Source organism: Schistocerca gregaria, chromosome 4 (genome assembly GCF_023897955.1).
Source record: "Schistocerca gregaria isolate iqSchGreg1 chromosome 4, iqSchGreg1.2, whole genome shotgun sequence".
In the NCBI taxonomy this organism is placed as follows: domain Eukaryota; kingdom Metazoa; phylum Arthropoda; class Insecta; order Orthoptera; family Acrididae; genus Schistocerca; species Schistocerca gregaria.
The window spans coordinates 541875308-541997203 of NC_064923.1; the positions used below are offsets into that span (position 1 = coordinate 541875308).

The 121896-nt window shown below is 41.9% G+C and overlaps 1 protein-coding gene across 1 annotated transcript; it reads right to left on the minus strand.

The window, feature by feature from the left end:
• Window positions 1–24437: 24437 nt before the first annotated feature.
• LOC126267796 (sodium channel protein Nach-like) lies at window positions 24438–121150 on the minus strand. The gene is made up of 6 exons (XM_049973100.1): window positions 121053–121150; window positions 93578–93781; window positions 70427–70601; window positions 42990–43135; window positions 29890–30058; window positions 24438–24845 (listed from the first exon to the last, which is right to left on the minus strand). Exons 1-6 carry the CDS (start codon window positions 121148–121150, stop codon window positions 24438–24440), a joined length of 1200 nt encoding a protein of 399 aa, XP_049829057.1.
• Between the last annotated feature and the right edge of the window lie 746 nt (window positions 121151–121896).

The following is a 121896-nucleotide window of genomic DNA, read 5'->3' on the forward strand; positions in this document are numbered from 1 at the left end:
ACCGATCCCGAAATCCGATGCATCCACCACCAACAAAAGGGGCTTCTGGGGATCGAATGGCGTAAGGCAAGTATTGGAAAGCAACGCCAATTTCAACTGGTGAAAGGCGCGTTCGCATTCCGTCGTCCAGACGAACGGAACACCTTTACGGCGTAAACGATGAAGCGAAGCTGAAATAGAAGAGGCGTGTGGAACATATTTATGATAATAGTTGATTTTTCCCAGCACACTCTGTAGCTGCTTCAAATTCTGCGGCGACGGCAAGTCTTGTATGGCACTGGGGTGCGTTGGACTTGGATGTATGCCTTGGGTATTGAGTGCATGTCCCAAGTACGACAAGTCCCGAGCAAAAAATACACATTTATCCTTTCGCAAGCGAAGACCATTTTGTCGCAAGACTTGAAATAATGTTCTGAGATTGGCCAAATGTTCTTCTTCCGTCTTTCCAGAGATCACAATATCGTCCAGATAATTTGCTGCAGTAGAGATCGACGCACAAACAGTTTGTAGATATTGCTGAAACAATGCAGGGGCGGATGCACACCCGAATGGCAATCGTTTGAATTGATACAACCCAAGATGCGTGTTAACCGCCAAAACGCGCTGGGATTCTTCGTCCACCGGTATTTGCAAGTACGCATCTGCTAGGTCCAACTTCGAAAAATATTTCCCCGTGCACAGTTTGTTAAAAAGATCTTCCGGGCGGGGTAAAGGATAAGTTGCCATCACTAGTTGTGGATTCACTGTTGCCTTGAAGTCCACACAAAGTCTCAACTTTCCGGAAGGTTTCGCCAAAATTACTAAGGGTGATGCCCAGAGAGAAGGTTGCACACGTTCAATTACACCTTGTGATTCCAAATCGTGTAATGTTTTTGCGACCTCATCACGCAATGCGTGGGGAACATTGCGCGCTCTGAAAACTTTCGGTTGCGCGTTTACTTTCAGTTCCAAATGTGCTTTATAGTTCTTAGCGCAACCGAGGCCCGGTACAAAAATCTCTGCAAATTCTTCACAGAGACGAGAAACACTGTCTGAAGGCACCGTCTGGTTCACTGATAGAACCTGATTTACTATAGACAAGTTAAACAACTGAAATAAATCGAAACCAAACAAGTTCGCTGCAGAAGAAGAACGAAGGCCGTAAAATGACACAAGTTTTGTTTATCCTTTGTATGTTGCAAGAAGGCTACACTGTCCTAACACAGGGATATCTTGACCGGAATAGCTAGATAATTTAACATTTGCGGCACGCAACGGAGGTGTGCCCAGCGGTTTGTAAGTGTCTTGATTGAGCAGAGCAACTGCAGCTCCGGTATCGAGCTGGAATGGTATCACTTTGCCGTAAATGTCCAAGTCTACAAAAAGCTTATTGTCCTGCTGACGACAAGTGCGACTGTCTAGTGCAACGTGAACTGACATTGGTACATAATCACTTGCGACTTGACGGGAGTTCCGGCGATGTCGACGCACACTATTTTTGGGACGAACACAGTCACTGTTAGAGAGAGTGGCACTGGGCGGCGTGGAATGAACTACATGAATTTCCATGGGCGAAGTTTCGCGAGCCTGAGTATCCTTGGTTCGATTCCGATTCCGGCGCGAAGCAAAGGGCCTGGAACGGTTTTGAGCTTCCGATCTGAGCTTTTTCTAGCCAACACTCTGAACATGTCCTTTTTTATTACAATAAAAGCAAATAGCTTGGCGTGACGGGCAATTCTCACGCGAATGTTTAGTAGCACACCGCGGGCATAATTTGATCACTGCATTTGGTTGTCGGCGCGGCACACGTGGCTGAGAGCCTGGCGGCAGCGGCGCGGCCGGGCGCGAGGGCTGTTTACTGCTCCGTGCAGCTCGCCCGGCGGGCCGGTTAGCCTGACACACGGCCGGCGAAGTTTCAAATGGTTCCTGAGCAAAGTCAAGTGTGTCCTGCCGATCCAATATGTCCATCACTTGTTGAAGGGAGGGATTTACTAGTTTCAAAATCTGTTCCCTTATACGAACATCAGAAACGTTCTGTGCAGTTGCATCAAGTACCATAGTATCTGAATAAGGGAGTCCACATTGACACTCAGAAGCACAATCCCTAGTAAGGCCTTGCAATGTTGCAACCCACTCCCGATTAGTCTGACCTGCCGTACGTTTGTACGAAAGAAGGTATACCGTTTGGCAACTACACTAACTTATTCTTTGAAATATGCATCTAAGGCAGACAAAATTTCTTCGTAGGACAGAGTTGCTACATCGCGTCGGGGAAATAATTTGACTATCACACGGTACGTGGTCACCCCTACGGACGATAACAAAAAAGGCTGCCGCTCGTTACCTTGAATTCTGTAGGCGGCGAGATGGAATCCAAAATGGCGTGACCACTCCGTCCAGCTTTCCAGTGCCGCATCAAAAGGTCGAAAAGTGGGTGCAATAGCGTGTTGTGGGTGCGTTAGCGGTGAAGCGGCTGCTGCCGCATCGTTCTGCATTGCACGTTGACCCCGGACGAGCTGTCCCAGGGCATCCAATAAGGCCTGCGTCTGCTGATTCTGTAAGCGATAAAATTCGGACAGTATATCTGGAGATTGTGGCGAGGCCATTACACAACTAAATCAGGGCAATTTAGAAAAGAATGCGGTATTGCCTCGTTGCCAATGTTGTGGTTGGCAGGAGAGCCAACCGTGTTAGTAAAGGAGGCCGAAATGCACGCGTTTTAGCTCACGCAGGCTGGCGTGAGGTCAGGAACATGACAAGGTAATTAGAATTGAGAAAAAAGGGACGTAGCTGGTGGAATACATAACTTTAATCCATTAGTGGAGAACGTCGCTCTTTATGGTACATGATTCACAATATCAATAGTAGGATACTGGCGCCTTGCTAGGTCGTAGCAAATAACGTAGCTGAAGGCTATGCTAACTACGTCTCGGCAAATGAGAGCGTAGAAGTCAGTGAACCATTGCTTGCAAAGTCGGCTGTACAACTGGGGCGAGTGCTAGGAAGTCTCTCTAGACCTGCCGTGTGGCGGCGCTCGGTCTGCAATCATTGATAGTGGCGACACGCGGGTCCGACGTATACTACCGGACCGCGGTCGATTTAAAGGCTACCACATAGCAAGTGTGGTGTCTGGCGGTGACACCACAAGTTTATTGTAGTGCCTCTTTCCAGGAAATCCACAGAAATCACACTTTTTCTGTCTCAAAAGACAGTCGCCATCACCTTCCGTGCCGACATTGTGTGCATGCATTTCTTGGGTTTTTGGGGGGAATTTGTGTGCCCCCACTGCATTGATTGCAGTTTTGTCTCGCAGTCCACATGCTTAACCCATGTTTCGTCACCAGTAACGATGCGATCGAGTAATGAGTCTCCATCTTTCTCGTAAGCGTCCAAAAACGTTAACGCTGCAGCCACTCGCTGATTTTTGTGAATCTCTGTCAAGATTTTTGGTATCCATTTTGCATAAAACTTGTGGTAACTAAGTTTTTCGGTAATGATATCGTGCAACAAACTTCGTGAAATTTGTGGAAAACTCATAGAGAGCTCCGTTATTGTGAAATTACGGTTTTCACGGACCGCAGCATCGACTTTTTCGACAAGTTCGGCGGTCATTATGCTGGGTCTTCCACTTCGCTCTTCGTCGTGAACGTTAGTTCGGCCATTTTTAAATTTTATGACCCACTGACGCACTCCACCTTCAGTTTTTTGCAGTCAGAAACCTTATTACAGCACGCACTTCACACTTCGCGGCATTTTCAATTAACGCTGACATTTCAAACTGTCACAGTAACTCAGCGGAGTACAGCACGAACCTCTCACTAGCACGGCAGGCTGCTGAGTGAGCGGCGGAATGCCATGACACAAAGATGGCCGCGCTAGCCCCGCCCCTAACGGACACAAAAGAAAACGTAATGTACTTCGTGGATAGCCCTCGTAGAACACTGTGCAGACTAAAGTGAGATGAATAAAAAACCTGAGAGCAAAAATTACCACATTTCAGATAGTGGTCATAATACAGATACTGAGGAAGAGGTAGATACTGACAGTTCAGATGATATGGCAACAATATCTCAAGGAAGCTCTAAAGGAAAGAATGACACTGCGGAAAAAATCTGCACCACCATGAAACACTTGCCCTCACTTACCAAATCTACTGACGGGTCCATCAGTGGAGTGGAAGAGCCAAGGCAGAAGAAAGCTATATTGTGTTCTAGTAGATGTGAGGAGTGTTTCCATAAAAAATATCAGAAAACCAGAACTGTATGCAACACTTACTCTTGGTTAATACGCATCGAACATTACTTTTCAGTTTACAATGAATGTGTCGCTTATGATCCTGATGAGACATAAAGAACAAACCGTCCAGCATACAAAATCGAAAGACAAATACTCCAGAACACAATGTATTCCTGAGATTTAATTATTGTAATCGAGAGAAGTGACTGTTTACATCTTAAAAGTCATTAAATACACATTAAAAATACTCTGTTGTTTTGATGTACGCATGTACATTCTGTTTACCTCAATAGCTTCATCAAAACGTTTCTTTTTCTGACTGGGATGAAAAGTACCCCACACGTGTGGAAACGTCGTAGAAATACGTACGTATGTTTACGGTTTAAGGAAATCACAGATATCTAGTTCGTCTAGACCTTGTGACCGTTAAAAAGACAGGGCATATTCTCGAAGTGTATAAGTTTGGGGAAGGTAGTCAGTTCCGCACATTTTAGGAGAAACATTGCGGTTTTCGTCTAAAGTGCTGTGCGAAACCATACACAAGATGGACAAATTGTCTGGGATCTCCTGAGCACTTGTACAAAGTCTTAACAATTCCGTTCCATAGATGTAAATTCTAGCTACGTGTGAAATTGTGTTTCATTATAATAAAGTGTAATATTCTTCTCTCGTCTCAATTTCTGAACTAATGAAAACATCCACTTACGTTGCAGTACACGGAGCACATTTTTAACCGTCTGGCAGTCTATAGGAAAAACACGATTTGAGAACTACTGAATGAGATTAACAGAAAATTGACTGTCAAACAATTACGTAATCTTTATCAGAGAACTACTAAGAAAACATCGGTTTCTGACGAACTGGACAATACTTGCAAAGGAAATGGAGTCAATAAATGGGACGTAGTTGCACAAGCTACAAAACATTCGGTAAAGCTTATATTTTCAGTAACAGTGAAGGTAATCTCTACAGAAAAACCATAAGCAGTTATTGCAAGAAAGAATACATATAAAAACTCCAGATAATAACTGATAATGTTTTTATAAAAGCTAGTACCTAGCAGAACGGTTAAAAAAGGAAGGATGGAATATCAGGGATTAACGTGCCTTCGACGAATATGTCAAAGAGAGAACATGTTGTGCTGCGAAAGGATGAGGGAGGAAATTGTTTATCCCTTTACACCATATCAAAATTTGAGCTAATGACAGAAAACCGTAGTCTCGTTGATCGGGCCGTCCTTCCGACTGCTTGCTCGTTGACTTACCACAGCTACAACTCTCTCGATCAGAACAATTTAAGGCGACGTTACAGCTCAATACATGGAAGTAGATGACATACTGAATTGCGTGCGGGGGAACGACCCAGCAGTCGGTATACAAGTTCACCATGGTTTACGTAAATCATACGATAATCTAATTTCTGTCGACTATGTTATACTCAGATGCTTTTGAGTCGGTACCCAAGCTTCACTGCCATAAAACAATGTGGGTAGAGGCATTACGTTATAAAATTTCTTTTTCGTCTCTTTCCTAACTTTATATCTGAAAGTTCTTTGAATTGTCCCGTATACAGCATGAAATATACTAACATTTAGGCCAGTGTCCTTGTCATTACAGCAAGCTACGCCGCAGCCAAGAGATTTAAAATTCGATACTTGTTGTAAAATGTTGTTTTCTAGCGCAATCTTAGATCTGATGACATTCTTTCCTTTAAAACTCATTATTTTCTTTATATTAACTGAAATTCCCCGCCATGAACCATGGACCTTGCCGTTGGTGGGGAGGTTTGCGTGCCTCAGCGATAAAGACGGAAGTACCGTAGGTGCAACCACAACGGAGGGGTATCTGTTGAGAGGCCAGACAAACATGTGGTTCTTGAAGAGGGGCAGCAGCCTTTTCAGTAGTTGCAGGGGCAACAGTCTGGATGATTGACTGATCTGGACTTGTAACCCCAACCAAAACGGCCTCGCTGTGCTGGTACTGCGAAGGGTTGAAAGCAAGGGGAAACAACAGCCGTAATTTTTCCAGAGGGCAGGCAGCCTTACTGTATGGTTAAATGATGATAGCGTCCTCTTGGGTAAAATATTCCAGAGGTAAAATAGTCCCCCATTCAGACCTCCAGGTGGGGACTACTCAAAAGGACGTCTTTATCAGGAGAAAGAAAAATGACGTTCTGCCGATCGGATCGTGGAATGTCAGATCCCTTAATTGGGCAGGTAGGTTAGAAAACTTAAAAAGGGAAATGGATAGGTTAAAGTTAGTTATAGTGGGAATTAGTGAAGGTCGGTGGCAGGAGGAACAAGACTTTTGGTCAGATGAATACAGGGATATAAATACAAAATCAAATAGGGGTAATGCAGGAGTAGGTTTAATAATGAATAAAAAATAGGAGTGCAGGTAAGCTACTACAAACAGTATAGTTAATGCATTATTGTGGCCAAGATAGATACGAAGCCCACAGCTACTACCATACTACAAGTTTATACGCCAACTAGCTCTGCAAATGATGAAGAAATTGATGAAATGTATGATGAGATAAAAGAAATTATTCAGGTAGTGACGGGAGACAAAATTTAATAGTCATGGGTGACTGGAATTCGACAGTAGGAAAAGGGCGAGAAGGAAACATAGTAGGTGAATATGGATTGGGGGAAAGAAGTGAAAGAGGAAGCCAAATGGTAGAATTTTGCACAGAGAATAACTTAATCATAGCTAACACTTGGTTCAACAATCATAAAAGAAGGCTGTACACATGGAAGAATCCAGGAAACACTAGAAGGTATCAGATAGATTATACACTCCTGGAAATTGAAATAAGAACACCGTGAATTCATTGTCCCAGGAAGGGGAAACTTTATTGACACATTCCTGGGGTCAGATACATCACATGATCACACTGACAGAACCACAGGCACATAGACACAAGCAACAGAGCATGCACAATGTCGGCACTAGTACAGTGTATATCCACCTTTCGCAGCAATGCAGGCTGCTATTTTCCCATGGAGACGATCGTAGAGATGCTGGATGTAGTCCTGTGGAACGGCTTGCCATGCCATTTCCACCTGGCGCCTCAGTTGGACCAGCGTTCGTGCTGGACGTGCAGACTGCGTGAGACGACGCTTCATCCAGCCCCAAACATGCTCAATGGGGGACAGAGATCTTGCTGGCCAGGGTAGTAGACTTACACCTTCTAGAGTATGTTGGGTGGCACGGGATAAATGCGGACGTGCCTTGTCCTGTTGGAACAGCAAGTTCCCTTGCCGGTCTAGGAATGGTAGAACGATGGGTTCGGTGACGGTTTGGATGTACCGTGCACTATTCAGTGTCCTCTCGACGATCACCAGAGGTGTATGGCCAGTGTAGGAGATCGCTCCCCACACCATGATGCCAGGTGTTGGCCCTGTGTGCCTCGGTCGTATGAAGTCCTGATTGTGGCGCTCACCTGCACGGCGCCAAACACGCATACGACCATCATTGGCACCAAGGCAGAAGCGACTCTCATCGCTGAAGACGACACGTCTCCATTCGTCCCTCCATTCACGCCTGTGGCGACACCACTGGAGGCGGGCTGCACGATGTTGGGGCGTGAGCGGAAGACGGCCTAACGGTGTGCGGGACCGTAGCCCAGCTTCATGGAGACTGTTGCGAATGGTCCTCGCCGATACCCCAGGAGCAACAGTGTCCCTAATTTGCTGGGAAGTGGCGGTGCGGTCCCCTGCGGCACTGCGTAGGATCCTACGGTCTTTGCGTGCATCCGTGCATCGCTGCGGTCCGGTCCCAGGTCGACGGGCACGTGCACCTTCCGCCGACCACTGGCAACAACATCGATGTACTGTGGAGACCTCACGCCCCACGTGTTGAGCAATTCGGCGGTACGTCCACCCGGCCTCCCGCATGTCCACTATACGCCCTCGCTCAAAGTCCGTCAACTGCACATACGGTTCACGTCCACGCTGTCGCGGCATGCTACCAGTGTTAAAGACTGCGATGGAGCTCCGTATGCCACAGCAAACTGGCTGACACTGACGGCGGCGGTGCACAAATGCTGTGCAGCTAGCGCCATTCGACGGCCAACACCGCGGTTCCTGGTGTGTCGGCTGTGCCGTGCGTGTGATCATTGCTTGTACAGCCCTCTCGCAGTGTCCAGAGCAAGTATGGTGGGTCTGACACACCGATGTCAATGTGTTCTTTTTTCCACTTCCAGGAGTGTATAATGGTAAGACAGAGATATGAAAACAGGTATTAAATTGTAAGACATTTCCAGGGGCAGATGTGGACTCTGACCACAATCTATTGGTTATGAACTGTAGATTAAAACTGAAGAAACTGCAAAAAGGTGGGAATTTAAGGAGATGGGATCTGGATAAACTGATTAAACCAGAGGTTGTACAGAGTTTCAGGGAGAGCATAAGGGAACAATTGACAGAAATAGGCGAAAGAAATACAGTAGAATAAGAGTGGGTAGGTCTGAGGGATGAAGAAGTGAAGGCAGCAGAGGATCAAGTAGGTAAAAAGACGAGGGCTAGAAGAAATCTTTGGGTAACACAAGAAATGTTGAATTTAATTGATGAAAGGAGAAAATATAAAAATGTAGTAAATGAAGCAGCCAAAAAGGAATACAAACGTCTCAAAAATGAGATCGACAGGAAGTGCAAAATGGCTAAGCAGGGATGGCTAGAGGACAAATGTAAGGATGTGGAGGCTTATCTCTCTAGGGGTAAGATAGATACTGCCTACAGGGAAATCAAAGAGACCTTTGGAGAAAAGAGGACCACTTATATGAATATAAAGAGCTCAGATGGAAACCCAGTTCGAAGCAAAGAAGGGAAAGCAGAAAGGTGGAAGGAGTATATAGAGGGTCTATACAAGGGCGATGTACTTGAGGACAACATTATGGAAATGGAAGAAAATGTAGATGAAGGCGAAATGGGAGATACAATACTGTGTGAAGAGTTTGTCAGATCACTCAGTGTCGAAACAAGGCCCCGGTAGTAGGCAACATTCCATTAGAACTACTGACGACCTTGAGAGAGCCAGTCCTGACAAAACTCTACAATCTGGTGAGCAAGATGTATGAAACAGGCGAAATACCCTCAGACTTCAAGAAGAATATAATAATTCCAATCCCAAAGAAAGCAGGTGTTGACAGATGTGAAAATTACCCAACAATCAGTTTCATAATCCACAGCTGCAAAATACAAATACAAATTCTTTACAGACGAATGGAAAAACTAGTAGAAGCCAACCTTGGGGAAGATCAGTTTGGATTCCGTAGAAATATTGGAACACGTGAGGCAATACTGACCTTACGTGTTATCGCAGAGGAAAGATTAAGGATAGGCAAAACTAAGTATCTAGCATTTGTGGACTTAGAGAAAGCTTTTGACGATGTTGACTGGAATAGTCTCTTTCAGATTCTGAAGGTAGCAGCGGTAAAATATAGGGAACGAAAGGCTATTTACAATTTGTGCAGAAACCAGAAACCAGATGGCAGTTATAAGAGTCGAGGTACATGAAAGGGTAGCAGTGTTTGTGAAGGGAGTGAGACAGGGTTGTAGCCTATCCCCGATGTTATTCAATCTGTATATTGAGCAAGTAGTAATGGAAACAAAAGAACAATTCGGAGTAGGTATTAAAAGAAATAAAACCTTTGAGGTTCGCCGATGACATTGTAATTCTGTCAGAGACAGCAAAGGACTTGGAAGAGCGGACAGTGTCTTGAAAGGATGATATAAGATGAACATCAACTAAAGCGAAACGAGGATAATGCAATACAGTCGAATTAAGTCGGGTGATGCTGAGGGAATTAGATTAGGAAATGAGACACTTAAAGTAGTAAAGGAGTTCTGCGATATCGGGAGAAAAATAACTGATGATGGTCGAAGTAGAGAGGATATAAAATATAGACTGGCAATGGCAAGGAAAGCGTTTCTGAAGAAGCGGAATTTGTTAACATCGAGTATAGATTTGTCAGGAAGTCGTATCTGAAAGTATTTGGATGGAGTGTAGCCATGTACGGAAGTGAAACGTGGACAATAAATAGTTGGACAAGAAGAGAATATAAGCTTTCGAAATGTGGTGCTACAGAAAAATGCTGAAGATTAGATGGGTAGATCGCATAACTAATGAGGAGGTATTGAATAGAATTGGGGAGAAGAGGAGTTTGTGGCACAACTTGACAAGAGGAAGGGACCGGTTGGAAGGACATGTTCTGAGGCATCAAGGGATCACAAATTTAGCATTGGAGGTCAGTGTGGAGGGTAAAAATTATAGAGGGAGACCAAGAGATGAATACACTAAGCAGATTCAGAAGAATGTACGTTGCAGCAAGTACTGGGAGATGAAGAAGCTTGCACAGGATAGAGTAGCATGGAGAGCTGCATCAAACCAGTCTCAGGACTGAAGACCTCAACAAAAACAATTTAAATTATAAAATTATGAGATTTAAATAGATTATTTACAACAACTACCGATTTCTGTGACTGTGTCTCATTTACTGGAATCATTACTTCATCGTCTGCAAACAGAAGAGTATTTCAATAGGCACTGTTTGTTAATTTAATTCCTGCCTCTACTAGTGATTTACATTGGTATGAAACTTCTTAACGTCTTAAACATATATGTTAAAAAGAGAGGGTGATAAGCTACATCTTTGTCTAAGTCCTCCATTTGCTAGATTCCATTCACTTTTTTGAAATCCCATGTCTTTAATAAAATTAGTATTTCCGTATATTCTACCTACTATCAAAATTTGGTGTTTGAATATCCCTCATTGTCTAGTATTTACCACGATTTTATTCGATTTACCTCACCAAACGCTTCATCAAAGTCAATGAAAGTGAAATGTTTTTTCATACTCTTGTCTCTTGTTTGTTCTATTATTTATCCAATGATGAACGGTTATCCATGCAGGATCTCCCTTTATGAGTTAACGAGCATTTCGCTCTCATTTAAGTATATGGCCAAAAGAGTCAGCCTTCAGGAATTGAGAAACGAACCCTGTCGTCCAGCACTGTGTGCCCCCAAGAGCACAGCTTCACCACGAGATGGGGAAATTCACAGGCGTCTGTTGTGCTGAATGAGGCCTAAGCGCTGTAGTGTGCAAGTTGTAACGCGGCTTCCTTTGGACGCAGAGATGAAAATATAAAAATAGTAAACAAAACCCAATACAAGCCCCAAACCCAAGATCCAAATTTGTGCTCTTGTACGTAGGAAATACGAGGTTGTTTTTACATTTTAGAGATTTGCGATTAGTCTACTTACAGATCACTGAGTAGAACAAGTGACCTCAAAGAACACTCTCTGTGAGTACTCTTTGAGGACACCGCGAAATACAGACGATAAAGTTATATATTATTAATGTGCTTCTAGTGCTTGCTTTATCGTGTCGTAACTTAACGTGTGCTCTTGTACATAGGCAATTCGAGATTGTTTTTACATTTTGGAGATTTGTGATGTGCTAGAAATTATTAAGATCGACATAGGTAGATCAGTAACTTTGAGTATATCATTAGATAAAGTCAAGATAGGAAAAGAACCGAAATTGGTCTGAAATTGATTGTTATAATGGAAGACTGAACTTTGTCCCAAAGTGATAGACTGTTAGTAATTTAAAGAAAGAGGAAGTGAATATTAGTATCGAACTGTGGAAAAATACTTAGATCTCGTTAAAGCAACTGGTGTAATCTGGATCTTATTGCAAGATCTTTGACTGAAATTTACGTAACTAATTCCACCCAGCTTAGGAAAGGTTACTTCCTTAAGAAAAGGACAGGGTGAGCTTAGATTATAATAATCCAGCATAACATGAATTTACCATGCTTGACATTTATTTCAAACCAAACAATATTACGTGCTTATGAAACATTTTATCAGTGCATAGGTGCAGCAGGTTAATAACAGAGCGCTGCATATATATATATATATATATATATATATATATATATATATATATATATATATATATATATATATATATACGAGGGTCGGTCAAAAAGTAATGCCTCCCATTTTTTTTCTACTTAAAAAAATTAAGTTAAGTGAAAAATTTGAATTTGGCGCCATTCCTCAAACCTTCTTCTGCAATCCACTGCAGTAGTAACTTTCTGTGTCAACAGGTGGCAGCACAGCAGAAGTTTGTAAGATGGCCGACATCGATGTTCGTTTGAGACAGCGTTGTGTGATTGAATTCTTGAATGCAGAAGGTGAAACGCCCATACGCATTCATGAAAGACTGAAGAAGGTGTATGGTGTTGTGACAGTGGATGTCAGCACTGTTAGACGATGGGTTCGTCGTTGTAAGGAAGCTGAAGGGCAAACACCGTTGACTGACGAAAAGCGGAGCGGCAGGCCAGTGAGTGCAGTGACTCCACACAACATTCAGCAAGTTGATGACATCATTCGTGGTGACCGTCGGGTGACTGCAGATGAAGTGTGTCGCATTATTTCTCTTAGTAAAGGCAGTGTGATCACGATTATTAAACAATTGGGGTACTCAAAAGTTTGTGCACGGTGGGTTTCAGAATAAAGAGGCAAGGAAAACAATAGCCTCCCAACACTTGCAGCGCTTCCGTTTGGAGGGAGATGAGTTTCTGAAAAAAATTGTGACCGGGGACGAAACATGGGTGCATTTTTTTGAACCCGAATCAAAGAGGCAGTCAATGGAGTGGCGTCACACAAGCTCGCCGAGGAAGAAAAAATTCAAAACTGTGCGATCGGCAGGGAAAGTTATGGCAACAGTTTTCTGGGATACAGAGGGTGTGATTCTGGTTGATTTTTTGGAGCAGGGATGCACAATAAATTCTGTTCAATACGTCACAACCCTCAAAAAACTTAAAGCACGTCTTCAGCGAGTTCGCCCAACAAAATCAATGGCAGATGTTCTTCTTTTGCATGACAATGCAAGACCACACACCAGTCGTCACACCTCTGACGAGATTGTCAAAATTGGATGGGAAGTTTTGCCTCATCCCCCATACAGCCCTGACCTGGCACCATCAGACTTCCATCTGTTCGGGCCACTAAAAGAAGCTCATCGTGGGATTCATTTTGAAGATGAGGAGGCCGTCAAAACGTCCGTGTGTCAATGGCTTAGGAAGCAGAGCTGTGATTTTTACCGTGCTGGGATACATGCCCTTGTTCAAAGATGGACCAAAACTGTAGAGATGGGCGGAGATTACATTGAAAAATGACAAAATGATCCTCAATGTTGTGGTTTTCAACCTATGTAATTGCATTTAAATTTCCTGACAATTAAACGTAGAAAAAAAATAGGAGGCATTACTTTTTGACTGACCCTCGTATATATAACAATTGTGACATTGTGGCAAAGTACTTTGAAAAACTGCTCAACACAGACCCCCTAGTGGAAGAAATGATGACAGAAACGAGCTCGTACAATCCAGATAGTGAACCTCCAACTCTAGAAGAAGTTAAACAAATAATCAAGTCACCCAAGAATCGTAGAGCACCAGGAGAAGATGGCATCATCGCGGAAATATGGAAGTTACAAGACCCAGAACTCAACAAAGACATCCACAGGATCTTGGAAGACATCTGGAAGACCATGAAAATTCCTGACGACTGGAAAACTGCCCTGATACCCCCACTACACAAAAAAGGTGACAAGACTGACCCGAACAACTACAGAGGAATATCCCTACTACCAGTCACATACAAGATCCTCTCTAAAGCTTTACTGAACAGACTAGAATGCCAGACCAACCACTTGACTGGGGAATACCAAGCAGGCTTCCGTAAAGGGCGGTCTTGTGTGGAACAAATTTGGAACCTGAAAATGATTTTACAACACAAACAGAACCTGATCATTACCTTTGTCGACTTCAAAAAGGCGTACGACTCTATCGACCGAAAAACTCTCTTCAAAATTCTAGCAGAATACAAAGTCAACAACAAAACACGGGCTATCATAGAGCAAACTTTAACCAACACGACGTCCAAAGTAAAGTTCTGTGGGGAACTATCAGAGCCCTTTGAAATTCGCACAGGTGTCCGACAAGGCGATGGCCTCTCATCTCTCCTTTTCAATCTGGTGTTAGATAAGGTCATAAAAGAATGGGAAACATCACAACAGGGGATAAACTTAGGAAACCTATATATTAAATGCCTGGCTTTTGCAGACGATTTGGCGATTGTCACAAAAGATATATAGGAAAAAAAAGACGCTATTGAAAAACGGCACGAAATCGCTTCCAAAACTGGACTACAGATCTCTTACGAAAAGACACAGTTTATGAGCACAAAGAAACTCTCATCTCTGAACACAAAGTATGGCACGATTTACAAAACGGCAAACTTCAAATACCTCGGTGAAACACTACAAATGAGTGGACATAACAGAGACTCAAACGAAGAAAGAAAGACTAAACTGGACAAGGCATACAAATTAGTGTGAAATCATTACAACAAGAAGTCTATCTCACAAAAAACCAAATTACGCCATTATGACACGGTGGTGCTCCTCGAGGCACTATATGCAGCAGAGACCACACTAATCCTAGGGCATACACGTATCAGACAATTAGAAAAAGTAGAACGGAAAATACTTAGGAAAATATTTGGCGCAACTAACAACAATGGAATATGGATCAAGAAATCTACAGAGGAACTATACAAACATACGGAGACAATCACAGAAAAGATTAGAAAACGATGACTACAATTCTATGGACACCTACACAGAATGCCATCACACAGGCTGACCAAACAGATCTTTGACTGGGTAACAACTAGAAACAACAAATGGGTGGCAGAGGTAGAAAACGACCTGAACCAACTCAACATAACAGCAGACACAATAAACGACAGAATAAAATTCAAAAACATCATTAAGAAAAGTAAACTACATGAGATACAATGTGACAAACGAACAGGCATAAAATGGACTGAAGAACGCAATCAAGATCACAGCCAGAAGATGAAAGAAATATGGGCAGCCAAAAAGGCAACAAAAAGGCAATCAAGAGGAAGCCGAAGACACAAAGCCGACAAGAAGCATGGATAGAGGACCGAAAACAGAAACACAGCGAGCGAATGAGGGAAGTTTGGGGAGCAAGGAAGGCAGCAAAAGGAACTGGCCCTGTAGTTTAATCCAAATGCGCTCTTTCAGGGCAAAACACCAATAATAATAATAATAATAATAATAATAATAATGATAATAATAATATATCGATTCTTTGGCACTTTAAAAAAGTTATCGTACTGATTCAGGCTATTTAGCTTACGTAAACTGGAAACTTTAGTGAAGAAACTAGTGCTGTATCTAGACTGTAACCATGATTAGTGCAATAATAGCAGTTTTTCTGCATTTAAGTGTAGCTGTTCTCGTACACGCCGGGGAGCATACGATTATTTGAGCTGGCCGGTACAATTAATACGCACTCAGCGTGAATATAGAACAGCAGGATAAATTTCTTTTGAAACGTTCCTTATCAGACAGTATACAGACATTCTACCGCTAGTTGGTCGGAGCACGAACTTCATCAACGAACATTTCCTATAGAAGGAGCGGTTACAAAGAAATGACGCCCAACGTGGGGCCCGATCCCACTGAAAAACTAGGATACAACGTTTAGGAAACAAGTTACCAAACTAGTGCTCTTAAAGCGGGACCAGATTCCATTAGGACTTCAAGTAGGCGCCACGTTGCGGTACAAAGTGAGACAGACAAGAACCTACATCAGAGGGGAGGGAGACGAAGCAATGTTAAATATGGTGGACCTGGGATCGGCCACAAAGGGAAACATTTATGAAAACTATTTAATTCTGTAGTAATTCAGGGGATGAAGCCACAGTAATTTTAATCTACCATCCTAGTTAAATTTTCATGGTGATCGCAATAAAACTTGATTATACCTATAATAGCTTATGGTTTACTGTTAAAGTGAAATAAAAAACTATTGTAACAAAGACCTGAATGCTTAAATCTGAACGCTTTGGTCGATATAAACGATCAACATGTTATACAGATGCACATCATTAAAATCAACTCAGTAACTTTATTTGTTTAAAAGATATAGTAAATTTAAATAATCAATATTTTCAGTTACGCATCATATCATCATTTCTTCCATACAACACAGATTGAACGATGACAGCATCACACCTGATTGAATCATTAGGTAATAGAACATTTGTTGTAAGATTTAGTGCATAATAGTTACTTTTTTTCTCTATTTACTTATCAGAAAGCATATTGGTGCAAGGCTACTGGCTGTAGCATTCAAAGCTAAGATTTCTTTGCAGTTACTTCCTTGTAATTATGTTTGCAAGTCCAATTTCTGTGATTTTTACTTTTTGCGATGCCTAAAGGCATAGAAGCTTAAGCATTTGATAACGCACAGCCCCAAAACATTTTGTGGTAAATATATCATACTTTCGAAGCTGGCGCATAACATTTTCAGTATTGACTCATGAGAGACTGTTGTGCGATGGCTTCATAACAGATTATTTTGAACTGCAGTCTCCTTTTCAGTGTTACTAAATTGCGGTGTCAGGGGACACCATACAATCCAATACTTGCTTTCAAAACCAGTGTCTCACCATGACGTAATTAAGTTGAAATCTCCTCGTTCATGTGGACCTGTTCCTAGTAGACCCTCTGTCTCCTGATTTTTAACAGTGTATTTCCCATTACTAGCTGAAATTTATTGCAGAATTCAATTAGCCTTTCTCCTCTCCCATTTCTGCTACCAGGCACATATTCACTATAACTTTGCCCTCTATTTGTTCCCCTACTACCACCATGTTCCAGTGCCCTATACTCATTAGATTATTATTTCCCTTTACATTCTGAATTATCCATCTGGTATCCTGAAATAATTTACTTATCTCTTCGCCATCTGCTTGTGACACCGGACTGTGAACTTGAACAGTTGATGCGAAGTCTGTTTCCTTTCAATTCTGATGATAATGAATGCTATTCTCATTACTCCATTTTCTGCTGCAGTTGTTATCACCAAATATTTCTCTGACTAGAAATTATTATCTTCCTTACATTTCACGTTATGACTACAATATTAAGGTTCAGCCATTATATTTCCCTTTTTATATGTTTCAGATTGTAACATACCACGCTGCAATTCGTATTACATTAAAAAAAGAAGAAGAAACACCCAACTTCTTTTACGAAAGAGTGTTTGGACGTAAAAACTACAATCACAGACTTTAAAAATACAAATAAAGCATAATTATAAGTCGATGACACAATCACTAAGGATTATTTACGAGATGGTATTGAACAAGAAAGGGGTAGTAAATGAGTAGTCTGGTTTTGGAAGAATAATTGTAATGCAAGATCTAAGATGTAACAGATTGAACCATAAAATTATGCTCTGATATTACATTCGATCTATTACAGCGAGTCTAGAGGGTTTTTAATATGCACTTGATGTGTTGTACCTTGTGTGATGAGTTCATGTGGTACTATAACTTTTGTGCTGGTACCATGTGGTTTGCTGACTATAAATTCGCTAAATTGATAGTGTTGATATTTAATTCCTTACGAATAATGCTGAAATAAGTTTCAGAACAAATGAAAAGTCTTTCAGTATGTGTATTATAAATTATAGAAAAGAGATAAATGTTCGATATTATCACAAATATGTGACTGCTACATAGATGAAGATCAGCTTGACTGATCTAAATAACTGTTACATGAAACCACATAACTTAATTAATGCTTGAGTGGATGAAGAAAACAGATAATATATAATGTACTTGATTTGTAGAAAAAAACTTACTACTTATGTTGGTCAAGCAAGGAATATCTTCTATGTTGCAAATTCGATAATCTGGAAAATAAAACACGCATTTTATGAGACATTATAAATATTGTATTTATTAAACTTACATAGACCCTATTTAGTCCTATATATCATGAAGAAGCAAATGGCCGCATGTCATTGATATGTGTTACAGTTTTTACACTCATATGACAACTGACATTGATAGACTCCCTAGCTTCTTATTTCTAAGTCAGTTAGTCGAAGAAAGACATTATAAGCGACTTCAGCCATAAATAGAGATACCCACTATGTATGGGTTATTAATGACCAAGATTTGGTTCACAGATATGAGTTAATGCTCGCTTTAAACACTACAATAGAACATATGAGTGTTATGAACAAAAGTTTTTATGTCCCAAAATCAAATATTGGACATCTGTAGTTGTATTGCCTAATTATAGAACACATAATATTCCAACAGACTCCTTGTGTTCGGTGATTTTAGAACTTCTAGCCATCAGCGTCATTGTTGTTCGAGCAAAATATACAGTGATGAGCTGCAACACTGTGAATACCTGCTCAATAGCGTGTGAGGAACATTTAGAACACAATACAGCATCGATTGCCCATAGTACGGTTTCGACAAGCCTGTTTGGAGGTGTAGGAGTATATGACACCAGATATCACATAAATCCTGTAAATTAATGGTCAGTGATTTTTGCACATGGAGCTGGCGCCCGATAGCATTCCACATTTAATTGCTTAGGTTCAGATCAGGTAAATATGGTGGCCAAGATAACAAAGTGAGTAAACTATCGTGATCCACAGTGTTACGATTCTCATCAAGTGACATAGAGGGCCATTCTCCTAGAATAAATCACAACCATTCAGGAAAGACATCATGCATGAAAAAAAGCAATTGATACACACTGATGATTAAATAGTTGACAGCTGCTGTGGTGGCCTGAATTCGTATCATAGGGCTCACGAAAGCCCAGGTGTGTCCCCATAGCATCATACAGTCCCAGTCGACCTGTGTCCATTGTGTACATGGTGCATTGCTTGTTTTGAACAACTAGTCATCTGGATGATGTTGTATCTGGACAAGCCCATCAACCTCGTGTAACAATATACCTGATTATGTGATTGATTCCCCAGGTGACACATTTCCACTGATCCATGGTCCACACTCTATGATCTCGTGCCACTGCGATCAGAACTGACGATATAGTTGGGACAGCCTGGGAATATGTGGGGGCGGTCTGCTGCAGGTACCATGACGGCACATCATTGGGATCGCCATTATCAGGATTTCAGCCCCACTCTGGAACTGGACTATCTACAGACTCAGCTGGCAGCCATCCCAGAGGCTGCACTATCTCATTCACTGGTGTATGGTATTATTCTCTTCCGACTTTTGAGGAATTCTGCATGAATATCTGTACAGCTAGTATGAAATTGAATGAAGCTGACTTCTAGGGGAGAAACCATCAGCTGGAGAATGTTCTGGAACAGAAATGTCCACAGGAGGATCGGGGTGTGAGGGCGCAGCTGATTCTGGTGTATATGAAGACGGCGTCATGAATAGTCTCAAATAATGAAGGTTGCTCTGTCCACAAATTGGACTACACTCCCAGGTTAGTACGAATGACCACTGTTGAAAATCCAAAACGCCTTATGAGTGGCCTGGAATTTCGAGGAGGATTTAGAGAACGAGGAGAATAGAGGAGATGCAGTGTATTCTCTGAAGCCTGCCACGCAGAATTTCAGCTGTTTTATCTCCCTGAGATGTAGTACAGAAAGTTGATAAGAAAGGGAGCAGAGATTTTTCCTTGTAGTGGCACTGCCTTAATTCTGACATTTGCGTCTTGAAGGTATATTCGAATTGTTCCTCTTCCCTATTGGACCATTAGCTTTACAGAAAGACGCAAAATCTGTTGAAGTTAATGGTTGGTCATTATCAAATATCATGGTAGTTACAATCTCTCTCGGTAGAATATAGTCACTAAAGATCGAATCATGCTGGCCGACTTTGTGGAATTCAGAGGAACCACAAAAGGGATCTTGGAAAATCGTTCACTGTAACAATCCACTGTGAAACAAAAAATCGATGTGAATACGTTGCTAGGGGGCGTCTAGTCGGGACCAGTCAAAAAATGGTTGGTGAGGCGCAGAGGGGTTCTCAGTGCATTCCTTGCAGTGCGAGATCATGTGTTCAATCTCCACGTGCAATGCTGTCTGATCAATTGCTTTCTATGGCTGACACCTAAATATCCTTTATGAAGTAAAGGCAACACCTGTTGTGGCAAAGATGCTGGGATCAGTACCTGGGTTCATTCACTTGATGAGTGTAGAAGCACAACTGGACTTTGGACCGAAAAGGTGTCCTGCTAGGAAAACCGAGAATCATTGGGCAGTGACATACTATCAGACTGAATAAACTGGCGAAACTGGCGAAGGAGCTGAAGGGTGTCATCTTGCACTGAGGCCATGGCGATTTTATGGTGCTCAGTCAGACATGTAGACACTGTAACTTCCTCTGTCTGGTCATTGTGAAGCAAGGGTCCCTGGTAGAATCAAATTTCGCATCTGATCGGACAGGAAGACGAAATAACATATTTGCATTTGCTTGATATGTGTTGCTAGGATAAGGGCACAACGATGGAGTGCTATCCAGACAGACACAAGTTTAACCTGTTGAGAGGCTTGTGGTCTGTAAGAAGAAAAAAAAATTTCCAGCCATAAAGATACTGGTGTAACGTAGAAACAATGCAGACGATTGTCAAGGCCTCCTTCTCTAGTTGACTGTAATTTATCTGAGCTTTGTTAAGCAGTTTTGATGTGAAATCAGTCAGACAGTCCCAGTGCCATAGGAAGAGGCATCTACCATGAGAACTACAGGTTTTGTATGATGAAAGTGGACTAGACATGTCACTAAATGAGACTTTTTTTTATTTTAGGAAAGTCTTTTCTTGCCCACACAATCAGACAAAAGGGACGTTTTTTCGCCAAGAGTATACAAAGGTGCCACGATCTGCGCTGAGTTTAGAATAACGCGTCAAAGGTGGAAACAGATTCTGGATCCTAAATTACAGACTGAAAATACAGCTGAAAATTAACAAATTTCTCACAATACCCAAAGTGAATACATATTCTATACCCAAAATTTAAAACTAATCAATTGAAAATATGTCAGTAAATCAGATTATCAAGTATAAATTCAGATCATCTATGAAAAGCTACAGACTGATAATGCTCTTTGTACGCGCTATATTAAAACAATAAATGCTAATGCTAACATCTGCTCTAATGCAGAATGTAGTCCTAAACATAATGTAATGTAATCCTATGCTTAGGATTTGTGTTAACAATAGAGTTAGCATTTATCAACTTAATATTTGTATTTGTTCTTGTAACATTTTGGTTGTAATCAATTATAATGTAAGTTTTAACATTAGCATTGGAGTGTATCATTTTAAGATTTGTTTGTGTTTTTGTAACATTATGGTTAGCTTTATATTTATTATTAGTGTTAATGTAAGCATCAGTGTTTATTTTTAAAATAGCTGTTAATGTTTTTGTAACATTACCCTATTTAGGATTACTTTTAGTAGTTGTGTTAATGTTATATTAGCATATAGATTTTTAATGTTTGTTTGTGTTTTCAACTGCTGACTGAAAGATCTGAATTATTCTATGAAATTTTGAGACATTCATTGGATTTTAGTTGCATTTTCTGTTTGTGATCAGCATGCAGGGTATGACTTTATTTTTTATTTTCTGATAATCTCATTGACTTTCAATAATATTTTTGGGTTTCTAATTTTACAGTCTGGAGATAATTTTGTACCTGAGATTCAGATAAATAGATTGATTTAGAGTGGTACTTTCAGTTTCACATCTGTCGAAAAAACCCAATAATGTTTCAGCAACAGACGTACTTGATCTAAATATCAACTTATATAGTGCTGATTCATTGAAAAACTGTAGCATTTGATTACAAGATTGAAAGTGATTGTTTTCAGAGGATAAATTTTCCCTTACACAGTGTCCAGTAAGGAACATAGAAAGCTATTAATTATGAAACAATTCTTATGAATACAGAGGGAAACGATACCCTTCAAATATGTTCTTAAATTATTTAATATGATTCACATTATTTACAGCTTAGAGGTAAAACTGCTTCACAAACTCATAATTGAAAGTGTTTAAATTCTCAACTAAAGAGGTCATAATTAGTAAATACAAACCGTTTTCATTGATAAATAAGACTGATTTACCTCTTCAAGGACTATGAGATACATTCTTTAAATTTTCATGAATTTCTTTATCTTTGTCACCATGTTCACTCTAATCGCCTTTAAGTATTATCATAATTTAAATGTTCTACTAGATCTTCAGCTTTAAACCAAACATTTAATTTTTTAATCAATAAAATATTTCAGAATTCTATAATATTTTTCTCCCTTAATGTCATATAAGGAGCATAGAATATAAGGAGTTATCAATATATTCTTTTTGTTAAGGAGATAAAACCAAATCTCTAATTTATTCTGTTGATTAAATCTATAAATGGATGAACTGTGCGTTTTTTAGATCTTTAATAATTTATGCCTTCAATTTAAACTTGCAATTTGAACTTGCAATTTTTTTTACATTGTAGACTTGTAGGAATGCAGCAGATTTCCTTTTTATATTTGAATTTATAAAAGAATATCCACTAATATAAAACTGTATACATTATTACTCAAATTGTGGCAATTACCACACACTATTCGATAAGTGTGTCTACAATGATGTGTTAAATATATATCTTTCTCCTCTTCTGTATCTTTTTCTTCTTCTTCTTCTTTTTGTTCTGTATCTTTCACTTTAGCTAAATAATATTTGTTAATTGCCTTCAGAATGTTGTGATCACACTTTAATCTATTTTGGTTATTTAACGCTATTTGTTCTGCAAATTTATCACATTCCTTACATTAAACTATTACTTTTACATCGCAATTTTTGAGAAAACTTACATTTGAGCCTTGACATATTTCCTTGTCGAGAAAATCATTTAACTTTTCCCTAGAACCTGGGTAATGCATTTTATTGCTATAAAACAAATCTTTTATTTTAGATTTCTGTTGTTCTGAATCCATTTATAAGACATAAAAATTTTTTAACTAGCATCACAGATTTCATTTTCAATCTGGATATTAAACCCAAAATTTAGAAATTCTAATTTTGTCATAAACATTTTGCAATTTGATTTTGAAATTCTGATTTGAAAATTTTATACTGAAAGTATAATTTTGAACTCTGCATTTGAAATCTTCATTTTGATATTTTTCTGACACTCAATTTCAAATGCGTATATTTAAGCATACATTTAGAATATCTGTGTCTGAAATAAGCATTTAACAAGTATAATTGTGGATTTATTATATTTTGTAATGTTCATATTGAATTCTGTATTTTAAAACTCTCATTTTAAAATTATGTATTGAAATTCTCATTCATGTTTTGTAATTTTCTTCTAGGTTTTGAAATTCTGATTTGAAAATTTTATACAGAAAGTATAATTTTGAACTCTGCATTTGAAATCTTAATTTTGATATTTTTCTGACACTCAATTTCAAATGCGTATTTTTAAGCATACATTTAGAATATCTGTGTTTTAAATAAGCATTTAACAAGTATAATTGTGGATATATTATATTTTGTAATATTCATGTTGAATTCGGTATTTTAAAATTCTCATTTTAAAAATATGTGTTGAAATTCTCATTCATGTTTTGTAATTTTCTTCTAGAAATATGAAGTTTGAATCGCTTAGTAAATTTGCAGATTGAAATCTGAATTTATAATCTAAATTTTGAAACCTGTACTATGAAATCTGCATTTGCAAATCTGAATTTTCAAATCTCATTTCAAAGACTGCATTTTCAAATTTTTTGTTTGAAATCAGCAATTTTAATTATACATTTTTAAATCCCCAATTCGATGCTGGTATTTTGATAAATACAATTTGCAACCTCCATTTTAAACCTAATTATACTAATAGTAGTTTAAAATTAGCTTTTTTACATCTTCATTTTGTAAGCTATACTTTCAAACTTAGTGAAGAAGAAAATGAAAAATAGTTAAAAGTGGATGTCTTGCAGTGTAATTGGGTGGGAATTACACTCATATAGTTTTAAGAGAATTTCATTTTAAATTTGTATATTTCAGAATGTATGAGGACTCTTTTCAAAGGTTTTGAATACAGGTGTATTTTTGAGATCTGGAGGCTCCTTTCTTTGGGAAATGTAGATATTCTGTGTACACTGATGGCTCTGCAGTTTTTTTTTATGAAACTAAGAAATTCGAGAATGAATCACAATTGAGTCATTAGCCCCTTTTTATATCTACTATTGCTTCTTACTCTGTGTTTTGGATCGATCAGTAATTTCTTACAATAGCCTACTGGATCTAGTCCTGCATATTGTTATCATGTTTGAACAAATTTGGCCTGCGTCAATGTATATGCCAGAGCAGGTCTATTGAAGATAATATATGTATTACCATTTGTACTGTTGCTTTCGGCATTTAGGTGAGAGGGCGACTGACCGGGCACGTAGTTGAAGAAGTAGGGCGTACATCGGCAGAGGCGGAGGGCGCGTTGCAGGCGGCAGGAGCCGCGGCAGGCGGCCTGCGAGTAGGCGGCGGCCAGCCAGCGGCGCGCGCGCTGCTCGCCCGCCAGGTGGCAGCGGCGGCGGGGCGCCGGCAGCGCCGCCAGCGGAGCGCCGCCGCGGCTCAGCGAGGCGCGCAGCCGCAGCAGCAGCACGCGGCCCGCCGCGCGACGCAGCCACAGGCCGCGCCGAGACTCGGGCACCTCCGTCACCGGCTGCACCGACACCTGCCGACACGGCGGCTCAGTTAGGGGACTGTGATGAATTTTCTACGAGTAACGACGCACATGTGGTAAGCACCAATGAAGTGTGTACGCGGATTTCCGCACAAAGGCAACGTACATTGAAGGGACAAAAATCATAGGATACATCCTAATATAGTGTCGGACCTTCATTTCCCCGGCGTAGTGAAGCGATTCTACGCTGCGTGGACTCCATTAGTCATTGGAAATCCCCTGGAGAAATACTGAAGCATGCCACGTCTGTAGCGAAAGTGTTGCCGCTGCAGGATTTTGTGCACTAACTGACTTGTCGATAAAGTCTCACAAACATTCGATGGAATTTATGTCAGGCGATCTGGGTGGTCAAATCAATCGCTCGAATTGTCCAGAATGTGCCTCAACCCGATCGCAAATAACTGTGGCCCAGTGATGTAACATCGTTGTTTAGCAACATGAAGTACTTATATGACTGCAAATAGTCTCCAAGTGCCGACCGTGATCATTCTCAGCCAATGGTCAATTCACTTGGACCAGACGACCCTGTCAATGTCATGTAGACCACAGCCCCACACCATTAAGAAGCCACCTAGCACAACACCTAACACAACACCTTTTTGAGGACTCCAGTCCAACGCTTCGTGGGGTCTGCTCCACACTCAAACACTATCATCAGCTCTTACCAACTGAAATCGGGACTCATTTGAGAATCAGTTTTCCAGTCATCTGGGGTCCAACCAACATGGTCACGAGCCCAGGAGAGACGCAGCAGGCGATATGCTGTTAGCAAAGGCACTCGTGTCAGTCGTCTGCTGCCTTAACCCATTAACGCCAAGATTCGCTGACTAGTGCTAACGGACACGTCCCAGATCGATTTCTTTAGTTATTTTACGCAGTGTTGCGTGTCTGTTAGCACTGACAACTATACGCAAACGCAGCTGCTCTCTGTCGTTAAGGGAAGACCGTCGGCCTCTTGAGTAGTTTGTTGTGAGAGGTAATGCCTGGAATCGAGTATTCCCGGCACGCTCTTGACACAGTGGATCTCGAAATACTGAATTCCAAAATGGCTCTGACCACTATGGGACTTAACATCTGAGGTTATGAGTCCTCTAGAACTTAGAACTACTTAAACCTAACTAACCTAAGGACATCACACACATCCATGCCCGAGGCAGCATTCGAACCTGCGACCGTAGCGGTCGCGCGGTTCCAAACTGAAGCGCCTAGAACCGCTCGGCCACTTCGGCCGGCTACTGAATTCCGTAATGATTTCCGAAGTGTAAAGTTTCATGTCTCTAGCTACAACTAATATTCGCCGTTCAAAGTCTATTGTTCGGCCATAATCACGTTCACGTTGGAAGCCTTTTTACATGAATCACTTGAGTACAAATTACAGCTCCGGCAGTGGACTGTCTTTTTATACCTTCTGTACGCGATCCTACGACCATTTGCATATCTACATATCGCTATCCAATCACTTTTGACACCTCAGTATATACTGAGCCTTTACTTTTCTCAGATTCAGTTTGTCCTACCACATCACTCTGGTCACACGAGTATAAGACACGGAATGAAGAGTGGAAGGAAACACGACACAGAGGCCACTAAGACTATAATCTACAGTCTATTGAAGCCCAGCAGTGTGTTGTTTGTAGACTGGGCAAGCTGTAGGTGCAACTAAAGGTCCACCAGAAGGATGTGCTTTCGTTAAGGCCACTTCCCCAGTCACAGTATTGATGCTGGGAACTCTCCAACTTATTCCTGTGACCTGTTATTTTCGTGAGGACAGTATCACGACCCACAAGTCTTTTTGTGAACAGAGTATGCAGACTTAAACAATTACCCACTAGTATCACTCCTATCCTTTTAAGAGATTGCATCCTGCACATACAATCACTGGGTGTCCCCACGCAACGTACCACAGACTGTCTATCACGAGACAATACTGTAGCTACATGTTTTACAATCTTTAGGTTATGCTGGTCAGAGAGTAACCAGAAAGTGAGTTTGAAACGTATGATCCTCTTGTATGCATCACCTACATATCTGTGTCTTTTGGAGATTATTTATTGTAACAGAAGCTATGGTTTTCTACCTGCGTCGTAGTTCACTTCAAATGTTTCAGTGACAAGCTGATTACGCTTTGCTTCGGCTTAATAATGGTCTACTGAGCGAAACCGGTAGCACTGAACATGAAAATAAACAACTGATGATCATCTAAACTGAAGTTTCATAACCAGAATGCTATGTAGAAAATTTTATTTCAGAATAAGTTAGTATATTTGCGATATTCCTTACGATCCTACCTCAATAATCTAAAGGAACTGTGTTTGTTGGTCCTTACAAGGAGTGCTATTATCATCTGTCATCATCTTTTATGTATTCTGTGTCTTCTTACAGAATACAACATTTTTGTTTTTAATTCCTCTCCTGTGTCAGCCTCTTTATCTCAGAGCAGCACTTACAATACGTCCTCAGTTATTTGCTGGATGTACTCCAATCTATGTTGTCCCCTACAGTTTATACCTTCTACAGCTCTCTGTAGTACCACAGAAGTTATTCCATGATGTCTTAACAGATGTCCCAGCATCCTGTCCTTTCTTCCTGTCAGTGTTTTTCATATATTCCTTTCCTCACCGATTATGTGGAGAACCGCCTCATTCCATGTATTATCAGTCCACCTAATTTCCTAGATTCTTTTGTAACACCACATTTGAAATGCTTCGATTCTCTTCTGTTCTAGTTTTCCCACAGTCTCTGTTTCACTACCATACAATACTGTACTCCAAACGTACCTTTCTTTAATGATCAGATATAATACATATACAGGGTGTACCACCTAAATCTGCCACCTTATACATTTATGAAAAGAAACTCTATGTGGAAAATGAAAATGGTCAGGGATGCACCTATGTCAGCAGCTCACGCAGTGGGCAATGCACAATCCATAAATTTTGACGAACAGCACTTTCAACACATAGGTTGTTTTAAATGGCACATTAATGTTTTTCGCACAGAAATGCAAATTAGAGGTACGACTATGACGGTAGAATTGGTTTCACTGTTCTAAACCTCACCCACTCTGAAATATTAGACTTTACAGGATGGGAACGGCTGCGCGGTTTGCGCTGTAATGCGCAGGGCGAGGGTTGCCTGCACTGTCCTGCAGACAACTGTAAACAGACCACCACATTTACGTACATTTTACTTACCCTATTCAGTCTAATAGAGTCTCTTGCGGTACTGCTATCGGTGCCAAATAGGAAAATAAACTGCGACGCATTTCATGTATCTTTCTGACAGTGCTTCCACCGTTATGGTGTGGCTTGTGACATTTGAGGTCGTCTCGTCGCTATGTCGGCCTTAATTTACGGCGAGCGCCACAGAAATGCAATCACAGCTGTATCAATGTATGCTGAACACTAAGCAGATCAACTGCACCTTCACGTCATACCATTTCCAAAATCTGCACAAGGTTCATAGAAACAGGCAGCTGGGCACCCAGACAACGTCAACTTAATAACACAAAAACTAACAATGACAGTGAAATTGCTATTCTGGCTTACAATCCTGAGATGAGTATATGAAAAATTGCACGCGGTTGTGAAAAAAGTCGTAGTAGAGTGCGGAGAATTTTGATTAGGCATATTTTAATCTGTATCCACCAAGTCATGTACGGAAACGACGTTTAATCCCACATTGAATTCTGCCGTTTTGCACTTCAGCGCTTGCAAGTTCATCAGGATTTCATACGCGATACGTTGTTTACGAATGGAGCTTCTCTCACAAACCATGGTCACGTGAACCTATGGAACATGTACTATTGGTCAGTGAAATATCCCCGCTGGCTTCGCACGGCAGCTCATCAAAGATAGTGGTGTCTCAAAGTCTGGTGCGGCGTCATTGATATCCGTATTGTAGATCTCTATTTTTATCAGGGAACATGAATTGGGAGGCGATATGCTTAATTTCTGCTAGACACGCTATCAACGTGGTTTCAGTTTGACGGATGTCCCACGCACTACGCACCTGTTTCGAGAGAAGTTGAGGATGCAATGTTTCCAAATAGGTGGAGAGGTCGGGAAAGTCCTGTGAGTTGGCCAGTCCATTCTCTCGACGTGACGCCGTTCGATTACCTTCTCTGGGGTGTAGTGAAAGAGTCTGTGTACCACGAACCGATGTCACTAGAGGATAAGCAATAACGTATTACCGCCGCGTGTGCAGCAAAACCGGTCGAAAGACTATAACCTACGCAATGCTTACTTGTTCACCGTCTCCACAGGTATATTGATGCAAACGGTGGATCACCTGCTGAAGTGACGCAGGTTGCTTGGTCGTGATGTCCCTGGTTAATTGTGAGTGCGTTTTCCATGCTGGATTTCTTGCAGAAACCTGAAGTTTCTGAGGACTATATGTCACTAATAATTATGTTTAGGACACTAGAACTACGTCGTATCACTTCTAGTTTTTATTTTGTAGTAAAACATACATGGTCCATTTAAAAAACCTAACTTTTTGTTGAAAGTTTTCTTCATTGACCTTCGTGGTTCAAAAGGCTCTGAGCACTATGGGACTTAACATCTGACGTCATCAGTATCCTAGAACTTAGAACTACTTAAACCTAACTAACCTAAGGACATCACACATATACATGCCCGAGGCAGGATTCGAACCTGCGACTGTAGCGGTCGCGCGGTTCCAGACTGAAGCGCCTAGAACCCCTCGGCCACACCGGCCGGCCGACCTTCATGGATAATGCTTTTTTGTCCATCATGTGAGCTCCTAGCACAGGTGCATCCCTGGCAACTTCATTTTTTACATTTAGTTTTCTTTTTTGGAACTATTATGAGGTGACATAGGTAGGTGGACAATCCGTATATTAAGGTGCTGTCTATATAGTGTGAACATTAAGCGCCAACTAAAAAAAAGGGGAGGGGGGGGGGGGAATAAAGTAGATATCTAAACATGTGATCAGTTAAGTAAGTGAGTATCTTCCGATTTAAGTTAGTAATACGAAATACTGTATAATTGTTATGTGTGTGTTTCAGCTTACCCTTGCTATGGATGGATCTAGCCTCCCGTCAAGAGTATCTTCCGGGGGTAATCCTTTGAGGAACAGCTCGAGGCCCGTTGTAGGACCAGATGCAATGTTGCGCCTCACTGTGCATGGGTCTTGCAGCTGCTCCACGGTTGTGGGTACTTTGTACTCGATCAGTGGAGGGCTAAACACAATTTTTTAACTTTACTGACATATTACGCTGATGAAACATCGGGTGCAACAAAAACTTTGTACAAATTAATCGAATTAATCGAATTAAGAGTATAAATTATCTCCATTTTGCTGACTTCAGAAAATAGTCGTTTTAGTGTGAAATATCTGAAGAAAATCACAAATTTACAACAATAGAAAACAGCGTGTCACAGTGTCAATCATAATTCATTACTACATAGTTGTATTCACAGCTTGTAAGATATTCATACTTCTCTGAGAGTTCGTAGATAGCATTATTTTGTGAGCTAGTGGTGCCTGAATTGTGCAAATATTGAAGCCCAAGCAAATTTTGCCCATAAAAAGTCTAAGGAAATGTTACTCAGTTTACTCAATTCATAAGTATGTACTTGATGATTCGCATCATGTATACAGGGTGTTACAAAAAGGTGCGGCCAAACTTTCAGGAAACATTCCTCACACACAAATAAAGAAAAGATATTATGTGGACATGTGTCCGGAAACGCTTAATTTCCATGTTAGAGCTCATTTTAGTTTCGTCAGTATGTACTGTACCTCCTCGATTCACCGCCATTGATTTCATACGGGATACTCTACCTGTGCTACTAGAACATGTGCCTTTACAAGTACGAGACATGCGCATTTGAGTCGAAGTGTTCGTACGCTTTTCAACAACAGATTCGGCGACCGATGGATTGGTAGAGGCGGACCAATTCCATGGCCTCCACGCTCTCCTGACCTCAAATCTCTTGACTTTCATTTATGGGGGCATTTGAAAGCTCTTGTCTACGCAACCAAATGTAGAGACTCTTCGTGCTCGTATTGTGGACGGCTGTGAAACAATACGCCATTTTCCAGGGCTGCATTCCATGCGACGGAGGGTGGATGCATGTATCCTCGCTAACGGAGGACATTTTGAACATTTCCTGTAACAAAGTGTTTGAAGTCACGCTGGTACGTTCTGTTGCTGTGTGTTCCCATTCCATGATTAATGCGATTTGAAGAGAAGTAATAAAATGAGCTCTAACATGGAAAGTAAGCGTTTCCGCACACATGCCCACATAACATCTTTTCTTTCTTTGTGTGTGAGGAATGTTTCCTGAAAGTTTGGCCGTACCTTTTTGCAACACAACAGGGTGAGTCGCGTGAGACGTAACACCCCCATAATTCCGTTGGCGATTGCACGTATCGACAAGCGGTGTTTGGCGAAACAGCCGACTAGGGGGCACATACTTTGGTACATGCACAATAATCACAACGTTTATATTGACCGAGATAATGAGGCAAGTACATGTTTTTTAAATTGAACGCTATACCCTTTTACCATAATTCGAACGCTCTGGAAAACGCGTTTAGTGATGTAACGAATGTTGCTATTCTGATTCAAACTTCGCTTAAAAGACGCTGGGAAATTGAAGGTCGAGGCGGTCGGAAGCGGCTGCAGAGTATAAACACGTCTCGCGCGACCCGCAGGCCGAGTTGCTGTGCTCTATGCAGCATGCACGGCCTACGCTACAAGGTAAATCCTCATCCGCCCTCTTTTAAGCAAAGTTTGAATCACAATAGCAACATGCGTTACATCACTATACACGTATTTTCCAGAGGGTTCGAATGACGGTAAAAAAAAGTATAGCGTCCCATTTAAAAAACATGCACTTGCCTCATTATCTCTGTCACTATAAATGTTGTGATTATTGTTCATGTACCAAAGTATGTGCCCCATAGTCCGCTATGATGCGCCGAAAACCGGATGCCGATATGTGCAACAGCCTCCGCAATAAAAGCGGTGTTACGTCTTACGCGACTCACCAGCCGCTTGGCTGTCCCAAACCTAACACAAACACTTACCTGCCAACTGTTGGCAGTTAAACAGCTGTTATTGTAATATTAATATAAATTTCAGTGTACATATAATTTTTACATGCGAGATCTCTATAAAAATAAATTTTGCACCTAATACCAATGTAGTAAGAAGTATAAACCGGACCAGCGTAGAAGTGAGAGCTAGCATTTTTGAGAGAGTGGCTTTAGACTCTCTGACATTTATGACCTGCGTGAAACATGAACACACTAGAATCAGCAAGAAGTATTATCTTGAAAGGGTTTTCAAGTGGTATGCGAAAGGAGCAGCAAATGCAGAACGGAGCAGATACTGGCGAATTTAGCAGCTTCCCCGAGACTGTGATCGTATGTTTCTGATTCGTTTGAAGACTGTACGACTCAAATACTGGTCAGTTCTAGCAGCATTTGATATCTGTACTTATGGTTGCACGAAGCCATCCCGAATATTATGAGCTGACTGACTGACGCAAATCGTAATTGAAAGTCCCATGAAATGAAAATACGTCTTCTTTTGACTCTAAAAAAGTATATTTTTATCCACTGCATCGAATACTAAGTTTAAGAAGAAGAAAATGAAGAAGAAGAAGAGGGACGAAGCATCACGAAGAAATTATCCAAATGGGTCGGAAATTAGTAGATGCGATATTTACAGTTTCACAATAAATGGAAGTTTTATTCAAGAGAAAAGTTTCACGAATTGAGAAAATGCGTATTCTGGCCACGTGGAGCGTTGTATGGTAAAAATCTCGTGCAGGCTAGGAGATCCTGCCCATAATGTTCCAAACGTTCTCAATTGGAGATAGACCCAGTGACCTTTCTGGCCAAGGTAGGGGTTGGTAAGCACGAAGACAGGCACCAGAAACTCTCGTCGTGTGCGGGCGCACATTATCTTGTTGAAATGTAAGCCTAGGATGGCTTGTCATGGAGGACAGTAGAACGGGGCTATAATATCGTCGACATACCGCTGCTTTGTAAGGGTGCCGCCACTAACGACCAAAGGTGACCTGCAATGAAGTGAAATGGTACCCCAGAGCATCACTCCTGGCCATTGGGACATATAGCTGGAATCCCACCTCTGTCCAGGGCGTCTCCACACACGTCTTAGCTGGTCACTGGAGCTCAGTTCGAAGCGGTACCAACCGCTGACGACGATTCTAATCCAGTCAACGAGATTCCAGGCCAAAGACGTGTCTGGATACTTCTCGGACAGCGGTGGCTTATCAACCTCACTGTCGCCCGCCACATGGCCTGACAACCAGGAGTGATGTCCCAGGGTGTCGTTTCTGTTCATTACAGGACCCCTATGCTTGTCTTCGGTGGCACCCTTACAGCACAGCGATTTTTTGACGATATTCTACCCCCAAGTTTTATTGCCCTTCATGTCAAGTCACATTTCAGCAAGATAATGCCTGCCCGCACACGGCGAAAGTTTCTACTGTTCGTCTTAGTGCTTCTGAAACCTTACCTTGGCCAAGAAGGTCGCTGGATCTCTCTCCAATAGAGAATGTTTGTAACATTATGGACGGGGACATCCGTCCATCAAGGAATTTTGACGATCTGACGCGCCCAATGCACATAACTTAGCACACTATCCCTCAGGGGGCACATCCAACAACTCTGTTAATAATGCCAAGCGGAATAACTGCTTGCATAAGGGTGGGAGTGGACCAACGCGTTACTGACTTGTTCAATTTCTGAATCTCTTTCTCTTGACTAAATCGTCAATTTTTTCTAAAATTTTATCATTTGCTTATCTTTACATGTACATCACATCTACCAATTTTCTAACCATTCGGATAATTCCTTTCTTTGTCTTAGAGTATATTCCTGTACAATTAAAACAGTGTGAAAATGGCATCGGGGTTGTCACGCTGTATGATCTCCCACGCATCAGTGACATGAAAACGGCCACCAATGTAAGTCCACCTGGACATGTTGAGTAGCCGAGGGTCCGATCCTTCGGATGGAGGATACATTTGAAATCGCCCGTACGACGTATCGGTGATATTGCCCCGCGAATAAAGGCGATTTTTCTTCTGCGCTGAACGTAGTTCGTTGACGTTGGTATGTCGAATCTGATGGGGCATATACGTTGATGAGCCAGGTGTCAGATAGTGCCAGCGCTACGCTCTGTCCGGGTGGAAAAGAATCCACACAAGTGACTGAGGTACCTTCCTGGACATAGAGGGCAAAGGCGCTCCCCGTGTGGCTGCCAACTGAGGAAAACAACTCGAATCAATTAAGAGTCTGAGTGGTAGCAAGACACAATCCTTGTAGGAGGGCGCAGTCAACTTCTGACGCCTGAGCATATCGCAGAGGAGTTGCAACTCTGCTGTACTGCTGACCATATTGGTACTGAGCGTTGCAAACTTGTTTGTGTGGCGTGGCAGCGCTGGGAGCAGGCCTGCCATGGCCAGAAGCGGCGGAGTGTTGGTGTCGTGCATCCATATTCTCTGAAGGAGGAGAGTCATATGACTATTGTGGGTACACTGTGGTCTCAACCCACCCGTCTGATTGGGTTAACACCCAGTCTCCGATGGCGCCAAGGCGACGCAAAGCTTTCCTTGGCCTTCGGCGTCGCCATATGCTGACATCCTGGGGTGAGTGTCTTCCAGCCAGGCAGGATCAGCATCGTTGTGGGAGGCGGAGAGGTTACCGGGCTCCGTGAGCGAACGATGGCGACGTTTGCTTCAGTGTGTTGATCGTCGTTTACTAACGTGTTCTTTCGTATCTGATGACGACAATGAGGTGCGACGTCGCATCTCGAAAGCCGCCATAGCTACAATAAATGCGACGAGCGGCCGTGGAGTGGAGTGACTCCTCCGTTGTAGGTCGGGGGCGGCCATAAGGCGGCCTCCTCGTTGTTAGTGCCCACAACGACGTCCAAGTGACCGTGGGGAAACGTATGGTGCCACACGACGGACTTGGGGTTGTCGTCGCCGCCGTGAGCTCTGCCGCGTATGTCCAGCAGGGAAAGTTGCACAAAACGTCGTTGAACGCATTCTGAACGTAGATGGCCCTCTTTCCCGTAAAAAGAGCGTGTTCATGGTTGACTGTCGGACAACTCGTGACCCTGCAACCTACGACCCAGACATAAGAGGGACCACGGCTCCAAAGTTCTATGCAAACTTGTCGAACACCGTTCAGGATAGGATATGTCCTGAATTGCACCCACTTTTCGGCAACGTGTTGGATGACCGTACCGTAGGTTCACAGAGCGTATAGCACAACGTCTGCAGGGAGCTCGAACGGTAGCAGGGTCCTACGTTGTCGTCGGAGTGGCAAAAGCATAGTCCACGTTGGGTCTCTCGTATAATTTAATCACCTGCCGTGTCGTCAACCATTCTCACACAGATAGTACCACCCACTATGACAAACTGGACCCTTATGATGTCGGTATCTGCGCTTCATCGCACAGGAATCGTTCGACATCGAGCGCCTTGGGACGTGCGAAATCGGGGCAAAAAGTGAAACGTTATGTCGCTTTGCGGTAGTTGTACTCCATGAGGTACTGTTAAAAACGATAGCACGCGTTACGGCCGCGGTCAACACAAACAACGGCTAGATGCGCATCGCAGCAGAACACAGTCACGGGACCGCACCGTAGCCGAAGGCAGGCTGTACTAACTGAACTACCCAAGGAGACTCACGACCGGCCCTCGCAGCTTCACCTCCACCAGTACCCTGACTCCCACCTTCCAGTCTTCACAGAAGTTGTCCTGCCAAACTTGCCATAGTAGCACTCCTGGAAGAAAGGATATTGCAGAGACAACTTGGGCGATGTTTCCAGAATGAAATTTTCACTCTGCAACGGAGTGAGCACTGATATGAAACTTCCTGTTAGAACCTTTCTTCTGTAGGTGTCGCTTTACTGCGAGAGGTTATGAAAGACGTGCAGTGTATTTCACCACGTTTTATGGCTGGATAAGTACGACATGTGGACATGCTAACGTCATTTTCGGTGCACCCATACTGTAAAAGTACAACATCTTCGTATGTCCAGTGTAAATACTGTAGCTATAAATCGAAGCCTAACACTCACAAAATTTATCAAACCATAAGCTGCAAGGCATGATACAACAGAGCCTCGGTTTCCTTGACAAATAATTAATGCTGTAGAGAGGTAGATAATAGTTTGCGTTTGATACAGCAATTATTTTCTCTCACTACATAGAAATGACATTGCTTGACGGTATTGTGATGAAAAAAAAAAGTTTCTTCTGCTATTTTGTTATAACACTTGTGGCATAGGCTCAGGTTTACACACGACAGTAGACAGAATGTTTGTCCTGACGAGATGGGGTGTGCAAATGTACTTAGTCAATACTTTTAGCAGTCAGCGACTCTAAAGAAATGCAAGTGTGCAGGGATAGTAAAAATGCGAGCTGCCTGATAGAGATATTACGAAGAACGAGTAGTCTGACACGCGTGATTGCTAACGAATTTTCGCAGTGCCGACATATTTAATGTAAATGTGTGAAAACTGGAAATTTGTGATGAGGACTATGGGACCAAACTGCTGAGTTCATTGCTCCCTAGACTTACGCACTACTTAATCTGACTTTAACTTACGCTAAGGACAACACATACACCCATGCCCCAGGGAGGACTCGAACATCCGACGGGGGCAGCCACGCGAACCGTGACAAGACGCCTTAGACATCATGACTACCCAGCTCGGCTATAAATGTGTGACACAGTCTCAACGTTTGTGGAGTGTTTATAGAGTAGACTGTATTTTATCTCAATAATTTGCTGTTAGAATAGGATACCATTAATTGTGATAAAATGGGCCACCATTTTTTTTTTAGGTTCAGTCACACGCAATTCACCTAGAGGACTAATTCTTTTTTTGTAGAATTCACACACCGCACAGAGTCAAAGTTATAACGTTAATATTTACCATCTTTTTTTGAGGAATATGCTATTACGTCATACACACTGCAAAGTATCTCACCTCGCCACTTTTAATTCCACTTCCCTCCACAGCGCATAGGGATACCAGCGATTCAGCAATCATTAATGCACAGTGATTCGGTCTTCTGAAATTTTTTCACAGCGGAAAATCTTAATACGGTCCCTCCTTATAATTAAATCGAAACAGCGGATACTGAGATAACTGATCGACGACCAGTAAAACAACTGCAATCGCTTAGTAATCGATAGGCATGAGTACCAGATGAGGTATCTGTAAGATTCAACAAAGATTATGGGAAAGAACGTGCTCCCCATCTAGCATCAGTTCATCGCAGTTCATTGGAGCAACGGAGGACATCTAGGGACTGGAAAAAGGCGTGGTTCATTCCCATCTTCAAGAAGGATAGTAGGAGAGATGCACATAATTATAGGACTATATATATGACCTTAATGGAATTATGAACCATGTTTTACGCTCAAGAGTTATGATTTTTTGGGAGAAATAAAATCTCCTCTATAAAAATCGAGATAGATTCTGCAAACAGAGATGTTGCGATGTTGCGAAATTCACCTCGCTCCTTCCCTCCGTGGGATCCACAGCGCCATAGGCAACGGTGCTCAAATTGATGCCGTCTTCCTTGACTTCAGATATGCATTTAACACCATCTCGCACTGCCGTCTAGTGAAAACATTACAAGCTTACTGTGATCGGATCAGATTTGCGACTGGATTGAGGACTTCCTTGAAGACAGAACTCAACACGTTGCACACGGGACGAAGTCGACAGATTTAATTTCAGGCATACCCAGAAAAAGTGTGACAGGACCATTACTGAAAACAGTGTACATAAATGATACAGTGAGTCTATTAACAAATGATGCGGTTGTCTGTAAGAAAGTAGCAACGTCAGAAGACTGCAACGGTTTGCAAAATTACCTATAGCATATTGAAGAATGGTGCAGTCTATGGCAGATGACCCTAAAAGTAAATAATTGTAACATATTTCGTGCACACAGGAAAAGAAGTCCACTACTGAACAACTGCACTATTGATGACAAATTGCTGGAAACGCTACCTGCCACAAAATATTTAGGACTAACTATCCATAGCGATCTTAAGCGGAATGACCACATAAAACAAATAGTAGGAAAAGCAGACCCCAGGCAGATTCATCGGAAGGAAAGATACTTCATCGACAAAAGAAGCTTTTCACAAGGCGCTTGTTTGGACGATTTTTGGTACTGTTACTCAGTATGGGGACTTGACAGGTGTGACTGATAGAAGAGATAGAGAAGGTCGTACAAAAACCGGATCATTTAGTCGGCCCGAGAGCGTTACAGACATGCTCAACAAACTACAGTGGCTGACGTTACAAAGGAGACGTTGTACATCTACTGTAGTAGAGGTTTATTACTGAAATCTCGAGAGAGTACTTTCCGGAAAGAGTCGGACAACGTATTACTTCCTCCCACATACATCTTAAGAAATTACCACGATGAAAAAGTTCGAAAAGTTGGAGCTAATACAGAGGCTTATCGACTATAATTCTTTCCACAGTCCATTCGCGAGTGGAACAAGGAAGGGGGTGGTAGTTACTGGTACTAGAAATACCATCCGCCACATATCTCCAGGTGTCTTGCTCAGTACTGATGTAGCAATCACGTATTTTTTAATGCAAATGTGCATCTGCAAGAATGTATATATTTATACATCTGTCTATTATTTTTTAGCTGCTACATCTGCATTTTGGTCGCTTCTAGCAATTTTAAAAATTTACGAATTCGATGTCTATGAAACTATCAATTTTAAAGCCAGTTAAACCAACTTCCATATTTGGCGTCCTGCCAGTTTACCAGTTTTACAGCCAGTTTGACAGTTTTCGGATTTGGCATCCTACATGGAAGCCGTTTTCGAATTTTACCTGTTTGCGATTGCAATACTAGCAATTTGAGTCACAGGACTCGGTTACTGTAATGTCTTGAGCAGCATATTACTGATGCCGGGGGAAACGTCAGAGGATAAAATACTAATAGCAATGTAACCGTTTTAAAGTAAAAGTAAATGGAGTCGGCGACAAATCGCAATATGACGGCTATACTTTGATTTGCACGTTACGCCACCTGTACTGTTCAATGTGTGTGACTGCACAAGTTCGGCAGTCAACAATTAAGGCAATGTATGTTACGTAAGCCCGTTCATCGCAGCAAGATCCTACCATATCGGATAGAAAAATTCTACTTTGCACTGCCATGAGACAAAAACCGGATAAAAAGCAATATGACGTGGTATTTAATTGTCCTGAGGCCAAAAACAGCATAAGAAGCAAAATGACATCGGTATTTATTGTCCTGGGGCCAAAAACAGCATAAAAACCAAAAAATCGTCAGTTTCAAATGGTCACGAGACCGTTTTCTGGCACAAGTAGAAATCGGAAAACAATATGTTCCTCAAAAGACCTGAGATCTTGGGGAGGAGGGGGTGGGAGGCGGCCACGTTCACAATGCAATGCGTGCCTTCAGTTCAGCTACGTTCATAACGGGAGCACTAAAGACATTTCAGAGAATCCTATATCCAGAAGTCACACGTATTAAGATGATGTGATCTGGACGGCCAGGCTGTAGGGAAATGATTTCTGATAATTGTAGCATTTCCGAAATGCCTCTGTAGCAGAAGCTTCACTGACTGTACAAAGTGCGGAGGAGTGCTATTTTGCATAAAAATGATCCTAACTACACATTCAAGCTACTGAAGTGTTGGAATGACGTTGATGCACAAAATTCCCACATAGTGTTTATCACTGACGGTACAGTAACAGTACCCGCAGGACTCCTCTCCTCGAAAAATTACAGCCCTATAATAAACAATGCCGTCAACCCACACCACACAGTCACCTTTGCGGAATATAGTGGTAGCGGTGGGGTGCGTGTGGATTTTCCATTGCCCATATTCTGAAATTCTGGGTATTGACACATCCTTGGAGATGGGAATGGGCTTCGTATGTTCACAGAATGTTCCATGGCCATTCGTTGTCCACTTCCAATTGAGTAACCAATTCCAGAGCGAACGTTTGTCTCGCTAGTAGGTCAGCAGGAAGCAACTCCTGAACGTGCATGATTTTGTATGGACAGCAATGCAGGATATTTCCTAGGATTTTACACTCCGTGCTCGCAGACATGTCCCGTGTTCGGGCAATTCCCTGAACACAGCATGTTTACGCACCACCGCACGACCCCTCCTGCAATGCTGTAGCCACATCTTTGACAGACGTCGGATCAACTGCTTTCCTGCCTGTGCCACACTGTTGTTTTTTTAATTTTGTAATAATTTTCTCCAGACTGTTAGCAAACATCGGAACCATGCCTTTTTTCATCCCCCTGAGTGTTCGAAACTTCTGCAGGGTTACTGGCGCGCAGTCACCGTACTTGTAAAAGAGAATTACCAGCAGCAACCGATCCTTCATAGAGACACTTATATGGAGCGTCTCAGAAGCATATTGTGGAACATCCGTGTGCATATTCTGACGCTTACAGCCGGCCGGAGTGTCCGTATGGTTCTAGGCGCTAGGCGCTACAGGCTGGAACAGAGCGACCGCTACGGCCGCAGGTTCGAATCCTGCCTCGGGCATGGATGTGTGTGATGTCCTTAGGTTAGTTAGGTTTAATTAGTTCTAAATTCTAGGCGACTGATGACCTCAGACGTTAAGTCGCATAGGGCTCAGGGCCATTTTTTGACGCTTACAGTGACATGTATCGGTCAAATTTTAGTTATTTTTTAATTTCTTTCCAATGATGTTTTCCCCGCACCAGTAATAAGTTGTTCAAATTTGATGTCATTCTGAGAAGCGGTTCTTTTTCTACAGCGCTTTGAAACTGAAAGTTTAATTATATAAAGAGAGAGTGAGATGAATGATTAAGAGCAGTAATGCATTGGTACATTTCTCGTCCTTACGCAAGCATTTATTCGGATTGGTATTGATTGATAGAATTGTTGGAGGTCCTGAGGGATATCGTACCAAATTCTTTCCCATTATCGCGTTATATCGTCAAGCTTACGATCTTGTTGGAAGACGTTTTCTACAATACGCCAAACGCTCTCCCTTGGCGAAAGATTCGGCGACCTTGCTGGACAATGTAGGGATTGGCAAGCATAAAGACAAGCAGTAGAGCCTCTATCCGTATGCAGGCGGGCATTATCTTACTGAACTGTAAGCCCAAAACGACTTGTCATGAAGGGCAGCAAACCAGGGCTTAGAGTATCTTCGACGTACCGCTGTGCTGTAAGGGAGCCGCGGATGACAAAAAACTGGTTTGTTCTTTGAAAAGAAATGCCACCCCCACCATACATTCTGGTTGTCGCGTCGTATGGCAAGCGGCAGTCAATTTGGTATCCCACCGCTGTCCAGGGCTTCTCCAGTCACGTCTTTACTGGTCATTTGGGCTCAGTTCGAAGAGTGAGTCATTGCTGAAGACAGTTCTACGCCAATCAATGAGATTCCAGGCCAATTCTTTCGAGTTTTGCACAGAATAAAACTACAGTGAAGGTTTCCTTTAGTTGTTGTTGTAGGACGCAGCAATTTCGTGACGCCTATCGGCTGAGGATGATAAGCCGGTCGCTCGTAACCGTTTGACATTTCGATGGCTGTCCGGACAGAGAACGAGGCATTACAAGAGTCTTGTGCTTCATGAGGATTTCTTTTCCACAGGAAGAGTAATTACATTAGGCAATGGTTCTATTCATGGGTAGTGAGTTATTATGTTTCACCTTCATTTTACATTTGTTGCTAACTGTTCTACATTAGTATTAGCATCAAGATATTAACACTTCCGCTCAGCTATTTCCTTTATTTTAACGTTATCCCCAATCTAATATCTGTATGCTATTACATTACTAATGTGTATTTATTCACTGTTTGTTGAATTTTTTGAGGCGCTACAGGAATCGAAGAGGATGGATTTACAACTGTGAACTAAAGTAAATGAATACGTGATCCAAAACTCACCATGGCGAACAACTACACACTAATATGTAACTGTGCGAACATTTCCCTGTTGCTAAGCTGCAAGTTTCATTTAACTACTCCAGTCGTCTCTTTCAAACATCCTGTTGACAACAGTCTTTTCATGTTTACAGTGAGTTCTGTGTGTTTCAAATCGAAACCAGTATTAAACACTTGTCGAGAAGAGATCCGTAACTTGACCCCAAACTTAAATTCTAGGCGAAATAAGACATTTCCGTTGTCTGTCTTAGATCGAAAGCTACTCTGACCACAAGCTTAGGTGCCAGAGGTAGAACTCAGAAGTACTGACTCCGAAGGGCATTGATAACCTCGTGTCATTTAGTAAAGTAAGGTACATATCTTTAGAAGGGGAACTATATTTCTCCATTCTGCATTTCACAGCACTCAGCCGAATAAGACGGCACACATTGTAGTAATGTGCTAGGCGCTACAGTCTGGAACCGCGCGACCGCTACGGTGGTAGGTTCGAATCATGCCTTGGGCATGGATGTGTGTGATGTCCTTAGGTTAGTTAGGTTTAAGTAGTTCTAAGTTCTAGGCGACAGATGACCTCAAATGTTGAGTCCCATAGTGCTCAGAGCCATTTTTTTTTATATAGTGATGTTCATACGTTCATATAGGTTTGATTTCCTAAGGGACCAAGCTGCTGAGGTTATCGGTCCCTAGACTTACACACTACTTAAACTAACTTATGCTAAGAACAAGACACATATCCATGCCCGAGGGAGAACTGGAACCTCCGGCGGGAGGAGCCGCGCAGTCCATGATATGGCGCCTGAGACCGTGCAGCCACTCCGCGCGGCTATATTATAGTCATTATAGAGTAATATATCTTTATTCTTACAATTAAAGAAAATGGTCACTTCAACTTTATAGGAACCGTACTTAAATAAAAATGGATCGGAACTTCCTTTTCTTTTTTTTTTTTTTTTTCATTTCTCTCTGGTCACGTAACTCAATCGAGGAAAGCGTCGACGTAATTCTTTTGCGAAATATTAGCCTACGTGACCATAAATAGGTACCTTTCTCCCAAAAGATTGTTTCTTCTATTGTACTCCTCCAAATTTCATTAGAATTTACTTACTAAATTTATTTATGTTACCACTAGATGTAATTTAAAGATGCCCTTCAATATGTTACAGATTACCAGTGCCGCGTTTTTTCTGATGTCAAGGAGTTGAAGCTGTAGCAAAATCCCGTATCTGTTCGTTGAAGTGAAAATATACTGGAGCAGTTTGTCCTGTAGCCTTGCCAGTAGCAAACTGCGAATATATCTTCCACTCTTGGAAGGACCTGGAAAAGATGAAAAGTGGTACTGGTATTGGGTAAAATATGCGAGTGCAAGTTTAAGAGACAGCAAATAACACAAATAAATGAACGTGTTTACTAACTATAGAAGAAGCCCTATAGAATGACTGTGTCATTATATGAAATGAATGGAAGTTTCATTCTGTTCTTCTTCCAAAAAAATTGATGTTACGGTTATGCAGATAGGGAGATTGCTAAAGAAATGTTGCATCTTAGTTTTGACGTGGATATTTTTTGTCCGAAACTATCAGTTTTGATCATCAGGCGGTCATTTTCCAGTTTTTGTGACCAGTAGTTATTTTCGAAGCTCGTATTTTAATTCGAGGGCGAGCTTGCATTTCAGGTTGTACCATGAACCTTAATACACAGAATGCACATACAGGGGGTGGACTTCAATGTGAAAGCACCACCAACACAACACGTTACCATACTGAATAGGTTGTAGGAAAACCGCTGACATTCAAAACAGCTGCCAACAGTCTCGGAATGCATAAATACAGGTTTTTAAAGGAAACTTACGACATTCTTCGAGGAAAATAGTGGCAGTTTTAGGTAACAATGATGGAGGTCTAAGCGATCAAGCCCCCTTATCTCCAAAGCAGACCGCAAAAGTTCAGTTTTAATATTGAGATCTAGGGACTGCGGTGGCCGAGGAAGATACGGTTATGCACCCTCGTGCTCACAAAACCAATCCAGGATGATCCGAGCTGTGCGAACAGGGGCTCTGGCGTCTTAGAACACGGAATCCCCAGTTTGGGGCAAACATTGTACCATGGGATGAATCTGATCAACCAAAATGGATACAAATCCTTGGCAGTAATACAGCCTTGCCATGGCCCATGGCCCATGGAATACCACGATATGGCTGAACAAAACATCACCGATGCCCCTTCACGTTTCACTTTTTGGACGTAAACAGGACCGGAAGTTGGAAACAGGGTGAAACAAGACACAGTAGTCTCTGTTGGTCTATCACGGTCGGGGAACATCGGATGTTAAGTACCTTTCAATGTCAATAAACTTCACCAACAACCGTATACTGTAAGAATTGCTTTCAAAATAAAATAAAATCTTACAGTATACGGCTGTTGGTGAAGTTTATTGACGTTGAAAAGATACAGTAGAGTCATCCGACAGAATGGCATTCTTTAATTTCTCCATAGTCCAGCTTTTATGGCTTCGACACCACCTTTTACCGTTACGAGCATTTTCCCAACTGATGAGAGGTCTTTGAATTCCTGCTCGCACACCAATTTCCTTCTTCTGGAACTCGCTTCGTGTTAGGTACTGACAGGCTTCGCAAGTGAAACATTCAATTCTACAGTGATTTTTATAATTGTCGTACTCTTATTCTTCGTCACAATCCTTATCAATGACCGTCTGTCAGGATCACTCAACATACACCTCCGTCCATGTTGTAACTTAACAGATGATGTTTTCTGCTTTCCCTGTATGTAGTATAAATCTACGGAAACGCCAAACACTTTGGATGCCTTCGTTGCTGCAGAGCCGTCTATGGGACCACCAACAATTTGCCTACGTCCGAATTCACTTATCTCCGACATAATGCGTTCACAACTACATAGAACTCTGTTCTGGCCACGACTGTCACTTGCAACATATTGAGGACGTTGCACAGCTGCTTTCCGTGGTCAAATACAACACAATCTGTAGGCTTAGCTGGCATTCGCATTTATGGACAAGCATGAATTTATCGTGATGTTTCCACATTTTTGTCCAATCCCTGTATTAGCTGAAGATGAGACAATCGCAAAGTAAGCCATGAGTTCTTCCGGCGTATGCTATGTTTAAGTAACTTAAGGATATGCAGTCGTAAGCCGTCCTCGAAAACCGCCGATATTTCGATAGGTAAACATCCTGTTATTTTCAAGGCAAACTGTAGTAAGTAAGCGCTGTGCAAGCGAATTAAAAACGTAGGTTCTCAGAGTGTAAGGTGTCAGGCAAATCCAACACCTTACATGAAAACCCTGACATGATAAGCAAATCCAGTAGTATGTCACATAGCTCCGAATAAATCGTGACATTAAATTAACCAAATAATACGAGTAACGAGTGAGCAAATGGAATACCACAGACTAACACAAGAATGCCTAAATGCATGTCGTACCTTCCCACCGTGAGGCAGACGCAGTTCCGAGGGGAGAAACGAGGACAGAAGCCGAGAGCAGAACCGTGTTAAGCTGGAAAAGGGAGGGGCTAGGCACCCACGCCGCGAGCCTACCTGTACAACTATACAACCCGCACGTTTTAGCGTGAGGCTTTTTCGCGTCTCTGTTACGTTGCAAACTTTAAAAACATTGCCCCACCACGAAAAGTATAACGTTTCTCATTGGATAGACAGAATTTTTGTAGGCGGAGCTTAAGGTTAACATTGAGACCCTGATTGGTCAGATGAAAACACAGCCAGATAGTTTTTTTAACTAACTTCGGTAAATTGTAGTAAGGAGAAGTTAGAGAGTGAGTTCCGAGACGGCGGGCTGGATGGCTGCTGCGCCGGCCGCTGCCGCCCTGACGCTGCTTAGACACCGACAAGGTAATGAACGCACGCGATGCCGTATTTTTGAGCGCATAAGGCTTCACTCAGAACTGCAGAAGTCTCATCTGTTACACCCCTTTTTTTCGTAAAACTAATGGTGATCGTTAATTAAAACTCATGGTGTTCACATTTGCCACTTGAAGAACAGATCTGAAACGCGATGATTTTTCTTTTATATAGTTATTGAGAAGCCTCATCAGCCACTGTAATTTACGACAAGTTAGATAAGTTATTAAAGATAATTGAGGGTCACTGTAGACCATTTTGATAGTTTTCTCTTTTGTGAAACTTAAATTAAACCTAGATTGTAGATGTGATATGGCATAGGTCATCCTTCGATCAATTGCAGAACTTGGAAAACCACTCAGGGAATATACGTTCACATTTTTGTTGAACGCAGTTGGTTTTTACCATCCTGTATTGAAACATTTCCTTTTATCTATATTTCAATTTATAAACGATGTTTTGTGAGTAGAATAAAATTTCCAATGGTAAACTTAACTGCTTTTTCGACGTTATTTTACCAGCTAACTAAAAATAGGAAAGCCTTGAACCCTTTCCACTATATTTAGTTAGAATTAAGATTCTTTTATAGGGAGTGCAGTGGAGCTGACGCTGAGATCATTTAGTAATTGGTTATATCATCGCTAGTTTCACTGAACTCTTCTGAGTCCTATATGTCATGTGTGGTCTGGCGTCTCCTTACCAGCAACAGGTCCCAGGTTCAAACTAGTTCCCTAAAAAACACGCTCAGAGCCTTGTTGCGCGAAAGTGGTTGGGAGACACGATATAGTACAATCAGACACCACCATGAATGTTTAGAAGAGCAATTCCGGAAAGATAACACACGCACACACACGCACACACACACACACACACACACACACACACACACACACACACACACACACTGTAAACAATAGCGCCATCACACAACCAAAGATGATGAACGTCAGAAGTTTTCGATAGTGAAAATTAATAACCACGAGTGAGGCAGCATTAACTATGTCCCTGTTCTTTGACAAGGGAGAGAATAGATTACACGCAGAATTCAAACAAAAACCTCCATCTCCATTTATAAGGTTACTTGGTAATTTAATTTCAACTGCTTCCTTAATGTCACTATTCCAATAGCGGCAAGTGCATCTCAGAATCCCATTGTTACACTTCATCGGATGACCGGTGCCAAGGCAATGTTCCTCAGCGGCGTATTTGCTGGCTGTTCTAAGCATGTGTGCCGCTTTGTGCTCAGTACACCGGCACTCCACAGTCCTGATAACCTGACCAAATGCATGGAATACGAAATACACCGGCCTTGTGCAAACGGAGATAATCCTTTTAGGAAGCAAGCGGACCGTAATCTTAGATGGTGGCCTAAAAACGTATTACACTTCATATTGCAGAAAAATGTGACCAATCCTGTTGAAAATGCTCCCTTTATATGGAACAAATGGCACAGACTTTGGTGCACCTCGCTATTATCATCATTAACCCCGTGCACGGTTGGTCGATAGCGCAACGCAAATGTGATCTGTCTTTCATTGTAACCACTGTACGTCCGCAGCTCGTGGTCTTGCGGTAGCGTTCTCGCTTCTTGCGCTCGGGGTCCCGGGTTCCATTCCCGGCGGGGCCAGGGATTTTCTCTGCCTCGTGATGACTGGGTGTTGTGTGTCTTTCATCATCATTTCATCCCCATCGACACGCAAGTCGCCGAGGTGGCGTCAACTCGAAAGACTTGCGCCAGGCGAACGGTCTACCCGACGGGAGGCCCTAGCCACACGGCATTTCCATTACCACTGCAACAAAGGCTCACCTCAAGATGGGCTAATTCAGCTGACGAACTCTCAGGGTCCGAGATGATGTGGCCCCTCTGGACTAGGGTACGAAGTACCCCTCCGAGCTGAGCCGGGTGGTGGCAACTATTAGTCTGCAGATACGAGTCAGTGTGAGTTGCCTTATTACAAACGACTTGTGCCGAATTACCATCAACGTTTGTCCTGACCAAAACATCAAGGAAGGAAAGGCACTGAATTAATAGGTGTTCTAAAACGTCGTTCAAATTCTCAATGCCATGGGGCCAAACAACAAAAGTATCGTCTGTATATCTGAAACAATACGCAGTATTCAAAGACGCTGACTCCCATTGCCAGTAATAGGTGTCAACGGGTTTCGCATCGCCAATCCATCTGTCTGCTCGTAGTATTGTCCATTGAATTAAGAATAAGTGGTTGTCAATACAAGCTGAAATAGTTTCGTTAATTAAACACCAGTTCTAATCTTAATTAACCGTGACGAACAGACAGAAGAACTCGAGTAAATAAATTTATTAGAATATCGTTGTCATTCATTCGCGTTCCCTCTAATCGACACAAGAAATCTGCCAAGTTGTTAATGTGATGCTCAAGCCGACCTACTAGGGGCCTCGACAGAGAAGTAAGGTGTTTTGCTACACGATGTCGGAGCACCAATGAGAATCATAATCGGCCTAAGAGGAACCATTACCTGCAGATCTCCGAAAGGCTATATATTCTAGGCGGAACAGCACAATAAGAATTAAGGCTCTTGATAATCTCCTATGACGCAGAACTTTTCTTCAGGAGGCTGTTAGTCTTTCTCTTAACACATTTTGAGGGTTAGCGCCGATCCTACGACACGCTAGATCAGACAGTAAACACAGCTTCTTTTGAACGTACTCCTACTTGTCGAAGACAATTGTGGCACTACCCTTGTTCGTGGGTAAAATAACATCCGGATAAACTCCAAGTAAACTTAAAGCAACCCTCTCTGCTGATGTTATATTGCTCTCAGGTGAACAAATCCCAGTCAACATGGGACATGCCTCCCTCGTCCGCAGCTCGTGGTCGTGGGGTAGCGTTCTCGCTTCCCGCGCCCGGGCTCCCGGGTTCGATTCCCGGCGGGGTCAGGGATTTTCTCTGCCTCGTGATGACTGGGAGTTGTGTGATGTCCTTAGGTAAGTTAGGTTTAAGTAGCTCTAAGTTCTAGGGGACTGATGACCATAGATGTTAAGTCCCTTAGTGCTCAGAGCCATTTGAACCATGCCTCCCTCCTAGCCTCCTCTGCGACATCAGGAGGTAGTTTAAAAACAGCCTGTGGAACAGAACTAATAAAACTAACCACTGTCAAACACTTAGACGTCTGCTGGATATTCTCAAAAATCGTTCATATGGCTCTGAGCACTATGGGACTTAACATCTGAGGTCATCAGTCCCTTAGAACTACTACTTAAACCTAACTAACCTAAGGACATCACAAACATCCAAGCCCAAGGCAGGATTCGAACCTGCTACCGTAGCGGTCGCGCGGTTCCAGACTGAAGTGCCTAGAACGGCTCGGCCACTACGGCCGGCTGGGTATTCTCCCAACGTCTGCCAAAGGTGTGCAGCATATTAATTCTCGTGCCGCCAGTCACATCAAGCAACGCGCTGGCTTAGCTCTTGTTCTCCAAAGGATCTATTGCACTCATCGACAGTTAGATTTTGTTTCCAACGACTTGTTTCGGTTTAATTTAATGCTTGCTTCATGAAATTCGGCTTTTTCTTCGATTGCCTGGCCGACGCTTCATTGTCGCGGTCTGAATGGGAATTGAAATATGTAACTGCTCGGCATTTGGCGGAGTTTGAAACTTTCTGTGGCTCTGAATCTAATGTCAGAGACGTTCAATAAGTAATGCAACATATTTTTTTCTCGGCCAGTTTTGATTGAAAAGAAAAGTGGAATTTGTTTTGGGACATCGTGGAATATTCCCCGCTTGAGCACTTACAGTTGCATGAAGGTCCGATAGGTGGCGGCGCTGTAAGTATCCTTCAAAATGGCGTCTGTAACGGAGGAGCGTTCTAAGCAGAGAGCTGTCATTGAGTTTCTCTTGGCAAATAAAAAAAAAGTCCAGTTCATCGCAGATATTTATAGACGCTTGCATGTTGTCTATGGAGATCTGGCAGTGAGCAAAAGCATGGTGAGTCGTTGGGCGAGGGTGTGTCATCACTGCAACAGTGTCGTGCAAACCCGTCCTATCTCCCACTTCCGGCCACCCTTACACAGTTGTGACTCCTGGAATGTTGGAACGTGCGGACACTCTCATCGAGATGATCGACGGACCACAATCAAACACCTCGCTGTTGCACTGGAAATCTCTGTTGGTAGTGCTGACACATTTGTCCACCAGTGTGTTCCCGTTCCGTTCCACGGCTCCTAACGGAAGACCATAAAGAGCGGCGAAGGACGATGTGTGCGGATTGTTTGCCCGTTACGAGGCTAATCGTAACAATTTCTTGTTGAACATCGTCACAGGCGATAAAAAATGGATCGATCACTTCCAAATGGAGACAAAAGGGCACTCCGTGGGGTGGCGCCACAGTACCTCTCCTCCGAAGAAAAATTTCAAAGCCGCATCCTCGGTCGGTAAAGCCATGACGGCGGTCTTCTGGGACTTTGAAGGAGTTGTTCTGTTTGATGTTCTACCTTATGATGCAACGATCAGCTGTGGAGTGTGTTGTGCTAAGCTCAGGAAATTGAAGAAACGGCTTCAGAATGTAAGCCACCACAAAAAAGCAAACCAACTCTGCCATTTCCCTGACAAAGCAAAGCCTCACACAAGTCTCGCACCCGAGAGGAGCTCACAAAACTTCATTCGACTGTTCTTCCTCAGTCACCCTACATCTCAAATCTCGCACCTTCCTACTTCCATCTGTTTGGCCCAATGAAGAATGCATTCCGCGAGAAGCAGTGTGAGGATGTTGGCGAGATTGATGATGCAGCTAGACGTTGGCTCCGATGTTGACCAGTAGACTGGTACCATAAGGGCCTGCATGTCTCCGAGTAAGTTGGCATAAGGCCGTCGCGTTGAACAGAGATTATGTTGAAAAAAAGGATTTTTGTGGCTACAAGAGTGGAGAATAACGTGATGCATTGGACTCCAGAATAAAACCAATCATTTTTCAGAAAAAAAGTGTTACTCATTGAATGCCCCTCGTTCTATAACTCAACGTTCTGTGATAAATCTCATGGAGTAAGCTGTTGCCGACACAGCTTTATCTCTACTAGGGAAAGGTTTAAAGTATGCATCGAAGCCCAAGCATTTACCAGCGGTTGATTTTTATTAATTCTTTTGATAGGGCTGTTTTTTTAAGCTACCTCCTAATTTAACCAGTATGAAACTCCGCTCTAGTTGCTATTGAGAACTTTACTGAGGCCATTATTGGTTTCGACCTTTATATTATGCCTTCTCCAAGTGCTTCTGAAAACTGCCATAAATTTGATCTGTAAACATTCAGTAAAACAGAAAATGAAAAAGAAGAAAGTTTACATACGTTTTATTATTATTATTATTATTATTATTACTACTAAGAAGAGACAGAGCATAAAATTAAATTATACTGTAGAGAAACAACCTAAAAATTATAAAAGTGCAAGGTGGATTTAAAATGTTACGTGCCCAGTGATATCATGACTGATATAAGTATTAATTAATACTTATTCTATTGTATAGCCTTTATAATCTTGACACGCCTATGTTGCAAGATAGACTTTAAATGTTGCGAACACACTGATATCGTGAGAAACGAAATTATAATGTAACGAACGGTATAGTTTTTACAATGTTTTCACGCTCATGTTTCTCACTATATCATTGGGAACCTAACATTTTAAATTCCCTTTCCATGAAACCAGTCTCTAGACTGAAGACCACAGCAACAACACATTGCACTCTTATCATTTTAACGTTGGTCCTTTACACCATAATGTTTTGCAATATAGCTGTACTTAAATTGTGCATAAATAAGCCTTAGTTTTCTTCATCTTTTCTTATATGAAATATTTGTATATTTGTCAGAGTTATGTCAGTTTTCAGAACTACTTGAAAATGACCTAATATAAAAGCATAAACTGGTAGCGGACTCAATCAAATTCTCAACAATATCTGCAGCAGTTTTTCATTAACTACGAGATATGCCGAATCTATTGACAAACTGATTTGTGATACGTATTCCAAGTTGTAACTATCGAAAATTATAGTTTTTCGTCAAACATAAATATATGTAAGGCGAAGAAGGGCCAATGGTGAAAAAGACAACGGTAGTCTATGACTTCTCACTGTCTTTTTTTTCTGAAACCTGCACGGTAATCACAAGATATGTTATTGTGGGTAAATGAAATAATAATCTATGAGAAGAAATAGATAGGTATGTGAAGCATGGAAGTTTGGGATGGTCTGGGAGCATGCTCGGCAGCCTAACTGGTAAGGCGACTGCTCGCGATAAGTGAGGATCGAGTCATGGTCTGTCACAAATTTTCATATTTTGTTTCACGCGGTAGGTCTGAACCCCTTACAGTTCAGTTGAATTTCAGGAATACATTTCAATTTTTGAGACTGTAGTTTGCCATCAAACGTAAATATACGCAAGGCGAAGACAAGCCTGTGGCCCAAGTGACAACGATAGTGAATGACTTCTCGTCATCTCTGTTCTAAAACCTGCAAGGCATCAAGAGACGTGCGAATGTGGCCAAATGAATTAATAACCTATGAGAAATAAGAGATTGTTGCGCGACGTATGAAATTTTGGCTCGGTGTGAGAAACGTGCTGGGTTAGACTCACTGGTACCTGCGGGAAAGGTAGATCATCTATCTTCCCCTGCCCCTCTCCCCGCCCCACCGTAGCTCTCAGGGAAAGTAAAAAATATAGTGTAGCCTTTTGTTTTTCTTTGAGGAAAATGATTAATAAGTCGATATTACCCAGGTTTTAAAAGGGACGGAAGTAGAACTTTTTATGGCTACTTACAAGCTGCCATTCGTCTTCTAAAATATTAAAAATATTCCCTGCCTCCAGTTTCAGCCCTCCCCCCCCCCTCCCTACAAACTATCGTATGGGCGCCCTTGGTCACAAGTGTAGCATGCTGTCAATATTTATTCGACAGTGGCGATTTCATTGTGTCCACTATCACTGGGTGGAGTATTTATCACGGCGTGAAGCGTATCGCATGCATCATCCCAGCCTCAGCTCTGTCCCGTGTGAAGAGACCCACAGGCTTAAACTGCATCCCTCTGCAACATAAGTAGGTCACCTAAGTGTTATAGAACTTCAGAGATGTCTTCGTAAGTCAAGCAATGTTTTAAACTTGAGTATGATCAGAAAGTTCACACCATCTTGGATGATACACTCCACTTGGTGCAGCCCACTCTACAAGTGCCAGCAGTTCATGAATGGAAAACATTTATATAGCCTATCATTAACATAGTTAATGGCGAGAGAAGTGCAGTAGCTTTCTGATCATTCATTAATCCACCACCATGTAACTACAATACAATAACATGGCTTGAGGTGTCACTGTTACCAATCGAGTTCCATTCCTAACAACGATAAATAGGTTACTGACATCATCACACTTACATATTAAACACTTTTCAGCCATTGCTTAAAGGAACTTATTTTACACCAAAGTTCAATTAACACTTGTAAGAAATACTCTTTTAAAAAACTGAAAATAAGTCTACTATATAAATACAAGCTCAGTGAAGTTATTTTTACTACTCACTTAAGAGAAATGGATAGTTTAATGCTGGGGAGGTATGGTCCGTCTGTAAACTGAAAATGTAGCTTCGCTCCTAGTAAAGGAAGCTACCTTTCGTGCACGAACCCTACTGCCGCCGTACGGGATGGATAAGAATCAGTTGGCCCTCTGGCAGTGTACAACAGCGTGCAGAAATCTGCGTAGGTTCAGTCCATATGTGTTGTTGTGTTGGTGTAATTTGTAATTCACATCTGATTCCATGGAGCATAAGGCATTTTGTGAAATAACTCCCAAACATCCACCTTGGCATGACTACGCACTACATCGCTAGTGCTTCATAAGACGCGCTGTGTCGGTACAATTTCTTTGAACATCCTATAGTTCCTTCTTGTGCCGTAGTGCACTACAGAGTGTGATGAGTCACCCACTCCATCTCGAGGCCCCCAAGGAAGTCAGACCGCGGCGTGTGCGTCACAGCACGTGACGCTACAGGTCTTACGAATGCCAGCAACCAACTCTGGCAAGGAGCGAGTAACTATTTCGCGAAGTTTAATAATTTTTAATTGCGCGTTTAAATGCATACGAGCTCTCAATAGTACACGGCAGAGTTAAGACTTATAATGGATACCTTCGCGAAACACGACGCGCAAGCCGACTAGTGTCAAGTCACAAGTTCTTTTCGGAACTCGTATTTCTCGTGAGCCCCGCCTGACCTTCGGCTTTCACACATATGAAGGGAGAAGTGGATGAACACAATTCCACACGTATGAATGAGGGAAGTCCATAACTATAATTAGAGGCCTGACTACCCTCACCTCCTACCCTACACACTCCTCCCCCCCCCCCCCCCTTCACCCTGTTGCACCCCCAGAACACGATTTATCCCTTAATACGGCTCTACTTCACTTAGCCGTGATACATATATTTAGTGTTTCAAAATCTTAAAAATGACTGCGAAACAGCAGCTATGTAAATCTGATGGGACTGAAAAATCAGCCAACCAGTTGCAAAACAATGGTTTATTAGCCCTCCACCTAGGTTTCGATATTTTTAAAAATATCTTCTTCAGAAGGAGTGAGCCTTGGTTCAAATGGCTCTGAGCACTATGGGACTCAACTGCTGTGGTCATCAGTCCCCTAGAACTTAGAACTACTTAAACCTAACTAACCTAAGGACATCACACACATCCATGCCCGAGGCAGGATTCGAACCTGCGACCGTAGCAGTCGCACGGGAAGTAAGCCTTCTTACATCACATGATGGTACATTAGATAAATCCGACCGGCTGTTGTTATGTGTAAAATCGACAAAAGAAGAATTATCCCTAGCTATGACTTTAAATAGCAGCCAGACTACATATGTCGTACTTCTGAATAAATGCTCACTAGTGTTTGGGTATGTACAAGTAAGCATTCATACAGAAGTACGACGTATGTAGTCTACTCAAATAGCTCTGAGCACTATAATACTTAACATCTAAGTCACCAGTCCCCTAAAACTTAAAACTACTTAAACCTAACCAACCTAATGTCATCACACACATCCATGCCAGACACAGGATTGGAACCTGCGACCGTAGTGGTCACAAGGTCACAGACAGAAGCACCTAGAACTGCTCCGCCACACCGGCCAGTTACATCAGAGTGTGTCTCCAATCGACCCATGGGCATCTGAGAGACTGTTCTGTTGCTGGTACCTTGTCTCGCTGTTTCGCAGGGTCAGCATGGAAATTGCCCTTCCTGCAACCACCCTGATACCATGGGATGGAATTAGTGTACCCCAACTATCTGCGTCTAGTGGAATTCATGGAATAGAGCGAACGTGTTCAGATGTCTGACGCAGAACGTGGGGACCAGAACGGTATTCACGAAGCAGGATGTGGAAAACCGCCCAAAAACCACATTCAGGCAGCCGACACACCGGCCGACGTCGGTAATCCGCCGGGCTGATGCGATCCAGGGCCGGCGCGCCTACTTGAGTCCAGGAAGCAGCGCATTAGCGCTCTCGAATAACCTGGTAGGTCCACGGGTGTCTTGGAGACAACAGTTAAGAATTCTTCCCATGCCGAATGCATAGCACTTTCCCGCCACTGCATCCAGCACACAGGTGCCGTAGTAGAAAGGTCGTATAATACGGTAAAACACGAGACATGATTGATCCAATTAAATGGTTCAAATGGCTGTAACCACTATGGGACTTGACATCTGAGGTCATCAGTCCCCTAGACTTAGAACTATTTAAACCTAACTAACCTAAGGACATCACATACATCCATGCCCGAGGCAGGATTCGAGCCTGCGACCATAACAGCAGCACGGTTCCGGACTGAAGCGCCTTGAACCTGCTATCTAGAGCCATGGCTTCGAAAAATTCTTGTTTCGTCAGTTTTATGTATGACAAGAGCCTCTCGGCTTCATCTAACCTAATGCACCATCATGTGATGTAACAAGGTCCATTCCTTCTACAGAAAATATTTTTAAAATATCAAAACGTAGATCATGGGCTAAAGAACCTTTGTTTGGCAAATGGTTGGCTAATTTTTCAAACTCTTCATATTTCATATTAATTGTTAATCGACTTTATTTATAGACAAGCATTATTTTTATACGGCTAAAACAATTATTAATCTATGATTTTACCATCCATGGTAACGCACAAAACCTTTAGTTCTAGAAAAAATGAATGAGATCTTCTGTGTGGGAAATTTAATGTAATTTAATTTTGTACTAGAAAGTATTTTCGCTACGAGCCGCGATTTTTGAGTTATTCGAGAAAACACTCAAAAGTTTATTTTTAAACGGCCGTACACGCTAAGACCTAATCCAAATGGTCAGGCTTTTTAGTGTGTTGTTCATTACAATCCCTCCTAGCGACTACACGATTTTTCCCCCAAATGTTTCTCCGTTGACTCGACCAGTAGTACTTTTGTATATAATTGTGTTAAATAATTTACTATTTCTCTACAGCTGCTCTAGTGGTACAGTCTTTGATTAGTAATCAGAACATACTCTGTCCTGGGTCAGGACCTCACTGATGGTCACATTTTGAATAAAAATCATTAGCAATGGCCACCGAAACTTGCGGCATAGGATAATCACCCTCATTCTGTCAACGGCTTTGTCAAAAGAGGGGGACAGAGAGGTTCGGGACACTTTCTTGCCCTTGGAGTGGGAAAACTACCCTTACAAGGCGGAAGGGTCAGCAATGATCAACGGCATAAGGATGCAGAAGACAACGGAAACCACTGCATTAAAGACACCTCATGTGTATCTGTAACACATGCGGCCTGTAATTGAGAAAGTGTCGTTATGATCTCTCTATTGGGTAAGGATTCCGAATTAATCCCCATTCGGATCTCCGGGAAGGGACTGTCAGGGGGGAGGTGACCACAAGAAGAACGTTTTGCGGATCTGGGAGCAGGATGTCAGAAGTTCGTAAGTGGTACGGAATCTAGGAAATCTGAATAGGGGAATGTTAAGATTCAGTCTACATATACAGGGGATCAGTGAAGTGAAATGGAAAGGAGACAAAGATTTCTGGCCTGATGAATGTTGGGTAATATCAACAATGGTATAACGGGAGTAGCAATCGTTATGAATAGGAAGGTAGGACAAAGAGTAACTGCGTGAACAGTTCAGTGATAAGGTTTTTTCATCTGAATGTACAGCAAATCAACATCGAACACAATAGTTCAGGTGGACATGCCAACGTCGCAAGTAGATAATGATGGGAGAGAGAATAAATGATGATAACGAACAGGTAATTCATTACGTAAAAGGAACTAAAAATCTAACAGTCTTGGGGGATTAAAATGCTCTTTAAGGGGAAAGAGGAGAGGAGGGTTACGGGAGGATATCGGCTTGGTTGTGGTAATGAAAGACGAGAAAGACTAATTGAATCCTGAAAAAAATTTCAACTAACGATAGCGAACACTCTATTCAAGAATAACAAGAGGAAGAGATATACTTGAGAAAAGCCAGGAAGTACGCGAAAATTCCAGTTAGATTACATCATGGTGAGGTAGAGATTCCGAACTCAGATATTGGATTGTAGGGCGTACCCAGAGCAGATGTAGACCCAGCTCACAATTTAGACAGGAAGAATCAATGCACAAAAAAGTGGGATACGGAAGTACGAAGGGATGAAGAGGTTGGTTGGTTGGTTCATTTGATGGTCCCATCGGATTATGGAAAGAAGTCGCCGGTACCCTTTGAAAGGAAACACCCTGGCACTTGCCTAAAGCGATTTAGGGAAATCACGGAAAACCTAAATCAGGATGGATGGACGCGGGTTTGAACCGTGGTCCTCCCGAATGCTAATTCAGCGTGCTAACTATAGCGCCACGTCGCTCCATTGGAGTGAAGAGATACGCTTGAAGTTATCTGAGGGCATTAATAATGCGATAATTAATACCTTAGTAGTAATTTCAGCTGAAGAGGAATGGAGATCTCTAAAAAGCACAAGCACAGATGTTTGACAGAGAAACATAGGAGAAAGGAAGGTAACTGAGAATAAGCAGAACAAATACTTCCGTTGATCGATGGAAGAAGGAAGTATAAAAATGTTCAAAGCACTGCATGAATACAGATATACAAGTCACTTAGGAATGAAATAAAAGAATAAATAGGGAAGATAAGGCAAAGTGGCTGCATAAAATGTGTGAATAAATCGGAACAGAAATGATTGTCAAAAGGACTGACTTAGCACAGTGGGAAGCACGTAGTGGGAAGAGTATATTGAGGGCCTCTATGAGGGGTGACGGACTTAGCTGATAATGGACAAAAGACGAAACAGCAGTTGGCAGGACGGAAATAGGGGATCCAGTATTAGAACCAGAATTTAAAAGAGCCTCGGAAGACAAATTCAAAACCGCGCGGGATTAGCTGAGCGGTCTAAGGCGCTGCAGTCATGTACTGTGCGGCTGCTCCCAGCGGAGGTTCGAGTCCTCCCTCGGGCATGGGGGTGTGTGTTTGTCCTTAGTATAATTTAGGTTAAGTAGTGTGTAACAATAGGCACTGATAACCTTAGCAGTTAAGTCACATAAGATTTCACACAAATTTTGAACAACTTCAAATAAAGCAGAAGGGATAGATAACACTCCATCAGAATTTGTAAAACATTGGGGAAGTGGAAACAAACCACCAATTCACGTTGGTGTGTAGAATGTATGAGACTTTCGGAAAAATATCCACACAATTCCCGAGACTGCAAGAGCTGACAAATGCGGTAATTGTCGTACAGTCATCTTAACAGCACACGCACACATAATAACGTATGGGACAATGGAAAGGAAAATTGAGTACCTGTTAGATGGCGATCAGTTTGGCTTTAGGAAAGCGATTAAGGCTTCAGAGAGGCAGCTCTGACGTAGCGGTTGATGTGGAAGCAGGACCGAAGAAAAATCAAAACACATTCGTATGATCTTTCGACCTGGAAAAAGCGTTCGACAATGTCAAATGGTGCAAGGTGTTCGATAGCCTGAGAAATTCATGGGTACCCTCTTGGGAAAGACTAGTAATATGAGTATACAAAACGTACAATAACCAACAGTGAACAGGACGAGTTCGTTAATGACATGAGAGTGGAAGAGCATGAACGAAGTGCTTGGATCAAAAACGGTGTTGTAGTCTTTCCCTGGTATGACTCATTCTGTACATTGAAGATGCAACGACGGAAATAAAAGAACAGTTCAAGAGTGCGATTGGTGAAAGGACAGTTGTTATAAGATTAACTGATGACATTGGTGTCCTCAGTGAATGTGGAGAAAATTTACAGAAACTGTTGAATGGAATGTACATTATCATGAACACAGGATATGGACAGAAAGTAAACGAAAGAAAAATGTAAATAATGAGAAGTATCAGAAATGAGAACAGCGAGAAACTTGACATCAGAACTGGCGCTCACGAAGTAGAGGAAGTTAAGGAATTATGCTACATAGCCAGCAAAATAATCCATGACACATGGACGAAGGGATCATAAAAGGCAGACTATTGCTGCTAAAAAAGGACATTCCTGGACAAGAGTAGTCGTCTAATGTCAAACATAGACCTTCATTTTAGGAAGAAATTTGTGAGAATTTCTGGAGCACAGCATTGTGTGGTAATAAAATATGGACTGTGGAAAAACTGGGAGAAAAGAGAATCGAAGCATTTGGATGTGGTGAGTAGTAGAGCAAACTATGTATGGTCCAACTCTCACTGTTGCCTATTTTATTCAAGATGGCGTATTCAAGATGGCAGAGACAGATATGTCAATGTCGCAATGACGTCATGGTGGGAAGTTCAAATGTTGGCAGGAAAATGCAACACACACACAAACAACTTGTAAACTGTCAAAAAATAATACATGTGTAACGCTATTGAAACACTCTCACAACGCTTAAACAACCAAAAATAATGCAGAGCACTAACACTCAGTGCACGTAAAAACGTAACATATCTGCGAACTGTTCCAATGCGAGCACGCAATTTTCAGGGCCAGCCAGACACAAGACAGCACTGTGACGCCGCTGGCGACGGTAGATGAAAGTCGCGTTTACAGTTAGAGTTCTTTGAGTGTCATACTGATGTCACATATCTATTTCATAAGCGCCAAGTCAGACTCAGGACCGCGTGCGCATGTTCACCATTGCTGGCGCGAACCCTCACTCTACCTGTAGTCCGCCGAAGACCTAACTGCCGAGCAATTCACCTTCACACCTCGCAGATACTACAGAAATCAGTTTCATTGCTTCCCAGAATGGCACAGGCTCCATTGTTCCTAGCGATCCTAACGGGACATGCTAACTGTGTCTAGCGGTACACGCGTTCTTGTCCTCCCAGGGAAGCCGATGCATTACCATGAAATGTTCGCGCACCGACCAGGACCTGTTTACGAAAATAGCCCAGAATAACACCGACTGCATTCTTCCAGACGGTCCTAAAGAGACATCACGTGTTCCATACATGGAAATCGTGACGTCCTGGTGTCAACATACATCTCAGAAGCTGGCTGGAGTGACCGAGTGGTTCTAGGCGCTTTAGTCTGTAACCGCGCAACTGCTACTGTCGCAGTTTCGAATCCTGCCTTGGGCATGGATGTGTGTGATGACCTTAGGTCAGTTAGGTTTAAGTAGTTCTAAGTTCTAGGGGTCTGATGATCTCAGAAGTTAAGTCCCATAGTGCTCAGAGCCATTTGAACCATTTTTTTACATCTCAGAAACATTAAATGTTCTCACCGCTAAAAGGCTTCATCATGTCTATTCACACTCGCGAAAACACTGTTAATCATAAAAAGCATTCTTGTTGCTTGGAAAGAGAGCACTGTAGTTTAGGCACAGGCGGGGGGGGGGGGGGGGGGGGGGGGAAATCAGAACAATTACACAAACAGTATTCGAAGCACTGTCCTACAAAATTAAACCCTGAAATATGGCCTACAGATCATCAAATACGGAAAAACTCTTACTCAATTACACCGCTCTGCCAGTGAGGGCGGCAGCTTGAATATTAGAGCGTGAAACCGATCTTCAAACTGGCAATTTATATCACCGCGTGCCGTATCGATGTAGTAAACATACATTTCGTATCCTGCACCACACAATATCGTCCCTTTTACATCATTTGTATAGCTATCGATCGCCAGACACTCGTACATATACCGCGAAGACAGACAGCACTTGTATACTCCTCGCAGCACTAGATATTTTCCCAAAACTGACAGCCACAAGTCATCCACTCCCCACACATGACCAGTTTACCCTCAGTGGATCGGAGGCACTCTCAGAATTTTACAAATTCAGAGTCGGATCCCCTCGGCACAATCGCATTACTGTTTCTGGACCCAACCTGCTTGCTTGTTTGCTTTTCTACTCACATGCCCTGATTCTGGGATTAGAAGAACACATGTATTTTCACATGTTTTGCCATAATATTATAACATTTACGCGATACTTCTCGATCAAGCACACAGCAGTATCCTACCAATCGCTCGCGCAACATAATTCGTAGATATAGACTGAAGATTATTTCTCTACAAACCTGAAACTTAAGCGTGGTGGAGCGTGATATAAACCACTGAGTAACTAGAAACATATCCCATCTGTGAAGACCTTTACGTGAGAACTCGGAAAAAATAGTGGAAATTGATAGTTTCACTCGCGAACACCCTATAATTGACAAAGTGAACTAAGGTGTTTCTCATGTCTAGAGAACCAGCAAACATGTCTTCCAGCCGTCTTTCACCTCCTAGATTCACACACCACAACAGATGTTCCCTCATCTAAATAAAGGTGCGAAATGTGCAGAAGCAGTCAACCGAACAATTTACCATTAGCTGGAAACGTGAATCATTCCCTCCACCGGTCACCGGCGCTGCAAGCAAAGCATGCATAGAATCGTCCTAGACAAAAATCGGTCTTATATGTTTTATCCCTATACTCAATTGGACGACGTTCGACAATGAGCGAAGCATCGGAAATACACCCTGCTGAGTGCTGTAGCTCTGGAAATATAAATATCTGTACCATTCTTATGACTTGACATACTCTTCCCTTTGCTACACAGTATTCCACGTCTAATCTATACCTACATAGTCATTTCCTTTGCACATGTCGAAACGCATACACATACTTTATAAGCCTTATGCTCATGTTGAACCTATCGCGCGCTCCCTACTACTAAGTGTAATACTTGGCCAATAACTTATTGCTGGCGATAGGGAATAATACTGACCAAAAATCAGTGGTGGGTGGACAAGTGTCTTACGTTTTTTCTCAGTGGTACCACTGTGTCTTAGACAGAGAGGGGTAATCGTCTTAAAAACCGCCAGATGTTATAAAACACAACCATATTACCATCACAAGCGGTCTTGGTTCTACAGGTGCATACAAGTATCCATGTTAAAAGCTATAATGTCTTTATAAATCTAAGTATTGCTGTGGTGTCACCACCAGAGACCACACTTGCTATGTGGTAGTCTTTAAATAGGCCGCGGTCTGTTAGTATACGTAGGACCCGCGTGTCGCCACTGTCAGTGATTGCAGACCGAGCGCTGCCACACGGCAGGTCTAGACAGATTCCCTAGCTCGCCCCAGTTGTACAGCCGAGTTTGCTAGCGATGGTTCACTGTCTACATAGGCTCTCATTGCCAAGACGACAGTTTAGCATAGCCTTCAGCTACGTCATTTGCTACGGCCTAGCAAGGCGCCACATTCAGTTACTATTGAGATTGATATTGTGAATCATGTACCTTCATCATGAATGGATTAAAGTTAAGTATAAAACTAATTACGTCCGCTTTCTGAATTCTCATTCCTTGTCATGTTCCAGACCTCACGTCAGTATAGTTCTTCCCTCCTCACGCCAGCCTGCGTGAGCTAACACGAGCGCATTTCGGCCTCCTCTAGTACCACAGTGTTGGCTCTTCAGCCAACACAACAATGGCACTACCTCTGAATGAAGCGGTGTTTTCTAGACAAATACCGTGATCACTGGAGGGTATGGTATCAGACCAACAGTGCGGTTATACGTCACCGACGGTGCAACCTCATAATAAAATTACCGAATTTTGAAAGTTATTTGGCTAAAGAGTGTGGTGTGAAACTGGTATTTGCAACTCACTCACGCTGCCGCCGCTAGATATTTCTCCATTATTTGTAACGCATTCAGTCTCAATGCCACGTCAGAGGATCAGTAACAGTAGTAGATGGTGTACTGATTAAGGTCGTAAAAAACGTACACTAGGTTTTCATATCTCTAATGCTACTCTTTCGGTAGAAATGATGTCTCATTTGGAATCAAGTCTTTCCATTCAACCACATACCTGTAGCAATTTCTTCAATGATTACAGCCACTAATTAATCAGGACAGGACATTGTCTTGACCATTCGGTAGAAATAGGAACTGGGAGGGCAAAGATTTTGCTACTGCACTGAGGTGCGTCCCCAAACTATATACAATTATTACAGATTCGCGTCCCTCAGGGCCCATTCAAGTCTATCACTCCAACATGCTACCTTCGTTATTCTGTATCATCCAACAGAGAAAAATTACGAACTATTAAAGCTCCACTAACTACATTCACTAGAGAACTCAATAAGAATTTTACTGCATGTCTCTCCTCCCATAAACTGAAAACAAGTATCGTCTGTGTGCCGGCATCAAACACATGTGACGATCCTATTAAATATACAGCTATTGATCCATTGCACGGACCAGTGTAAATGTGTATCGCCTGTACTCTAGGAGGATGACCATAGTGCGAACCAGTTTATCAATTTTAGAGTAATTTCAACAACGACCAGTGATGTGACAGCACGTTTCCCAACTTCAGTATCATAGCTAAACAGCCCCATCTATACTTTGCGAGTATCATTGCGAATGTACATGGATGACTGTGCAGTATGTCCAATCATTGTTAATATACACTCCTGGAAATTGAAATAAGAACACCGTGAATTCATTGTCCCAGGAAGGGGAAACTTTATTGACACATTCCTGGGGTCAGATACATCATATGATCACACTGACAGAACCACAGGCACATAGACACAGGCCACAGAGCATGCACAATGTCGGCACTAGTACAGTGTATATCCACCTTTCGCAGCAATGCAGGCTGCTATTCTCCCATGGAGACGATCGTAGAGATGCTGGATGTAGTCCTGTGGAACGGCTTGTCATGCCGTTTCCACCTGGCGCCTCAGTTGGACCAGCGTTCGTGCTGGACGTGAAGACCGCGTGAGACGACGCTTCATCCAGTCCCAAACATGCTCAAGGGGGGACAGATCCGGAGATCTTGTTGGCCAGGGTAGTTGACTTACACCTTCTAGAGCGTGTTGGGTGGCACGGGATACATGCGGACGTGCATTGTCCTGTTGGAACTGCAAGTTCCCTTGCCAGTCTAGGAATGGTAGAACGATGGGTTCGATGACGGTTTGGATGTACCGTGCACTATTCAGTGTCCCCTCGACGATCACCAGAGGTGTACGGCCAGTGTAGGAGACCGCTCCCCACACCATGATGCCGGGTGTTGGCCCTGTGTGCCTCGGTCGTATGCAGTCATGATTGTGGCGCTCACCTGCACGGAGCCAAACACGCATACCACCATCATTGGCACCAAGGCAGAAGCGACTCTCATCGCTGAAGACGACACGTCTCCATTCGTCCCTCCATTCACGCCTGTCGCGACACCACTGGAGGCGGGCTGCACGATGTTGGGGCGTGAGCGGAAGACGGCCTAACGGTGTGCGGGACCGTAGCCCAGCTTCATGGAGACGGTTGCGAATGGTCCTCGCCGATACCCCAGGAGCAACAGTGTCCCTAATTTGCTGGGAAGTGGTGGTGCGGTCCCCTACGGCACTGCGTATGATCCTACGGTCTTGGCATGCATCCGTGCGTCGCTGCGGTCCGGTCGCAGGTCGACGGGCACGTGCACCTTCCGCCGACCACTGGCGACAACATCGATGTACTGTGGAGACCTCACGCCCCACGTGTTGAGCAATTCGGCGGAACGTCCACCCGGCCTCCCGCATGCGCACTATACGCCCTCGCTCAAAGTCCGTCAACTGCACATACGGTTCACGTCCACGCTGTCGCGGCATGCTACCAGTGTTAAAGACTGCGATGGAGCTCCGTATGCCACGGCAAACTGGCTGACACCGACGGCGGCGGTGCACAAATGCTGCGCGGCTAGCGCCATTCGACGGCCAACACTGCGGTTCCTGGTGTGTCCGCTGTGCCGTGCGTGTGATCATTGCTTGTACAGCCCTCTCGCAGTGTCCGGAGCAAGTATGGTGGGTCTGACACACCGGTGTCAATGTGTTCTTTTTTCCATTTCCAGGAGTGTATATCATCAAGTATACCAGACAGCGCTCTGCATATTTCTAGCACCTAGAGCGTAGTGCTTAATTTCCGATCTATCTCTATGATGATAGGAGTCACAGAACATTCTCGCAATCTCAGGATAAAGTTAGAGACTGGAAGGTTCCCTCACACTGTCTTTGTTTCACCAACCCGCTCTGCAGAACCCTTACCGATGTAATCTGCAGCTGACCAGAAGTAGACCGCCACATTCCGCATCCTCGCCCATCAAAGTGCACGAGATTTCTCGAGACGAGCCCATGTCGAGGAGGTTAGCACCCCCTTATCGCTGTATAGTAACAGATTTGAAAGTGTTGTGATGTAATACCAGACGGCTGAGAAGAACAAGAAACCGGTGATTTTTATGCATAATGGAGCTCCAGACGGATGGAGGTCCAAGCATTTTACATAAATCAACTACGCTATCAATTTTAAAGTATTGGTCTAGTGTCTAGGATCAGTACCTGGAGGTTATTAGTAAGAGGAAACATAAACACACGCACTCCTAAGGCTACAAGGTTCTGCACTTAAAACATTCTATAATGTTACATCGCTTCAGTTTCCGACGTATCAGACATGTTGAATGCTGTGCTGTTAACATTCCATAAATTACACGTCATGCCGCCACTAACTCTGTAAACAGGACATCTATCAAGCAAATGACTACACGGGGTTGCAGTACCTCACAAGCACCTATCGCTAACTTAGAATCATCTTAGTTATGAAACTGAAGTCTCAATTTTATATCCAAGATGCGAGAATGGAATGGAGTACATCGCATAAATTTTCATTCGTTTAGAGGAATTTGTCGAAACAAGATGGTTACATTTCATCGTACATCAGATGGAAGTCCTGTGATGACGGACAGGTTTGCTGTTAATGATCGCATGTAGACAGTGCTCTAAGTCAAATACGTAGTTGTATACGAGTCACGCGACTGATGCATCTTGACAGAACACAGGAAAAAAACGGTCAAACGACCTGTGCCAAGATCTCCCTCCCTCTCTAGAATGCATCGTCAAATTGCCATTAAATCGTACCTTGTTACAGTTGCACATCAATCCAGCACTCCACCCAGTCTCTGTTATCCTTTAACGCAGATGCACGTACGTTTAGTGGCGGATGGTTCTCTGTTTTCCTTAAAAGGTCAAATACGAGAGTCACCTCAATAAACTAACAGTAGAATGCTGCCTCGACAGAAAAAAGTAACTGTTTCCCTGCTTCCCGTCGATTCCATATCGACATTTTCGCGGATTCCTCTTGCTGTCACATACTTATCCCCATGTACAAGATTTGTTCTGCGCAATTACTTCCTCAACGTCCCCGTATTTCAGCATATTTTCCCTCGATTTCTAAATGTTTTTCATCATTTTCTGCAATTCTATTGATTTTTTTTTAATTTCACTTCTGCCCATGATATTATGACATTACCTCTCGTTCCGTGTTCTAAAACTGCTTGTAAATGTAGTACAGCTGCCAATACCTAGCCCAAATTCACCATTCTTCTGATTGGGATTTGTAGTATAGCGCTGTACTCGATTGCATCCAGTCGCCTCCACCCACATATTAAACATTAGCAGTGCGGTTGCCTTGTTTTCTGTATGTCCGTGCTTAGACAGTGCTCTCTTTCCAAACAACAAGAATGCTTTTATGAGCACGTGATGTCTCGTTAGGACCATCGGGAAAAATGCAGTCGGTGTTATTCTGGGCTATTTTCGTAGGCAGGTCCTGGTCGCTGCGCGAACATTACGCAGTGATGCGTCAGCTCTGATGGGCATGTAAGACCGCGTGCACGGCTATGAAATGTGGAACTTAGGGAAAGCAGGAAAGGTGTGGACGGGGACTAATCAGTTACCGTTGGTTGCACAGAAAACACAGACACTTATTTAAAAAAAAACTAAACTCAAAGAGTTTACTACGCTGGTGGCGGAAGGCCTTATTAGAAGAATTGTCAGCTGAAGGCCATAAGCAATGTTACACACAATCAACGGCTGAAGGCCTGATTAAGAGGGTTCAAAATTATTCGTCGGCTGAAGGCCACAAGCAAATTCAAATATACACAACGGCTGAAGGCCTGTATTACCAATAAGGTGAACAATAGCACATTAAAAATACCAAAAACCCTTCTAACAATCTTAATAGCTGTAACAAGCTATAGTGACGGCTGAAGGCCTTATCAAGACAGAACTGAAACTATTTGTCGGCTGAGAGCCACAAGCAGTGATACAAACAATTAACGGCTGAAGGCCGGAATTACAAGTGGGGAAGGCAATAACAGGCTACAACATTAGGGTAAATTTCAAACAATTATGACAACTCGGCCAAATAAGACAGAGTGATCCACAGACAGTGCTCCCTGGATCGACCTGAGGAAGGTGACTATAGCTGCGTAAGCAGTGAGACAGACAGCCAAGAGCTGTATTCACGTAACAGGATGAAACTCACATTAGGGGTAGCTTAAGCGCAGACCGACCGACTAACCAATCCGCCTAACGTCCGATGACAGATACAGCGATGGAATATTTTTAGGCAAGGGCGAAGAGACGGACAGCACCACGTCTTCAGAAACACACCCAAGGCTGAAGGAAACACTAGAACCAAGGTAGACCTCCCAAAAACATATTCACAGTACAATTCAAGAGGCTCTCGAACTACACGCCGTGTCGGCCAGCATGAACACGACGAGGAAAGGTACACTGCCAGAAAAGTACGCTAACATCCAGGGCAGGTAACTGGGGTGTTAGCGGCCACAAGGCAGAAGATACCGCTGGCTGCACTTCGATAGTAAGAATAGTACTAAATCCAAACTAACATCAAGAAGCAGAAGGTGGCTTCTGCCAACCTGACAGACTCCACTTGTTGCAGTTGGTCTCACCGACCTGGGAGCAGCAACATGCAAACAACAGCGAGATCTCAAACAGTGGAGGTTTCAGTACTGGACAAGGTTCACTCAACTTTAAACGTCCTGGCTTTCGTCGTCGGCTACAGCCGCTTGGTCTGACAGTGCCTGCACGCCGCCAGTGGTCCCGGCCTGCCCTTGCGCTGCTGACCTCCTTACTGCTCCGTCCGAATCTGAACTACCGACACCAGAACTCAGGCAGCTTTTAAATAACTGGACACAAAAAAAAAAAAAAACACACAAGATACACAAAGGTCAGCAAAGACAATTACACAAAGTCTCAAGCAATACTAAAACCAGTCACTGTAAAACAACACAGACGAATTGTCAGTCGACATGAGCACAGAGAAGCCAGAAACGCTAGGAAAACCAAATGCACCTCTTACGCTACGACGACCGTCCGAACGACCATCCAACGGTCGTCCCACTCAAGTCAGGCACGTAAAAGATCCCAGAAGAAATCGTCGACTGAGAACTTATTGATACGAGGGCACTTCGACGAGCGGACACACACACACACACACACACATACACACACAGGTGAACGTTGTACTTGAATATCACGGTCCATTAAACTAAAACTCGCTGAATCCGTTCCTTGACATGGTCATGCACTCTCGCGACCACATCCGTTGTCTGACAATGCCTGTGTGTCGCCAGTGGTTGGGCGAGTCCTGGCTGTCCGGCCCTCACTGCTGCTCGGTCCCAACTCAACTGCCCTCGACACACGACGACCCAGAAATACTAGACGCCACTCCAAAGATGGTACCACAGTACACGCTATCGATAAGCGCTGCTGCTGCCACTCTTGGACAGATAAGGCGAGTAAACGCAGTGGCTCAAGTAAACACCCTAAGAAAACAAGACGCCACTATTGCTATTACAAGATGCCAAGCTACGAACTGCATCAACGCGAGCTGCACACGGCTCAGGCTAGACGCAACTCCCATGTCCCATTAGGATCGCTAGGAACAATGCAGCCTGTGCTATTCAGGGAAGCAGTGGAACCAAGGTGCGAGGGCGAGTTGCTCGGCAGTTAGATCTTCACTGGACCGCAGGTAGAGAGAGGGATCGAGTCAGCAATGGTGAATAAGTGCACGCAGTCCTGAGGCTGACTTGGCGCTTATTTAAATAGACATGTGACATCGGTATAACACTCAAAGAACGCTAACTGTAGATGCGATTTTCACCTGCCATCAGCTATGGCGTCACAGCATTGTCTTGTGTCTGGCTGGCCCTGCAAAGCTCGTGCGCGCGTTGGAACAGTTTGCTGATATGTTGCGTATTTTATGTGCACTGAGTATTTGCGCACTGCATTATTTTAGGATGTTTAAGCGTTTGAGCATGTTTCAATAGCGTTACACATGCATTATTTTTTGACAATTTACTAGTTCTTTGCGTGTCTGTATGCCGTGTGTTGTGACCCCAAGCACCTCAAGGCGTGTGTTTTGTAGCAGTGTAATAAACATACTATGTCAAATCTGTCCCTAAATAAATTGCTCGAAAATAAGTGAAGTACATTCCTCCCTCTCTCCAGCAGCCCGGCACATGTGAGTCATTTTACCGCTATTTTTCCTCCTCCATATCGCTATCTTGGATTATGTCAACAAAGGGACAATGACACCCTCTGGTGGCAGTACTGTGTACTAGGTCAGTTGGACTCCGGACCTTGGGGTACTGCCTCTGATTGTTTAAATAAAGACTGAAAATAAAGACTTACGTTCATTCTATCCAGCACAGGCTGAGTTCTTTTCCTGCCAATTCCTAGGAAGAGGTGGCGGTCGGATGACTTAGCTTAGTGAAGGTAGCCAAAGTGACCTTTTTTCCTACCATTGTCTCAGGTTAGTGGTGTGTTGCATTGTCCTGATGGAATTTGAACCTCCCACCATTTTCTGGAGGAGATGGGATGGAAGGGGGCTAGGTTAGTACAATAGCTCAATTGACCTACTTTCCTGCAAACATTTCAACTCCCCGCCATGACGTCATTGCGATTTTGACATATCTATCGCTGCCATCTTGGATCCACCATCTTGAATAAATTTCGTAACAACAGAGTGGTGCTGTACATGTTTGTTTTACTACTATGGTATTCCAGAAGGGTGTTGAAAATTGTATGGACTGATAACGTAAGGAATATAGAGGTTCCCCACAGAATTGGTGAGGAAAGGAAATCTATGGAAACACTGACAAGAGGAAGAGACTGGATGGAAGGACATCAGCAAATAACTTCCAAAAAACTATAGATGAAGTCACGAGGTTGGAATACATCCATCAAATAACTGAAGACGTAAGCTGAAATTGCTACTCCGAGATAAGAAACTTTTCACAAGAGATGAATTCGTGGCAGGCCCATCAAACCGTTAGAAGACGGATGACCGAGAAAAAAGAATATATAAACCGAATCCATTTACAATTACTATCTTAGTTTTGTATGAGCAGGCATTTGTACTTACATCGAGCATGAAACGGGTGGTGTTGAGATTATGAAAGAGTCTAGCAAATCCCTTTATGTTTTCGAACGTTTCCATTGCTGTTCTGCTGGGCGGAAACTCTTGGAGAGATAAAGCTTCCATAACAAGCCGTAGCTGTCCACGTAGCGTTTCATTCAACACTGACACATTCAAGTACCTGTAACAGATACCATCAAAAAACAACTGTTAGCCTAAAGCCAAAGGAAGGGCTGAAGTATTATGTATTTTGAAAACTGTTAGAGACTTTCAGCTAGTTTGTATTTAATATGCATGTCATGAATGTAAATGAAACATACTAATAGTAATTGCGTAATAAAATGAAACACCTGCAGCTGTTCTTTCAATGTTATTTATTATAAAGCAACCACATTGAGCGACTCAGCACACAACCTTCAGGCCTTAACTGACGCTGAGGCTGAACACCAATCATATGCACGAGTTCACCCCTTCACGTCAGTTAAGGCCTTGCTGTATAACAAATAACATCGAAAGAACGGTTTCGCGTGTTTCATTTTATTACGTAAATGAAAGGCTGAAGTCCCGCAAACCTTCAGTGAGAAGGATGGACAAACAAAAACTAATAGTAATTAGTCCTTCAGTGTGTACATGACTGGAAGCGAATAGAAAGCAGCATTGGTGCCTACCGTACCGTAGGTTACGGTTTTATGAAATCAGCGATTCAAGATTCATTGATAGATAAAAAGAGCCCCTTTAGACTTACATACATTATGGACCTCAGGGAATAGCATTAAAGTTTCATTATTGTCCTCGGATATACGTATTCAAGTTGATTATGCAGTTTCTAATATGATATATCCACTGCCCATGTTGTGGTCTTGTCGGTCTATTCTTATCCTGTGGAACTCAGATGGAAATATCCTTGGACAATGTACCAGCTATCCATCTGGTTACATTTTAATTTCATTTTCTCTAGAGGACACTGTATATTCATCCAATCACAATATTGCTTACATCAGCAATCTTGATGTATCTGTTTCTTTTAAACTGTGCCGTGTTATTTCAGTTTACCCAAACGGCATGCGCCGACCGCTGAACATTTTGTGGTTCTGCGCCTGTCGTCATCATAGGAGCACACGGAACCGCAGAGTTCCACAGTGTATTGAAGCATGTTACATAGTTGTGTTGCCTGCTTTAGTTTGTGGTGTTTTGCGGTATTTGATAAACGTTTCATTCTAAAATGTCTGGCTGTGCTGTAACGCGATGCCTGTCGTACGGTCAGAAGGGAAAAGGCTTGGATGTACTCCGTCATTCCATCCCTAAAGACATTCAAATGCAGAAAGACTGGATTACGAAGAGCCACCGAAAAGATCGTTTCGATGTTACATCGACAATTTGTTCGTTGCATTACGTTTCTATTGATTACGTCCGTGACGTATGAGCAGAACTTCTTAATTTAGCACTTAGGAGAGAGCTTAAACAACACACAGTGCCGCGTGTAATCATACAAGGAAGTGTTCCCAGTGTAAGTGGTAATTCGAATACAGGTGACACCGTATCTCCAAACAGGGCAGACAGGTTGCAGGCAAAGAACACGACGTAAAGTGTACTTGAGCACCTGTCCAACGTGGCTCTCAAAAAAGGAAAGTAGACAAGGAGATAGCTGCAGATGAGTGTGTGACTGACAGCAAACAAATCAATAAATTCAGTAAAGCATAGAAGAATTAGAATATAGGAACCGCCGACTGACAGCTATGTATGCAAACCTGACGTCTAGTGAATAGTGCCTGAAACTAAATGTGAAGACTTGTGCTGAGAAAATAAAACATCGGCAAAAATATCAAAAGCTGAAAGTGAAGAAGGTGACTGAAGTATTAGGCAAACTGTTTTTAATGACGCAGATAAACTATTTGCTGAGTGGAAAGAAACAAGCAAACTGGCCAAGAGTAGACATTAGCAACGCAGTTACTCTCCGCGCTGTATCTAGGAAACATTTGTTTCTAAGAAATTCGTTTGGTTTACCACTCCAAAGTCAGTGAAAAGACTGACTTCACGCTCTTTCAGATGCTTTCCTGTCGTACTTGCAGGTGTTTTGCAGCTAATGAAAGCGTAGCCATCAGTACTGTCAAACGTTGAATTTGAATGTAGGTAGCAGCGTTACATACGATTCTGCTGAAGACAGTGTTGGGAGGCCGCAGACTAACGCGTTATTTTTTTAAGGTACGAGGTTGGTTTTCAGGATAGAAGCAACCAGTCTACTATGGTTTTGACACACAGGTAACAGCTGATCAGTTAAACACTATCATCTGCTCCATACACGATGTTGCCTACAACACTGTTGCTGTATTGTGCGACCTCGGCACAAAAAATTGATTTGTGTGGAAAGTTCTTAACGTGACAGAGCCAAATTCCTGCTTTCGAGATACTCAGTACGATAATAAACATAATAAACGGATGTTAGTATTTCCAGACGTTCCAAAATTACACTCCTGGAAATTGAAATAAGAACACCGTGAATTCATTGTCCCAGGAAGGGGAAACTTTATTGACACATTCCTGGGGTCAGATACATCACATGATCACACTGACAGAACCACAGGCACATAGACACAGGCACATAGACACAGGCCCCCTCGACGATCACCAGAGGTGTACGGCCAGTGTAGGAGACCGCTCCCCACACCATGATGCCGGGTGTTGGCCCTGTGTGCCTCGGTCGTATGCAGACCTGATTGTGGCGCTCACCTGCACGGCACCAAACACGCATACGACCATCATTGGCACCAAGGCAGAAGCGACTCTCATCGCTGAAGACGACACGTCTCCATTCGTCCCTCCATTCACGCCTGTCGCGACACCACTGGAGGCGGGCTGCACGATGTTGGGGCGTGAGCGGAAGACGGCCTAACGGTGTGCGGGACCGTAGCCCAGCTTCATGCAGACGGTTGCGAATGGTCCTCGCCGATACCCCAGGAGCAACAGTGTCCCTAATTTGCTGGAAAGTGGCGGTGCGGTCCCCTAAGGCACTGCGTATGATCCTACGGTCTTGGCGTGCATCCGTGCGTCGCTGCGCTCCGGTCCCAGGTCGACGGGCACGTGCACCTTCCGCCGACCACTGGCGACAACATCGATGTGCTGTGGAGACCTCACGCCCCACGTGTTGAGCAGTTCGGCGGTACGTCCACCCGGCCTCCCGCATGCCCACTATACGCCCTCGCTCAAAGTCCATCAACTGCACATACGGTTCACGTCCACGCTGTCGCGGCATGCTACCAGTGTTAAAGACTGCGATGGAGCTCCGTATGCCACCGTAAACTGGCTGACACTGACGGCGGCGGTGCACAAATGCTGCGCAGCTAGCGCCATTCGACGGCCAACACCGCGGTTCCTGGTGTGTTCGCTGTGCCGTGCGTGTGATCATTGCTTGTACAGCCCTCTCGCAGTGTCCGGAGCAAGTATGGTGGGTCTGACACACCGGTGTCAATGTGTTCTTTTTTCCATGTCCAGGAGTGTATTTAAATTCACGAGGAACCACTTTCTGGATGATGGAACAAGACTTGTAGGTGGGAAAACTGTTTATCAATCACTTAATGAAGAACTGCTCGCTTTAGATGACTTAATCAAAGACTGCTTGCTTTAGATACTAGTGAAATGGAGTTGTGTCCTAAACTATCACAAATTCACCCCAATCTCAAGGGTGGAGAACGTCAAAGGTTTTTTTTTTTTTATCAATGCAACCTTTTTCCAGTATCACTGCTAAAGCCATAAGGTACCTGATGCCCGAAGAAGAGGAAGGAGCTATTTTTTAACGATGCATTTGAGACACTGAATGCTCGAAGATTCAATGACAAGAACACGTCATCCTGTGATTATGCAATGCACAAGGATATTCAGGGAAGAATATTACGGGAACTAGACGCTTGTGCCAAAGTAATGGGCATAGGCAGTACAAATCGTTTGCTTCAATTCCAGAGAGCCACACGGAAAACTATTCGCTCGTTATTTGAACTGTTTTTAGACCTTCAGCCACTGCAGATGAAATATATTCTATCTACACGACTGAACTAAGACGTACTGGAAATTTTTTTTCTCACAGATAAGAAGGCTTAGTCATTTGCACTTGAACCCAACAGAAGCGAAATATCTATTAAGGCTGCTACTCTGGAATGCTCATGATATTCCTCTATCAAATGAAACTTTGGAAGAGGCAGACGACACGACGGACTGTTGACGTCACGTTTGTTCAGAGAAATTTTGCCCGGCAGGAGTGAAGCACTGTAAATGGTGAAAGAGAACTGTAAGGTATTAATTTTCCTTTTCATTCAGCACCAGAAGAATCAGCTGTCGAAGAGGTACCTGACTGCTCTGCACGATTCCGATTCCTGGCCGGTTACATGGCGTATCGTGCAAAGAAGTATGATGGCACAGTGGGAACACCGTCTAATGATGCTTTAATACCTCCTGCTACAGATGTGGAACATTTTGGCTGGATGGAAATTCTACCTCACGGTGATCATACAGTTCCGACACATGGCTGGCTACAAAGAGCGTTGCAGTTTGAACTCATCTTTAATGAATTTGCCATTTTCCTGGGTATTTCGAAGGAAAGAAATACTGTATAGTGAAAATAATCTGCGCTGTGTGCAAACCAAATACGCTGATTCTTTTTACCAACTATCTGTTGGAACAAGAATTTTAATTCGCACGCGCTTCCATAATATGAAGCTGAAAATGCAAATGACAGCAAGAGCACAAAAGCGAAAATCCTGGCAGTGACAGTCTTTATCCACTGCTAACATCTAGACAGGTAAATCAGCTGCTTTAAAAATTTTGCTCAGAATTTATTGCAGTTAAGCGAAGTTATTACTGCTTAAGAGCCGCTCACTGCGCCAGACGCTGCCTCGCTTTGCACCTACAGCGGCGTCACTCACCAGCCAATGACAGTCAGTTTCGCTTAAGGTTCAACCACACTTTAATAACTCTGTATTGTATGTTTATGTGAGAGTGTGCGTTATGTGTGCCTGCAAGGTAGTATGTAACAGACAGATAGTGACTCGATGATTTTTGTAAAAAATCTATTTCGTGGGACAACGGTGTTTCTGACTAGTCCCAAACACACTGTTCCGTGCGGTTCCTTTCTTCCAAAACCAGGCTGGTTGCCGTAGGCTTTATTTCAGTTGTCGTAACATACCAGGCCGTATAGCAAGTACATTCGGAGACGTGATAAACTACTAGTGCTTTAGTACTGCACTGTCTCACCTCACTTGAGTAGCGTCGCGGCAGGCCTAAGGGCACGCGCAGGTAACAGCTGTGAAGCCCATATAGGCGACTGAGCTGCGAGTCCACCGTATTCCCCCAAACATCCAAAATCGGACGAAATCGACGTCAGGTAGATGACAACGCTCACCTGAGGTGGAAACTCTGACTGATTGTTCAGGTACAGATGTAGAACATATAGTCTTTCAGTCTCCGTTGCTCCATTATGGACAGGGGACATCAGACGGTTAAGTAAAAGTCAGTGGCAATGAAATTCACCAACAGCCGTGCACTTAAGAAGTTATTTTATTTTATTTTGAAGGCTGCCAGTTTCAGCATTTCATTATGCCATCTTCAGGCCACTGCACAATGAAAGAATCTACATGTAGTGTATATCAAAGTGTATAAAGCAAGCTTACATAAATTGACTTAAAGCTTAAAAATGAAAGTAGTGGCGGAAACTAAATCTCTGAGTACATCCAACACAATAGACTAAAACATGTGTACCTATTTGTTAGAGGCATTAAACCAAATCTCCGGGTACATTCAGCACAATGGACTAAGACATATGTACATATTTGCTAGTCATAAGACTATTGAAGATCACAGATTTACAAGATAATGAGCAAAAGCATTGAAAAGATCGGAACTAGATAGAATACAACCAGGAGCTCCATTGAAACAAAGCTTGTCTTTTTTGTATATACAAAATCCTGTAAAATTCTTACAGATGAGGAAACAGCTAGTATACATGAGAACCTGTCTTCACATAAAATAAAATGTCGCACAGTAATCTATGAAGTACAATAGTATGCATATTTCCGACCTAGGATATATCACAATTGAGGATATAATTAGTTGTCACTCCATCGTGAAGCAAATTAACGCAAAACATAACGGCAGTCGACATATTAAGAGAAAACCAGCATGCACAGAGCACGCTAAGCAAATTCACAAATACCTTGTAGGCCTGGGTTGTACAGTGAATGGAAATAAAAAGATATGATTTGGTTTCCTTTATATCACTTCACTGGTCGTCATTACCACAGCGGAACACCACCAAGGATATCAAATCATATTTACGCTAGGGGCTCCTCCAAATTCTCAGCCGACAATGTCATACTATTTCCCTGGGAGTGTAAGGCAATACCCTAACGACCTATCTATAGATGACCATCCCATCTAAATAATAAGACATAGCAAGTTGTGTCGCGATTGGTAACGTGGGTATGGAAAAAGATAAAAGATAAATAGGTGTGCGAAGACTACCATATCATCAAAGTTGAACCCCACAAAGTGAGTAACATCATCAGACTCCATGTACACCGAAACACATTTTTAGTAAGAACATCATAACATTCCCCCCAAGCTGTATGGAGAAGTAACGACAACACTGAAACGCTGATAAACTATCCGGGTCCTAATCATACTCACAATATCCATTCATGACGTACGGAATTCCCACAAAGTGAACTGGGCAATGTGTCAATTTGGGTTTAGAAATGCAACTGACTAAAAGGTGGTAGCTGACATTAGTTAACACCAACATCCGCCATAAGGAAGAAATAAAATACTTTATCGTCCTAAGTCTAAAAGTAGCGTATAAGATAATAAGAAACCGAAAACATGGTCGCTAATGAAAACATGCTGCCTACCATGAGAGTAGACCGCTATAAACCGGGATGCAAAGAGTTGCAGAAAAACCTGAGATCCACGAGCTCACATGAAGGTGACATATTGTGTGCCTCAACCAAACAAATCAGTGCATTATAGTAAGGTTCAGAAAGTACATATATACTAAGATTCTTAGACGACAAAATAAAAGGAGAAGAAAATTTATAATGTCATAAACAATGGTGAAACACATAAAGGCTTAAATTAATATAAACGTGAATTAATAGTGCTCAACAAAAGTAACACCTATCATACAAAGAAAAACCCCCAAGTAACAGTGAAATTTACTAAAATAAGTCCCAAAAATGACGTATGACAAAACACTGAAGTGCCAAATTACTCATGGGTCATTCTAGCTAAATTAGAACGTTAATATTACAGAACACGCCCGTAGGAACACAATGAGTCGCTAACAAACTACAAGTCTCGCTCACAAAGCGACTATATCGCGATGAATCTCCTCTAAATCCTAGTATCAGCAAAAATGCATCGTCAAAGAAACGGTGGTAGCCTAAACAATGACAGCAAGCTAGGTAGTCACAGAAAAACCATAAAACCACCACGCCGTATTATAGGTCAAATCGAGGTAATTTCCTAGAATAATTGCCTATCGAAGTCGTGGTGTCCAAACGATACATATCGAAAGTACGATTGTTAATCGATCATGTGACTCTGATGTTGGGCGTTATGCGTATATTTTCGGTGGACACTACAGCAACGACAGAATACTTATAATTACAAAGGAGACGACTTACCTTACTCGTCGTCGGTTTTGTCGTCATGTGAACGGATAATCTGGAAGAGTCGAACCATGTATTCTTCCTTATACTCGTTCGTTTTCCGCAATGAAATTGTAATGGTATTTCAGCATCGAAACTGTTCTTATGAAGTTCTACACACTTCGCACCACCACAGTCCACACAGTTCCTCCTTTCGTCGTCCGGTAGTACTCCATATTCCGGTAGTACTCCTTATTTGCGACAAAAAGTCGAACAATTTTCTATGGGGGATAAGCCTGAAATTAAGTTTTTTCATGTGAGAGAATCGGCCGCAGAAACGTCAAGAACGCCAGATATCCCACTCACGACATAAATCGTCTAGGGTTCACTAGCAACCCACAAATAATTCGCGGATGTATGTAATTTAGAACAACTAAGGAAACGACGAAAACAGATAATAATGAAGATCACAAATAATTGATCATAACGCCTGCCTCCAGAGTCGCATGATCGATTTACGATCGCACATTCGATATGTATTGTTTGGACTCTGCGACTTCGATAGGCTATCATTCTTGGAAATTACCCAGATCGATATCTTATATGACAAGCACTTTTACAAAACAGTCCCAGTGGACTAATGCTAGGAGCACCTACTGATGAAAACTGTCATGTGAAGGACAAAGTGGTCTGTACTTAAAAAGAATTTCATATGTTGACTAACAATTGTAGGATGCAATGCAAAAGCCTATTTGACCACAACTCAAGAATGCTTCACCGCAGGAAATCCAATATTTCTAACTGAACCCAAACGTATTGGTCCAATTCTGCAATAAAGAAACCCAGAAGTGCTCCAATTTAACTGAAATCGACTCATCAAAATTATAATCATCAGACTACGGTAACACTTACTGTTGATACAAAAAATGTGTCCTTCACCTGTTATTTACACGCATCGCAATCGATGTTCTCTCAATTAAGTAAAGGCGCGGAATGTGCAGAAGCAGTCAACTGGACAATTTACATGGGAGGGAATAATGGTCCAGGGCAGACACATGTCCTTATTGAATCTTCTCAAATTTCCACGCAATCACAAAAGCTGTCCAATGCGTACTAAGTATTAGTTCGCTATTTGGCCGTCTAGAGGACGACACGCTCAAGTCAGCTACATTCCTGCCCCCAACAGGCCTCTCCAATCGGACAGTTCCTACTGTTAGCCATTGTTGTTGTGGTCTTCAGTCCTGAGACTGGTTTGATGCAGCTCTCCATGCTACTCTATCCTGTGCAAGCTTCTTCATCTCCCAGTACCTACAGCAACCTACATCCTTCTGAATCTGCTTGGTGTATTCATCTCTTGGTCTCCCTCTAGGATTTTTACCCTCTACGCTGCCCTCCAATACTAAATTAGTTATCCCTTGATGCCTCAGAACATGTCCTACCAACCGATCCCTTCTTCTAGTCAAGTTGTGCCACAAACTTCTCTTCTCCCCCAATCCTATTCAACACCTTCTCATTAGTGATGTGATCTACCCATTTAATCTTCAGCATTCTTCTGTAGCACCACATTTCAAAAGCTTCTATTCTCTTCTTGTCCAAACTATTTATCGTCCATGTATCACTTCCATACATGGCTACACTCCATACAAATACTTTCAGAAACGACTTCCTGGCAATTAAATCTATACTCGATGTTAACAAATTTCTCTTCTTCAGAAACGCTTTCCTTCCCATTGCCAGTCTACATTTTATATCCTCTCTACTTCGACCATCATCAGTTATTTTGCTCCCCAAATAGCAAAACTCCTTTACTACTTTAAGTGTCTCATTACCTAATCTAATACCCTCAGCATCACTCGACTTAATTCGACTACATTCCATTATCCTAGTTTTGCTTTTGTTGATGTTCATCTTATATCCTCCTTGCAGGGCACTATCCATTGCGTTCAACTGCTCTTCGAAGTTCTTTGCAGTCTCTGACAGAATTACAATGTTATCGGCGAACCTCAAAGTTTTTATTTCTTCTCCATACATTTTATTACCTACTCCAATTTTTTTGTTTGTTTCCTTCACTGCTTGCTCAATATACAGATTGAATAACATCGGGGAGAGGCTACAACCCTGTCTCACTCCCTTCCCAACCACTGCTTCCCTTTCATACCCCTCAACTCTTATAACTGCCATTTGGTTTCTATACAAATTGTAAATAGCCTTTCTCTCCCTGTGTTTTACCCCTGCCACCTTCAGAATTTGAAAGAGAGTATTCCAGTCAACATGGTCAAAAGCTTTCTCTCAGTCTACAAATGCTAGAAATGTAGGTTTGCCTTTCCTTAAGCTAGCTTCTAAGATAAGTCGTAGGGTCAGTATTGCCTCACGTGTTCCAATATTTCTATGGAATCCAAACTGATCTTCCCCTAGGTCGGCTTCTACTACTTTTTCCATTCGTTGCAAAGAAATCGAGTTAGTATTTTGCAGCTGTGACTTATTAAACTGATAGATCGGTAATTTTCACTTCTGTGAATACCTGCTTTCTTTGGGATTGGAATTATTATATTCTTCTTGAAGTCTGAGGGTATTTCGCCTGTTTCATACATTCCATTTCCATAATATTGTCCTCAAGTACATCGCCCTTGTGTAGACCCTCTATATACTCCTTCCACCTTTCTGCTTTCCCTTCTTTGCTTAGAACTAGGTTTCCATCTGAGCTGTTAATATTCATACAAGTGGTTCTCTTTTCTCCAAAGTTCTTTTTAATTTTCCTATTGTTAGCCATAAATGTGAATAATTCCCGTCACAGGTCACTGGCGCTGCACGCCAAGCACGCATAGACTTAATCATCCTAGAAAACCGACCACATATATATTTTATCACTGTACTGACAATTAAATATTACATTCACTGTTGGCCGCGAGGGACTAGCGGAGCGGTCAGGGGCGCTACAGTCACGGACTGTGGAGCTGGTCCCGGCGGAGGTTCGAGTCCTCCCTAGAGCATGGTTGTGAGTATTTGTCCTTAGGATAATTTAGGTTAAGGAGAGTGTAAGCTTAGGGACTCATGACCTTAGCAGTTAAGTCCCATAAGATTTCCCACACATTTGAACATTCACTGTCTCAATTGGACGACATTCGGCAATGAGCAAAGTATAGGAAGTACACCCTGCTGATGACTGTAGGTCATTATTTGCTTGACGTATTCCAATCTCTGTCTTCCTCTACAGTTTTTGCCCTCTACAGCTCCCTCTAGTACCATGGAAGTCATTTCCTCATGTCTTAGCAGATGTCCTATCATCCTGTCCCTTCTCCATATCAGTGTTTTCCACATATTCCTTTCCTCTCCGATTCTGTGTAGAACCTCCTCATTCCATACCTTATCAGTCCACCTAATTTTCAACTTTGTCTATAGCACCACATCTCAAATGCTTCGATTCTCTTCTGTTTCAGTTTTCCCAAAGTCCATGTTTCATTACCATACAATGCTGTACTCCAGACGTACATCCTCAGAAATTTCTTCCTCACATTAAGGCCGGCATTTGATATTAGTAGACTTCTCTTGGCCAGAAATGCCTTTTTTGCCATAGCGAGTCTGCTTTTGATGTCCTCCTTGCTCCGTCCGTCATTGGTTATTTTACTGCCTAGGTAGCAGAATTCCTTAACTTCATTGACTTTGTGACCATCAATCCTGATGTTAAGCTTATCGCTGTTCTCATTTCTACTCCTTCTCATTACCTTCGTCTTTTTCCGATTTACTCTCAAACCATACTGTGTACTCATTAGACTCTTCATTCCGTTCAACAGATCATTTAATTCTTCTTCACTTTCACTCAGGATAGCAATGTCATCAGCGAATCGTATCATTGATATCCTTTCACCTTGTATTTTAATTCCACTCCTGAACCTTTCTTTTATTTCGATCATTGCTTCTTTGATGTACAGTTTGAAGAGTAGGGGCGAAAGGCTACAGCCTTGTCTTACACCCTTCTTAATACGAGCACTTCGTTCTTGATCGTCCACTCTTATTATTCCCTCTTGGTTGTTGTACATATTGTATATGACCCGTCTCACCCTATAGCTTACCCCTACTTTTTTTCAGAATGTCGAACAGCTTGCACCATTTTATATTGTCGAACGCTTTTTCCAGGTCGACAAATCCTATGAACGTGTCTTGATTTTTCTTTAACCTTGCTTCCATTATTAGCCGTAACGTCAGAATTGCCTCTCTCGTGCCTTTATTTTTCCTAAGGCCAAACTGATCGTCACCTAGCGCAGTATCAATTTTCTTTTCCATTCTTCTGTATATTATTCTTGTAGGCAGCTTCGATGCATGAGCTGTTAAGCTGATTGTGCGATAATTCTCGCACTTGTCAGCTCTTGTCGTCTTCGGAATTGTGTGGATGATGCTTTTCCGAATGTCAAATGGTATGTCGCCAGACTCATATATTCTACGCACCAACGTGAATAGTCGTTTTGTTGCCACTTCCCCTAATGATTTTAGAAATTCTGATTGAATGTTATCTATCCCTTCTGCCTTATTTGACCGTAAGTCCTCCAAAGCTCTTTTAAATTCCAATTCCTATCTCCTTTAAATCGACTCCTGTTTCTTCTTTTATCACATCAGACAAATCTTCACCCTCACAGAGGCTTTCAATGTATTCTTTCCACCTATCTGCTCTCTCCTCTGCATTTAACAGTGGAATTCCCGTTGCTATCCGTAGGTCTAGAAACAGGAATATCTGAATCATTCTTATGACTTGACATAATTTTCCCTTTGCTGTCACAGTATTCCACGTCAATTCCATACCTTCATTTTTGACTAGACATAGTGATTTCCTTTACACATACTTTATAGGCCTGATGCTCAAGGCGAACCTATCATTCACCCGCTACTACTAAATATAATATTTGGCCAATAATTGATTGCTAGCGATTGAAAATAATACTGACCGAAAATCAGCGATTGGTGTACAAGTCTCATAAGTTTTTCTTGCAAGTGGTACCACTGTGTCTTAACAAGAGAGGTGTAATAGTCTTACAAACCGCCAGCTACTACATTTAGAAGCAATTATAGAACACGGAACGAGAGGTTATGTCATGATCGCATCGGTAGTAGTACTGACATAAAAAAACATCGATAGAATTGCGGAAAATACCTATACATTGAGGGAACATACAATGAAACGTGGGGAAATCGAGGAAGTACGTGGGTGTCTTCTGGTTGGCGCAGAAGAATTTGTACATGGGAATGAGTATGCGACAGCAAGAGGAGTCTGAGGGAACACAGACATGGAAGCAAAGAGAACCATGAAAACAGTTACTTCTTTTCCATCGAGGCAGGATTCTACTGTATGTCTATTAAGGTAACAGCGATACACATGAGTTGACTGCTGTCTTTGATGCTTTCCTGGAAAAACAGATACCATCTGCCTTTAAACTTACTTGCATCTGAGTTAAAGGATGACATAGAGTAGGTGGAGTGGTCAGCTGAGATGGAGTTGTAACGAGGTTCGATTTAATGGTAGACTGTCGTGGTTTCTAGAGAGAGAGAGAGAGAGAGAGAGAGAGAGAGAGAGGGAGAGGGAGAAGTTGCTGCAGGTCAATCGTTCCACTGTTCTGTCAGGATGCAATGATAGCGTGACATAGCCTACATTTGACTCATATACAACTGCATGTTCTGTATGGGTCTTAAAGCAGTGTCAATTTTGATCGTTAACAGTAAACCTCTGACATCAGAAAAGTTCCATCTCATGTGGGATGAAAGTGACATATTCCTCAAAACAAATTCAGATTTATGCCATGTACTCCATTTCCTAGTCGCATCTTGGATATAAAATCGAGACTTCAGTTCCTTAACTAAGATGATTCTAAGTTAGCGATAGGTGTTTGTGAGGCACTGCAATCCCCAAGTAGTCATTTGCCTGATAGATGTCCTGTTTACAGAGTTAGTGGCGGTATGACGTCTAATTTCACATGTCAAACGCCGTTGCTATGCGTCTATCTGTTTCCTTCTAAGAGCTATTCTCCGTTACTAACGATCATTTTATATAGGACTGATGCAAACATAGTATAATTTCTGCACTGTGATCGGATGTGAACAGTGGACGTTATGCATCTCTGGAAAGCTATATTGTGCACATATCACACAGAATTGATATTTTAAGGAAGTAGTTTTTTAATTTTACAGTTTTTTACCACATCTTATCGTAAGGAAACTGGCAAGAAGGTTGTATGTTACGCACTGGAAGTATATTTCTGACGATGGAATATTAACAGTGTTACATTCCAGACGACTAAAACTGGAGCAATGTAACATTATAGCCTGTTTTAAGTGCGGAGCCATGTAGCCTCAGGATTGTGAGTGTTTATGTTCTCTCTTACCAATACCCTCCTGGTACTGATTCCAGACTATAGAACAATACTTTAGAGTTGATCATGATTGATTTGTGTAAAAATGCTTCGAACTCTATCTGCCTGGAGCTCCAACATGGATAAAAATTACCCGTTTCTCGTTCTCCTTAACAGTCTGCTGTAACATCACAAAACTTTCAAATCTGTTATTATACATTGACAAGGATTTCTAACCTCCTCCACAATGGGGCATCTAGAGAAATTTCGTGCATTTGTATGAGTGAGGACTCGACTAGCTCCATTCTTTCAGGAGACGCGGAATGTAGCGATCTGTTTCCGGTCAGCTGTAGATTAAATCGGTAACGGTGCTGCAGGGTGGGTTGGTAAAAGACGGTGCGAGGGGGTCCGTCCTAAGACTGCGAGAATACTCTGTGACTGCCAACCAGATAGTAAATTAAACACTATGCTCGAGGTGCTAAAAATATGTAGAGTGATATCTGGTATACTTTGATTATGTATATGTTCGAGAATTAACAATGAATGGACATACTGCACAGTCATCAACCTACATTCGCAATGATACTCGCAAAATAGAGAAGGGGTGGTTTAGCTACGACACTGAAATTGGGAGACATGATGTCGCATCATTGGTCAGTTTTGAAACTGCTGTAAAATTGCTAAAATTGTTCGCACTATCAAATGTGATGGTTATAATTACAGTACATTGACAGTGTCTTTTCCATCCCATCCACTCACAGGTACGCTGTTTGTTACCACATAATGATTGACTGACATCGCTTGCTTGAGATATAGAAAAAGTTTTGGTGGAGGGGCAACACCTTCTGGGGATGGCCAGCACCGAAACAGTGCCCGCATACATGACTGCAATATGAGGAATCGGCAAAATGGAATGCAGAGCCATCAGCTATTCCGTCACTGTAACAGGTGAGTTTAAATGGGGAGGTCGTCAATCACCTTTGGACATCAGTTTGGAAACTCTCCACCACGCCACCAAATTCTTTCAGTTTCCTTATGTTGTAACTGTCTTTTGTTTAAAATCATCCAGCGTGTGTGGTGCATTATGGTGGCAGCAGTAACAACAGGACTTATAACGTGCGCCGTCCAGTTTTCTGTGAGAAGCAATGGATCAGAATATGTTAATGTCAGTTTAGAACCTGACACAGACCTCGAACTCGTGGTGGAAAATACAAAATGTATGGCAGTGTAGGAAGCATGTTACAGCAGAAAAAGCATTGTTTCAGACAACGACGCAGAGTCACAGGGAGGGTCTCTTCTACTTATAGTGTAGTTTATGGGATACAGTCATCCTCCTACAGACAGGTGATGCAACTTCACACTGGTCCGTGCAATGGATCAACAGCTGTATATTTAATAGGACTGTCGCATGTGCCCGATGCTGGCACGCAGATAGTATGTGTTTTCGGTGAACGGGAGGAGAGCGACATGGTAAAATTCTTATTGAGTTCTCTAGTGAATGTAGTTAGTGGAGCTTTAATAGTTCGTAATTTTTCTCTGTTGGATGATACGGAATAACGAAGATAGCATGTTGGGGTGATAGATGTGAATGGGCCCTGAGGGACGCGAATCTGTGATAATTGTATGTGGTCTTGGGACGCACCACAGTGCAGTAGCAAAATCCTTGTACTTCCTCCAGCTCTCATTTCTGACGAATAGTCAAAACAAAGCCCTATCGTAGTAACTCAGCCTGTTTCTATGTAGGTTGCAGAAGGCGGTATATATAGCTTTCGCCGACTTCTACTGATTTCCGTCTTACATTGGAATGATCGCATGTGCAAAGCTGCAGGGATGGTAGTGCAGAGTCTGAGGGGCAGTTGCAAGATGCATAGGGACTTCCTAAAACCACGTTGGAACTTTACTGTAGCAGATAGGTTCGACAAAGGTGACTTGTTTTGAGATACGAGAGGCGAGAAATATGATTCACTAGTGGCTGTAATCATTAAAGGACTTGCTACAGGTATATGGTTGAATGGAAAGACTTGATTCCAAATCATAGACATCATTTCTACCGAAAGCGTAGCACTAGAGATCTGAAAACCTAGTGTACATATCTTACGACCTCAATCAGCACACCATCTACTACTGTTTGTGATCCTTCTCAGTCAATCATCGCCTACAACCCAATCGATAATATATCACCGAACCTTTCACATGGTATACTCAGCGTCACGATATTTATCTACAAAAACCACTTCGTTCGGAGGTAATGCCATGCCTCGATTTATAAAGCGCATATAGCTTTTTACATGGATACTCGTCTGTACCTGTAGAACTAAGACCGATTATGATAGTAATATGGTCATGGCGATCGTGTATTTAAACATCTGGCTGTTTCTAAGACTACTACGCCTCTCTTGTTAAGACACAATAGTACTACTTCCAAGAAAACCTTATGAGACATGTCCACCCATCACTGATTTTCGGTCAGTATTATTTCCTATGGCTGTCAGTCACTTATTGGCCTGAAATTATATTTAGTAGTAGCGGATGCATGATAGGTTCGCCTTGAGCATCAGGCCTATGAAGTATGTTTAAAGGAAATCACTATGTCCAGTGGTAAGTAAGGTATGCACTTGATGTTGAATACTGTGATACCGAGGGGAAGAGTATGTCAAATCATAAGAATGATACCGATATTTCTATTTCTAGAGCTACAGCCATCACCAGGGTGTATTTCCTATGCTCAGGGTTGAATGTCGTCCAATTGAGACAGTGAATGTAATATTTAATTGTAAGTATAGTGATAAAATATATATGTGGCCGGTTTTCTAGGATGATTCAGTCTATGTGTAGTTGGCGTGCAGCGCCAGTGACCTGTGACGGGAATTATTCACACATTTGTGGCTAACAGCAGGAACTGTCCGAGTGGAGAGGCCTGTTGGGGTGCCGAAATGTAGCTGCGTCGTCCTCCAAATGGCTGAATAGTGAACTAATACTTAGTATGTGTTGGATAGCTTTCGTGGATGTGTGGAAATTTGAGAAGATTCAATATGGACATGTGTAAGCTCTGGACCATTATTCCGTCCCATGTAAATTTTCCAGTTGACTGCTTCTCCACATTTTGCTCCTTCATTTAGTTGAGAGAACATCGATTGGGGTGTGTACATCTAGGAGGTGAAAGACAGGTGGAAGACATGTTTACTGATACTCTAGACATGAGAAACCCCCTGGTTAACTTTGTAAATTATAGGGATGATTGGAATCTGTTACATCACTGTCATCAGTATTCGAGAGTGGAAATATCAGTTTTCTCTATTCTTTCGAATTTTCACGTAAATATCTTTGCAGATGGGATAAGTTTCTAGTTACTTAGTTGTTTACTGCATGCTCCACCTCGTTAAAGTTTTGGGTTTCTAGACAAATAATTTCCAGTCTATATCTTCAGAATTATGTTGCGCAAGTGATATTGCCATTCAAGTGATATTGCTACGTGCTTGATATTGAGAAGTATCATGAAAATTCTATGATATTCTGGCACACCATGGGAAATTACATGTGTTCTTGTAATCTCAATGTCTGGAGATGGGTGTAGAAAAGCAAGCAATCAGGTGAAGACCAGAAACAGAAACTTGTTTGTGCCGAGGGAGCCCGAATTTGTAGAACAGTTCTGAGACTGACTTTGGTCCGCTGAGAGTGCTCTAACCATGCACCAGGGGTGGATGACTGCCCCACCTTTCAGGGAATATCTAGTGCAGCGATGAGTATACCTATGGTGCATGAGTTTACACTGTCAGTCTTCGGGGTATATGAATGAGTGTCTGGTGGTCGATAGCCATACAAATGATGCATAACGGGCATTTTTGTGTGGTGCAGGATACGAATTGTCTGTTTACTACATTGACATGGTACGCCAGCTTGGACATCGGGATCACACTTTAATAGTCAAGTTTCCGCCGTCAGTGGTAGAGTGGTGTAATTGAGTAAGAGTCTTTATACATTTGACAATCTGTAGGCCACTTTGCAGGGTTGTCGGTGCAATATGGCGATCTGTACTAAATAGTTTTTTGGCGCTGAAAGCCTCGTCTGCAGAAGGGAAAAACAAGGTAGACAGTGCTTCCACATTGGCAGCATCAGTAATTCAGCGGGTACATTCAATAAGAGCCAAGCTCCGTTCATTCAAAAGACACCCTTTGTGCTGAGACTTAGGGGCCTCTACATATCGGTGAGAACGTTTGCATTTCGAAGATGTTTATTGAAAGCAGGACTGAACGATTTCCAGGAAGGATTGCACGTGACGGACGGGGCGCCACGTTATGACCATCAGGAGGAATGTGTTCAGTGTTATTCTGCGCTATTTTCGTAAACAGTTTAGAGCAAGAATTTCCATGCAGACAAGCTGAGACACCACGAAAGCTCCTACAAAAGCGACCATTAACTATTTCTAGGACTCTATACAAATTTGAGAGGTCCACTTGTCTCTCATTTTACACAGCCAAGTGACATCAGTAAAACATTGAGAACCTTTTAGATGTGCTTGCGATAGTGTGAAGCTACGTGAGCATTTTGTGGTGATGCATCAGCCACGCTAGGCTGGTAAATGCGTACATGGCTAGACGCAGCTTTCTTGTCTCGATAGGATTGCTAGGAACAATGCAGGTTGTGCTATTCTGGGAAGCAACGGAACGGATTTCTGCAGCGTCTGCAAGGGTGAGTTGCTCAGCAATTAAGACTTCACTGGACTGCAGGTGGAGGGAGGGATCGCTCCAGCAATGGCGAATATGTGCGCCCGGTCCAGAAGGCCACTTGGCGCTTCTTTACATAGACATGTGACGTCGGTATAACACTCAAAGAACTGTATACCCGAAAACAGAAGCGAGTTTCACCTATCATTGGCACAGCGCAATAGCAATGGCTCATGCTCTGGCGCTGGCTTGCGCCCAGCTGGCCCTGCAAAGCGCATGCACGCATTGAGAAAGTTCCCTGATATGTTGCGTTTCTTATGTGAACTGAATGTTTGTGCTCTACATTATTTTCGGGTGTTTAAGCGTTGTTAGCATGTTTGAATAGCGCTAGACATGTATTATTTTTCGACAGTTTATGAGTGGTTTTCATGTCTGTTACAATATTTGCATTTTATCTGTAGGCTGTGCAGTGCTTGATTTCGACAGTTGCAGAGTGTTTTACATGCATTATTTTGACTGTTTAGTCGTTTCCGTCTGTGCACATTATTGTACTGCATTATTTTCGTGATTCACGAGTAGTTTGCAGGTCTGTAGACTATTTACTGTGACCTCAAGCACGCAAGGGTTAGTGTTTTTTACCAGTATGATAAAAAAATACATGAAATCTGTCCCTAAATAAAATGTATGCATTATTTCGATTGTTTATAATTACTGAGCTTTTCTGCACATCAGTGTATCACTATTTCGGTAATTTACGAATTGTTTGCCTGCCTGTATGCTGTGTATTTTGACCCCAAGCACGTCAGGGCGAGTATTTTCTATCAGTGTAATAAATATACTATGTCAAATCCGTCCCTAAATAAATTGCTCGAAAATAAAGAAGCATACTCCTTCCTCTTTTCAGCAGCCCATCACAGGCGAGTCACTTTCCCGCCATTTTCCCCTCCAGACCTCCATCTTGGATTATGTCACGGGAGTGATGACAGTGCCCTCTGGTGGCAGTACTGTGCACTATATCAGTAGGACTCTGGACCTCATGGTGGACACAATGGATGGCGCTATTGCCTCAAATTGTTTAAATAAACACTGCATGCAAAATAAAGACATACGTCCATCATATCCAGCACAGGCTGAGTGCTTTTCCCACCAATTCCTAGGAAAATGTGGCTGTCAGATGACATAGGTTAGTGGAGGTAGCCCAAGTTACTTATTTTCCAGCCATTTTCTTAGGTTATTGTGTTGCATTGGTCTAATTTGAACTTCCCACTATTTTCTGGGGAGGGAGTTGGGAGGGGGGGATAGGAGGGGGACAGGAGGGGGAGGGGAGGAGATTAGGTTAGGAGAGGTAGCTCAATTAACCCTTTTTTACCACGAAGATTTGAACTTTCTTCCACGACGTCTTAGCAACATTCATGTATCTATCGCCACTTTCTTGGATCCGCCATTTTGAATAAGTTTTGTAAGAGTGGAGAGTGAGGTGGTACACACTTTGTTCCACTACTTCTGTATTGAGGCTACCTCACTACAGTGCTTTTTCCCCTAAAATCTGGGATAAAGCTGATGACATTTCCTTGTCAGTTCATAATTTGTGTCATTAGCGAATTTTATCATCCATTTCGCCCTAAAATTTAAGTCCATTTCGGAAAGTCATTTTTATTATCTTCATTGCTGCTTCGATATATAGGTCAGACATTAGAGTAGAAGCACTGTATTCTCCCATACGTCCTTTCTTATTCGAGTCCTTCATTTTTGCCCTTCAATGCTTAATGTTCTTTCTTGCTTGTCGTGCTTATCGTTTATTACTTATATTTTCCCATAGTGAACCCCTATTTTTCTCAGGATTCCAAATTTTCTTAACCACACCATTCTGTGGAATGAATTTTCTCTGAAATTATCTTTATTCTTCCTCCAATATGAAGCTTAACGTCAGAACTGACTTTCCCAAAAGCCAAATAATCGCCTGTGTCTCAAGTCTCAAAGATTCTATACAGTAACTTGAGTAATTATTTTGTTGGCACTTCCCCAATCACTTTATAAATCTCTGTAGAAATGTTTTCTGTGCTTTCTGCTTTATTTGATCATACCTCTTCCTAAGCTTTCTTCAATAGTTCTGGATCGCTGTGTCCTCCAGATCGAAACATATTTCTTCTTCTAACTCGACACCAAATGTATCCTCCCCCTCGTGGAAGTCCTTTATGTACTCTTTCCACTTAACTATTTTCTCTCGTCTACTCTTAACAATAGGATTATTTTCGCAGACCTGTTGTTATCGGTTTCGCTTTTAAATTCTCGGATAGTTATTTCAATTTTCTCTACTTCAGATCCATCTTTCCGTTGACTATTTCTTTTTCGATAACTTCGCATCTTCCCTGGAATTATTTTACTTTAGATTCCTTTCACGTCTTATTGATTCCATTTCTAGGTAAATTACGTTGTTGTATTCACTTCTTTTCCTCAGATTTTTATATTTCTTTCTCTCGTCAACCAACTGACGTGTGCTCTGAAGCCGGGAGTGAGAGGGAGAAGTCGATAACACAACAAGTCAAAGCGCATCAGGACCTTCGAACACGCATTCTTCTATTGAGGACCCGAATCAGGAATCATTGAAAAAAGTTTCTGTGGTCCTAAATCGCTCCTCAAACATATTCCCAGTTACATGACGAATGTGACGTTTCCATTTCAAACGTGTCAATCAGAGCCGTTTCACTGAACTCACATTTTGACGCATTTCGTGTACGTATATCGCTGATTTTGTTGTTGCTCGTTATCTATAGAGTAGACCAGCAGCCTCTGGAGAACTAATGGGCCGACTTGTCCGTTTATTTGTTTATTCTGAGGGAAAGAGCAATCTGATGGCCACTGTTTTGTCCGGACTTACGGCATCACTCTGTGTTCACTCTGTGTTCACCACTATGGGCCTGTAGTTTGTTCAAGTCTGCCTAGAATTAAATCAAGTAGAGAGTGGAGGAAACTATAATATCTTGCAGTGTTTACTAAGTTAAGATCTGTGCCTAAAGATTACATATAAGCATTCCGAATTACTATCCAGTGACTATTTTACAGATTTTTTAAGAAATGTCAGCGACTGTATGTCTTTGATGTGGCTTCACTCAACATCTACCGCGTTCATTCTCTGCTTGGGTCACATACAACAGATAAACAACTGCATGAGTGCGAGCATCAGCTAACGTAATTTTTCCCCCCATCAGTCACTTTTTATGTCTCTACACCGAGGCTGTATCCACCATCAGTGAATTTCACCACCTTAACGTAATTCGGTAATCAACTACAATCCAATTTGTGGTAAGGTCTTATGGGAGCAAACTGCTGAGGTCATTGGTCCCTAAGCTTACACACTACTTAATCTAACGTAAACCAACTTACGCTAAGGACGACACACACATCCACGCCCGAGCGAGGACTCCAACCTCCGATGGAGTGAGCCGCGCAGACCGTGACAAGACGCCCAGCCCGCGTGGCTACCTTGCGCGGTGCAACTACAATTAAATGCGCTAGATTGCGCCATGACAAGTGTGTACTGAATGTGTTCCAAATTTTTTTTGTAATTAATCCTTTGGTTTTCTATCAGTAAATCTTCGCCATTCATGATGAAAGGAACGTGTCTAATTACATAAATGATCTTGTTAGCTCCCTTACCGTTACCCACTTCACCCTCTGCATTTAATGCCGAAAGATCAGTGTGCATGCAGTATCAAAGCACACTTAAGGAAAGTAGACAGTGAAAAGGGGAATGTCCTATACGATAGACTCTAGTGTGGGTTAGGATACGTTGTCTTCTGTCATGCTCGTTTAAATTCTCGTTATCCGCTGTGCCAGATCTTAGTTCATTTCAGTTATTGGGTTGTACCCCTTGTGGTATAAATAAGTCATTCAAAGAAGAATGCTAATGAGTGAACATCACGTATCTGGAAGCGTGTTTTCTCAACAATCTTTGCACAAGAACTTAAACCCTCGTTAAGAATCCGTGCTTAGGTTCTTTCTATTACCAACGGTATGCGTTAAATTTCTAAAAAGCACCTTTCACAAACCGAGTACGCCCTCGAAACTATTACGAGTTCTCACTTTTTTTCATCTAAGAGCCAGAGCAAAAGGCATACATACCTAATTACTTCACAGAGACTTGATTAAAGAAAAAAAACAAATTTAAATTCTAAACCAATACCTGACAGTTCACCTTTCAGTACCCCATCCTCTACCGCTGTAAAATAAACGTTTGTATCGTGTCATAATTAAGCATTACACGGCAGTGATAAGCAGGATAACAATAAAGGCTAACAACAGGTTTCGTACGTTCATGATGCGTAAAAGCAGCAATACAAAATGTTTGACCAACATTATGAAGAAATAAACGTACTTTTAACTGAAACATAGCTGACATAAAGCTGAGAACAATATAAGTCATTCACTTCTGTTATAAATGAGTTACATTAGTGCATTGCATGACTTCTGTTCATTTCACACATTATAGATACAATTGAAATTTTATATCCAATATATTCCTCCTACCTTGCAAGGATCTTCTCTCCCACAGTTCTGCGGATTTTAGTGAACGGACAGATGGTAACTGCTGGGAAAGGTATGCGGTAAAGAGGATAATTAGTCATTTCTATGGTTGTCGAAGTCGGGCTGTCTTCATATTCGGTCCAAATGTTATAAACGAACAAGGCGCAGAACGCCGAACAGCAGAAAATAACAGCCACCCAATACAGCCTGAAACAGTGAAACAAGGGCTTCTCGAGAACATTGTAGATTCGCAGCTTTATATCCGTTATTCTTCACTTTTCAGACACAGAACTGTCGCGTAGGAAGATCTAGAAAAAGAAAGCAGAGATTAATTAATTGTGGTACAAAGAGCTACACTCCAACCACTAGTGGTGAGATGCGGAAAGCCTGTTCAGAGGACATTCGACTAACGCTGTCTTCAACTTTATGACCTCCTTACACATGTTATTGATCATTGTGCGACGGATGTTCTAATCTCCAATGTTATTTGACTTTCCTCTCAGTCCATTGGTAGACAACATTCAGAAACACTGTGACCCGACACTTGCAGTGTCATGGCTGTGATTGTTCTTCGAGTTTTAAACATGTGAGAATATAATCCATTTTTGAAATTCAAACTTTCTGTTGGGTCTCAATGAAATCTGAACAGTTGTTGGTCGTGTTTGGCCACTGTACACAATGAAAACACAAATACAGTTAGAAAAATAACTTAGGTACACGATAGTTTATATTTCTTATTTGAGGGTGGCTTAGCTATGGAAAAGTTCAAGAACAATTAAGGAATCTAGAAATCTACGCTGAGTATAAAAGAATTTTATTTGCTTCTTATGAGCTACACAACGCACATAAAATTGACACAGAGTAGAGTTCTCTAAAATCTCGATATAAATTACACAAAATTACGCTAACGTGTGTGTGTGTGTGTGTGTGTGTGTGTGTGTGTGTGTGTGTGTGTGTGTGTGCGTGGGTGGTGGAGAGGGGGTGGGAGAGGACGAAATTTTATGGGAGACTGTATGGGCAAAATGGATCCGCGCAACCCACGAATTTAAAGTTAACGAGACGCAAAGGAACCAAAAATTATACTCAAATAGGAATCACAAGCTGAATAGCAAACTAAACATGTTTAACCTACCCAGAATGTGGATCACGGTGCTATAGTTGTGACACTTACAAGCTTCGGTGTACTAGTCGCCACTAGACGGAGGCCGGGAGTTGTCTAGCTCAGCAAGTTTTCTCTCCGCCCCAACAGCTTTTTTGTTTAGAATAAAGTAATTAAAAAACCTCCACACTGATTCAATAGCTCAATGATGCTACCAATGTGATGAACGACAAAGTCGCTTACTTTCCGAAAACACAGGGGAACATGGCATAAACTGCCCACTCTTGGCGTACAAAACGTGCATTAACAAACAAGAGGTTGGTACTGCCCTGGAGCAGAGTCCCACAGCCTGGTCAATCTTTTCACACAAAGAACAGTAATAGGGCCCTTTCGTTTGACGTGATACATCAAAATTTTTGAGTGAAAGCAACCGACTTTCTCCTTCTGATCCTTCAAGGTCCATACAGAAAAGGCAAAAATGTCACAGTCAGTTACTATCTGAGGACGGAAATCGCTGCACAGAAGTCCCTGCCCTCTGCGCAGACAGATGCTATATCTAGCCGACAAAAGCACGGAGTGGGCCACGGTCACACCTCGCGAAACTGCTCAACTCCCCGCGGGTGTTCGACGCTCTTGTAGACTCACTGACAGCCTTCTTCCGACAAACAGGAACTAGACCACACTGGCAGTGTACCTTCCCAGGAATAAAAAAAAAAAATGGTTCAAATGGCTCTGAGCACTATGGGACTTAACTTATGAGGCCATCAGTCCCCTAGAACTTAGAACTACTTAAACATAACTAAACTAAGGACAACACACACATCTTTGCCCGAGGTAGGATTCGAACCTGCGACCGTAGCGGTCGCGTAGTTCCAGACTGCAGCGCCTAGAGCCGCTCGGCCACTACGGCCGGCCTAGGAATAAAAGACACAGATCTTTCCTCATAAGGAGGAAGAAAAATGAAACAATAACGCGTAGCGCAATGTGACAGCGATGTCAAAAAAACCGAGAACTGGATCGATTGAGATGAAAGCAATGTAGGTGCAATGACATCAAAAGACAAAAAACGTTCAACGTGAAGAAAATGCAGTGGCAATCGGAAATCTGTACAAGACCAGGATTTGAAACTTTCATTGTCATTAAAGTTTCTCCCTACAATTTCTGGTCACCGCTGCCAAAGGCGAATGTCGGATGAAAATCACAAAGTTCTCAAATTCGCAGAACCATGGCTCACCCTCCAACAAAGGATATACGTGTGGAAAGATCGGCGACAGTGATCATTTGAATCACATATAGCTGTACTTAGATGTCTTTTAACGGTTAGGTCGACAGCCCATGTTGATAAACATACGAAGGTTCGTATCCTGGTATGGAATCTATTTTCAATTGTCACTGCACATTCATAATCTATCAGTCCGTTCTCTACTAAAGTAACACGTCGTGTCATCTTCTGTTTCATTAAACTTACGTCTAAACGTCTCAGCTTCTCATGTGCTACACACTTATATTTTGTAATAACTAAAAGTCTCAGCATTTCCTGATAACGGTACATGGATCAGCACCATTTGTGAACAACCCTGAAGTCCATCAGCGTTATGTGACATATATGTGTGTCACGAACAGAATCACTCTTAACCCACGACCATCCATTATTTCGAATAGCAAGGTTTTCTCATACTCTATAAAGTTAATCTGATCCTTCGACATCATCCATATGTTAATAGGTATGGATACTATATCTTAGTTTGGAGCACAAAACGTGATTCTGTCTCATAGTCAAGAACCAAAACAAATTTTTAAATGAAAGAAATTAAAGTCAAATCATTAACAACAACTTATTACTTCATATTTCATTTGTTTGTGATCTAATACTCTGATATAATGATCTTCACAGGTTTCACAATTATAAATCAAACTCAGCTATCGTATCATACAATATGTCTTTAGCTTGACCTCGGAATAGTCGATACAGGCGTAACTGTTGCATAACAGTAGTAGAATAGTTTATCGTGCATAGGAGTGTTTAACATTGTCACATGTAATTAGTGTAACATGCTACGTCTTTACATCCTCATGATATTGTCCTAAATTTAGAGATGATTTCTTCTTCCTTCTGGACTTTAATTCCTGTCGTCACTAGTTCAGAATTCTCATTACTGGATTTGGGAACTTTTGCGGCAGAAGAAAGAAGAAAATCTGAAAATGGAATTGCAAAGCTTCGCTGTAGATATAGTGGGGGTCGGCGAAGTGAAATGCAAAGAAGATAAGGGTTTCAGTATATAAGAATATGGGATAACATCAACAGCAATTTCGCTTTAATGTATACTTCGGATTGCATATATTATTCAGTAATGTTTATGCTGTGAATATTTTTATTAATGTTATTTAATTCAGTGAGCTATATGTCAATACATTACTAGTATTTTTTATGTGTTGTATGTAGACACGCTGGAATAGTTAAGGGTGTAACATTATCTGCAAGAGTATCGACCGATAGGCTTCTGTAATGTCTTTGGACGCTCCTCTGCGCGGAATAGTTGTTGGAGAGGCAGTCATTGCTTTTGCGTTACTAGAATGTTTCTGGCTCAATCGTAAAATGTAGTTCAGTCAAAGTGTGATGAGATGTGTGTGTGCTTATGATGGTACTGAAATGTTCGTCGTTATGGTGCGATGAGATGATTTTGTATGGACAGACAGTATTTAGAATTATGTGGGTACAACTTCAAGAGCTTAACTGACAACAAAATATACTGTGTGGCCAATGCTGTACATTTTAAATCGACGCCATGAAGAGCCTGTACAATTTATTGCTGCATAACTTTATCCGCAGAAACCCAAAGAAGATTCAGCACAAATTAAAGTCTAACCAATCTACTGTACGAGTTTGTACAGGCATTCCGGCGTTTAGAACTGGTTGTGAGCAAATTATAGTTTTTCGTTGTGGTAGTAATTGTTCCTCCCCCCATGAACCATGGACCTTGCCGTTGGTGGGGAGGCTTGCGTGCCTCAGCGATACAGATGGCCGTACCGTAGGTGCAACCACAACGGAGGGGTATCTGTTGAGAGGCCAGACAAACGTGTGGTTCCTGAAGAGGGGCAGCAGCCTTTTCAGTAGTTGCAGGGGCAACAGTCTGGATGATTGACTGATCTGGCCTTGCAACATTAACCAAAACGGCCTTGCTGTGCTGGTACTGCGAACGGCTGAAAGCAAGGGGAAACTACAGCCGTAATTTTTCCCGAGGACATGCAGCTTTACTGTATGATTAAATGATGATGGCATCCTCTTGGGTAAAATATTCCGGAGGTAAAATAGTCCCCCATTCGGATCTCCGGGCGGGGACTACTCAGGAGGATGTCGTTATCAGGAGAAAGAAAACTGGCGTTCTACGGATCGGAGCGTGGAATCTCAGATCCCTTAATCGGGCAGGTAGGTTAGAAAATTTAAAAAGGGAAATGGATAGGTTAAAGTTAGATATAGTGGGAATTAGTGAAGTTCGGTGGCAGGAGGAACAAGACTTCTGGTCAGGTGACTACAGGGTTATAAACACAAAATCAAATAGGGGTAATGCAGGAGTAGGTTTAATAATGAATAGGAAAATAGGAATGCGGGTAAGCTACTACAAACAGCATAGTGAACGCATTATTGTGGCCAAGATAGATACGAAGCCCACACCTACTACAGTAGTACAAGTTTATATGCCAACTAGCTCTGCAGATGATGAAGAAATTGAAGAAATGTACGATGAAATAAAAGAAATTATTCAGATAGTGAAGGGAGACGAAAATTTAATAGTAATGGGTGACTGGAATTCGAGTGTAGGAAAAGGGAGAGAAGGAAACATAGTAGGTGAATATGGATTGGGGCTAAGAAATGAAAGAGGAAGCCGCCTAGTAGAATTTTGCACAGAGCACAACTTAATCATAGCTAACACTTGGTTTAAGAATCATGAAAGAAGGTTGTATACGTGGAAGAACCCTGGAGGTACTAAAAGGTATCAGATAGATTATATAATGGTAAGACAGAGATTTAGGAACCAGGTTTTAAGTTGTAAGACATTTCCAGGGGCAGATGTGGACTCTGACCACAATCTATTGGTTATGACCTGTAGATTAAAACTGAAGAAACTGCAAAAATGTGGGAAATTAAGGAGATGGGACCTGGATAAACTGAAAGAACCAGAGGTTGTACAGAGTTTCAGAGAGAGCATAAGGGAACAATTGACAGGAATAGGGGAAAGAAATACAGTAGAAGAAGAATGGGTAGCTCTGAGGGATGTAGTAGTGAAGGCAGCAGAGGATAAAGTAGGTACAAAGACGAGGGCTGCTAGAAATCCTTGGGTAACAGAAGAAATATTGAATTTAATTGATGAAAGGAGAAAATATAAAAATGCAGTAAATGAAGCAGGCAAAAAGGAATACAAACGTCTCAAAAATGAGATCGACAGGAAGTGCAAAATTGCTAAACAGGGATGGCTAGAGGACAAATGTAAGGATGTAGAAGCTTATCTCACTAGGGGTAAGATAGATACTGCCTACAGGAAAATTAAAGAGACCTTTGGAGAGAAGAGAACCACGTGTATGAATATCAAGAGCTCAGATGGCAGCCCAGTTCTAAGCAAAGAAGGGAAGGCAGAAAGGTGGAAGGAGTATATAGAAGGTTTATACAAGGGCGATGTACTTGAGGACAATATTATGGAAATAGAAGAGGATGTAGATGAAGACGAAATGGGAGATACGATACTGCGTGAAGAGTTTGACAGAGCAGTGAAAGACCTGAGTCGAAACAAGGCCCCCGGAGTAGACAACATTCCATTAGAACTACTGACGGCCTTGGGAGAGCCAGTCATGACAAAACTCTACCAGCTGGTGAGCAAGATGTATGAGACAGGCGAAATACCCTCAGACTTCAAGAAGAATATAATAATTCCAATCCCAAAGAAAGCAGGTGCTGACAGATGTGAAAATTACCGAACTATCAGTTTAATAAGCCACGGCTGCAAAATACTAACGCGAATTCTTTACAGACGAATGGAAAAACTGGTAGATGCAGACCTCGGGGAGGATCAGTTTGGATTCCGTCGAAATGTTGGAACACGTGAGGCAATACTGACCTTACGACTTATCTTAGAAGAAAGATTAAGAAAAGGCAAACCTACGTTTCTAGCATTTGTAGACTTAGAGAAAGCTTTTGACAATGTTGACTGGAATACTCTTTTACAAATTCTAAAGGTGGCAGGGGTAAAATACAGGGAGCGAAAGGCTGTTCATAATTTGTACAGAAACCAGATGGCAGTAATAAGAGTCGAGGGGCATGAAAGGGAAGCAGTGGTTGGGAAAGGAGTGAGACAGGGTTGTAGCCTCTCCCCGATGTTATTCAATCTGTATATTGAGCAAGCAGTAAAGGAAACAAAAGAAAAATTTGGAGTAGGTATTAAAATTCATGGAGACGAAGTAAAAACTTTGAGGTTCGCCGATGACATTGTAATTCTGTCAGAGATGGCAAAGGACTTGGAAGAGCAGTTGAACGGAATGGAGAGTGTCTTGAAAGGAGGATATAAGATGAACATTAACAAAAGCAAAACGAGGATAATGGAATGTAGTCAAATTAAATCGGGTGATGCTGAGGGAATTAGTTTAGGAAATGAGACACTTAAAGTAGTAAAGGAGTTTTGCTATTTAGGAAGTAAAATAACTGATGATGGTCGAAGTAGAGAGGATATAAAATGTAGACTGGCAATGGCAAGGAAAGCGTTTCTGAAGAAGAGAAATTTGTTATCATCGAATATAGATTTATGTATCAGGAAGTCGTTTCTGAAAGTATTTGTTTGGAGTGTAGCCATGTATGGAAGTGAAACATGGACGATAACTAGTTTGGACAAGAAGAGAATAGAAGCTTTCGAAATGTGGTGCTACAGAAGAATACTGAAGATAAGGTGGATAGATCACGTAACTAATGAGGAGGTATTGAATAGGATTGGGGAGAAGAGAAGTTTGTGGCACAACTTGACTAGAAGAAGGGATCGGTTGGTAGGACATGTTTTGAGGCATCAAGGGATCACAAATTTAGCATTGGAGGGCAGCGTGGAGGGTAAAAATCGTAGAGGGAGACCGAGAGATGAGTACACTAAGCAGATTCAGAAGGATGTAGGTTGCAGTAGGTACTGGGAGATGAAGCAGCTTGCACAGGATAGAGTAGCATGGAGAGCTGCATCAAACCAGTCTCAGGACTGAAGACAACAACAACAACAATAATTGTTCTTCTCCAGCCCGAACATTGTCCGTGACAGGGTCCTCCCTTTCCTTAAGTGAAATTCCGAGTTGTATTAAGAGGCAGAAGCTTACCCACATCAGTTAACGATAATCTAATAACATTTGTTTTTGCGATTGGTTTGAAACAGTCGAAACATTGTCAATGCTTTATGGTAACTGCTCACAACTGAACAACAGTTGAATAATAATGACAGTGTGATCAACTTTTTGTGAAACCAAAAGGTAATAACCTTAATTCCTTTGAAAGACTGTTTAAAAAGTATTTTCAAAAGTAAAAGGTCATACTCAGATTAAATGATTTTAACTATCGTCAGTAATATCACGTGTCCAATGACAGCTTTCAAGCTTGGTTTTACTAAACATTGCTTTTCAGTTTGAAAGAGCATTACTTCCAATTGTCAAAACACGAATGTCAGTTTTTTATTTTAGATTATTTGTTACTGATTAACGAAACTAACTGCTCAAGCATTGCAGCGAGCATTACACTATAGATATTGCTAAAATCACTACACCAAAAAAATGTATTCCATCATTGCTCGATTTTCGAAGCTAATATATAAGAGCAAATACAAATGTATTCCGGTACAGGTATACTGAAGACAGCCAATATTAAGCATTAAGGTGAGTAACGTCGTAATATTTTGCTGGACGCGGCCCAATTGTTATAGAGAATTTAATGGGTAGCGCTAGAGCCTTGAGTAGCTCTTCTGTTTAACAGACAGAAAAGAAACTCATCTTTTCCTGCAATATTTCCATTTCATAGCTGTGTCAAAGATTGTGAGAAGTTGAGTAGTGTCATATGGTAATAACAAACCGAGGTGAGTTATGCTGCTACTGTCATTATTCCAATATTTCATTACACTAGAGTTGCTCACGCAGCGAGCTGATGATCGTAGTTTGTTTCAGCTAACTGTGCATATTAGTGAAAAGGAAATCAGAACAAATGACTACTGAAATTTCAAATCGACCATATATCACTTAACCGAGATCTTGTTTATCGTTGTAGATAGAAAAGCGGGTTAAGGACGAATCGCCGCCCGTGGTGGCCGTGCGGTTCTAGGCGATACAGTCCGGAACCGCGGGACTGCTACGGTCGCAGGTGCGAATCCTGCCTCGGGCATGGATGTGTGTGATGTCCTTAGCTTAGTTAGGTTTAAGTAGTTCTAAGTTCTAGGGGACTGATGACCTAAGATGTTAAGTCCCATAGTGCTCAGAGCCATTTGGACGAATCGGCTGTAACACATGTAACGTTACTACACGATAATTTTACTTCGGAGAGATGCCTTATTCCATACTGCAGAGATCCTTAGGAAAACGTGTCATTACAGACAAAATGTAGTTTATACGTGGTTTACGGTGACAGGGCAGTGTAATTTGATTACCATTGTTCTGAAATTGATGAAAGCCCGATTTGAAATTTTCAGGTGTAAGACAAATTTCAGTAAGCACTAGCATAGAAGGTTGAATTCAGTAAAGAAGGTGGAATAAGAAACACAATATCACGTTCTGAGTACAGAGTTGTTTGACAATAAATTAGATATCAAAATGGAAACAAAGACTATGGCGGATATAAACAACGTAGTAATGAAGCAGGAAGATTTTAATGACATTATGGAAAATGTAAATGAAAATTACATGGGATACGACAGTATTTTGGACGAAAGTGTAACAGAAGTGAAGCCAGTAGTGGGGCAGGAAATCAAATTGGGTGCAGATCGTATGGATGTGGTAACAGAAATGGTTAAATCAATGAAACCTTGTTTAACTGCCATGAGAAATGAAACTGATGAACCACATAAATCTTTGAGCCCCAATTTGAAGAAGTCAGATCAATTTTTGAGCACTGACTTAAATAATTTGAGAACTGAGTTACGAAATTCTAATCAATCTTTGAATAGTAAAATTCACACATCTATTCAGTCTATGAAATGGACAAGAAAATTGGAGATGAAAGGGAAACCCTTAATATTTGTTTACCAATGAAATAAAGAATATGAAGTCAAGTACGCAACAGCAATTGAGTGGCTTTATCGAAGAGAATAGCAAGTATGTGGTGTCCAAAGTAAATCAAAATGTAGATATAAATATGAAGAATGTCAGTAAACAGATGTTGATCTAAAGAGAGGAAGGTTAAGCAGATCAGAGGTAAAGCAGTCTGCAACTCCTTTGCATGAAAAAATGGATATGGTTAAACAAGAATCGGGATCTCAATTATAGGGAGCTGTAAACGTGAGTAACACAGAAACAAACAAAGTTCAGGAATGTGTGGAAAACCTAGAGAGTACCAGAAGTTTTACTGTAAGCCAAGAGATAGGAGGATCATGTCAGAATCAGATAGGTAGTGATCTCGACAATTTTTATGCAAAAGGCAGAAGTCATTCGGCTGTGTTCATGGATAAGTCTAGGCCATTAATACCAAAAGAACTTCTGGAGGAAAGCCGCGTGAGAACTGCCACAACAAGGTTGAGTGGAGATGCAAGTACCTGGGCTGTTCGCGCCTCAGGAGGTTGCGAAACGCTCTATGAATTTTTGAAAATGTTTGGAAAAGAATACTGGTCAGCAGATAAGCAAGAGGAATTCGAGTATGAAAACCTATTGCAAGGACCTGTGTAAAAAGTCGGAATACCTGAAGAGCAAATGAGTGGAAAATGACTGCTGGACATACTGAGCGACAGACTACCACGAAATGTCCGAAGTTATCTTGTGGGGGACTGTGATAAAATCTCTATGACGAAAACAACGCTTCATATCGGTAAAGGGGCGTAGTTCTGCAAATAGAATTGCGAGGCTCCGACACCAACAGAAAAGAAATCAGTTTTGCTGCAAGAATAACGATATAACTGACAGTCAATAGGAAAATTTGTTACGGATAGTCAAGGTCGCGCAGAGGCTACCGGGCCCGAACAACAAAATTCTAATGGCTTGTTTAAGATGTGTCAGAAATGCAAGTTCATGCAATTACATGTGCTGCCGGAGCTAATACACGCGCATGGACGAGTGGTGCTGTCGCACCGGTTCTAGCCCAGTGTTCAGTTGAAAATGCGCAAGGTGTCTCAATAAATGAAGTTGAAACTGTGGTTGAGGATAAGGAATGATGACAGCAGATGAATAAGATGTACGAGGGTTTAGAAGAAGGAAACAGTGAAAGGTTTTATAGAGAATAATGATGAAGCTACGAGGAAGAGAAAGGAAAGTGTATTTAATAAACATATGAATGACGAATATATAACCAGTGAATTAGATGAAATTTGTAGTTATCATGAGAAGTGTAAATCGTTTGAGGTATATAAGAATAATTTTGTTGATGCCATTGCTGAACCCAATGAAGTAAGCGTATTAAAATGGACAATTGGAAACTGTGCTATGGGGCAAGAGCTTGGACCTTTGGTGACTGCGTAACATTAATAAGTAAAACCGAGAATTTTAATGTATATGAAGTTACAGCCAATGTAATACATTCAGATGAATGTGACAGAGAGAGAGTTCTTGGTGATACGATAAATACTACAGAAATTAAAGTATTCCGTATCAAGAGGTTGAAAGAGGAAGGGAAAGTAAGAAGAAGCCACCAGATAAAATGCTAAAGCAGGAGGAAATTCAGTGGGGAGATTTAGAAATTGAACAAGATTTATTGTGGGAAGATAAAGGAATTGAAGTACGGCGATGTGAACAGACAATGATCCCAGTGAAAGTATACGATGAAGAAACACAAGTGTTAGTTGATAGTGGCAGTCAAATTAGTGCTTTGTCTCAGTTATTTTACAAGCATATAAAAAGAAAATCAGGAAAAGCGGAAGCGCTAGTTATGGGAGTGAAAATAATAGGTGCAATGGGTGGTGGCAAACCAGTTAAAGCGTACATCTTGATAGAATTCGATATTAATAATATATTGTTTGTACATGACTTTTCAGTGCTTCCTCAGTTTGTACTGAGATAGCTGTAGGTACGGGCTGGTAAAGAAACATGGAGTAATTACTGACTGTAATAGAAAATAAACGGCTTGTACAGTAGGTGAGAAAAAAATGGAAGTGAACATCGATAGTGTTGTGGCAACTGATATGAGAGAGGATATAGCTCTGAGAATTGTTACATTATCGGAGTGTGTAGGCTAAGGTGAAGGAACTAAGAATTATCGTGTTAGAAATGTGAACAGAGCGAACACATCTGTAGATTATTTGCGAGCCTTAATAGAAACAATATCGTAAGTAACATTAGAACAGAAGGATGAGTTGTACAATGTTTTGGTGAGCAACAAAGAAGTGCCTTCAGACAAGCCTGGTTTAATGCATGACTTTTAGTATGAAATAGAAACGATACCATATGAACTATTATTTTATTATTTGGGCCATTTTACCAAACACCATTAAATAGAGAAGAAGCAGTACAAAAAGAAATAAATCGTATGTAAGACTGGGGAATAACACGAAAATCTAGGAGTCAATATAATAATTATATATATATATATATATATATATATATATATATATATATATATAATGCAGGAGTCAATATTTCTAGTCAACAAAAAATACGCTGGAGTGAGGATTGTGACAGATGCTCGTGACCTCAAAAAGAAGTGAAACCTGAAAGTGGTAGGCCAGAAAGTCTTGACAATATGCCAGAGAAATTCCATAAGGTAAAATATATGATAAGTCTTGATCAGACCGCAGAATGAAGGCAAATCTGCCCTTGAAACAGATTCGAGGAAAGCTGACTGCATTTAACTTTGCAGGAAAATGTTATCATTACAAAGTGATTCCTTTTGGATTTATCTGAGTCAAAGTTTATCCGAGCTTTGGATGGGGTGTTAGGGAAAACAGGATAACCACATATGCAAACGATCTGTTGATAGCGACATCATTATGGAAAGAGCATTGTGAATTGTTAGATGAGACTTTTTGGATGTTAAAAACAGGTAGAAATACTCTGAAAACAATAAGTGTGAATTTCTAAAAAAAAAGTTGGAGTTCTTTGGCCATATTATTACAACTGGAATGACAGAAGATCCTGGGAAATTAGAAGCAACCAGGGAGTGTCAGCCTCCAAAGACTAGAAAACAGTTACAATTGCTTTTGGATCTATGTAATTTCTATCGTAAATATGTAAGTGGACAGCCTTTGATGATCCAGATTTATGTAATCTGCCGAAACAGAATAGTGCATATGTATCGACAGAAAAATATCAAGCAGGAATTGACCACTTGAAACAAGAACTAATGATCAATTCTTCACCACCCAGAACCATCTTTGCCATTTCATACTCACTGATTCACTTGATTATGGCATTGGAGTTCACCTATTTCAGGAAATAGGAAAAAGAGAAGATAAAAAAAGTCATGCAATAGTTTTTGCAAGAAAGACGTCATCCAAATACGAGCGAAACTACACAGTGTCAGGAACAGATGTATTAGCTATCATACGGGATATTAGGAAATTCGAAGGTTATTGAAGGAGACGCAAAATAACAGTACATAACGATCGTAAAACGTTGATGTTTTCAAAGAGTTATCGTCTGAAGCATGACAGATTGACAAGGTGGGCAGTAATCATATAGATGATTCATTATGAAATTTGTACATTAAAGGAGCTGATAACTGTGTAGCAGATGCCTTGCAAGACTGCCATTTTATCCTGGTGGTAAAACTAACAGGGAGAGATCAGAGAGAACATTTAAAACGATGTATTTTAACGAGGTTGAAGGTAAAAAAAAAAAGAGAACACATGTAAAAATATACATCGTTATCAATCTGAAGATGAATGTTTCACGCTAGTGAAAAATAAAAATGATGCTAGAGATGAAGAAGGTGCCAAATATAGAAACTATTAAAAACTGTACTATGGCATATTACATTTACGAAAGATTGAAACTTGTGAACACTGCCGAATATGTTGGCCAAGTAAGTGCATATCTGAATTGCCTATTACTATTTAGCTTATGGCCACTGTGGACCAAAAATGTGTACACATAAAATATCTGAACATGTAATATTTTTTAATATAACTAAGAAAGTAAGAGAAAGTGTATGGGCTTGTAATAAATGTCAGAGAGAAAAAGTGATGGACTTAACGAGTCATGGTGCTGTGCAAAGCATTTAGCCTAAAGACAATCTGGAAATTTCGGCAATGGACATTTATGGTCCACTGCTAGAAACGACAGGAAACTTTGTATAGATTTTGGTGGCGTTGGATACTTTTTCCAAAGTTATAAAATTGTATACTTTGAGAAAAGCTACTGCAAGAGCAGTATTCGTAAAATTTTCAAATAAACATTTTGTGGAAATCGGACAATCAAAACCTATATTATCTGACAATGGGCTTCAATTACATCCCAAGTTTGGAATGAGGAAATAAAGGAACTGGTGTAGTGATTCATATTGCGGCTTACCACCGGAAAACTAACCCATCTGAACGATTTATGAGTGAATTGGTCAATTATGTTAGGACTTATTGTCACAGTGATGATACAGCTTGGGGCAAATATGTATCTGAAATGGAAGAAATAATGAATTCTTCTTACATGAAATAATGAGCTTTTCTCCAATTGAAATTAGTTTTGGTCATTAACCAAAAAGCATACTAGAAGAGATAATCAAATTACCACCAACATAAAAATTGGGTATGTCACACAAAAAGAAACTGTTGAGAGAAAAGATGATTAAGTGCGTTGAAGCATGAATAAAGAGGCTTGATGATAAAGTGAAAAAAGTTAAATTCAAGGTAGGAGACGTTGTTATCATGAAAACGCACGAAAAAGCCAGTGTAACCGACAATGAAATACACACTTTCAAAGTCATTAACAAATGACCAATTAAGATTGAGTGTGTTCTTCATCCTAATGCTTTTTGCTTGGTTTACCCTCGGTCTTTGAAAGGTGAGGTGTCTGTAACGTTATAGATCTGAAACATTACCAAAATAAAAAAAATAATTGATGTTAACATTCATTTATGAAGTCAAAAATAAAAGTATAAAAATATGTAATGTGACTTAACTATAAAATTTATATGAATAAGTACAGAGTATCAGATGATACTACTTTAATAACATTCATTATGTATGTAAAATTTTTATAGGTATGTGAACTGAGACTGGTTACGTTAGTTACAGATAACGAGCAATAGCATCAAAGAGATGAACTGAAAGCTTGGATAATGTTTCTAGAAAGTAACTAAAGTGGTGAACAGATAAATAATTGGAAGTGAATGTCTATGAACATGCTTGACATGCAGGCACCAGAACACAAAATATGCTGAAAGGTTGTTCAGCACTAGTGAAATATATGTGTTCTTTTACAGGAATGAAACATAAAATATGCTAACATAAAAAGTAATAAATGCTTATAAGGACTGATATGTCATAGTGAGAAAATTACTGAGAGGATATATAAATGGACAAAGATAAAATTATGCTGTTTAAAGTACAGTTAAGTAATAATTTGTCAAAATCTCTATGATTAATAACTATTAATTTTGTGAACAAAAATATTTTTTAATTATTGGTAAGAGTGACAAAAACGCTTTCCGTGTATTTCTGCGTATGTAAAAATGTATGTGTATAAATACTGTAATTGAAATATTGACAAAATTGTTATTGTAGTTCATGCAGCTATGATATGAAAAATTTTCATAAAACTGGTAGTCACTGCTCTGTTGAAATTTCAAAATACCATAAGCACTATGTTCTGTGTTTGAAGTTTCCTTGAGTCTACTACATCTTGTAATGTAGATCAATGAAAAGTGTAACATTATCAGTAAGAGTATCGATCGGTAGGCTTCATTAATGTCTCTGGACGGACCTGCACGCGAAATAGTTGTTGGAGAGGCAGCCATTGCTTTTACATTGATAGAGTGCTTATGGTTCAGACGTAAAATGCATTACAGTCAAATTGTGCTGTGATCTGTGAGTGTCTGTGAGATAGTAAAATGATCGTCGTTATGATACAATGAAAAGATTTCGTATAGACAGACAGTATTTGGAATTATGTGGGAACAGTAGAAAACTTCTAGAGCTTAGCTGGCAACAGAATGTACTGTGGTGCCAATGCTGTGTATTGCAAGAGCGATGAAGAGCGCGTACAGTTTATTTTTACATTATGTTATCCGCCGAAGCACCTAAAAAGATTCAGCACAAATTAAGATTTAACTAGTTTATTGTTCGGGTTTGTACTGACATTCCAGCGTTTAGAACTCATAGTGTTCAAATTGTAATTTCTCATTGTTTGTTGTGCTCCAGTCCGAAAATTTTCCGTGATAGGGTCCTCCCTTTCCTTAAGTGGAATTCCAAGTTGTATTAAGACACAGAAACTTATCCAGATGAGTGAACAATAATCTAATAACATTTTTTTTTTTTTTGTGATTAGCTTGAAACAGTCGAAACTCTGAGAATGCTTTATGTTAACTGTTCACAATTGAACAACAGTTAAATAATAATGTTTTCTGAAACCAAAAGGTAATAACCTTAATTTCTTTGAAAGACTGTTCAAAAAGTATTTCACAAAAGTAACAGGTCATGGTCAGATTAAATGATTTTTACAAACGTCAGTACTACCACGTTTCCAATGATAGCTTTCAGGATTTTTTTATTAAACATTGCTTTTTAATTTGAAACAGAATATTGTTTCATCTGTCAAAACATGAATGTCATTCATCAGTTTTACATTATTTGTTAGTGATTAACAAATTAACTGCTTAAGCATTGCAGCGAGCATTACACTGTAGTTATTGCTAAAAACACTAAACCAGAAAATGTATTCAATTATTGCTCCATTTTCGAAGCTAATATATAAGAGAAAATACAGACGTATTCCTTACACACTACTTAACCTAAATTATCCTAAGGACAAACACACACACACACACCCATGCCCAATGGAGGACAAGAACCTCCGCCGGGACCAGCCACATTAAGGTGAATAACGTCGGAATATTCTGCTGGATGCGACTCTATTGCTATAGAGAATTTAATGGGTAGCGCTAGAGCCTTGAGTAGCTGTTCTCTTTAACAGACAGAAAAGAAACCCATCCTTTCCTGTAGCATTCTATTTCACAACTGTGTCAGTGTATTGTGAGAAGTTGAATAGTGCTGTTTGCTAATAGAATAACTAGGTGAGTTACACTGCTATTGTCATTATTCCAATATTTGATCATACTAGAGTTGTTCGCGCAGCGAGCTGGCGACCGCAAGTTTGTTTCAGCTAACTGTGCAGGTTAATGAACAGGAAATCAGAACAAATGAAATCTCAAATCGATCATTGAAAAATATTTCAGTTACGCGAGACTTCGTTTATCGTCATTAACAGTAAAGTTTATTAATACGAATAACACCCACTTTACATCGGATCAGACGCATTATTCCATATTGTAGGGCCGCGCGGGATTAGCCGAGCGGTCAGATAGCGCTGCAGTCATGGACTGTGCGGCTGATCCTGGCGGAGGTTCGAGTCCTCCCTCGGGCGTCTGTGTGTGTGTGTGTGTGTGTGTGTGTGTGTGTGTGTGTGTGTGTGTGTGTGTTTGTCCTTAGGATAATTTAGGTTAATTAGTGTGTAAGCTTAGTGACTGATAACCTTAGCAATCAAGTCCCATAAGATTTCACACACATTTGAATATTTTGAACATATTGTAGGGATCCTTTGGAACACTCGTCATTACAAAGTGCAGTGTGGGAATGGCGGCGTTATTACGGGAGTAGAATTCATTATGAAAAGGAAGGTAAGGCAGAGGGTGAGTTATTGTGAACAGTTCAGTAATGGGACTATTCTCTTCAAATTCAACAGCAAACTAAAACTGACAACGATAGTTCAGGTGTAATGTAGGAGTCACAAGAAGAAGATGAAGAGATAGAGAGAGTATATGAGGATACTGAACAGGAATATAGTAAGCAAAGGAGGACTGAATGCGGTTGTAGGGGAAAGGATAGAAGGAAAATTTACAAGGAAATAAGGGCTTGATAGCCCGTCCAGTTAGTCATGCGGTCTGGCGCATTGCTTTCCTGGCGGGAAGGCGTGCCGGTCCACTTTCTCCATCTAAGCTTACACCATATTGGGGTTACCCTCGTCTGGTGTGAGAGGGGGGGGGTTTCCACTGGGGGCCGAACTGCACAATAACCCTGGGTTCGGTGTGGGCGGCTGTGGGGTCAGTGGACGGCTGTAGTCTGTTGTGAACTGCTGAGGGTTACGGCGAAGACGAAGCTTCTCCGTCGTTTCTAGGTCCCCAGTTCCATACAATACAGGACAATACAATTGGATTGATAGTAAGAAAGAGAGGCGAGATAGACTAGTTCAGTGCAACAATAAATTTTAGGTAGTAATAGCGAGTAATCTGTTCAAGAATCAGAAGAGGAGGAGATATACTTCAAAAGATTCAAAAACAGTGGAACATACCAGATGGAACACATCATGGTCCGACAGAGATACCGATATCAGATATTGGAATTTAAAGCTCACTCAGGAGCAGATATAAACTCAGATTACAATTAAGTAGTGATAAAGAGTAAATAGAAGTTTTAGAGAATCGTCCAGAAGGAAGATCGTGGAACGCAGTGGGATAGTGATGTACTGAGGAATGCTGAGATGTGCTTGAAGTTCACTAATGATATCGATACTGTGATAAGAATACCGTAACAGGCTGTTTAGCTGAAGACGAGTGGACATCTCTAAACTGAGCAATCACAGATGTTGTACAGTCAAACATAGGTACAAGGGAGGTAACTCCGAAAAAGCCTTGAGCAGCAGAAGAAATACTTCAATTGTTTCACGAAAGAAGCAGGTACAAAAATGTTCAGGAAAGTCAGTAATACAGACATATAAATAAATAGGATGCGCAGGGAAGCTACGTGCGAAATGGGTACAAGAAAGTGTGAAGACATCGAAAAAGAAAGGAAAATCGGAAGGACCGATTCAGCATATAGATGTGTCACTGAAATGAACAGCAAGGGTGGCAACATTAAGACTGCAGTCATAACCCCACTGTTAAAAGCAGAGGAGAGAGTGGGTAAATGGAAGCAGTACATTGAACACCTCTATAAATTTTCTGATGATGCTATTAAAGAAGAAATTGAAGGTAAAATGGAAGAGATAGTGGATCCAATAATAGACTGAACGTCTAAAACATCTATGAAAGGCTTGAGATCAAATGAGGCAGAAGGGATAGTTGACATTCCATAGGAATTTTTGAAATCATTATTGTAATCAAATGATTATTCAGTTTCATGTTTAGAATCTATGACATAGGCGACTTACCATCAGACTTTCGAAAAAACGTCATCTGTACAATTCTGAAAATAGAAAGAGAAGATAAGCGTGAGAATTATCGCACAAACACCGTAACAGCTCACGTATCCAAGCTGATAACAAGAATAATAAACATAAGAAAGGAAAAGAAAATAGAGGATCATTCAGTTGACCATCAGTCTGACTTCAGGTAATGTAAACGCACCAGAGAGGCAGTTCTAACCTTCCGGTCGATAAAGGAAGCGAGACTGAAGGAAAATCAAGACGCAGTTGTGTGATTTGATGATCTAGAATAAGCATTCGTCAATGTAAAAAGGTGCAAGATATTGGAAATTCTGAGTAAAATAGCAATAATCTATAGGGAAAGACGGGTAATATTCAGGGTGTTACAAAAAGGTACGGCCAAACTTTCAGGAAACATTCCTCACACACAAATAAAGAAAAGATGTTATGTGGACATGTATCCGGAAACGCTTAATTTCCATGTTAGAGTTCATCTTAGTTTCGTCAGTATGTATTGTACTTCGTCGATTCACCGCCAGTTGGCCCAATTGAAGGAAGGTAATGTTGACTTTGGTGCTTGTGTTGACATGCGAGTCATTGCTCTACAGTACTAGCATCAAACACATCAGTAGGTAGCATCAACAGGTTAGTGTTCATCACAAACGTGGTTTTTCAGACAGTGCAATGTTTACAAATGCGGAGTTGGCAGATGCCCATTTGATGTGTGAATTAGCACGGGGAAATAGCCGTGGCGCGATACATTTGTATCGAGACAGATTTCCAGAACGAAGTGTCCCGACAGGAAGACATTCGAAGCAATTGATCGGCGTCTTAGGGAGCACGGAACATTCCAGCCTATGACTCGCGACTGGGGAAGACCTAGAACGACGAGGACACCTGCAATGGACGAGGCAATTCTTCGTGCAGTTCACGATCACCCTAATGTCAGCGTCAGAGAAGTATGTTGACTACGTCACTATGTGGAGAGTGCTACGGGAGAACCAGTTGTTTCCGTACCAGCGTGTGCAGGCACTATCAGCAGCTGACTGGCCTCCACGGGTACACTTCTGCGAATGGTTTATCCAACAATGTGTCAATCTTCATTTCAGTGCAAATGTTCTCTTTACGGATGAGGTTTCATTCCAACGTGATCAAACTGTAAATTTTCACAATCAACATGTGTGGGCTGACGAGAATCCGCAGGCAATTGCGCAATCACGTCATCAACAACAGTACACGTTTGGGCAGGCATTGTTGTTGATGTCTTGATTGGGCCCCATGTTCTTCCACCTACGCTCAACGGAGCACGTTAACATGATTTCATACGGGATACTCTACCTGTGCTGCTAGAACATGTGCCATTACAAGTACGACACAACATGTGGTTCATGCACGATGGAGCTCCTGATCATTTCAGTCGAAGTGTTCGTACGCTTCTCAACAACAGATTCGGTGACCGATGGATTGGTAGAGGCGGACCAATTCCATGGCCTCCACGCTCTCCTGATCTCAACCCTCTTGACTTTCATTTATGGGGGCCTTTGAAAGCTCTTGACTACGCAAATGCAGGGTTTCCGTGCGACAGAGGGTGGATGTATGTACCGTCGCTAACAGAGAACATTTTGAACATTTTCTGTAACAAAGTGTTTAAAGTCACGTTTGTACGTTCTGGTGCTGTGTGTTTCCATTCCATGATTAATGTGATTTGAATAGAAGTAATAAAATGAGCTCTAACATGGAAAGTAAGCGTTTCCGGACACATGTCCACATAACAAATTTTCTTTGTGTGTGATGAGTGTTTCCTGAAAGTTTGGCCGTACCTTTTTGTAACACCCTGTATAATGAGTACAGGAACTAGGAGGGACAAACAAGAGTGGGAGACGAAGAACGAAATCCTCGAATCAAAAAAATCATAATTGTGCGGGTACTATGGGAAGCAAACGCTGGGATATTCGGAAGTTTGGGTCTGCCCGTGAAGTGTGCTCAGATAGCCGAAGCAGTGAAGTTGATCACTCATGTGAAGTGAGAAATTTGGTTTCGAGTCCCTGTCCGGCACAAATTTTCATTTGTTTCCAGTTGATTATGTAATATGGTGGTACCGTATTCGCAGTTTGATTATATTTCAAGAAAACAATTATATTCGTGTCAGCTGTACTGTGATTGCTAAAGGTTAGTACTACAGAAGTTTATTGGTTCGCATCTGTTGTCGAAATTGAAAACATGCCGAAACTCCAACGACAAAAAAAAGTCTTCGTAATGCATATTGAAATAAATGAACATCGTTAAAAATGACTCGGCTTTCCGGACAGGTCGACTCACAGTTGTAGCTGGATCTCACCATTTTCATAGTCTGCAAATGGTGGCTGAAGTAGCTGCACACTTCGTCGTTGGCTCTGTGCCAACAACAGCATCTAATTTCAGGTTAGTCAGGTGACAGTCTCTCACTGCCGAAGTGAGGTCTGTCTGAGGTGGCGCATGGCTGAAGAATAACTTTCTGCAGTCTGCGTATGACAATGAAGACCAGGTTGTCTCCGTCTTTCTGGCGTTACGTAATTTTGATTGGTTGAATGATACACATTACGAATGCCTACCGGTAATAAGTTGTCTTAAAAGACACTACTCTCCCTCCCTTAATCTTTTTCAGTTGATTAACCAATTACGAATTTCGTAGTACTTGGCGCTCGAATGCTGTATACCATTCTCTCCCTCTCTATGTCTACGCCAATAAAGGCAGACCTATGTAAGTGCAACCGTGTTTCTTCCTTCCACTCCCAAATTGTTTAGGTTACCCAACGGTAACTGTTTTTATAGTTCATTAAACATTTTGTGTTGTGGAGCCTGGTAGTGGTGGCGGTGTTTTATAGTCTTCGAGAGTGCCTTGATCTCTTTCGTTCCCACTTTCTCAGACGCTATCTTAGCGACCTGTGTATTTCGCCGAATTCTCACTGCCTGCCCTGCTGTCCCCAAAAGGATTTCTTCCTGGACTCTGGCAAAACAGCAGCCGTCCCCAAGCCAAACACAGCTCGTTAAAAACAGACTGCATTGTTCCCACATAGCGTAGAGATACAGTGTGCGTTGTGACCTTTAGAACTCCGGCGCCGAGTCGGCTTACATCAAAGCACTGTACAGTGTGACCCCCTGACGTAGTTCTTTGCATATGTTCTTGTGCCTTCCGCGAATTATGCTGTGACTGTTTCCCCGCCAGCTGACACGACACACACCACGTGCTCTAGCCTACAGCGAAGTGCAATATGCTTCCATAGACGCTTCTTATTTATGTTCACGTACAATTAATTCAACATAGGAAATTGCAATCTACATTAGTTAAGTACTGGCAATTACTGGTATTAATTCATATTTCATTTATTTGTGGAGATTAGTTAACTGGATAGACTTTTTATTTCGGGTTTCACATCAGTTACGGGATAGTTTGCGAAAAACGGAAGCGCAACAGTTTGGAGCACAGCACTATTCAGTAACGAATCATGAACTGTGGCAAAATCAGAACAGAAGAGAATCGAAAGGTATAAATGTAGTGCTACAGTAGAATGTGTAAAAATTGGACAGGATAATCAGGTAAGGAATGAGGAAGTTCTCCGCAGAGAAAAGGAATATTTGGAAAAACTGACAAGAAGAATGTGCAGCAGACCAGACGTCTGTTAAGATATCGGGGTATAGCCTCCAGAGTACTAGAGGGAACTGTAACAGGTAAAAACTGTACAGGAAGACGGAGACCGTATTACATCCAACAAATACGTTGGGTACAAGAGGTACTCTGACATGAAGAGGTGGCGCAGGACAGGAATTCAAGGCGCGTCGCAGCATCAAACCAATCAGAAAAAAAGGTAAACAGTGATCCTGGATACCTTTCCTGTCCAAGTCCCCGGGAAACAAAATTGATTAAAAACCGGAAAAGTTAGCAAACCTGCCATTCAAACAGGCATACCGGTACATTTGATCTGCGATGAGGACATCTGGCTGAATGAGGAATTAGATGAAGCCTTGTGTTATAAAACACTTACATAAAAAACTGCCGTGCAGGGTTTCCCTTTCTTCCAGTTTTCAGAAACTCCGTCTTCAGTTGACAGAATTGGCAATCACACTCGAACAGAAGTAAACAATTAGTTGGGAATACCATGAAAAGTTGCACACGGCTGAGGCAATTCAATTCTACACAGAATCTAGACGGTCTGAATGTGCAATAGTATACGTTAAATGCCTGTAGCGACATATCATGAAGTAAAGGGTGCTGCTTCCAGACTCCCGAAACAAGATGAAACACGATGATAATTTGTGTACTACAAAGTGCTGAAAGATGTACCAGGAAATCATTATATGTGCCATGGGTGTCTTTTAGTCTGTACTTGATCTGATAACGAAGTGCAGTGCTAATTCAGGCATAAGTGTTTCGAAGCATGCTGTTCACTGCACATTGTTGAACACTGGGCTCCCTAGCAGGCAAGCCCTACGTGTTCTCATGTTGACATCTTTAATTACTATTGCAGCTGGTACAGGACCATGAAGATTCGATTCGACGCGCTATACAGAGTGGCATGAGGCTTGTGAGGTGTGTTTAAGTGCATAAATTTAGAGGTTCGCTACTACTGAATCTGCAGACACTACTGACGTAACGTTATATGCTGCTGCCGAAGGTTTAATGTTGATAGTATTACTGGTGCAGACGACGTATATAATGCTTTTAGTCGGTTGATGAGGTGGCTGTGATGGCAATAACAAGGTAACATCAGGTGGAGTAGTAAAGCTTGATGGGACAACATATCAAGGATGGTATTTTGATCATACTAAACGGTGCTAGGATTACAGAAACAGGAAGATATGAAGACAGAGATATGTTGATAGTAAGGATAAGAATTAAAATAAGAGAAATGAGGCAAAGGGTATGAAATGCTGGGGGGAGAGGGGGATAGATGTTTTTGAAGTGACTGTGTGAAAATTATGCCATTTAGTGCCACTGGTCATCGGCAGAGGAAGCAGAGAGATGTCAATTTGATGATATTGCATACGGAGTTCGGTATTAATCAGAGGTGGTTTAGATTTGATATGCATTCGCCGGAATATACTGGACGTGCTCGGTTCTAGATACTCCAAGTATGAGAGGACTTATGTTTATACACAGAGAATCTCAAAGCGTGAGCATGTATAGGGATTCGAGTCGTTTTTAGAAGGATAATCATTGCTATTACGCTTTTGGATGGGCATAGGTTCTGGGGACAGCTTTGAAATTATGAATTTTGTGTGGTATTGGGATGATGCATTTTCGATTAAAAGTCCAAGAATTAAAATAGTAGGATAAGTGACTCTGTAATTATTCCAGGATTAATGCCATTTACTATTTTTAGTGCACAATGTAAATTGCTTCATCATCAATTTGATCGGTGGTGATTATGATTTTGACTTGTTGGTTACACCTCGAAGTACCATTGACTGGTGAGATGGCAATAATGATTCAAATGTTGCAGTAATTGAGAAATAGTCGAATCAGATAAGCCATTGGAGATTGAATGAAGGTTTCCAGTAAGTGTAGGGCGGCGGTATTTTGCCTTCATACATTATCAGTCAACTTAATTTGATCGATTAGATTAACATATTTATAGCGTTTGCGATCAAAGGGATCAGTTTATTAACTGTAGTGGCAGATACTGGAAGCTCAACAACTAGAATCTGAAGTACTGCATGCTTTAAAAAATTATTTTTACATTTGCTACGACAGTGAGAGGGACTGAGGAAGCAACGGAATTTGGGCAGGTTGGGGCCGAGCTGGCAGTTTTTTCTCAGCAGCTGAAGGCCAGAATTTTACAGCCCACCACAAAGTCATCCTGTGATGTGGCCCTGTGAAGATAGTCTCCCATTGACAGGGGCATCGCCAAAGTTTGAAAGGGGGCACTAAAGACAGCCATCTAAAAAGAATAACCTGCAGTTCTTCAGCCCTATCAGAGTGTGGTTCAAATGGCTCTGAGCGCAATGGGACTTAACATCTGAGGTCATCAGCATCCTAGAACTTAGAACTAATTAAACCTAACTAACCTAACGACATCACACACATCCATGCCTGAGGTAGGATTCGAACCTGCGACCTTAGCGGTCGCAAGGTTCCAGGCTGAAGCGCCTAGAACCGCTCGGCCACATAGGCCGGTTCCATCAGAGTGTGTCTCCAATCGCCCCACGGGCGTCTGGGAGACTGTTTTGGTGCTGGTACCTTGTCCCGCGGTTTCGCAGGGTCTGTATGGTTAGTGCCTTTCCTGCCGCCACCCCGACGCCATGGGGTGGAATGAGTGTACTCCAGCTATGTGCGTCTAGTGGAATCCATGTAATGGTGCAAAAGTGTTGAGATGTCTGCGAGTCGTATAACTGAGTCGGAACGTGGGGACCATAACGGTATTCACGAAGCAGTATGTGGAAAACCTCCTAAAAACCGCATGCAGCTAGGCCGCCACACCGGCTGACGTCGGTAATCCGATCCAGGGCCGGCGCCCCTACCCGAGTCCAGTAAGCAGCGCATTAGCGCTCTCGGCTAACCTGGTGGGTCCACGGGTGTCTTGGAGACAACAGTTAAGATTTCTTCCCATGCCGAATGCATAGCACTTTCCCGCCTCTGTATGCAGCAAGCCTTGTGATTGGCTGAGCCGTAGCTTCTAGAACATTTAGTATGAACTGCTCAGGGATGGCCAGCGGTTTCATAGCTAGAATGAGTGGGAGCAATCATGTTGAAATGATGACTGTAATTGGCTGAATCAAGTATTCACATTACTGAACTGAGGTTTGCTAATACTGAAGCAAAATGTGCCAGAGGACTCCTGGTGGGTATGAAGGTGGCACAAGTAACTGGAGAGCCTATAATTTGTTTGAGATATGGCTGACAAAGTGTCCAGTGTACACACTCAAACTTAGTCCCAGAATGAGCCAATTGTGCCACTTGAAGGAGAATCATTTTGTTTGTCTGCTGCACAGTCTGCTCCCGGCAAGTGTGTAAGCAGATTATATTGACTCATGAATTGACTCTGTACTTTTGTAACTTCGAATGCAGAAGTTTGCAGGCACAACGACACGTCATCTGTGTAATTAATTCACATCTACACGTACACTTTGTCTCCACGACGTCCGCAGTCTTCCATAGACGTGCTTTCCATTCGACGTTTTATGGCGACACATGTGCCACAGCTTGAGACATAGGGAACCGTAATTATAAATATGTCCAGTTCCAATAGATTACTGTTTGAGCTCTCTGGTGTCAGCGCCATTCAGCGTAGAGATTCTTACAAATAAACAGGTTAGACAGTATCAACCATTTCAGTGTTTCGGTCGTGAAAATGGGGAACGCTATTTCTGCAAAGAAGGCGTGTTTTGTGCCAATCTTCAATTAGTGTGACCAGTGGAATTAACTGAATGTTGTAACTGTAGAGATTCCATTTATCGCCGGCCGGTGTGGCCGTGCGGTTCTAGGCGCTCAGTCTGGAACCGCGTGACCGCTACGGTCGCAGGTTCAAATCCTGCCTCGGGCATGGATGTGTGTGATGTCCTTAGGTTAGTTAGGTTTAAGTAGTTCTAAGTTCTAGGGTACTGATGACCTCAGATGTTAAGTCCCATTGTGCTCAGAGCCATTCCATTTAGCAATTTTTGTAATAAATATCTTGATAGCATTCCAGTGTTCTTATCTAACTAGGATAGGATAAGAAAAGATTGTTTAATTTCTGAGGCTGTCAGCCATAGTAGGACTTGTCAACTCGTAACAGTTCACAGTCACGACCCACCCCAATGTTGCCTAAGAATGGTATGGAATATTTCGGCGGCCTTCATGATGATTAAACTTTTATGAAGAATAATCTAGGTAATGTTGATGGTGGAAGTACTTCCTGGTGTCACAGATGTCGTTTCTGTGATACTGTACAAAGATCGCGGCGCCACACCAAAGTCAGCAATGCATATCGATATGCATATCGATACCACAGACGTTAGAGATGTCTCGCTGCAATCCGCAGTGACGAATGGGAGAGGCTGAAGAAGGCACGCCGTCTCTCTCTGAGAACAGCCGCGCCCTTGCAAGGAGGTGAATATACAGTCGAGCGTGGAAACTTTCTGCCCAGTTCGTGACCGCAACTGAAGCAGTCAAACACTTCGAGTAGGATTAAAGTGTTATAGAAAAGAACTTTTGTAAATTTTGAGAACTGTTTGTTAACTAGAGCTTCAAGTGATGCTTTGGTTGTCAACGACACCTGTAAATTATCAAGCACTGCTGTAGCAAAGGATGTACCAAGTTACGTAAATATTCTTATTCCTTCACGTAATAAAGTGGACTGATATTTTATATGCTGTAGTTCCAGTGAGGAATCTCACAGAGCAATCAAAGAAGCCATTGCTTTGAACAAACGACTGTAGTTTCCGTCAATAAAATTATTCTGGGCTGTCAATACATAAAACTGTCCGACGTTTCGGCCACTATTGCAAATAGCCTTCCTCAGGTCTTTGTGTTGAGCTGACTGCTGAATGAGAGAGACTGTATCTTACACAGTAGCGGAGGGAGTTGTTTACGTAAACAGTATAAGATCTAAAGTCTCTCTCACTCAACAGTCAGCGAAGCACAAAGCCCTGAGGAAGGCCACAAGCAACAGTGGCCGAAATGTCAGACCATTTTATATATCGACAATACGGTCAACAGCCCAGAACAATTTTATTGGTAGTGAGAACGGCCGCGGAAGCTTGCGCTTACAAACTGTTAGTTTCGCCTGGTGGTAACAGTTTCCATGGCGGACATGTTCAGCATCTGGCAGTGTAAGACGTTTACATGAAACTATTGTCTTCGAACGTGATTAGGTGTGTGTGTGAGGGGCCCGATTAGGACGTGGCGCCTAGCCCGGCGCCGCTCACCCGCCGCCAGCGCTGGTGCCGGCTCTGGCCGCCTGCCGGCAGCCGTGCAGCGGGGTCTGCGCGGAGAACTCCGCCGCCGCCGCGAAGCGCCTCCACATGGCGTGGCGGGGCGCCGCGGCTGCTAACGAGCCCAGCGCAAACTGCGCTCGCGCGCAACGAAAACAAACACCTTTCCGTGTCACAAGACTGATTGCTGTTTGCCCGCAAGCGACTGACTTCGTAGATAACGAGAGCGAATGATAGCAATGATTAATGATCGCGCGGGGCAGATGAGAGTGATAAATTCTCACGTTACTAGAGAAACATCTCGATGCAAAAATACTCCCTCCATTATTCTGCTTTTTCGATTAGAGGTTCTTGTGATCAAAACACCAATTACGTCTAAACGTGGACGGGTGAAGATACAACTCTGCATTCTAAGACAGTGTTTCTGTTTTCATATCATATTTAGAGACTTGTTTATTTCATTTCCGTTCGTCAACTGTTCCCTGAGTTTCTTCTCATACGTATTCTGTCTATATTACCTTTTAACACATCGCAACCCGGCAAGAACAGTGAGAAAACTCAAAAATGAAATACTTGAGATAAATCGACTGAAAGAAGTGTGTAAAACTTATACTGAAATAATATAAGAATCCCTTAATTTTAAATAAGTGATTCTTTCAGTAAAGCCGGCCGCGGTGGTCTCGCGGTTCTAGGCGCGCAGTCCGGAACCGTGCCGTCTGCTACGGTCGCAGGTTCGAATCCTGCCTCGGGCATGGATGTGTGTGATGTCCTTAGGTCAGTTAGGTTTAAGTAGTTCTAAGTTCTAGGGGACTAATGACAGCAGCAGTTGAGTCCCATA

Excerpts from the sequence above, each read along its gene's own strand:
- LOC126267796 (XM_049973100.1), bottom strand. The coding sequence starts at position 121,150 with ATGTGGAGGCGCTTCGCGGCGGCGGCGGAGTTCTCCGCGCAGACCCCG. Across the intron at positions 30,059-42,989 it reads TCAGAAAAAACGCGGCACTG|CCCTCCACTGATCGAGTACA; the intron begins GTAATCTGTAAC and ends AATTGTGTTTAG. Across the intron at positions 24,846-29,889 it reads TAGATCCATCCATAGCAAGG|GTGTCGGTGCAGCCGGTGAC; the intron begins GTAAGCTGAAAC and ends CCGTGTCGGCAG.